General features: G+C 53.8%; 1 protein-coding gene and 1 long non-coding RNA gene across 4 annotated transcripts; both read right to left on the minus strand.

The window, feature by feature from the left end:
• Window positions 1-222: 222 nt before the first annotated feature.
• On the minus strand, window positions 223-81,676 carry NEK6 (NIMA related kinase 6). Of its 2 annotated transcripts, none has more exons than XM_059143012.1 (10): window positions 81,543-81,676; window positions 43,754-43,872; window positions 33,973-34,113; window positions 32,996-33,058; window positions 28,038-28,148; window positions 23,534-23,642; window positions 23,095-23,202; window positions 12,748-12,842; window positions 4,916-5,029; window positions 223-1,847 (listed from the first exon to the last, which is right to left on the minus strand). In XM_059143012.1, exons 2-10 carry the CDS (start codon window positions 43,841-43,843, stop codon window positions 1,737-1,739), a joined length of 942 nt encoding a protein of 313 aa, XP_058998995.1. In that variant the 5' UTR covers window positions 43,844-43,872; window positions 81,543-81,676; the 3' UTR covers window positions 223-1,736. The 2 variants fall into 2 exon arrangements, with proteins under 2 accessions (XP_058998995.1, XP_058998994.1); XM_059143011.1 differs by lacking the exon at window positions 81,543-81,676 and adding an exon at window positions 53,059-53,227.
• Window positions 81,677-100,164: 18,488 nt separating this feature from the next.
• Window positions 100,165-106,004, minus strand: LOC131812871 (uncharacterized). Of its 2 annotated transcripts, none has more exons than XR_009346526.1 (4): window positions 105,911-106,004; window positions 104,538-105,325; window positions 104,253-104,429; window positions 100,165-102,005 (listed from the first exon to the last, which is right to left on the minus strand). It is a non-coding gene; the product is annotated as an uncharacterized LOC131812871 (long non-coding RNA). The 2 variants fall into 2 exon arrangements; XR_009346525.1 differs by having other exon boundaries at window positions 104,538-105,360.
• Between the last annotated feature and the right edge of the window lie 35,655 nt (window positions 106,005-141,659).

A 141,659-nucleotide genomic window follows, 5' to 3' on the forward strand; every position in this document is an offset into this window, starting at 1 on the left:
CTTTGTTAAAACTGCAGGGAGTAGGGTAGGGGGAACAGTGGAATTATTTAGAGCAGTGTCTTGGCTGATGATGATCAAAATTATCTGGGGAGCTTAAAAAAATTCCAAGATTACTCAGAATGTCTGGGGCCTGAGAAATTGTTTTGAAAGGCATCTGGGGAAATTGTGCTGTAACATGAGGCTGTTTTTAAGTTACCCGTGAATCGTACTCACTCGCAGAAGTGACCCCACTTACCCCATTTTATTTCAAACATGGAAAACAAGTACAAAGCAAAGGTTGCATCTGAAGAAAATGTCCCAAACCCGGCAGGGTTACAGTAGAACAGAGTTCACACGTGGGAACAGAGCCGTGGCCCAGCCCAAGTCCTTTACCCCCAGGGAGGCCTGGGCCCCTGGTCAGCAAGTCGGCTGCAGTGAGAGCACCTGACCAGGACGCTGAGTGGGCGGGCACGTCTCTATCTGGAGGCTGAACTGTCACCAGGTTGATGGGTGACAACTTAGACCATATGAGGATTAACTTGAGTAGAAAGCAAAATTCAAACTATTTCCTTCAGAGCTTGAGTTTTCCCTAAGTTCACATTTATAAATTAGTCTTCACAGTTAATCCTATTTGGGAACAAGAAATAAATGAACATAGTTCTGGTTTCCTACGCATCATACAGTTAGTTGTACGTTAATTCTTGACTTACATGGTCCATGGACTTCAGTTTTGCGAAGGGGCAGGTGAGTGGCTACCATTTTTGGGATCATCTACAAAATGCTAGGTAACTTGCCTATTTTATTTCCAATTCTGACAGCAAGGCTGAAGGTAGACACTATTAGTCCCATTTTACAGATGAGGAAACTAAGGCTCAGAGAGGCTAAGAGAGGTGCCCAGGGTCATGGTAGGCAGTTGCAGAACCAGAACTTGTACAGAGAACAGCCTGAGGGCATGGTTTAGATTTCTATTTTTTGTATCCCGAGCTTCCCACAGAGGAGAACAGACCCTTAACACTGTTAAATGAACTGCCGGCCTTCCAGCAGGCGATGGCGGGAGTGCCCGAGGTGCCCGGGGCGGAGCCGGTGATCAGGAGAGGAGAGCTGGGCCAGGCCGCACAGAACACAGTCGTGGCTCTCGAGAGACCAGGTGCCTTCTGAGACTCTGTGCCAGATGCTGGGCTCTCCTCATTGTCATTGATCAAGTTATAAATGTAGATAAAAAATATTTGGAAAATCTCCACTCTACTTCAAAAAATTATTTCCATTTTATCCTTTTACAACAGAGCAAGCACACAGCTTGATTTTTTTTTTTAAAGATTCTAAGAGCTAAACTGAACTTGCTACTAACCATTTTGAAAGGCTCACTACAAATCACACAGTCTCCTGCAATTCTCCCGGTCTTACAAACCTTGACCTTGACGGGTCACTGAAGGAATCATCCTAGACATTCACATTACAATCCAGATGCGAGGGCTGCGCCAGGGGCTCGCCGAACCACCCACCCTTGGTAACAAGCTGGCTGAGATTGTCCACAGTTTAAAGAAAGGACTTTCGAATGTGACCACCAGTGACCCTGTGACCAGTGCCCCTGCCCCAGCTGCTCTGCACTCAGCATCTGCTGTGAAGCCCGGCCCGCTCTGGGGAACCCGGCGAACCCTCTGGTCTTAGTTGATCTAGGCTACGAGGCGGCCACTTCGGAGAGGAGACTCAGGTGAGGCAGAGTGGAGCGGCTCTGAGCCGGCGCGCTGCATCCGCGTTCAGGTGCTGGAGGTCCACACGTGCATCTGCTTGGCCACCTGGTGCACGTAGCCGATGTCGGGTCTCTGGTTGGGGTCCGGGTAGATACACATGCTGACCAGTTCCCGTAACTGCAAGGGAGAGGATAACCTGTTATCCCTCGGGAGGCTCTGCCCTCCTACCGGAGGGGACGCCTGGCACATGGGTGAGCGAAGACGGGGGCCCACCACGGCCACCGAGGGGAGCCAGCGCCAGTGCTAGACCCGTCTGGCCCCAAGGCCACACTTGGAGACCCTGTGAGTGGCTCTGTCCAAACAATTGTGAACTTCCAACTGCCCACACTGCTGTGTGTGTGTGTGTGTGTGTGTCTGCTGTCAGTCATGCCGACACCCAAACCAGAGGACAGAACTCAAGGCAAGGGCTTATTGATCATAATAAATGCATTAACATGCAGCAGGGCTGCAGTCTGCCCACCCCCTGGCCTCTTTATTGTGCTCATGAAAGACGGAGCTTTTAATTATACAGACACTGAAGGCTGCGCCTGCCTCGGGGTGGGGGAGGGGCGCCTTGAGCCTCTGATCGCCCCGGTTCTTCTGATAGCCAGAGTGCCAATTATTTTAATGGTAATTAAAATAATGACCTTAAAAAGCCTACATCTTAACTTGCATCACTGGGCTCACTGCAATTTTTTCATTTAAATACCTGGTGCTAGAGGGGCCCGGCTGGCCCTGCGGGGTTGGGGGGCTGCCGCAGAGAGAGGGCTGGGCTGGTCCTGAATAAGAGGACTCCTGTGGACTTGGTGGCTGTGCTCAGGGAGTCTGCGGAGGCTGGAGGGGTCAGGCGGGAGCCCTGGGGCTACTGGACGCGCTCCCATGTTTCACACCTGAGGTGTTTCAGGCTGCAAACGAGCTTTCCCAGGGTCGGGCACTGTGAGCTTCTCTGCAACCCATGTGCCGCCTTTTTGGGGTTCTGCTGCTTCATGAACACTGGGAAACCCCTGGCCCGAAAGCTGCGGCTGCGCCCGTGGGCGGCCTGAGCACTCCTGGAGTGGGAGGTTGCGTGTGACCAGACAGTCCATTTAGGAATCTTGCGGAATCTCACAATATTCAGGGGAAGGCCGCAGTAGTGGCCCCTGACAAGTTCATGTACCCAAGGAAAACGGAGGAAGGTAAAGTCATTGTGACTCCCAATTACGCAGCGAGGAGACTACGCAGTTGGCAGTGAGAGCCTGTTTGAAAGCCTGAGAAACAACAATAACGTGTCTTATACCCCGAAGAGGTGACGCGTGAACTTCAAAAGTGAGGTGAGCTGAGCAACTCCAGTGCAGAGAAGCCCCTCTCACTTCCTAACACCTGGCCTAGAAATGCTGAACGGAGCTGGTGAAAGCCGGATGCTCTGGGATGTGCGAGGCCACAGAGTTGGAGTGACTGACTTGGGAGAAGGGGGCAGAGGACTTTATGCGGTTTTATTTCATTTCAACTTCTGTCTACAAGGCAGAGATTATGGTTCCCATTTTAGGTGGGAAAGGGCCACAGAGAAGTTCTGATGTGCTCCAAGGTCCAAGTCTAAGCTGCTTCTAAATAACACAGATTTTCAAATTTTAAAAGGTGAGAAAAGAAAAACCAAATGCAACTATGAACTTGGTTAGGAAATCTCTTAACTGGACCTGTCCTGCCAACTCTCAGTCCAGGACTGAAGTACTTCCTTCAGGGAGACGCAGAAGAACTCTGTCAAGCCGCTGAGGCTAGAGCCACAACAGAAAGGGCACCAGACGACTCTCCAGGAGTGCGTCCTCCCGACCCTGACCCTCGTCCTCCGGGAGTCTGAGATGCCAGTGAGCGTGGTGTTAAGTGTGGAGGCTGCCAAGAGGGGTCGCTGATGACCCTTTTGGTTGGCCTGCCTGGACACAGCCTGAGGGCCCGCTGGGACACCTGGTCCCTGCAGCCCAAGCCCCTGGTGCTCCTTCCAGAGCCTTCCGAACCTCCAGGATTGGGACGGCAGCAAGCTGCACGGGTGGCACCTTAGCCCAGCGGGACCACTGGCTCCCGAAGAAGCGTGGCATCAAGAAACAGGACTGCACAGTGGCCGCGTGCAGGATCTCTGGGTTCCAATCCCGCCTTCGCCACTTGTGAGTTACGTGACCTTGGGCAAGTTACGTTAATCTATCCGTGTCTCAGTTTCCTCGGTAAAACAGGAGGTGGGGAAGGACCCCACGGTAAGTCATAAATGTGAGCTGCTGTCCTGCCACAACAGCCTGTGGTCCGCAGGGTGGGCCCAGGGAGGTCCCGGAGTCTGCCCCACACCCACTAGTGCGGCCCTCGACAGAAGGAGCATGGAGAGTTGGCACAGCATTTACCCAGAGCCTGGCCCTTTGTTACAGCTGGTGGCTCCTTTGGGTGGCACTGGGGTCAGTGTGAGCCCGGTGTAACCCCTCTAGGATTATCCCCGTGTTACAGACGAGGAGACCGAGGCTCCGAAGAGTTCAATGACTCGCCCAGGAACAGGGAAGAGGGGCCACACCCTTAGCCACGCTGTGTTGTAAACCTGTTGTTTCATCTGCACATCCTATTTACAGGGGTGAAACAGTAGCCCTGCTTTCCAGAAGATGGCACTGAGGGAGGAGATACGCACACGCAGCTGGGACCTGGCACGGACCCAATGCCAGAACTGTCTGTGTCCAGAGCCCTCACACCCAGAGTAAAACACTGCAAATAAGAGCCCAGGGAGACCAGGCTGTTTGCCGTGGTTTCCTGTCATGGGAACGGAGTGGCAGCCAGCGCGGAGGATGGGGCACCCGGGGTCCTGCCACCTCCCGCCTCCGCGTCTGGTTCCTGTTGTCCCACACGGCACAGAGCCTGCCTCTGGGACTTGCAGCGGCCAGCCTCGTACTCAAGCACCGGCTTGGGAGCCAAATGGGCAGAAGTGTGCCAACGGGGCCTCCCCGGCCAGCTCCTGCTGGTTTCTGGGCCACGTACTGCTGTGGGGGCCCACACTGGTGTCCGTGAAACCTCTTTAGTAAAATTAATCTACTTTTCCCCCATACCCCCCCGCCCCTGTGTCACTTTCCCAGAAATCTTCCCTTTTCACCCAGTTAAGAGAACCCAAGTTCACACCCACAGCCACGGCATTTTGGAAATGGCTCTCCTCTCAAGCCACTGCTAGCTGTAAAGCTTCCCAGGCCTGGCGGCGGCAAACTCACCTTCTCCGAGTAATGTTCTCCAGGGAGAGGCGGGTAGTCACACTGCTCGATCTTCTGGCAGAGGGAGAAGAGGTTCATTTTATCTCCATAGAAGGGGCTCTGGAGAGCTGCCATCTGCGGGGGAAAGGGGGGATAAGAAAAGTGAGTTTGCAGCCTTGAGGTCCAGGGGCAAAAGGGACCCCTCCAGATTGGGGTGCTGTCCTCCTCTGGTCCTGGTGGGGACTGTCCAGAAGGATCTCTTAAAAACCCTGAGGGAGCTGGGATGCAACACAGCAGCAGTTTCAACTGAACTGAACCTTATCATGCAAGCAAATTCAGTGGCACGAGGCTTCAGTGGTAAAACTTTAAAGGCAACAGGGAAGGGGGAGCTGAATATGGAGGACCAGCCGTGTGCTGTCACACGACCCGCCTCACGCCGCAGCTCTCCAGGACCGATTCTGGTCGCGTGCACACGGCAGATGGGGAAACAGGCCCTGCTCACTGGGATTCGTGCCTGCGCCCAGCAGGCTCGCTCCGGTGCATTGTTCCATTCTGAAGACACCCATGGGAGGATGTCTAATAACGCACTGAGGAAATTACCCAAGGACTAGCATTTTGGGGGCGGGGGGAGGTGAGGCCTTTCATTTTTGGTTTTCATTCTGGTGTTTTCACTAGCCTGAGGGCCTGGAGTTCGGGGCAGTGGCTGGTGCTCTCTGCAGAAGCCGGCAGCCCCGGATGCGGGGGTCTGGGACCCCATGCCTCGCAGAAGCTCCGGGGTGGAGGGGCAGCAAGCGCCTGGCTCTGCAGCTGGCCGCAGCCTGACTGAGTCCCAGCTCTCACTCTTGCTGGGTGTCTGGCCTCCTGTTTCTTAGTCCACAAAATGGGAAAGGCTCTACCTGCAGGGCTCCGGGCAGGCTCGGCCGGCATGGGTGTCCCCAGCCTGATGAGGCCGGGGACACCGGCTCCACCCTGGGGCACTGGGAAGCGAGAGGACTGTGACGGTGGCCCAGTGGGGTCTCCCCCAGTCGGGGAGCTACCAGTCTTCCCCTTTCAGGAGGGTGTCCGGATTCCCCACCCTGTCCCTCACGGCACTACTCGGGGTTCGCGGGAGCTCAGGGCAGCTGCGCCAGGCACAGTGCCCCACCCCCCCCCTCCGCTGATGAACCCGTAATGGGATTCAAGTGCTTCTCGTCACTCTGGCTCACTGCTGCCTGCCGCCAGAAGACGCCCAACGCCTCCTGCTAATGAAGTGCCGTCGGGTCTTTGTGCCTGCCTGTCCGCTGGGGAGCCGGGCTGCCAAGGCCACTCTGTGCAGACTCCTCGGCCAGGGGCTCCCCCGCCCCCTGAGGGATCCTCACTTGGCCTCAGGCCCCGAGGGCCGGCCAGCGAGCCCTAGCGCAGGGCGGGGAGAAGGCCGTGGGTGTTGGGTGTGCAGGTGCCCACCGAGCTTTAGTGTCCCAGTCTGACCCCATCCTCTGCTCACCCCCACGGGCAGGTCTGGCCTCCTTCAGGAGGGCCCAGGGGGCTTCCGAGCCCAGGCGATGTTCTTGGGTTTACAAAAGGCCTCTGAGGAGGCAGCCCAGTGCGGCCTGGGGACTTTGTGGTTGCCTCTGACCCAGGCCCAGGGGTCCGCACCTGTGGGGAAGCACCTGTGGGCCCAGGTGCCAGGGCCATGCCGAGTGATTTCGGGGGCGTTCAGGGCCAGCCTCACCTCTCCGCCCATGACCAGGGGCTCTGAGGCCCTGGAGGAGGGCTGTGGAACACCCCCTTGCAGGTAAGCTGCAGCGAGGGACCCCTGGGCCGGGAAGGGCATGTGGCGGCCCTGCCCACTGCGGGCCCCGCCAGCCTGACGGGGAGCCCGGCCTACTGCCGAGTGTGCAGAATGGCACCGGCTCGGGTGATGCGGTTCCAGCAGCTGAAATGAGAGCCTCGGTGCGAAGGGCTAATTGGGCAGTTTCAAAAGGACATCTGTTGCCACGATAGAGAGCAGCTGAGGCTCGAGGGCGGTCACTCGGGGTGAGCTGGGTGCCCTCCGAGTCGGGGCTGCATGATTAAGATGGATTTTCCTGGAAAGTGTTTCTGTTCAGAGTAGAAAGAACATTTAAAAACGCTGGTGCCCTAACACAGGCCCTGGTTTCCCGTGTGTGGGACCCGGGAGGGAGACTGGCTAATCTTCTCAACAAGCCGCTGGGATGTGCACAGACCTTGCTGGTGAGGATCCCCAAAGGGCCCCGGAAATTAGGGGGGACGCAAGCTCCTTCAGAGCGTTCCTCCTCCCTTGCGGGACGCTCCCACACCGTCCTCAACGGGGTCAGAAGAGGGCTCCACCGTGGGAGGCTGAGACAGCGGCTTCTCCATCCACAAAGGCAGCGTCTAGGGACAGCAGCGTCGCGCCCGCTGCCGGCTACGCGCCTTCTACCCGGATCAGGGCGCCGGGCTGTGAAGGAACCTCTGGGACTGCTCGAGGTGCTGGGATTAGAACAATTATCCGAAATGAGGAGATCCTGGCACGGGTGACCAGGAGTCCCCCACCCCCACCCCCTCGCTGCCTGGTGGACGTGGCGGTGGACCCGCCTTTCGGGCCGATCCTGGTGGCCGTGTCAGAACACCAAGAGCTGTGGCTCTCAGCGCTGCTCCTCAGATGCACAACTTGTCCTCTCTGGCGTGATCGGGATGACACATAGCCAGGCACGTGGGAGACTGTGGCCGCTCGCCCCCCGCCAGCGGGGCTCAGACACACTGATGTGTGATCTGAGATGTCAGAGGGAGAAGGGGACTCTGACTTCAGAGATGACAGGCCTTGGACTCCCGCCCTGTCAGGACACCCATCTTGTCACCTAGTATCTCCCAAGCACATCCAGGAACGACAGACGCCGATCACCCCGTGGTCCACAGCCCTGGTCCCTCGCGAGCCAAAGGACACCCAGACTCTTCTCTGGGTCCAGCCAGAATTCCAAACAGGGCTCTGTCCCAGGGGCAGCTGGTCCTCAGTCTGGCTCCCCCGCAGCTTTCTTGCCAGCTCTCAGTCCGCTGAGGCTGCCGTGAGAAGGTCCCCTGCCGAGGGTCCTGGGGCCGGCACTGGCCCAGCTAATTCCGTCAGCTCGGTGCCCGGAGCTGAGCTTGTGTGTATGTGCGCGCTGTGGAGCCCGCCCTGTGAGCCGGCGCCTCCACGGGGCGTGCTGGGGAAGGAAAACAAAGCCCTGGGGTGCCGGAGCTCCGGCATCTCTGCTGGGGGCTCCTGCCACTGAGGGGGGGTGCTGCTGTCACCTGGGGCTCCTCACAGCCTGGCCTTCCTCTCACAGGGGCTCTGGGCCAAGGCCCACAGGCCCCTTCTCCAAGCAGTCATGCCTACCCCCGCTGAGTGGACCCGCTGGGGAGAAGGGGCCTAGAGCCGGCTCGGGAAGGCCCGTGCGTCCAGCCCTGTGTCTGGCCAGGGCCTGGCTCCTGTCCACAGGGTGGGCTCTGACAGGCGGCCTGGGGACCAGTGCTCATCTTGGCCACTTCCTGACTGTGTGACCCTGGGGTGCCTCTCCCTAAGCCCGTTTCCTCCCTTATGGCCTCGTGGGACTCTTGTGATTCACCCCAAAGTCTAGGGCAGTGCCGCTCCCCGCTGCTGAGCCGTCGGCCTGTTCCTTTTTCAGGCTGACCTCTTTGAGATGGGTCCCAGCAGGCCCCCATGCAGGGGGAGGACGAGCCAGCCGAAATGCTCCGTGACAGCTCCTCACCAGCCTGGGGTCAACATCAGAACCTTCAGGGGAGCTCAGGGGGTCCTCAGCAAACACCTGGCTGCCCAGGCGACAGGGGTACAGTGGGCTACACAAAGGCCCGCAGGGACGTCTGCATCTTCATCCCGGACGCTGTGAACCTGTTACCTTTGATGGCAAAAGGGATTCAGCAGATGAGATCCCTTCAAGGACCCCAGGTGGGAAGGATGTGGGTGCTCCAGGCGAGTCTTACATGTCATCACAAGTGTCCTCGTAAGGGGGAGGACGAGAAGGTGAGTTGCCAGACGGGGACAAGGAGGGGGTCACGAGCCAAGGAGTGCAGGTAATCTCTCCATTTTCCATGGAAGAGACAAGGAAGCGGATTCTCCGTAGAATCTGTGGAAGGAACTGGCCCCGCCAGTACCTCGCCTTTTGTCCACTGAAGTGGCTTTTGGACTTCTGGCCCTCAGAACGGCAAATGAGTAATTTTATAAGTTGTATGAAGCCATTAGCTTGGTGGTAATCTGTTACAGCAGCCGGAGAAAACCAAAACAGGAGGCTCCGGAGACGTCCGGCCCAGGCTGGGGTCGGGGAAGGCCAGGGCTGCGCTCCGTCCCTTCAGGTCACCCTGGCTCAGGTGGCCTCCCCCTGGGCCACGCTCACTCTGCAGACGGGGCCCGGAGGGGGTGTGCGGGTGGAGCGTCCCCGCCACGGCTCTGCAGGCTGGTGCTCCTGGAACACGCCACAGGCTGGGGAGCGGGAGCGCCAGCCGTGTCTGCGGGAGGCTTTCTCCCAATTACCGAGCCCGGGCCCAGATGCATCTCCCTCCCTGTCTGCCGGGGAAACATCCGCTCCCCGCAGGGCTCGGGAGTGGGGAGAGGGGTGACAGCCCGCAGCAGAGCCCCTGGGGCCTGACATCCTCCCGGCCCTCGCAAACCCTCTTCCGTGGGAGGCCCCGGGCCCTCGGGTGGAGATCCGGGCCCAGTGCCCCTGAGGACGACCAGGCCGGAAGGATTTGACGGATTTCCCTGACTTCCCACTGCCCAGACGTCCCTCCCCGGTTGCGAGCCGCAGGGTCCCACACGCTGCCAACAAATTAATGAGCTCGGCTGGCCCAGGGCCTGAAGCTGGGGAGCCTGGTCAGACGTTGTTCAGGGGCGGCAGAGGAGACGAGAAGCCGAGGACCGCCTCCCGGGACCCCAGGCTCAGGCGGGGCCTGGGTGGGGAGCGAGCAGCTCTGTGCCAAAGGCTTGGCACGAGCACGGGGAGTCAGCTGCCGTCCCCTGGCCGCCGGGAGAAGGCCACCGCTGCCCGTCACAGCCTCGCCCGAGTGTCTGTTTATGTTCAGAGACCCTCAGGGTTCCCCAAAGCAGGAAGCAGCTTCCGGAAATCCCAAACCCAGAACGGAAAAATGAGAGGAACCAACCCACCCCTGGCCCGGGGACAAGATCCGTGAAGCCTGGAGGACAGAGCCGAGTCCTCCACGGGCACAGAGGCCAAGCTGCACTTCAGGTTCCCGCTGGCCAGAGCAGAAAGGGGAAGGTGGCCGGGTGCGGGGTCCTCGCCGCCGGAGGCAGGGGGCAGGTGCCGGCCATGTGGCTGGTGAGGGGTCAGCGAGGCTGAGTCATGGACCCCCGCCTGCCACTGCTGGGGGCCTCCTCTGAGCCAGCCTCCCTTCGTGTGCACTGCGGCCAGGGAAGCTCCCGGAGCGAGATGCTGACTGGCCCCCCAGGGCCTCTAGGAAGCGAGAAGAGCAGAGCTTTGAACTCAGGTCCCTCCGACCCAAGTGGCCCACGCCAGGGCCCCGCACGCGCTCACCTGAATTACCGCCGCGAGTTAGGGGCCTGCACGCGCACACGCACGTGCACACTGGGATTCACACTCGCATACCCTGGAGCCCTGCCACACTGAGGGCATCTGCTTGGTCCTGGGAGTCCCCGAGCAGCAGGACCTAACCCTGCGGACTGACGCCGTGGACGATGCCCAGGCGGCGGGGGATGGAAGCCGCTCCTCAGACCCCAGGCTGGGCAGAGGGGCAGGGCTGCTGATGCTGGTGCACGGAGCCTGCGGAGGGCTGGGCTGGCCTATGATCTGGGCTTGGCCTTGTCACTGGCCTTCGCAGGCCCGGTGGCCACGATGTTCACCTGGACTTGGAGAGACGGCTGGACAGACCCGGAACTCGTGATTCATCTTGGGTGACAGACCCTAGGACCAGAGGTTCTGTGTGACGCTGAAGGTTTGCTTACCGGGTTTTAATTCCTCCTCAGCAAAAGCAAATCAAACCGGCCCTCTGGGGCTATTAGGGACGTGCAGGCATGTGGGACACCGGCTACACGCCTTTCTTTCCTGCCATCCTTGCTGACGACTGTTGCCAAAGATGCTGATTTCCCTCCTGATTGCTTCCCGCACCCGCGGTCCTTCCCTAGCTCACTGCCTGCCCACAGCCGCTCCAGACCCCCGAGCCCCGCACCAGCCGGACTGTGCACAGAGACCGAGATGGGGGAAGAAAACGCAACTCAGCCCTCCTCCACCCGAGGGCCAGGAACCACCCCGCACGCTCCAACCAGCCGGGCACCACCTCAGCCTGGCTGCTCCTGTTCGGGGGCCATTCAAAGAATTCCTCCCACAGCAGATGCCCTGCCGGGTCCTAGAAAGCAGGTTTGTGCCCCATCTCTGTCAGGGACCAAGTCACTTCAAGATGACAGTGTGGGTCACAATGACACACTGCTGACCTCCAGGGGCAGGGGGTCCCAGGCACAGACGCCCCCTGCTTCCTCTGTAACCACTGGGCCAGTTCTTTAAAATGAAACGTCAGCTCTTACAACAGAGACATCATGAACTTTAAACCTTGGGAAGGGACCTGTTCCGACCTCAGAGTCTCACTCAGTAACGCAGGGACAGGTGGGCCGACTGCCAAAGACTCCAGCCACAGGAGCCACCACACGCCCTACGCAGACCAGCAGTGGACAACGTATTCCTTCAGCTTATACCTGAGCACCACGTGCTCCAGGCCCAGAGTCCACAGTCCCAAGGAAGCAAAAAAGCCAGTCTCTGTGACCCCCAAACACCTCCGGGTGCCCCTTCGGCACTATCTTGAGCGTCACTGGCCTGGCAGTCACAGGCCACGTCAGCTTGATAACAAGCCTCTTTAGCTTATTCACTCCCAGCCAGACCCCACACATGCTCAAATTCGCTCTGGGGAAAGCAGACAAACTATCAAGGTTCCAATTTTGAAAGCCAAGCGTGCTCCTTGGAGGATTTTTCAATGCCTTTCCAGTCTGTTCTTTCATTTATCCGGACCGGGGCGGTGCAGGGTGGGGACTAGGCCCATTTTACAGATGGGGAGGCGGGCTCAGCAAGTAGACAGAATCCCAGAGCTGCCCAGCCCTACATGGTCCAGCCCAGGATGCTGGAGGCTGTGGCCGCCAGCTCGGAGGTACTGCAGGGCTCAGGCCTCCCTCCCTCCCCTGGGGGCTTGCAACACCATCGTGGCTTCGGGATGGCCTGTGCTCCCAGACCTCTGGGGTGGCTGGTCACAACGTGTTCATGTCATCTCCTGTCTGAGCCTGCCAAGACTCAGAAATATTCCCGTGCCTCCATCCAGAATGGCCGCCAGATCTGGAAATGGCCATGCGGTGGCTCCATTTCACGGCTCAGGGGAGGGGACAGTGGTATTTAGTGAGGCCCGTGTTGCTGAGCCTGGGAGAGCGTGGATGCCCTCTGTGAGGAGCGTGTTGGGAGCACAGGCCAGAGCTGACCCCTTCTGTCCCCAGGGCCCTGTGTGAGACCTGATGCATGGGTGAATGACTGACAGTGGATGAGTGCATCCTGGTTACTAGGGGAACTGGGGCAGCCTGTGCCCCCTCTGTCACCCAGGCAGACATGGGACCCTGTTTCTCACTGCAGCTGCCCAAGGATGATACGGGCCCCCGTCTGTCACCAGCCATGCCTCTAACAAACTCCTCCAGCCTGACATTAATCAGGCAGATGTTGGGCCGAGTGGGGTGAAGGCTAGGACCCAGATGGACCCCATGCCAGAGGAGGATGGATGTCACCCAGCCCTGCGGTCCCCCTGGAGCTGGTGGGGTGAGCCCTGCCCGGGCCAGGCCCCTGCCACGCACATCCCACCGAAAGCCCAGAGACACTCACCTCATACAGTAGGCAGCCCAGAGACCAGATGTCAGACTTGAAGTTGTAGCCGTTCTCGTGGATCCTCTCCGGCGACATGTAGTAAGGTGTCCCCACTGAAATACAGGAAGGGAGTGGGTGGGCACTTCTGCTCTGTGCAGGGAAGGATGTGAGGGGCGGGGGAGGCTTGGGCGTTGGGGAGACTGGGCCTCGGGCTCCCTCTCCTCCTGGCCCCGCCTCAGTCAGATGAGCGGGCTGGGCCAGACTGGCTTCCATGCTGGGTAGGGCACGAAAAGCCCCTGGAGACCTGACACTCAGTCTGGGGGCTGGGCAGCTGGGGTTAGGTGTTTCTGCCAAGCGTCCAGGGGACTGGGATGCGGGATCCGGCTCTGGGACACGATTGGTCAACTGTCTTTTCGGGCGGGTGCTTAACTCCTGGAAGAGCCCCGATAAGGCTCTCCACAGTGGGGGGAAAAACCAACCCGTTAACGCCGACCAGAGAGCATCACACGTATTCACATGTTCTTGTTCCTGCAGTGAGGCACACCCACTTTACAGATGGGGAAATGGAGGCTCAGGAAAGCGGCAGGACTGAGGTTCAAACCCAGATTTCTGGGCTCTAGAGAGCGAGCTCTTGGCTGCCACCGATCGGCAGGTCCAGATTGGGGTTGGCCAAGACTTCTTATATCAAACCAAGAACAGAAAAGATAGTGACCATAAACGAAAAGACTGATAAATGGAGACTTCATTAAAATTAGGAACTTCAGTTCCCCTGCAAGACTGTTCAGAGAATTGAGAAGCAAGCCACAGGCTGGGCAAAAACAGGATACATATACCCAACAGTGACCCCGTATGCAGAATATATTTTAAAACTTTTATAAATCACTAAGTAAAAGACAAACCACCACCCTCAAATTTGCAGGAGACTTAACAGGGCACTTCACAAAAGAGGATACCCCAAGTGGCTGGGAAGCACATGAAACGACCTTCTTCTCGTAAGTCATCAGGGCAATGCAAATTAAAAGCCTCATCAGGGGACGCCTGGGTGGCTCAGTTGGTTAAGCAGCTGCCTTCGGCTCAGGTCATGATCCCGGCGTCCTGGGATCGAGTCCCACATCGGGCTCCTTGCTCCGCAGGGAGCCTGCTTCTCCCTCTGACTCTTCCTTCCACTCTGTCTGCCTGTGCTCACTCTCACTCACTCTCTCTGACAAATAAATAAATAAAATCTAAAAAAAAATAAAAATAAAAAAAATAAAAGCCTCATCAGTTACCACCACCCACCTGAATAGTTAAAGTTAAAAAGTCTGCTATAAATCAACTTAGTGATGTGTGGAGAAACTGGACCCCTCGTGTGTTGCTGACAGGGACAAAAAATGGTACCCCTACCTTGGAGAACCATCTATCCCAGCATCTATTACAGCTGAAAATACCACCAACACCATAACCTGGCAAGTCTGCACCCAGGAAAATGGCCAAGAAAAACGCGTGCTTCTGTCCATCAAGAGACATGACCAAGAATGTGCAAAGTGGCTTTACTCTTAATAGCCAGAAACTGGAAACAAACGCCAATCAACAGAAGAATGGATAAATTGATAGCGTGGCCTACTCACACAATGGAATAGTACGCAGCAACAAACAAGAACGAACCTCAGGTACACGTCCCCAAAGGGATCGAAGTCACAGACAGGAGTCTGAGTGAAAGCCAGGCCCAGAAGAGCACACACTACCCGATCGCATTTTTATCAAGAACGGGACATGTATGGATGTCACATCTCAGTTAAAAAGCACGCCTGCGGTGATCTGGAACCATACAGAGAGAAGAGGATTTCCTGAGAGGGGGAGAGCTCGCTGTCCCCAGAGGCATGCACACTGCAGCAGAGGGGCTGCTTTGGCCGGGCTGAGGAGGGGCTCAGAGTCTGGTTTGTAACCAGATCTGTGGTCTGATTGGAGGACGATTGTTCTGGATACTTCGAGATCAGACCTTGAAGGCTGCTACACAGAGCATTTTCACAGGCCTGCGGATCCCACACAAATGTGATGGTGGCGGCTGTTGGTCCAGCTAAAGTCAGGAGCCGGAGTCCAGCTCGGCAGAGGCTGGGCCCGAGACATGGCTTCTGACCTAGGAAGGAGGGAAGCCCTGTACCATGGAACTCACGGGACCCTAGGGGAGAACAAACACCCCAAAGCAGGGGTCCAGGCTTCAGAAATCTGTGGGCCAAAGAAGTCTCGGGACAACTAGGTAAGGGTGTTTTATAAAACACAAAGCCCCAACTACCATTTGATGGTGTCACTATTATTTTAAAAAGAGAAGACAGCGGAACACCAGAATAAGTGGAAAAACTCGTAAGCTCAAACTTAGGGACAGTCCTTGCCACTGAAAAGTTTAGCTTTTTGAAAATTTTATTATCTTCCTGTGTGTCTCATCTCATTAGAGACAGGTGAGGAGTAGTTACGGTGAACTTGTAGAGGAGGGAAGTCCTGCTCTGGGCTTGAGCTCCCTGGGGCAGGACCTTGTTTCCCAAAGGGTCCCAGTGCCCTGCCCAGGATGAGGTCACAGGGGGCACCTTCTAAGCACCTCCTCACTGAGCTATGAATCTGTCTGCATCGTATCACTGCTAATACCATTTTCTTGCAGCCTAAGGCACCATCTACTTAATGTACCACCCCAGAGGGACTCCCTGATTGTTGCTCTATGTGGACACCAACCACCCTTGGGTGGTAATAATCCCCGATAAGGACAGCAGCCATCACTTAAATACATGTTGGAAAGATGTGTCATCCTATCAGTAGGCTAACTGCTGTTCAGCAGAAAGAGCTGTCAGTGAACATATGAATCCTTGGGGGGTTTTGTAAACAAACTGCACCTTCAAGTAGCAGCCCCTTGTATATTCTGGTCACAAGGGAGCGAAATGAATGGGCAAGTACGAAATGAATGACTTGTTACTGGGAAACCACAGCATGGGATCCAAACAGCTCTCAGTCAGCGGCTCTGGACCACAGTGTCTGTGATTTTGGAACCCAGGATGCTGTGAATGGAGGTCAGAGGTCCCATCCCCAGCGAGGGACAGCAGTGTCCCCCACTGGCTACCGTGCATTCCTACCCCCGGCCCAGCCCCTGGGGACCAGGAGCACAGCCTGACCTTGACGCCTCTCACCACCCTCAGACTCGTCCTCTGCTCATCTGAGACCCACGTGGGCTTCTTGAGGAGGAACTCGGGGACAGATGGCCTGCGGAGAGCCCAGGCCCACTTTAGAGAAAATAGCCAGTGTCAGGTCCCTGCTTGAGTCCCACACACAGCTACCCTGGCCCAACCCCTCCTGTTCTTCAGTTCGCCTCCGTGTCTTTGCACCTGCTGGTCCCCTTGCCTCCGGGGCTCTCTGTGTTCCAGAGAGGTTCAGCTGCGCCCCCACTCCCCTCCCCTGCCCCACCCCGGCCAGGGAGAGCCAGCTGCTCGGTGAGGCCTGGGCGTTCGGTTTGTCCCTCTCTTCAGTCACCACTTTCTTCCTCTGCTGGGGCTCCAGATCCTTCCTCAGGCCTGCATGTGGGGAAAGAGAGTACTACGACCCCTTCTCCTCCACGCTCCCCCCAATCTTCAACCTCTCCATAGCTCTTTCTGCTTTTACCCCCGTTTCCACAGAGCAAGGGGAAGGCAAACCCCCAAAGGTGATAAGGACCTTCTCCCAAGATGTCAGGGCTGCAGGCGGCCATCCACCCACCCTTCCATCACCTGTCCATCAATCTCTCTACCCACCTGTCTGTCCATCCATCCGTCGGTCCGTCCATCCACCCACCCACCCCTCATCACCCACCTATTGTTTGCTTATCTATGCACCCATCAGTCTGTCCAGCCGTCCACCTGTCCTTCTGCATCCAATGTTGACTTGAGACTTGATGCTGCGCTCGGCCCTCCCAGGAGAGGGCCCATCAGGAAGGAGTGAGTTGCCAGCCCCAGGAAGTGTCCAGAAGGACACAGAGAACGGCTGGGCTGACCAGGAGCTGCGGCTGAATCCCCTGGGGGAGACTGTTGATAATCTGGAAGCTGGCCCAACCCCAGACCTGTAGGCTCAGCATCTCCAGGGCTGGCACTCAGACTCTGCTTCTCTCGCGAGCTCCCGGGAGATGCTGACGCCTGTCACAGTCTGCGGAGCTGAGCACAGCCTCCCCCAGCCCCCGACCTGCTTTCAGATGCTCAGACACCTGGGGAAAAAATGAACGTACAAAGTGTTCACTGAGCGTTCACTGGCCTATCCCTGCCGGGTACTGGGTCCTCGTGTCCCCACCCCTAGGCAGATTCTCCAGGTCCCCGGACCCCATCTGCAAGCCTTAAAATTGGGGTGATGGTGTTTTGCCTGCTGTTCCTTGGACTCAGTCTGTAAAACCCGTTTTCCAGCCCAACAACAGATTCTCAAACATTACGAAGCACCACACACAACTTGCACGAGTTTTCAAGATAAAATGAGCCACTTCAAAGAAGTTCCAAGCTTGCAGCAGGGCCCCGAGGATGTAGCCGCAAACCCCAGGGGAGCCGCGATTCTGGGGAAGAGTGGGAGAAGTTGACAAGAGGAGGAGCCCCCTGAAGGCCTCACCCAGCTCGGGCCATAGTCCTGCTCCAGGGGCCCCGGCCAAGCAGCCGCACAGAGTCCGTAGGGTCTCAGACTGAACAGGCCCCTTCTCCTTCTCCTTGGACCTGCCAGTTCCCGGCCGCCCCCCCCCCCCCATCGCTCCCCGCAGCAGGGGACGGGGCTGGCATATGAAACACGAGCCTAGCAAACCCTGACCTTCCCAGCGCCAGCGCCCCAGCGCCGTCTTTGCCTAGAACTCCCGGATTTCAAACTGGGTGGATATCAGAGGAGGACGTGGGACCTCAAAGCGGAAGCTGATTAAAGAGGCCGCCTCCAGGAGACGAGCCACTCCTGTCAAAACAAACTTTGCTACGTCTGGAGATGCTCGCCGTGTTTGAAACGTGTTCATTAGATATGAAAAAGGCAGAGATTTCACATGAAGGAGAGGCTGGCGTCTGTGGGCCGCACTTCTTCCCTGCATGGGGGTCTTGAAAACGGCTGGAGAAACGTGGGGTCCCCCCCCGACATCCCCCACTGCAGGTGTGCCCGGACGCTGGGACCCTGGGCGCAACCCGAGCCGCACAGGCTGGTGCGCGGACGAGGGGCTGCACACACTTCTCTCCCCAGCCTCAGTTTGCCCACTGGGGCCACAGACGGGTTGCACTCATGGGTCCTCAGAGTCCCCCCTTCACCCTTTGGAGCCTTGGTTTCCCTCCGTGGAAATCAGGGACTGAAAACACTGACCCTCCGTGGGTCAGTGCAACTGACCCACATGTCCAAGGGGAAGGGCTCTGGGAAGGCCCCGCGGAGCCCAGGAGGGTGAGGGGAGCTGCGGACAGGGGGGCTGAGGGTGGCAAAGGGAGCAGGGGGACGGCACGGGAGGGAGCGAAGACCAGATTCTGGAACCTGAGCGGCTTCCTCTGAGCTGGGCCCTGGGATCTGCATTTTTGTCTGTGATCTGTCCTAGGAACCCCCCCCCCACCCCTACCACCCCACCAGCCCCCCATCCTGCGGGGGCTCCCCTCTTCTCTGCCCCCAGTGGCTGCCCCCACCTCACTGGCCTGGACCATGCACTGGCTTAGCCTCCCTGTCCTGCTCTCCCCGCCCTTCCCCTGCCCCCCACATCAGACTGGCTGCTCAGCCCCCACAGGGGAAAGGCAGGGGTCCTCCGCTCGGCAGGCAAGAGGCCTCTCCGGACTGTCCTTGCGGCCCCCACTCTGGCCCTCTGGGTGCGTACACACACCGACACGCGCGCGTGCGCGCACACACACATATACACTCCTACCAGGGTCACCTGTATCACAACACGTCAGCAGGTCCCCCTCAAACCACCAGCCAGCCCTATGCTGGGCGGCCCGCGGCCCTGGGATGGGGGAAGCCCCGCCCTGGAGGAAACACTGCCCTTTCCTCAGCGTGGACTAGTTCTGGATTGTTACATCCGTACAAACATCTGCTACATCTAGTTCCCACACTGAGGGTCTCCAGTGGAGCCGCCCATCGGGTCACACAATGCTACAATGCTGCAATTCTGGGCAGCACCCCATTATCCACGCGTCGGGGTCTCTCTCGAGGTGAGGGGGCGTCTTGGATGGCCCCTCACGGCTCTGGCTGGAGCACCCAGCAGGGTGTCACACGGCGAAGGTGCTCCCCTCGTGGCACCTGGGGCTTCCTCCTCTGTTAAGGGGCACAGGGGCCTTCCTGGGGAGCAGCCTGGGGCCCCGGCCCGTGCCCTGCTAAGTGGACAAGTGAACACACAGCTGAGCTGTAGTCTGTCTCCCAGCCAGGCTCCATTCTTCCTTTGTGGGCCCCTGGAGACTCTCTTTCCCTCCCTGGCGTCAGCTCATCTAGGAAGTCTGTGCCCTGAAAATGCCAGGGGTGTGGCAGACAAGCCAGGTGCCTCTTGCCAGCCACATGCAACCTTCTGAGACCCCGCCTCCTGCCAGGTCGGCGCTCAGAACCTGGATCCACCTCCTGAAGCAGGTTTTCTGGGCCAATGGTTCCCCAGTGACCTGGGCCGCAGGGATGGGAGGTGTAGGTCCGGGGAAGGGGTCTGCACGGTGCTCTGTGCCCCACTGATGGGATCCCCTGGGGCGCCTAGCTGTGAGGACCTCGTCCCCACTCAGCAGATGCTCCCCAGGGTCCACCAGGGGCCGAGCACGGGCAGGCTCCGAGGAGTTGCAAGTGTAGCAAGGACAGGATGTTCCCTCTTCCTTCCCTGCTGCCCAGAACAAGCCCTCAGAGTCCCAGGCCGCGCCTGCTGGCAGGGTGGGAGGGCTCCTCACTCCCGAATATCTGGGCATCCAGTGAGCTCAAGCTCATCAGGACCCAAGCCCACCTCCCAGCACGCTGTGGCTCTACTCGGAGGAGAGATGACACCCCAAGGGCCTCTCGTCCCTGGAGCCAGGTGACTTCAGGGATGTAGTACCCCTCTCTCTGGGCCTCAGCATCCTCGTCTGTCAAATGGAGAGCAGAAATCTTGTTGGGATGACTTTTTAAAAAGCAGAATGCTTTCTCAACATCTTTTAAACCTTGTCTCTTTTCACTAAATCACCTCTTTGGTGAGGTCAGAGACAAAAGAAAACTGAAGTAAAGGACAGCCCTGGAAGGGGGAGATGCAGCCCCAGGCCCCTGGCGGTCCCCGGTCTGGCAATGCACTTCAGAGAAGGGGAGGCCAACACCGTGCCTGTGCACAGCAGGCCCTTGGGAGACGGTTCTACCTACCCCTTTATCAGTCCACTGCGGGACTGACTGTCCCTGCCCCCCCACCAGTCTGCAGGCCTCCTCGGAGCAGGGAAGGCTGCATAATCTAGTCCCTAGTCCCTAGCCCCTAGCCCGGGGCCAGGGCGGTCGGCCCGGGGAAGGGAGAAGGAAGGAAGCTATGCCCTGTGGTCGGGCCAGGGGCTGACAGCCTGGGGAAGCCAGCGCACTCGGACTACTGCACCCGATGGGGCCTCCCCTCCGATCGGACCTGTTCCCCAGCCCCGAGAGGCAGGGTGAGGCCCGGCACTGCCCAGCCCTGGGCCCAGCCTGGGGCCGCCCTGTCAGGCTCCCGAACAAGCGGGGCCTGCGCTCCCAGCCCTAGCATTTGTCTTGCAGCTGCTGCCGTGGCTCGGAGCGAGACACTTGCTTGTAGCTTGTGAGCTGTGTAGAGGCAAATCTTTCATTTTTCTTTCATTACGCCGGCGTGTACTGTCACTTAATTTTTATGTATGCAATCCTTCCTGACAAATATGATCTGCTGCCTGGTAATTCGTCTGACGCTCATTCTGCTCCACGCTCTAATTACGGCTCCGATTCCTGACACCGAGGCAGCCGCTCTGCCACCGCTGGGTACCGCACCTGTCAGCCCGGCCATGGCATGACTAATGCCCTTTCATGCCAGCCTCGTGTTAGCAAATACAGGGGCGGGAAGGGGGCTGGAGGTGGGGGGAGGCAGGAGGGGTTGAGATTTGCATAAGACTTACTGGGGGTCAGGGGGGAGAGGAGATGGTTGCCAGGGCAACGTGGCTGCACCCCCCCGCCAGCATCCCTGCATAGTAGGTGCGCAGGTGCGGCGGATACATCATTCACAGCCACGCATGGAGGGTGAAGGAGCCCGGACCCCGCATCCTCACGGAGCCACAACGCAGTGGCAATTAGTTCAATCTCTGGCCCGACCAAGTGTGCGTAGAAGGCTCAGTTGGCTGTTTGTAGACCCTCACGGTGGAGAGGGGGCCCTTCCCCCGCGTCTGGGGGATTGCGTCCCAGGTTACAGCTCTGGGCTGTGCCTGTGGTGGAGCCCAGGCCTCGGTTCTGAGAGCAGGTCCTGGGAGCAGGGCCTGGCCGTGCTCCCCGCAGCCTCTGAGCTCGGGGGAATGGGAGGGTGACTCCTGGACATGGGTACGCGACCCCCAGGAGGGCTCCTTCCATCCGTCACTCAGCCGGGCTGCTGCTCGGAGGCCTCGGGAAGAGTCCGGCCTAGCGAGCAGCCTTTTCCCAAGTTCCAATTCTTTCTCATTAATATAATAAGTGCACCAGTCCGAGTCGATAAACTCACCCTGTCGGACGAGCCCGTATTTGCGCCCGTTCCTAATGATGTGATCCTAACGGGCTCTGACGAGCGCCGCAGTCTCTGTGAGGAGGAACGGAGTGGAGGGGCCTGACTGACAGGGGACAGAGCCAGTGGCTTGAACTCTTCTCTTCTGCAGTTGCCCTTGAATGTCTGACCTTTTGAAGCTCTTAAACCAGAGAGATAAACAGTCTCAAACTCACCAAAAGACTTGGATTGTCCTAAGCAAGGGTCGGAGGGGACCGGGGAAGCCAAGGCTACCTCCCAGCATGGTGGGCTGGGGGCTGCACGGGGAGAGCCGGCACCACCTTCCCAGGCCCGGCCCTGGGCTTCCGGAGGAAGCATGGGCTCCGCAGGAGACGCCGGTGTTCGAGTCCTGGCTCTGCCACTGCGTTAATGGGAAGAATCAGTCCAGCTCCCGGGTTCCAGATGCCTCGTTTGCACAGAGGATCTGACGGACCCTCGTGGCTGTTGGAGGTGTGAGTACAGTGTTGTAAACTCAGGGGATGGTGGGTCCTGCACGTGCTCTCAACCCCCACCCCCCACACTCAGATATCCGCACACTCGTGGAGACACGCACGCATGCATACACACTCGCTCACGCCAGCCAGCAGCTCAGAGCTGTCGAGTCCCAGTTAGCACCTCTCCCCTGATGGTGTGCTTCGCCCTGAGAGCCCCTGAGCCCTTGGGAACGTATGGGCAGTGACAGACTCCACCAGGAGACAGTGTCTTCCAGAAAGCTCCTCCACGGTCGCCGGCAGCTGCTCTCTGTACTCCCGGCGTGCTGAGGCACTTGGGGGGAGCGTGGGGGCCTGCTCAGGGCGGAGAAGACCATGGAGGACAGGGTAGGATCCGAGGCAGGCGGTCAGCCTTGGCACAGGAGCACCTTCCCTGGCCGACACCACCTCGGAGAGCCAGGAACGGGCCGGGTGGGGGCCGGATGTGCCTGTCGTATCTGAGTCCTTCCTGCCTGGCCCTGGCTCAACGCTGAGATGCCCTGCTGTCACGCACGGCTATGTCCACGTTCCGTGGGGGGCTCTGCGGGTTTCTCTATCCTAATCAAATGCAAATGCCTCGTCCTCCCCCATTCTGTGAGTCACACCCAGTCCCGTACCGCTGTATGGATTCTGAACTGGGCATCGCTGCAGGTACCCCGAAACCCACACCTGCCCAAGTGTGTGCCCAAGTCCAGCCCTTGGGTGCTCCCGAGCTCCTGGAACGGTGCCAGCCTGGCAAGCTTGACACTTAGGCGCCCCCGTCCTGCAGCACCCTGTGCACCCTGCCCTCCAGCTCACTGGTCCCTGTTTCCTGTCCCCACGAGCTCCCTGGCACTCTGCCTCCTCCTGCTGGGTAAGAACTTTGTCCCTCAAGCTTCAAAACTGACTGTTTAGAAGCCAAAAACTGGAAATAGCTCCAGTGTACCCCACCAGGACGGAGTCCCACGTGGGGAACACAACACCGCAACGAGAAAGACGGACGGCTGCCTCGAACCGCAACAGAGCCGCACAAGATGCCGTCCTTTCTAGAAGGGGCGTGGAGCAGAGTGAGGGTGCAGCGGAGCCCCACCCAAGGCTTCTCAGGGTCTCCGTTTACCCCCTCTGGGTCACTGGTGTGGAGTGGTAAGCGAGGTCTAGGGCTCAAGAAGGCATTTCCTGGCATTAACGAACCAAAGGCTGAGTGGGGAGAATGCTCGCCTCCCGCCACGCGGTCACGCAGGACCTCCAGCCACTGTTGGGACGTGGGACAGGCCTCCTTACCTAGGGAGTGGGCTGCGGTGGTCTCGGAGCTAAAGAAGCGACCCAGGCCAAGGTCACCAAGCTTCACGACCCCCGTGGCTGTGATGAACACGTTGGCAGGCTTGATGTCTGCGGAAGAAGGGGAAGGTGGTTGGCGCGGGGCTAGGTGAGGGCGGGTGGGCGGGACGGGCTGCACGGAGCACCGTGGCTGTCCTCAGGGGCTCCCGGCGCGGGCATGTGGGGGGCCCCGAGCTGGACTCTCTGATGCCCCTAAGGACAGGCACCGTACTCGACACCTGCCTGGCTGGGTGACATGGCATTGTCCCACCTCCTTAAGGATGTCCCCAGAGCTACAGAGAGCAGAGGCAACGCGGCTTCCCAGGCCTCGGGGGCACCTGGCCTCCCCCCGCCCACCTCCCCCCGCTCAGGGCCTACGGCTCAGGGAGGGCCCTGCACGTACCTCGGTGCATCACACGGCGGGAATGCATGTGTTCCACGGCGCTGCACAGCTGGGCGAAGTATTTCCACACCGTCCGCTCGGGGATGAGCCGCTTCTGCTTCTTAAAGTACTGTGGGGAACCAGGGGTTACAGGTCTGGTGACGGGCCACAGGGCAGGGCCTCTGTCCTGTCCCCAGGGGCAGCCAGCACCCGGCACGGGCTAGGCAGGCAGGCTGCTGAACCCACAGTAAGTCTGGGATGAAGGGGGCTGTGTCCCCAGGAGTGCCATTCACGGTCCCCCGCCAGCCCCCGGCCCTGCACTGACCTCCCTGAGGCTGGGGCAGCCCGGGCCCAGAGTGTGTGTGTGTCCTAGACGGCTGTGCTGACCGCACCCTGAAGGCCACTCACAGTCAGGCCTGCGCAGGCATTTTCTAGACGCATGCCCTTCTCTTCCCACAGCCCGCTGGGGAGCTCCCTGCAGCAGGGGGCCGGCAAGGGCCGTCTCGGCCCCAAGCCCCAGCCTGGCCCAGACGGTGGGCACCCAAGGCTCGGTAGGGAAGTCCCAGCTGCCCCAGCAGATCTCAGGGCGTGCCATGGTTCACCAAGGCAGCGGGGGCTGTGAGGACATAGCTTGACATTCTCCAACGGACCCCCCCAGTTTTGACAGGCCACGAACCAACCTCATTGCCTCAAGAAACGTATTTAATGCTCCAGAAAAGCAAACCAAAGCCCCAAACCACCCAAGCTTCCCTGAGCGCACTCTAAGTAACCACATGCCCTGGAAGGAGCGAATGGAGAACAGGTCGTCGTCCACGTCCTTCTGGGGAGTCTCCTGTGCGTGAGAGCGGTGGGGACAATGACGTGTGCACACCAGGAACCTGAGGACCAGGTTGCTGTCCAGAGGCTTTTGGCCTCAGAACAACCATCGTTTCCAAAGCAGCCAGCGGCAAAGCCATAGGCCCACCCGTCCTGGAGCTGCTCTGTGCACAGAGGACAGGGACTGACCTGGGACACACGCCTGGCTGGGGGAAGGGAGTGCGGCGTGGAACACAGGAGCTGGGGTAACATCTCCCTAGCACCTGCCTCGTGCAACCTCCGTGCTGGGCCCTCAGCAGGGTGATGGCTCCCATTTTACAGATGAGGAACCTAAGGGCCGCTCAGGGGCCGATAAGGGGCAGTCACAGACCAGCCTGGGCCTTCAGCCTACAAAGGCCAAGCTCTTTTTTATTTTTATTTTTTTTTAAGATTATTTATTTATTTATTTGACAGAGAGAGAGAGAGAGAGAGAGAGAGAGAAAGAGATCACAAGAGGCAGAGAGGCAGACAGAGAAAGAGGGGGAAGCAGGCTCTCCACTGAGCAGAGAGCCTGATGCGGGGCTCGATCCTGGGACCCTGAGATCACAACCGGAGCCGAAGGCAGAAACTTAACCCACTGAGCGACCCAGGTGCCCCAAAGGCCAAGCTCTTAACTTTAACTCGAACGTTAACTTTGAATGATACCAATAACCATCAGATGAGCAACTGAGCTCAGAGAGGTTTAGGAACTTGTCTGACGTCACCTGGCTGGAGTGCCAGAGCTGGGGCCAGATCCAGACACTCTAACAACGGGATTGTGCTAGCTGGAAGACTGTGGTCTGGCAGGAAAGCCCCAGAGGCTCTCCTGAGGCTCCATTCTGGGAGGGGGACCTCATGGATGAGTGAGGCTATAGCCCAGACTGCTAGCACGGGACCCCAATCCCCCCCAGGCCACCCCAGGCTTCCGTGGTGGGCTGGGCTGCAGTGTTATTTACGCTGTGATGTTGGTTAATCCTCATTACAGCTTTGAAACTCAGCTGTGAAAATGGTGATTTTCTAAATGTCACGTCCTGTAAGTGCCGTGTGACATTTAGCGGGAAGGCGCAGAGTCTCTGGTGGGTGTTGGGGTGGCGGCAACTCTCAGCTTCACTGTCCATCATAAATAACGCTGGCACCGTGGCAGTGGTGGCACTGCTCGGCCTGAGGCAGCAGAGCCCCTGGGACGCAGGGTCTCCTGGTCAGCAGCCTCCCGGCAAGCCCAGCGGGGCGACCGTGGTGCGGTGGCAGTCCACAGCCCTCGCACGGCCTGATTTCCCCCTCAAGCCCAGAGGCAGCCAGAGAGTTAGAAAGGCCAGGGAAATGGAGCTCCTCCCAAGCCCCAGGCATTGCACTGGGTATATTACAGATGGGGAGACTGAGGCATAGGGACCAGCCCAAGGGAGGAGGTTTGAGCAGCTGTGTCTGACTCCAGACCGAGGGTCTCTCTCCTGCCCGGCCCTGCTCTCCCGCTTGCTGGGGGCAGCACCCAGCCAGGCCCTACAGGTAAGGGCCCTGGAGCTGCAGCAGAGGGAGGAGGAGGCAGGAGGCAGGAAGGGGCCCCATGACCGTGAGCTAGGAGGCCCCGTGCCAGGAAAAGAGGGCTCCTGAGATGGGGCCAAGAAGCCAGAATGCTGCCCCAGAAGCCCCATGGGGGAGCAGCTGACTTGAACCTTGGGCCAAGGAGGCCAGAGAAGTGCACAGAAGGGGAGCAAAGCTGGCGAGGGGGCACTGCAAGGTGTGGGACACCCACATGTCTCCCTCCTCTCTTTTCCCCGGAAGGAGCCTACACTCAGCCCCGCTGGCTCCCATAGTCCCCAGAATGTCTCCAGCACAACCCCAGGACAGAGAGGGAAGCAGAGCTTTATGGGCAAGGGGATTGATTTGCTGTCACTCCTACCCCCCCACCGTTTGACCCCAGTCCCCACCCTGTGGACTGAGAGGCTGCAAGGAGTCCGGGGTCTGTGGGCGCCTTAGTGGGGGCAGCGTCGCCATGGGCCGCACTCCAGGGCCCTTCCTCTGTCTCCTCTCCATCCCCTGTCCACTACCTCCGTCCCCACCCCCCATCCCTCCTCTGCTGAACATCTAGCCTTTCTTCTAGAACACAACGATGACCATGTCTACTCCCCACTGTGAGTCCTAGGAAGCTCCCTGCTGACCTTGAGGCAAGGTCTCGAATCCTGGGGCTGGACGGTGAGGCCCTGGGTGGCTTGACTACCTCGCCTCCCTCTCAACTCCTGCCTCTACTTCATCCAGAGCTTTGTGGACTCTGGACTGTTCATGCCCCTGGGCTCTTGCACAAGCTGTTCTGCCACTAGACCACTGCTCTTCTTGCAGGTCTCAGGTCAGGTGTCACCTCCTCCAGGAAGCCTTCCTGGGCTCCCATAAGGCCCTGAACTTGGCTCACTCACACCAGCTGGTGACTGTCCATCTATGGGTCTGCCCTTCTGTTAGAAGGCGAGCCCCCTGCGGGTAGCACCCACACCGCGGTCTCAGCACGGGGGCTGGCACACAGCGTGCGCAGGGTGCATGCGTGTTCGGCAGGAGAACGACATGAAGGAGAATGGCAGTGGCGGGGGAGGAACTGAGACATGATAGAGCACGTCTGTTCCCACCAGGGATCCGTGCGGAGATTAACATCCCTGCAAACACATTAATATGTCAACGAAAATATAAAAGCAGGTGATAACAGCTCAAGTAATGCCGCTTCCCAATGACGCCCCAATTCCTAGGAGCCAAATTTCAGAAGAGCAAGCGCGGAGCAATTGCTCAGAATCCCCTGCGCCTGGTGGGAAAGACGGAGAATCCACGTCTGGCCCCGTTTGCAAGTGTTGCTGGGAGCGAGGTGGGGGCGCCGGCGTCGCTGGCTGTGCTCGGGAGCAGCGGGGAGGCTGATGGGGGGCCCGCAGCGCCGGCATGCAGGCTGGCCAAGCCAGCAGGGAGCAGGCTCTTGAGCTTGGGGGCCCACACCGAGGCTGTGCAGCCTCAGGCAGGGAGCTAAACCTTTCTGAGCTTGGCTATCTAGGGCAGTGTGCACTCGGTGAGTGAAATGTGTGCTCGGCATGGCTGTGGCTCAGATTGGGTGCTCCGTCGATGGGACTGGGATGGTTCCCAAGTCCAGACTCACAGTGGGCCTGGTCCTGGGCCCCAGGAGGAGGGGCGCTGGGGTCAGAGCACTGCGGGGGCTGCCGTGGGAGGCAGAGCAATAATAGCCAGACCCGGCAAGTCACTCAGCCTCTCGGAGACCCCTGGCCTTGGCCATGACAGGGGAATGAGGGTGTCCCTCAAGCGCTGGAGGGGCCCCAGGGTAATCACTCAGCTGCTGGTGTCTGGAGAGGGTCACAGGCTGGGAAACAGAGCTGGGCCACACAGACATGGCTCTGTCCCCCACGTGACTGGGCATCCTTGGGTGAGTCTCATAGCATTTCTGGGCTCAGTTTTTGCTTTGGGAGGTTGGATGCACAACACACTTCCCCAGATTCTGTGAGCTGGGCTTCTGTCCTAACACAGGGTTCTGGCCCCGTTCCTTCTATGAGGCAGAAGTGACAGGCTGTGGGACACCAGAGAACTGCTTTCTGTCCTTGGGGCTGGAGCTCAAGGGGGCACTCGCCAGGCTGGGTGGCTGCCTGACCCTGGGCTCCGTGGGTCCTTGCACACCCAGCCCACAGCTGGCCGGCCTGCCAGGCACACTTACCTTGATCATCTGCGAGAGGTCCCCCGCGTCGGCCAGCTCTAGTACAATGTTCAGCTCATTGTCCTCAATAAACGAGTCCAAGTACTTGATGATGTTGGGATGGTTCAGTTGCTGTCCAAAGAGAGAAAGATGGGGAGGCAGAACCAGTGAGGGCCAGTTCAGCCCCCCGCCTGCCCCTTGTTAGCCAGCCCTGGCTTTGCTGCAGAGAACAGTGTCGCCTGGGAGTCAGGGAGATCTGGGCCACCCTGGGAAAGCCCTTCTGCATCTCTTGAGTCTCAGTGTCCTCATCTGTATGATGGGCACAATGTGCTGAAGGGCAGTGGTAAGGACTGGATGGGCTGAGACCCCTGCAATGTTTAACTTGGAGACTCCTGTGCTGAGACGCCATGGACACTCCTGGACAGGGTCCTGCATCTCTTCCTCCTCGCCCCCCACGACCTTCAAGGTTAGGGCCCCGACCCTCTTCCCCCTGCTCTAGCGCTGGGCTCAGCAGGCGTGCAGCTGGCGCTCCCCAGGGCGTCCATCTCCCTTCCTCCTTCTCACCCTCCACTTGACACACCCTTGTGAAATCTGGAAAAACCCCAACCATTTCTGGCCTGAAAGCTGCCCTGAGTGCTTAGCTCTGCGCCGAAGCCCGGCCTCTGGCCCAACCACCATGGTGCGCGCGTGTTTGCCAGATGGGACAGCACCCCACTGGCTGGAAGCCAGTCCCCGCCTGGCCGAGAGGGGACAGACCCTGGCAACTGCTTATAATGTAAGCTGACGGTTTCCACCAAAACGATTCCAGGGTCTGGGAAAACAGAGGGGACTCGAACATTCTGCCAGAGCCGGGTCGGCCAAGTCCACGGGGGCACTCATCAGCTGACAAGCAGAGGCCACCTTAGCACACATTTTCTAGAGGCCTGGAAGTTGCAGTGAGGGGGACGTGTGTTTATGCTGTGCGGACCTATGCCCGCCTTTGGATTCTAAAATGAGGGGGACGTTGGGAGAGATTATGTGGCTATGCTGTTCCCTACCTATTCTTCCCCCCCACTTATTCAAGCCCGCTCCGGATGGCGGGCACACCTCAGTCAGATGGCCTCTGTCGCAGGCCATGTGGCTCCTTGAGCTCTACTCTGCCTGCTGGAGTCCTCAGGCCCCTGCTCTGGGTCAGCCCCTGACCCGGGTGTGGGCGCACTGGCTCCTCCCGCCCCCGTAGCCAGCTCCTGCCCATCTCGATCGGCTGTCCTGCTGGGCTGCCCTGCAAACATTCTAATTCTAGTTCCAGCTTCTACATTTGGGTTTTTGATGCATTTCAAATACATTTTTATGTACGATGTGAGGTAGGGGTCCAGGCTCACTTCTGTCCTTCTGGATGTTCAGTTTTCCCAGCACCGGGGATTCCAAGACTTTCTTTTGTCCGCTGAGTTGCTTTGGTGCCTTTGTCAAAAAATCATCTTACCCAGATGTTGTCTTGAGGTCTCCCCGGAGCTAACACTGCCCATCACACCAGCTGCCCTCAGAACACATCGCATTCCAGATATATTTTTCATTTACAACAAAATATCAAAGTGAATGGAATGTGGCACTTCGCAAAGTTGGTCGCTTTGCTGTTGTTGTTGTGGTGAACACTATTCCCCCCACCCCCACCCCCGCTCTGTCACTGACCCCTCCTGGGCCTCACCTCATGACTTCCCTGGGACACCGCACACCCTTCTCCGGGAGGAATCCCAGAGACCCTCCAAGGTCATCAGCAGGTCGGGCATCACTGTTCTGCAGATGACTTAGAAAAACTGGAGGGGGTTTGGGTGGGAATTAAAGCTTCAGTCAAAGGGGCTGTTCCCTCCAGGTGTGGGCTCCTGGGAAAAAGATGGGGAGGCCTCTCTCCCTGCTCGTACGGCAATGCTGAGGAGGAGAGGTAAGGCAAAGCCTTCCTCATATACCCAGCTGGGCACAAGGGACAGACTGGGGCAAAAAGGGACCCCAGAGGTCAGCTGGGGGAAATCCCTGAAGCCGGAGGGGAGGGGTTGATTCTGGGACCAAGGTGGGCCCAGAGCCTGGTCTGGTCACCACAGACCACTGTCCACCCAGAGCCCCCTTCTCAGTCTGTAGTCCGTTGGTGAGCCCCAGTGTATAAAGATTTGTTTGAGTGAGAGACAGCGCGTGTACGCACACACACAAGCAGGAAGGACAGAGGGAGAGAGACTCTCTAGCAGGCTCCACACTAAGTACAGAGCCTGATGCAGGGGTCAATCTCCCAATCCTGAGATCTCCACCTGAGCTGAAACCAACAGTCAGACGCTTCACTGAGGCCCCTCAGGTGTGTCTTAAAGTGGACAGGCTTGGGCCAAAATATAAGTGCTCCAAAGGTGCGGATGGCTTGGGTTCTGGGGTTTGTGGGTGGGGGAGGGGTAGCCGCTCTGGCTTCAGGTATCTGGGTTCTAGATCCATCTCCAGTGCAGTTTCTCCGGCAGCATCGGCCACCCTCTCGCTCCCCTGTGTTGCCACGATCCACACCCATCCCTTTCCTCACAACCTGCAGCTCCACAAGATGGAGCTGCCCCTGAGGCCCTGGGCCAGGCCTGGCGGTGGTGGCAGCTGCCGAAGGCTGGATGCTGGCCGGGGGGTCGTGGTGGTGGTGGAGAGGGAGGGCAGGAAGGCAGAGGTGACAATAACGGGAGCAGCTTTCCTTTTCGAATCTCTGTCCCACCTGAGGCCCCTCTGGGACGTGCTACAGTGGGCTGTCTAGAATGTGTCTCCCCTCCTGGCTGCATCCCTGTGTCCAACACTCGGGGCTGCCACAACCCTCTGTGTGACGCATGATCTGTGCTCGTCTTCCAACAGGGCCTACCGCCCTGCCCCACGTCTGCCAGCCTCTGCACTGGGAGGTTTTGGGGTTTGGTCCTGGCATGAATGAAGCAAACAGTGTCGCCTCACAGCCCCTCTGAGAACTGTGTTTCCCTTTGTTTTGCAGGAAACACCTTGTACCCGGGGAACGTCCTGTTGACTTCCCGTGGGCAGGCTGGGGAGCCGGGAAAGCGCTGGCGTCGAGCAGCTCAGTTGTAACTGAGAGGACCTGGGCTGCCTGTGACCAAGCTCCTGCCACACGCCAGACGCAACACCGAGCTCTTCCAGCCCAGCTTCTCACAAACCCCGACAGCGGAAGACAGGATGGGTATCATTGCCCCCTTTCTACGGATGAGGAAGTGGAGGCCCTGAGCATCAATAGCAGCCACACAGCTAGCGATGGAGGGGCGTGCCGACCTCTCGAGCCATGGTCAGTGGCGTGTGACCACACGGCAGCCCAAGAAGGGACAGAGCCTTCCAGGTCACACCAAGCCTGGCTCCCTTCACTGGAGACCGGGGACCGGGGACTGTGTGCGCACACGCAGATCCTTCCTTGCTGTGAATGGCACACGTGCGTTCTTGGCCACAAGAAGGGAGAGAGTATGGGTGACCGGGACAGCCAGTCCCCAGCGCTGGGGAATCAGAGTCCTGAGATCACACCCGGGGCCCAAAGTTGACTGTCACGTAAAATTTAAACCACGTTATTTGAAGGGACTTTTTGGACCTGGGATAGCCGGAGTTGACGACGCCTCCTGATAAGCCTCCCCGTGACCCCTCGTGGCCGGGGTCCCCTCCCAGGGAGGGCTCGTGAGTCCCAGGGGGCCCCATAACTGCTGTTCGCAGCCTCTTCAGGGGCTCTGCTGTTGTTCCCACATTCGAGTCCCACCTCTTGGATGTGGCATCCAAGGCCACCACAGCCTGGTCCCACCAGTTGCTCATGGCCAGGACCCTGGCAGCAGGCTCCTGTCGGCTTCCAGATTCTGGGACGGGGCCCTGAGCTCTGCAGGGCTTCTCCTGCACTCCCTGGGCCCAAGGGTAGCCAGCCTCACCCCCATAGTCACGCGGCTGGGCTGCTGGGCTGCTCCCCACTGCTTGGGAGTCGCTGAGGGAAGGGATGGGGCCTGAGAGCCCAGGGCAGACCCACTAGTGCAAATGGGTTGTCTAGACCCCGCGGGAGGGTGTCCGTGTCTGTGGCCCAGCCCTCCGCCGCGCAGAAAGGGCCAACGCCAAGTGCGCGCCTGCTGGGTGCTCCACTGCGCTGGGCCCTCTGCAGACACTATTTAATCTTCTCTAACTGCCCGTATTCCGCACGGCAGATACTCTCACCGCTGAGCAGACGGGCAAATGGACACTCCCGGAGGCTCCGTCACTTGCTTAGGGTCACAGGGCTTGTAAATGAAGACATCAGAATTTGAACTCGGGCTCCTGGGCCTCTGAAACCCATCCCATTCCTCCTCCACCATCACCTCTGAGACCCCAGGTAGATGCCTAAGCCTTGGGAACAGGGAGGGATCTCCAGGAGGGAGCAGCCCTAGGCAGGGGCTGAGTCTAGTCCAGAAAGTTCTGCTGTCTCTGATGCTGGGGAGACCAGTGAGGAAGCCAGCGGGGGAGGGAAGGAAAGATCACCATCCCCCACCCCAAGGTGCCCTGGCACGTGTGTCCTTCCTGCAAGCCACTCCCACGTGGACACCCTGCCTCCTCTTTGGGGAGGTCTGGGAAGAGCCCAGCAAGGTGACAACCCAGGTCCCTCAGGCACCAGGAACCCTGGGCCACATATCTGGTTTTGCGGCCTCTCCACCATTCCAGGCCAGCCTCACTGAGTCCCCGGGGGAGTTTCTGCTGGGTGGCAGTGCCTCGGTGCCCCGAGGGGGAAGGCCTTCGGTAACGTGCGCTGCCGTCCATAAGCACAACCAACATGGGCGAGGACAGTGAGTCGGAGGCACCACGAGGGCTGGGCAGAGAGGTGAGGTGGGGCCTCCACTCACCCAGCCATGACAAAGCCACCTGGGCTGAAAAGGCTGTTGTCTCGGAACCTAAGAGGCCCTGGGCTGTGGTGGCCATGAGGTGGCCCAGTCCGGGGACCAGGCCACCACAAGGAAGTGAGGGTCTCCTGCTCACCCCAGGGTGCTTACCTTCAGGAGGCCAATCTCCTTGACACAGTCCTGCCTGGCTTTGGCGTCCATCATCTCGAATATCTTGAGCCAGAGGAAAAAGAGAAAGACTGGTTAACACCCAGCTCCCAGAGCCCCCACTGGGAGCCACGAGGACTGGAACTCCCAAAACCCATCTTGGCACAAAAAAGCAGGACAAAGAGCCAGACGAGCCCCTCCTAGGAAGACCAACGGGTCTTTTCCCAGCAGAGGGGCCCGTCTCGCCTCCAGTGGCCTGGAGCCCCATGTGGTTGGCAGTCTGCAGACCAGCAAGAAAACCACCCCGTGGGTCTGCCGCCAGGCTCCCCACCCGGGGCAGCGGGGCAGCGTCTGAGTCATCTGAGTCATCTGAGTCACCTTCTCTCTCCCGGGCCTCCTTTGTGGCCCAGGCTGTTAATCCTATTCTTAAAGGACAAATGAGCAAACTGAGGTGTCAGGGAAGCTCTGCGGGAAGGTTTAAAGCTCCTTCTGGGGCCAAACCCAGTGGCCCTCAGTGAGATGCCTCCTGGCTTCACGTGCTCAAGCCCCGTTCCTACGGAAGCCAGAAAAGGCTCTCAAGCCCAGAGGCGAGCAGCAAGTGTGGGGTTTAGGGTGAGCAGGTGCGGGTCGGAGTCTGAGCTCCCCATCAGCTCGCTCTGTGGGCCCGGTGAGATCGATACTCAGGCCTCTGCAGCTTTCCTGATCTGAAAAATGGGGTGACCTGGCAGGCCGTTCTCAAGTCATGGCCCATTATACAGTGGCGCTCAATGTATGCTCATTTCCCTTTTCCTTTATGGCTTGCAAGGAGCTTTCAGCAGCAGTAGCCCACCTAATCCTTCCCATGGCCCACAGAGTAGGGTCCTGATTGCAGGGGAAGGGGGCGAGAAGGAAGGGGCAGCAACTGGCCCAGGGCCAAAAAGTTTAGACACAGAAGCTGGCTCCTGTGACCGGGCTTTGACCCCACGAGGGAGATGGCTCACCTGCACCTTCTTCAGAGCCACCGTCTTCCTGTCCAGCAGGCAGGTGGCCTTGTACACCTCACTGAACTGTCCTCGGCCTATCTTCTTCTCAATCTGGAAGTCGGCCAGCGAGCAGCGAAAAGACAGGGTGTTTGGGTGCCTCTGGAGGAGAGACAGAGGCCATCAGCGGCCACCAGGCTGCAGTGAGGGGCCGGGACCTTGGCAGCGGGCCCCCCTACAGAACCCGGCGACTCCCCTAGCTCCTCCAAGGTGAAGGAAGGACTGTGACTGCCAGTGTCGCTGCCAGAGACTTTATCGCCCCCCCCGGGGGCTGTCCACGCCATGACACCCCCACTCTGCAGACAAGACCCTGAGGCTGCGGGTGTCCACCAGCCCTCATTACCTGATCGTTCATTAGACTGCGTGTTCCCATCTCCTGCTCCCAGAAAGGTGAGCCCCTGGGGCCAGGGCCTTGCCCACCTTGTTCACTCCTGAATCCCTGGTGCCCGGGTCGGAGCCAGCAAGCAGAACAGGGGCAATTAAGGGGTGAAGGAAATGATCTGTCAAGGTCACACAGCGAGGGGGAGGCCCTGCTGGGTCTCCCTGGCCCCATGGCCTTCCACGTGTAGTCCCCGACCCTGCGCCTGCAAGTCACTGTCAGATGTGGCAACTTCCCCCTCCTGGGCTGCCTGCTCCCGTCTCGCCTTGAGAAAACCGGCTTCCGTCGGCAGCTTTACCGTTCTGAGCCCTTGTATGGAGAAACAACCCCCTTTACGGCGACAGGAAGAATCCGGACGCTTCGTGCCAACCTGCCAGGGGCCCGGGCTGAGACCGACCACGGAGCAGTCGGACCTGCCCTGGGATCGAGATGCTGGGCGAGGGACCCCCTCCCCATTCCCACACCACACGTGGGACATGCTCTGGGAAGAAGGAGAGAAAGGGGGACAAACTCAGGCCCTGGAACCCTGGCGGTGGGGAGGGAGGGGCCGCGGCTCGGTTCTGCCCCCGCTTCCCGCTACAGCCCCCACTCCCTACTCTGGGGCGGAGGTCACTGCCGCTGGGGACCCTCTGGGCTGGGAGCAGTGCGAGGACAGGGTCTCGCATGTAGAAGGGCTACAGAAACATCTGCGGAGTTCATTTGGGGGTGTGGGGGGGATGAGAAACACCGAGAGCCCCACCGAGGCAGGAAGGACCAGGTTTGCATTTTCTGATCTGAAAAGGCCTTTTCCAGACTGGGGCTGGAAACACCCACGGGGGTGGAAGACCGGGTATTTTATTGGGCTGCGTTCTAGAACTCTCCTTAACCCGAATCCCAACCTCTTAGACAAAGAAGCCCTGGCAGGAGCCTGGGGAGCCCTGTGTGACTGGCATCCTGCTCAGGACGTCTGTTCTTAATCAACTTCCATTTTTCCTTCTTTGTCTTTACTACACCAATGTTCAGGGTTTTTTTTAAAGATTTAATTATTTGACAGAGATCACAAGTAGGCAGAGAGGCAGGCAGAGAGAGAGGAGGAAGCGGGCTCCCTGCTGAGCAGAGAGCCTGATGCGGAACTCGATCTCAGGACCCTGAGATCATGACCTGAGCCAAAAGCAGAGGCTTTAACCCACTGAGCCACCCAGGTGCCCCAAGATAGCGCACTTTTTAAACACCCAGAATCATGAGAACACGTTACTCTAAGATCGGCTTTTCCCTCTCTCAGTAACTGATGGATATTGTCCAATGACGGGGATTTAAATAACTGTACAATACTCTATATGCTCTCCGGTAAGCTTGTTTCCAGTCTGTGGTCACTATAAATAATGGTGCAATAAACATCCTTATGTATATTTCCTTATGCGTATTTCCTGGGTCCCTGGCTGGTGATCTTGGGCAGTGACCCAAGCCATCCCACTCTGCCTCAGTTTCCTGTCTGCAAGGCAGAAGTGTGGAAGCATGTCTGTCTCACAGGGTCGCTGTAAGGACCACGTGAGATCGCTGAGCGCCCCCCCACCCCGACCACACACACATACACACACAGTAGGTGTTCAGTGGTCCTTATGACCAACCAGCCGGGGCTGGAGCAGGAGAGAAGGCCCCTGAGCAGTTACTCCTCACTCCCACTCTTGGCCTTTCTGAACCTGCTCAGACCCAGCTCTGTGCCAAGGAACATCCCCCCACTGCCCCCTGCTAGAAGTGAATGATGGAAGTCTGAGCCTCGAAGCCCACTGTCTCCTTCCCTTAGCAAGGTAAGTGTTGGGCCAACTTTGACTCTGAAGTCTTGAGGCCTAATTACCTCCCCTGGTGAAGGATTTGAAGCCGCTCCCTACTGGGGGCTGAGCAGTGGGGGAGGGGGGCTGGTGGAGGAGAAAGACCACATTCTTATCCAGCACTCGCTAGCATCTGTCAGCTAAGTTCCTAAATAAGAGCAATTAACCCACCTGTACACTAAGCGCCCATTTAAGAAGAGTGAGCATTTATTGAGCACTTACTGTGTGCCATGCACTGTGCAGAACACTGCCCATGACCCCGTAAGTAGCCATCACTATTATCCCCATACTTCAGGAAACTGAGGCTTGTGGGGAGGCAGGGACCGGCTCCAGACCTCACAATGAGTCATGGGCGGGATCTGACCCTGGACTGGGGACTCTGCAGTCTCTCCCACTGAGCTCTACCAGGTGACCTCCCAACTCTGATTCGTCCTCTGCATTTCCTTCACGATCCCATGACTAGCCAGGACTAGGCTTCCTGACTCCGTTGGCTTCTCTCTTCCAGGAACCTCAGCCTCTGCCCTCCCAAACACGGGCCTCTCCAAAAATGCACCCCTGTCTTCGTCCCCTCCATGTCCCCTGAGCACAGGTGTCTGACCTGCCCAGAGCAAGAGCTCGGGGCCTGTTTGTCCAATGACACAAAGGAATGTGCCCCAAGCAGCCCAGTGTGCCGTGGGCCTTTGGGATGCAGCTACTGGCCCTTCCAAGTGCGGCCGAAGTCCCACCACCTCCGAAGGAGGCAACTTTCTCACACCCGGAGGGGTCACACTTGCCCTCGAAGCTGCCAGGACGTCCATGGGGCATTGGGCACCTACCACGGGGCAGTTCCACACCAGCTGCTCCCACAGGTTTTGTGACTGAAACCGCCTCACGCCCTGGTAAGGCAAGGCTCCTTCATCCCATGTCATAGAGAAGGGAACAGAGGCGCCATCACACGGCTGGTCCGTGGGGAGCTGAGACCTGGACTCCCCGATAGACCCCACTGCTGCTGCCCCAGGAGACTCCCCAAGAGGACAGGGGACATCCCAGCCGGCATCCCAGCATCTCCAGACTCCAGTCGACATCTGCATATGCAATGACCCAGATTTGCATTTCCTGTCACAACCCATTCGACCTAATTAGAGGAATGAGCAGCAAGGCTGGGGCAGGGGGCGGGTTCCTCCCATGCAGGCAGCACAGCACCCCGTGGCAGGGGGACAGTGTGGGCAGGCTTGGGGACACCAGCATGGTCACAGGGGTGAGGATCACAGGTGGGGTCCCGTCGCCCCCCCCCGCCCTCTGTTCAGGCAGGCGCAGTGCCTGAGCAGTAGGGCCCAGACTATGACGTAACTCAGGGGCTGTGAGGGCAAGAGGAGAAGGTGAAGGGAGTTCTTGGTCCATAAGACCAGGCCTCTCCCCACTGCCACCTCCAAGGGCTTCCTCCACTCCTCCCTCAGCGAGCTCTGCTCTGGCTCCTGTAGCCGAGTGAGTCCATGCGCGACATCAGGGGAACATCAGTGATCTCGGCCCCAGGGTTTCTCTGAGGATTCCGGGACCTGAGGTTGGTGCCAACGGTCTGGGAAGCTCTGAGCTGGGGGCCCCGACCGGCTCGCACTACGCTGGCTCGAGGGTGGTAATCCCAATCGCCTTTCTGAAAACTGCTCTTCTCGCTGTGTGCACGGGCCCCCGTTCCGTCTGCAGCCCCGTGCTGGCTCCTGGGGAAGTGAGCACCAGCCCGGGGTGGGGGGCACAGCCTGGCAGATGGGTGACTGCCACTCTGGCTCCCTCAGCGGAGACACTGACACTGGGGAGCAGAGGGAGGCCTGGGTTCAAACCCCAGATCTGCCAAGCGCTGGCTCGGGGCTGCGCACAAGCACTCTGAGCCTCAGTTTCCTCCCATGTACAATTCAGGTGATAACGGTGCCCCCTTCCGAGGGCTGCGGGGGGTGGGTAAGCAGGTTACTGAGTGAAGGCACCGGGGAGACGCTATGTGGCTGTTACTGTCATTAGGGGTATCACCGTTGCTCTGTCTGCAGAGCGAGGACTGGGGCTACTACACCTGCCTCCCAGGGGGCTGGGGACCAGCCGAGGCAGGGAGCTCTCAGGGGCTGTACCGCCATCCCCATCCCTTTGAGGGTCTGTGCTGGGGCTACTGCCAGCTCTGGGCTCTTCAACTGTGAAAACTAAAATGAATTTGGAGATCTAAGAACAAGATGGGTGACAGCCATGACGTCAGACGCCATGCTGGGGTTTCAGAGTAGCCCATCTCACTCAGTCTTCACGGCCCCATTTCACAGATGAAAAGCTGAGGCTCAGAGAGGTTGCTGATCCACTGTCACCTGACTGCAGAAAAGCAGGGAGGTGCCTGTGTCCCTGTAGCTTCTGACATCATTGTCCCCTGCACGGGTCACACCCAGCACTGTTTGCCGAGGGACTGTGCTACACAACGGGCTCGCCTCACCTCCCTGTCTAGGGCTAGGCTGTGGGACACTCGCAGGGAAAATGCTGGCAGAAGTCATTTCTGACTCCTCACCTGCCTTCTCCAGTGTGGGAGCCCCTCAGGTCTCCCCCAGAGGAGGGGCAGGTGGGTGGAGAGGCTGGGAAGGAGGTGGGAGGGATGCTGACCGCAATGGGCAGAAGGAGGGGGTCTGCACTGCCCTGGACAGGGAAATGCCATCTCAGAGAGAGGAGGAGCCTCGGGGAGCAACTCTCTGGACCACAGGAGGCTTGGCAGAACCAGGAGCCCAGGAGAGGGCCAAGGTCCCCAGGTCACCTCTATCCCCAGTCCCACTGCCCCCCACCCCAGGGTGCATCAAGGCTGGAAATGGGTGTGGGGGGAGCAGTGAACCACTCTGGAAAGCTCAGAGAAACCCAGGCTCTCTTCTCCAAGTCAGATCAAATTAGGCCACAAACACCTCCCACCCCATGCTAATTTGAGTTTAAAATATTTGAACCACAATAAGCCTCAGCCATCGACAAATCCCTTAAAAAAAAAAAAAAAAAACCAGGAGCATAAAATCACATGTTAAAAGAATAAAAATGCATTCGCCCAATTAATTTCCTGAAATCTCATTAAAAAATTTAGCCTGACTAAGTCAGACTTCTGACCTGAATTTTAATCATCTTTACACTGAATGGGTCTTTTTTTTCTCTGATATTTGCAATGCATCATTAATTTTAAGGCAACTGTTTCTGTGATTTTAAAAAGCATACTTCATCAGAATGACATTTCCTGTAAACGAATTTCACCTTTAAAGACATCTGACACCGTGTATAGGGAGTTCTAATGGATTCGGTATATGTGTATACGGTGATGGGTTTTAAGTCTGTGTAACACAAAAGAAGGGCAGGGTTTACACAGAGTCCATATTGTCAGGCTCTTTCCGAGGCCGACCCCACTCAGCTCTCCACAATCTGGTTAATTTCAAACCCAAAGCTCATCTTCCGGCTTGCAGACCTGGGGGCGAGAAGGGGTGCCGTGGGTCCACGGGAGGAGGAGGCCCCTGGCTCTGCTCCTCAGGACCAAAACGCACCCGGTATTTATCTCGGTTACCTGCCCTGCTCTAGTGGGTTCTGAATAAGGCCTGGTTCCTGGCCAGTGGGCGGATGGGACAAGGAAGAGCCAGGTTTCATGTTATTGGGACAACCACCGCCATGACCGTCCTAGCCTGGAGATCTCACTCAGCTCCCAGGGCCATCAGCACATGGGAATAGCATGCAAGGTGCCCAAAACATGGGAGTCACCTGATAACAAAGCCTAGCATCACCTCAGCGCAGCGGGTCCCTCAGGACAGTTCCCGCTGGCTGAGCTCAGAGAAAGCTGAGCTTACACATACCTAAGAGAAGCTGGGTCTGGCCCCAGTGACTAGCATCAGCCAGAAACCTGGGTCCTTCCTTGACTCAGCTCTCCCTCATCCCTTCAGCTACCAAGAGCACTTGGTTTCATCCTGCAAGTCTCTGGAATCTTCTCTCCGAATATCCAGCCATTTGAGACCACGGAATCATCTCACCTGGCAGAAGGCAGCGGCCTCCTCATCTCCTATTTTCATCCCACTTGTGCCATGAGTGCCTGCAACCAGTGATCTTTCTAAAATGCGAGCTCCCTTGTCCACCCGAACCCACTAACGGGCTCGCCCCTCATTCACTATAGACTCAATTCCAAATGACGCAGCCTTTCACACAGACCAGCCATTCCCCATCCCAGCACTGGTATTTAAACCCTTGCCTAACCTGACTGGTCCTGCACCTTCAGGCCGGCCTGGCTCCTTCCTCTTCCCGGGATAGCCACCTCTCCCTGTCCTGCCCCAAACCATCGCCAGCCCACCTGTCCTCTCTCTAGAACCTTCCCTGCCCCCCCCCTCTGGGCTCCCTCAGCGTCCACCCATCCCTCCGTGGGACCCTGCCCCTTGCACGAGGCCCCACTTCTGGGTCGGGCAGAAAGGAGGCAAGAAACGAGACAAGCATTTGCTGAATTTACAACACGTCAGCAAACACTTCTTGGATTTTAACAGCTGTTAATATGTGGCCGTTAAATCTTACCTAATTGCCAACACTGCTTGGGGAAGATTCTCATAAAGGTTTTGGCCTGTGCGATTCAGATCCAGAAGCGGCCGTCCCATCCTGAGAAGTAAGGCGCATTCCTCTTTCTCTGAACAGGGCCCAATATATCTGAACTTGGCACGCCCCACGCAGCTTTGCAAAGACTTTCCAGATGGAAGACACATTAACCAGGCCATTCTCAGACAAGAGCACCTTTTCCCTTCTTGCAAATTCACATGACTCTTAGTCGGTCAGCTCTGTTTCATTCCTGATGAAAAACGCTCTGCCGCGAAGTGGTAAAGTCCTAGAGCATCCGGCCTTAGAGCTCTTCCCCTCAATTACATGCACGCCCTCATTCACTCATTTGAAACCTCAGTAATTTCACTTGTGACTCCACCGGGTTCAGCAAACGTGTTTTAATAAGCGGACGGCTCTCACAGCTAGAAAACTCCCAGAAATGATAAACCACCAGCCTTGGGCACAGAAACTTAACAGAACCAGTTTGAGTGGTTGCTAAGTGGTCCCTTCTACACTGTGGGCATTTCAGCTCTGGGCTCCTGAACCACGAACATGAAAATGAAGGCTCAAAGAGAAGAATGAAATGAGTGGCACACATTTCCTTAACACCCACGACGTCCGACGCCATGCTGGGGGTTTAGAGTAGTCCATCTCACTTAGTCTTCATAGCCCCATTTCACAGATGAGGAAACGGAGGCTCAACTCATTTACCAGCTGTGGCCTGGCTGGTGAGGGCTGGAGTTGGGATCCGAGCCCCACCTGGTCTGGACCGAGTGCAGTACTCTCGCCATTGAGAGCCCCAGCTCCTTTTTCTAAGGATGATTTTAGGGAAACAGCAGGGCCTCCTGCCTTCAAGGAAAATGCCTCTGCTGTCAATCTGAGGTGTTTCTATGTCCCGAAACAGGCAAGATTTGGGCCACGATGTCTCCCCAGATGGTGTTTAAATACCTGCACTTCATGAGCAGAGGAGAGAGGAAGCGGCTGCCTGGCCTCATTCCCTTCTCGCCCCGCCCCATGCCATACTGGTGTCTACACGGCTGCGCACCCTAGTTTGGCAACCCCGGCCAGATGCTGGTGGGACGCAGGGCTCCTTTGCTGACGGCCGCTGCCCAACGACGGGAATCGTGTCTAATTCCACTTAACTGTGTCATTACCCACTCCAACATGTGCAACCAGACGCCCGGACGCCGCCGCCCGCCGCCGCCTTGCCTTGTTTGCGAAATAATTACGGGGCTCTCTCCTCTGCCAAATGAGGCTGTAATTAACCCTAATTGCTCAAAATGCAACTGGCTAATTCTGGGAGATTAATCAAGGGGGACTCAATTGTTAGTGAATGACTTAATATGACAAATTGCTACATTACCCGAGGAGGCCGCACTGGCCCCAGCATCAGTGAGCTGTCCTGGTGGACTCGGCACCAGCAGCATCCACGGGCCTTTGGGCTTTCTGGGATCTACCTCCCCAAATTCCACCTGGGAAATGGGCCCGTGTCCCACCCAGTAATGGGAGTGGAAAGCACCAACAGGGCAGATGCCCTAGGACACTGTGTGTGTGTCGGGGGCGGGGGTGTGCATGTGCACACAGACACATGCGTGCGTGCATACACACACACTAGTCTACTAGTTCCCATGTCTCACCCCTGTGTGAATCTATAAAATTGTTCCTTCTTTTGGGCTGATGGAGCCCCACACAGGGAACATGGGTTGATGAAAACTCAGGTGTAGGAGAAGGATCTCAGACTCAGCTGCCTCCTTGACCAGGCGCTTTTGTGCAGTGCACACCCGCACAACTGCACATGGCAGCCCTGGCCAAGTGGGTCAAACAGCAGTCCACCTGACGTCCTCCAACAGGAAGGAGTACTTAGAGGTTGCGACGAGCCTTCTGGGACTCAAAAAGGTAGCTGTCTCAAAGTTTCGCCCTGATTTGGGTCTCCTAGCTTTGGGGAAAAAGCCAACCCTAGACATGACTTTTCATCATCCCAGGCTGTCCCCAGGGACCCACAGCACCTGGCTCTGTCTGACCTGGCCTGCCTGCCCCCACCAGACCTCTGCGTCCCAATTCCTCAAGGCGGCCTCTCTGGCCATCTAGGTAGGATCATGTGCTTTCTGGAGCTCCAAGGGTCCCTGAGTTTCTTCTGCCCTGTTTCCTCCCTTTCTCTCCCATGAGGCTGTGTGCCTTCTAAGAGCAGACATGCTTCTTCCCCATACACAGCCACATGTATCTGCTGTTCATGAACTCAGCCGGCATCGAGGGGCTCCTCTGGGCCTGGCCTGGGATGATGGGTTGGGTATAGCCTCGCCCCAGACGTCCCATTTAGGAACAGGAACCAGTTCCCCAGTGGGATGCTGTGGCCAGAGCCCAGTGCCTGGGCCGCACAGGGGAGGGAATGGGAGGGAACAGGAAGGCTCCCTAGAAGCTGCAGCATTTGGACCAAGGCCTGGAGGAGGAGCGGGGAGAGGCCCTCCAGACCCAGGAAACAGCACATTCAAAACCCGCAAAGGATGCATGAGCTGGGAAACCCAGAAGCCACCTTCGGAAAAGCTGCGGGAGGCGGCCTGGCTCTCTGAGGATCTGCAGAGCGTGAGGCAGGTGTAAAGAAACCAGTGCCCTGAGGCTCTGTTGGTTCTAGACGAAGAGGGCTGAAGAGGGCCAGGACAGAGCTAAAACCAAAAAGGGAAGCTGAGAGTGAGGAAGCTGAGAGTGAGGAAGCACTTTCTGACCCCACGCACGGGCTGCCTGTTCCCCAGAGCCCCTCACTCTCTCCTCTCTCCTGACCTTTCTAAGCAGCCCTGATCCCGCTGAGACAAAGTTGTTCCATTCATAGGGAAATCCTGGAGTCCGGCCCAGAGAAGGCGTCTCTGAGTGCTGCTGAGTGGTATCAGGGCTGACCAGGTTGGTACTGAGCTGCACTCCCACCCTTGGAAACATTCCAGAAATGACTCCGTCTGGGTGGGGTAGTCAGGGACCCGAGCTCCTTGTCGAGGCCCCAGCGCTCTGCAGACAAAGGCAAAGGGCTCACCTGTGGGTCCGGGGCATGGGCAGGCCCTGGGCTGTGGCAGAGGTTGTTCGGGCTCCCTCCAGGGGGCATGTGGCTGGGCTGTCCGGCCATCCTGCATGCCAGCCTCACGGCGCACGGGGCTGCAAAAGAAAACGCAGGCTTTCTTAGACGCATGCCTGTTCACCTTCTCCCCTTGACGGCCCTGGGCTGGGGGACGTGCGTCCGTTCACCCCATGTTCTGGCGGGGGTCCTGGAGTGCAGGGCTGGGACTCAAGAGCCCACGTGACACACCTTCCCTCCAGTACCCCGTTTGACAAGGTTGCGAGGGTTGTCCCCACTGCGGGGAGGGGAAACAGGCTCTGCACAGGGCAAAGTCTAAAGGCATCCCCTCTGCCCCAACCCGGCCAGCAAAGGAGGTGCCCATTCAACTCCACAAGTACTAGGCTCCACAGCCTGGTTCTTACTTTTTTTTTTTCTTTAAAGATTTTATTCACTTATTTATTTGAGAGAGAAAGAATAGTGAGAGAGAGCACAAGCAGGGAGGAAAGGGAGAAGCAGGCTCCTTGTTGAGCAGGGAGCCCGATGCGGGGCTCCATCCCAGAACCCTGGGATCATGACCTGAGCTGAAGGCAGACGCCTAAGCGATTGAGCCACCCAGGCTTCCCACCAAAGTCTTGTTCTTTCCCATTATTGTCCTCCCTGTCTCCTGGGGGCAGTTACAAAGTCCTGCCCCCATGACCACCCCCACAAAAACCCAGGTTGACCGCCCGGGTGGCCAGGAGAGAGACGCTGAGTCAGACTGTGTAGCAGCAGCAGGAAGGACCCAACATCTCCATCCTTGCTGGGCCCTGGTGCTCCAAGTGCAGGGAAGGCCAAGGCCATGGGTTCCCCCTCATAGGCATAAACCTCTGGGCAGGTGCAGAGCCCTCTGCACAAGGGAGCAGTCCCCTGCACCTCCACGGTTTGGGCTGCCATGTCAGAGGCCCTTAGGAGAGTCAAGGTTGCTAGCTGCCAGTTGCCATGGTAACCCCAGCTGACTGAGCGACCACTATGTGCCCGGGCCTGAGCGAAATGTCATCTAAGAATCACTCCCGATGCCAGCCTCCCTGGCAGAGCGCTGCCTCTGGGGCAGGGCCCAAGGCTGAGGCACAGAGAAGCACTGTACAGCTGGAGGTGAGAGCCGGCACCCGGCTACCGCGTGCAACCCTCCGGGACGCAAGGGGAAAAGCCCTCCTCCTTGGGAGGAAAGCCTGTCCTGTAGCCATAGGCGTTTCTGCAGCACCTCCTGGGTCCAGGGCCAGGCCGGGGCTCCCACAGGGCTGAGGAGAATAAAAGGGGCCAATGCCCAGGAGGTCCCTGTTGTAGAGTAGGCATGGGTAAGGGGCCCCCGAATCTGGCTGTTGCTGCTTCTGCCAGACCCCCTCACCCCCGGCTGCCCCACAGACTCCACACGCCCCAAACAGAGCCCCTCAGGACTGGCCCAGGCTGTCGGAGCAGCTTTGTCTATACCCTCCGGAGAGCCCGAGTCCCTAGGAACTGGCAGCCCCTGGGACAACTATTAATCAATGACCAAGGGGTCCAGTGTGAAAGTGCCCTTGGCTGGGTCAGGACACTCAGACAGTGGGAGGCGTGACTCATGCTCCAGGCCCTGGGTGGAGGCTGCGGGTTTGGTCTGAGATCACACCCCAGCTCGTCGGCTTCTCCCACTCCCTCATGGTTTGCTCACTCGCAAGGCCTGCGTCTGGAGAACCAACCGAAGACAGCACTTTCTCCCGGACTCTGCCTCTCTCCATCTACACCCAGCAGCCAAGCCCCAGGCTGAGAGCTGTCCCCGGGTCCAGCGGTTCGGCAAGCTCCGCTGCACAGACCTCCCAAGTCAAGGCGCACCCTCGTGAACACGGGCGTCCTGGCGGCGGGAGAGGAATTTTCCTTTCCTTCTCCGGCTGCCGCGGGTGGCATCCAGCCCGCCCAGGCTCAGGGATGTCTGTGATGCCTCATCAAAGGATGTCCCACTGAGCTGGACTCCAGTTCTGCCTCCCTAGCTCTGCCCTCGAAGGTTCTCCAAGCCTCTCTAGGCCTTCTGGGGTCCAGTGCCCACTCTTCCTCGGTGCCCTCAGGACAGGCCGACTCCTCCCTCACACGCGGAACACGGGCAGCTCCTTCGGGGTAAAGCTGCTCTCGAGCACACAGGAGATGGAAGAAAGCAAGGCAAGCAGACTCGGGCTCACAGGGGAGCCCTCGGCAGTGGGGAGTGCCTGCGGGGCGAGGGTTGTGTCCAGCCAGGCGTGGCCCGTGCTGTCACCTGGTTGTGAAGCTGCCAGCCCTGAGCCAGGTTCAACCCACAGACATGGCATTTTATGGACAGATTTCTTGCTCTCTTTTATCTCTTGTCCTGGATCCAGGGCAGGAGAAGGGTGCTGTGGGGGTGTGTCTGTACTTTGGAGGCCTCTCGCCACCCCCCACCCACCCATTCCCCTGACTCTGTCCCAGTGTGGGACTCACCTCCCACCCCGGCCCCTGGGCCTCCCGGCGCCCATGCCTTGCTCACCAAGCCCTCCTCTGTGAGGGCCACCGAGGCTTCCTGAAATGCAGATGGGACCACGGCCCCCTCCGTGTCTTGCCACCATCTGTGCCTGCGTTCTCACCACGGAGCGCACACCCGCAGGGGGACACAGTGAGGCCCTGGAGGAAAAGCCCCAGGATAAACATGCAAACACGAGCGGCTTCTGGCTTCCGGAGGCAGTGCTGCTGTTACTCGTGGTGGGGTGGGGGGTTGGGCGGGATGTGTGCGTGATAAACGGATTCACAGGGAAGAGAATGTAAAATGCGCATGCATTTTAAGATAAAACCCTAGACTCCTGCAGGCTCTGCGGGCTGCACCCCCCAGACCCCTCGGGGTGACATGTTCACCGTCCTCTGCCCTTAGGGAGACCTCCAGGGAGAGGTTGGAGAAGAACTGTCTTCAGCAAGAAGGTTCTGTCTTTATCTCTGCAAGTGTCAAAGCCGCCCAGTGGCCAGGCCCACACAGGAGCCCACCCACCGGCCCACAGACTCGTGTGGACTACGAACCACAGCGTGCATCTCTACGTCTCCCCCCACCCGCATCTAACCCCACTCAGCCTCTGGGGGCCAGTGGGCCTGGGCCTGCGTCTGCTTCTTGGCCCTGGCCCTCACCAGCTGGGAGACTGGGCAAGTCATACTGGGCAGAGGCTTAGCAGGTGTCTGCCAAGGTCATCTCCACTTGCCCCGTGTGGTTATTAGCGGCACCCTCCCAACAGCTGCACCCGGAGGCTGCAGACTGCACACTCAGGAGCCCACCCCAGGCCTCACACAGGGCTCCAAGAGCACGGCCGAGGGGGTCTCTGGTCTCATCAGAAATACCAGCAATAATGATGAGTCAACAGATGTGTGCCCTGATCATGCGAGGCCTTGCTCTGCACACTTTACCTCTTAGCCCCTCTCATTTAAGAGACCCTGTCTCTCATGGGATAGGGTCGATTATTGTCCCATTTTACAGAACGGAAAACGGAGGCACAGGGAGGTTAAGAGATCTGCCCAGATCCGTGGCAGTGGAGCCACGACTCAGCCCTGGTGGCGTCTTTGTCCGAAACCACCACGCCGCTCTCCTCCCAAGCTCTCAGTGACGATTTCCTTACACACGAGGTGGAGAACTTCCGACGTCATCTCCCCACCGAACGAGCCCCTTTCCTCAAAAATAGGGCCCGAGCTGAGTGGGCAGGGGTAGTCCCAAGGCTGGAGGGCCACAAGGAGCCATTTCCCATCACAGGGGCCTCAGGGACATGAGCCCCTGGAGTCCGGGCCCTCTGGGACAGCATCACGATGACGCAGCTCTGCTGTCCATGGTACCTTTTCTGCCAACGCCCTGGAGCTTTGGTTGAGTTACTGTTCCAGGAAAGAAGTGGCCAAGGAGCATTCTGCAAGTCACAGTCTCCGAGTGTCAGAGAGGGACACTGCAAAGGGGAAGGAGGAAGGGAGAGGAAGGGTGGAGAGGAGGTGGGGGAGGACAGGCAGGGTGGGGTGGCAGGGAGGGAGGCAGGAAGGGAAGGGGGGATGTTTGGGAGGAAGGCAATGAAGGCTCTCCGAACACTGCCGGTGCGCCAGACCTTTCCCATGCATCCTGGGGCTCTTGGTAGACCCATTTTATGGATGAGGAAACAGGCTCAGAGAGAGGAAGCTCAACGTAGTGAGGCCAGTGAGCTACACAGGGGAGATTTGCTCTCAGTGACTCCAAAGCCCCTCCTGGGTCCAAGATACCCCAGCCTCTTGCTCTCCCGGGTGCTACATTTGCAGAGATGGCATTCTGTCTGTACCCCAGTGGAAGCCCAACCCCTTTGCTGGAGATTCCTGCCCCAAACTTTTTCTTAGGGGGTGTGGACGCAGAAAGACCAAGGCAGAGATTCAGAGTGCTGAGCCACGGAGTGTGGGGAAAGCCCTTCAGCACACACACGCCTCCCTGGGCAGCCCAGGGCACTGGCAGCCTGGGCCAGGCAGCTCCTGCCAAGTCACAGAACAATGAGGTCCAGGCTGCCAAGCTCAAGTCAGGGGCCAAAAATGCATGGAATGTGAGACCCAGGCACAGGCCGCACTGAGGACCTTTCTTCCGTGGGGAACCACAGCCCTGCATTTTGGAGGCACCACGAACGCCTAGTGTAGTTCCCAGCCCAGGCTCCCCACATGCGCGTGTCCCCCAGGGGCCCAGGAACCAAATCGGGATGCGCCCAAGGGTTCAGCGAGGCTGCCGGGGAGCCCCAGTGCCCTGGCTCAAATCCTGGCCGGGCTTCATTTTGCCATGCAGTGACTCAGTTTCCTCTTCTGGAAAGTGAGATGTTCCTCTGACGATCGAGAGGACCGAATGTGTTCACAGATGAGAACTCCCTCCAGCAGAGCCTGACACACGTGAATGTCCTTGGAGCCTCTGTCGTCTGCACTAACCCTCACTGGGCAGCGGACGAGCGGCAGACGTGGGGCCTGGGGCTCAGAGAACGGTGGGGACTTGCCTAGGGCCACATAGCTGGTGAGCAACAGAGCCGGGGCTGTTGGCTCCCAGGTCAGGCTTCATCGGCCTCACCGCATGTCCTCTTTGGGACCACTCTGGAACAAATGCCTCCATGGCTAATGTGAACCGTGGCTACCTTTGCAAAGCACCATGACCCTCTCCTCGCGGCCTGGCCTTCAGCTGGAGCTCCTACTCACGCGGGCCTTGGGTTTCCTTCAAGCATCCCCGGAAGGGGCTTCCTCCTGGGCTGGGTGAGGAGGCTTCTCCAAGGGCCTTTCTGTCCCCTGGATAGACTGTCACCTGGCCGTTGCCTCCCAATTTCTGGAAACTTCATCTAGAGGCGTCGTGTCCCTCCTTTCCCTACTGTGAAATGATGCAGGTCGTGGAGGCTGGCGGCCCACAGAGGCCCTTACCCTCCCCCCGAAAGACGACTTGAGACCCCAGGAAGGCTCAGGGCAGGTTTGGGGGTCTATGCATGTGAGGCTCTGTATGTTGGGGGGGGTCTCGTGGTGATGTATTCATACACCATGTGGGGTCAAGTATTTGATCACGTTTCACTTTGTTCTCAGACCCTGAGGTGGAAACAGTGTGTCCTGCCTGCCTTTTCTTAAACGTATGTGCTCACATCTGCATGCAGTCAGGTTTCTCCCGGCGGCCACAAGGCCACATTCTCGCTGCGTCAGCTGAGGCGGGCACGTCACCTGGACACCGCACCCCAGGCCAGTTTCCCTGAGGAAGGCCTCTCCTCTTCTCAGCCCTTCCAGAGTGGTGAGCAGCTTCACGGGTTGTTTTCCCAAAGCAGGAAACTAGCGCGGTGACTTCACAACCTCCCTCCATAGTCCTCTTTTCTCCCTGAGTAAGTGACCCTGAGTGACCCAACACGGGCACCAGGTGTGGGCACCTGGGGGTTATTTCCACTCGGCCAGTAGGCCCCTGGTGGCAGAAGCCTAGGACAGGTGCCTGCTGCTGGAGAAGAGAGGTGCCACAGGCTGGCCCGGCCCAACACACCCCTGCGGGCCCCTTCGCGAGTGGAGATCGGAGGCCCAGCAAGGAGACACTGCAGCTCCTGGAGCCCGGCCACGGGTGGGGTCAAGGCAGGACCAGCTTCGGCCTCAGACAACACTCACATGAAGCGCCTCCCCTGAGCTGAGTGATCAGAGTGGCTCCCAGGCAGCCCCAGAGGGGCTGGCGCTCCCATTCTGCAGACGAGGAAAGAGGCTTTGAGGAGAAACGGGACTTGCCAACATGTCGGAGAACTCTGCCTTTACACTCGCTTCCTGGACCAGCAAGGCTGTGAGCCCCCAAAGAAACCCGACTTCATGTCCGAGTGCAAGGGCCTGGGGCCGGAAGGAACATTCTGCACACGCAGATGGGTTGGCAGCGAGGGCAGGACAGCAGCGCCCCCCGCCCCCCAACTAACGCGGCACATGCTGTGTACTCAGCAGGCACACGCCAAGTGCTGCGCATACCTTGTTCCCTCGTGGGCACGCTAGGTGGGGGCCGCTAAGATCCACCCGGTGTAGAAGAGGATACAGAAGTTCAGACTGGTTAAGGGATGGGCCCCAGGTCACACAGCAGGCCATGGGCAGGACTAACACTTGGAACCGAGTCTGCCGGACTGCCCTAGTCCATACTGCCTTGGAAGAGAGAACGAATGAATGAATTCCAGTCCAGAGGTTTGGCTCCAGCTGCTGTGTCCTCCCGCTACCCCAGCCCCACTTCTCTTCTGGTCTTGGGATAAGCAGACGTTACCCATTCATCATTTGACAGGAAGCAGCCAGATCTCGGGCCAGAGTCACGGGGGCCTGGGAGCCATAGGGGATAAGCCACAGACGGCGTCTGGTTTCCTGACTGGTCCTAGGTCCCCTCGCTCCCCATCCCTAAAGCCAAACATGCTGCTTGGATGTCTAAGCTTCAAGACCTGCAGGAGTCTGTCTTCTCTAAGACCCGGGGCCATGACCAGCCTCTTCACAGGGAGGGTCTTGCAGAACCCGGGGCCGCTGATCTCCTGCTTGCTAAGCCAACCTCCAACCCACGGCAGGAAGGCTCCCCTCTCCCCCAGTCCCTAATACACCTATCACAATCTGCAGCTCCCACCCGAAGGTCCCTAAGACAAGACCCGTAGGCCTGCACCAGGCATTCCAAGTTCTGCCCAGCTGGCCTGGGCCTGCCTCCTACCTTTCCCAACTCTTCCACTCCAACCCCAGGCCCCTGAGCAGAGGGGCGTCCCCCTTCCCAACCACACACACCCACGGGGATCCTAGGATGGTCACAGGCAAAGTCACACACATACAGCAGGACCAGATCCTGGGTCCTACTGAGGATCGACACCTCCTGTGGGTTCCCGGGCAAGTCGCGCCTTGTCTGTCTCCATCCATAAAGAAGAAACAGTGGGACCCCAAAGAGTGGGTGTGCAGGGGCAGCTGGGGACTACGCAGGCCCCTCTTCCCCCTCTACTGGTGTCCACACAGCAGAGTCCTTCCCTAAGCCCACCGTATGGGCACCAACTGGTTCCTAGGCCACCCTCTCTTCCTCCTCTGCAGGCCTTTGGAGCAGGAGCCAACGTCTGCCGTCATCTTGAAACCACAGGTCCCTCGCCTGGGGCCTGGATGCACACACTTCGGACCAGTCAGGGATAGAGGGTCGGCGGTTGCTGCCCTGCGTCTGGAGCCCCAGGCAAGGAGCACACGCCCTCCTGTGTGTGGTTCCCACCGTCTGAGCTCTGGCAGAAGTCACCAAGCCATTCAAAACACACCTCCCCTCCCACGGCACGGCTGCCCAGAGCCTTTTTAAAATTGAGAAGGTCCCTAAGCACCTTTCATTTCCTCCTACTAGGATAATAAAACTCAATTCTGGAAGAAAAAAAAATTGTAGGCGCTGTAAACATCTCATCTTTCAGGAAAGGAGCAACAAGGCCGTTGGTTTATGTCCAGGAAGGTCTCTGGTTCCGGGACCCGGTGAAGGCCATGCTTCATCTCACCCACTTGGAAGAGGAAGATATCCGGCACTTTCTAAGTGCCAAGGAGTTAAAAGGCCGCGCCTCCGCACAGCCCTGCGGGGATGTCTGCAACAACCCTGTCTTACAGAAGAAGAAATCAAGGCACAGATAAGGGGCCCGCCGAGCCCCTGGCTCTAGCAGATGGCAAGCGCTGTGTTTAAACCCAGGCCTAACTCTCTTAAGTCTGGGTTTTCATCTCATGTGCTTGGGGCAAGCCCTGCAGACTGGAGCCAGAGGAAGGTGGGATCTCGGCCTGCTGGGAATGTCACACCCTTTGGGCAGTGCCCCCGTGCTGAGGACCCCTAGCCCTCTGATAAATGAACTCATTCTCTCCTCCAGGCCTTAGCAGACTCTACCCCCCTCCCCGGAATGAAGTGCCTCTGGCAAATCCGGCTCCTTCTTCAGAGCTGGAGCGGGGGTACCTCCTCCAAGCAGTCTTCCTGGACTCCCCCGGTCAGTGACTCCCTGGCTCCACAGTGTTTGTGCCCGTGTTGTCACTGCCTGCTCACGTTTTTCTCTCTCCAACCGGAGATTTCCGCAAAGGCAGAGACCAAGCCACTCACCTTTGTGGCTCCAGCAGGCCACAAAGGTAGGGCCAGGTTAAAGGCTGCTGACCCGGTCTGTAAACACCAGAGGCCAGGAAGGAAAAGCCTGGGGCCCCAGGTCGGCTCATTCCGGGGGCCACAGGGAACGGGCAGTTTCAGGGAGAAATTCCTCTACCCCCCCGCCATCCTGTCCCAGACCGTGGCTTCAGCCCTGACAACCAGTAACGGAAGGAGGAAACCCAGCGGGGCAGCCCCCAGCCTCAGAGTTCGTAAGAAGTTGGTGCCAGGCCCCAGGAGAACGACCATAATCCCAGAGACGGCAGTTTCTGGTGGGAGAGTCTTGCGGAGAACTCACCACTCAGACATCAGAAACGAGCCCAGGCAGCCAAAACTCATCCCAGAAGGGGAAAAAAATGGCTTTTTCTGCTTCCCTCGTAACCTCAGGCGTTCTGGCAAAGCCCATGATCACTCAGTGTGAAGCCCCTGGTTGGCAATGGTCCTCACCTCCCACCTGGGCGGCGACAAAGGTCATGCCACGCCGAGGGCGCTCACCCGCCGGCAGCCCCCACCTGGCCGACAATCGAGGGGGGCGGTGGTGGCAGAGGCTCGGCCAGGCCAGGTTCCCCAGGAGCCCAGGCTCCAGAAGTCTCTCCCAAAGGCCTCCCTGCCACTGGCCAGGCGCACCCTCAGGGCAAGGGTGGTGGCCCCAGGCGGCAGGAAAGAGTGAGGGGTTCCCCGCGGCCAGGGGCAGGACAAAGGCCAGTACCTTGCAAAGTGGCTCCTGAAGGGCTCAGGAGGAGGGCTGCTCAGCTCAGGTGGAGGGTAGATGTGTGGTGCAGCGGCCTCTGGGGACCTGGGCGGCCTCGCTGTGCCAGGGCGGCTGAAGGAAGAGGGGCTGGCCCTGTCTCGGTACGGGACTTCCCCTGCCCAAGACTCCCATCCCCAGCCACTGCCAAAAGGAAACTCCCCCACCACGCGCTGCTCCAAAAATAGCTCCGCTGTCACCTCCGTGGTGACTGGAACTTGTCACAGCCGCCAGGGAGCCCGCTGCTCCCCAGGGACGGGCATCTGATGGCCGTGGCCACCAGTCTAGGAGAAAACACTGTGTGCCCCACACCGGCAGGCTTGGACCGCCTTCAGTCCTGCTCCCCCATTTTACCTCCCAGGAAACTGAGGCTGGAGGACTAGCGACTTGCTAGGGCCGTGAGCCCAGCCGTGGCAGCACCTGGCTGGGCCCCAGCCTCCCTAACCCATCCCAGGCAAAGCTTGCTCTGCAGGCTCTTTATGAAGGCCTCGCCCCCAACCCGGAACCAGGCACCCTGACAGCAGACGACAGGACTAAACCAGCCTGGGCTTCGGGAGTGCCGAGGTACCCGTCCCGCGTCCCTTGGACTCCAGCCCCACCCATCCCTAATGGGGCCCACCAAGTGCTAAGAAGTATAAAAGTCCTTGCTGTCCCTTTAAAAGCCTCACCCTCTCTAGTCTCTTCCTTTGTAAGGGGGGCCAAATATATCTGTTGCCCTCAGGCGAGAGCTCTGGTAGGCGGCCACCGTGGGTTTGAGTCCTGGCTCTGCCATGTCCCAGCAGATATCAGTATTACATTCTTATTCGGGCCCCATACCCTCTGAACAAGACCACGGATCCAGGAACCAGGACTCGGGGTGTTCCTAACTTCCCTCCCTCCCTAGGTCTTCCCAGCTGCTGTCTGCGCAGGGCCTGGGCTGATGTTCACTCAAAACCCCCTTGCTCGCCTCTGCAGGAGAGAACCCCCGAACCCAGAAACAGATTCAGAAACCGGAAAAGAACATGAAACGTGCCCGCTGGAAAAGGACGGCCGGATTCTCACTTTGGGCCAGGCGAGGTCCTGGACAGCTGCTTACACCAGGGAGAGGCTGAGCTGGCGTACGTGAATGGGCAGGTTCAGAAGCAGAGGGGAACGGCACTCTGCAGCGGGCTCAGAGCCGGGGACCTGCGCGTATATGGGAGGAAGCGGGAAGGCTCCAGGCTGGCCCCAACCCTCGGTCTCCCGTCTCCGAGAAGCACTCCCGCGGCGGACACCTGCCTCCCTCCTCCAGAACGAGAGCCACCTCCACCCTAGGCACCACCTCCCCCCTGTGCCCCATCTGCAGCCCAAGCGCTGGGACTGACACAGGCATATGGCAGCTGAGGCCCCAGAGGACACACCGAGCCGGATCCTGGCACTGCAGCTCGGCCACCTGCCAACATACCTTCCCCGCTGGCCGGGCCCAACTGTCGGGCATATGCCAGGTGCTGGCCCCCTGGGTGGCTGCTGCTGGGCCCAGGCCAGCCTTCCCCAGGCCTGTGGGCTAGGGCCCCCACCCAGGCCCTGGTACATGCCACACGCCTCAAGGACACTCCTCCATGACCCAACTATATGGGTGGGTGTCATCAGCCTTGACTCAAGAGGAAGCTCCCGACGGGCCAGGTCAGGCCCCCGAGTTGGGCACCTTCTGTCTAAACCTTGTTTTTCTTCTGTTTCTGGGCTCCTATCTCCTGGAGAGGAATTCTCCCCAGGGCAGGGACCTGCCTCTAGGGGCTCCTGTGCTCCTGCCACCGGGGACACAGCACGGCACCCAGGGAAAACAGATCCACGCTGGGTAAGCCAACCCCGGGGAGCCTTCCTCTTCCTCCTGGGCCTGAGGAGGATGGTGAGGGCAAGAAATTTCCAGAAGTCTAAGTCAGCTCTACTCAGCCTACACGCCCTCCCGCACTCATGGTCACTGCTGGTCACTGCCCAGCTATCTACCCTGGACATGGACCAGAGGATAGAGCGGTGCAAAGGGGCTTGGACAGGTACCCCTACTCCTCCACCCACTGCAAGGCTCTCGGAGCCTCCAGAGCCAGCATGCGCCTCCAGCACCATCCCCACGAGGCCAAGCCCCGCCACCTGGTGTGGGGACCAGAGCAAAGTGCTTCTCTGGGTTGCAAAACCACAGAGGGGGCCATTGCTTCTAATCTGAGCTAATCGAGGCGGCTTCAGGGAGGTGGTGGCACTGGGTTCGGCTGGGACCAAGCAGCTAGGCTGTAAGGAGGCAGAGAGGCAGCCCAGCACAGGCTCTGGAGTCAGAGAGCCTGAAGTTCAAATCCTGCACTGCCTTGGTCCACACGAGCTCCTCAGGGCAAGTCCCAAAGTCACCTCTTTGCTGTTCCCTCTTCTGCAAACAGGGGGCCAGGTAGGACCCGCCTCTTAGGGCTGTTAAACAAGGACTCACAGGCAAAACACCAGCCTAGGACTACCAGGACCCAGGTATACACCAGAGCTCAGTAAACGTGGCCACAGCTACTATTATGATTACGGTTATCCTCGTCAAAACCATGCTCATTCAACAGCAAGTATTTCTGGCAGCCCTCTCTGCAAACCGACTGTTCACAAAAAGACAGGGCGGGGAGGGGGGCTCCCATCTCATGGCCAGCTGGACCCCTAGGCCTGCGGATGTGGTAGGAGGCACCCATGGCCTCTGGAGGACCCCCCTCCCCCCCAGAAGGTTGGGAGAGGCCCCACGGGCTCCCTGGCATTCTCTCGGAGGCGGGGAAGTGACAGCAAAGCATTTCACAAAGTCACCAAGACGAGGAATCTGAGCCATCCCCCTCCCCCAGCTGCGTCAGTGAAATAAATCTTGGCTGGCGGCTGGTGAGAGACCCTATATATTTATGTGACGATCGTGCCTCATGATCACAGGGCTCGAGGTTTCGGAAGGCGGCGTGTGGCAGGGACGCCGGTGGTCCTAGGAGACTCACTATTTTCCCGCGACTTTTATTGTCCATTACATCCTGGCGTTTACAGGGCTCTGCTCCGGGCCCGGCAGGAACACCGCACACGGTGGGGCTGGCAGGCCTTACTACTCCAGGCGCCGTGTCTGCGGGTCTCATGATCCTGCCCAAGTCTCTGTGTGACACGGAGAACCCAAGACGTTCCGCGGCGCCGGTGGGACAGGACTGGGGATGTGCCCGGAGGCACACATATCCCCACCCCAGCCATCTGCCTGCTTCCAGTCTGCTGTCCCAGGCCGGGGGCCACTGCTAAGGCTGTGGTCTTCCTTGGGCTTGCAAAGGTGGGTTGGGGGGAGACACACACTGGAGTCGCTGCTGGCTCAGGAGGGCTGTGTGCGACATTCTCAGGGATTTTGTGAGACAGTCCGTGTCACTTTGGTCGCTTGAAATCAAACACGGGAGGAAGATTTACACCATGGAATTTGGCAAATACTACAAGTCCGGGCTTTGGACAAGTCCCTCCCTCCACCGCCTTCCAGGGAACCATTTATTAAAGACTTAACAGCACATCCGGCGGGGGGGGGGGGGGAGGTGACCCAGTGGGCCACTTGGGGACACATGAATGTCAGAGTCAAGTGTGAACCCTAACTTCCACTGGCCATGTCACGTCAGGTAAGTTATTTCAAGCTTTGAGCCTCAGTTTTCTTATCTGTAAAATGGGGACATACCTAAATTCCCAGGGCCATCATGAAGCTCAGAGGACCTTATGGAAAACTCCCCGTGTGGGGCCTGATTTGTATCAGATGCTTAATAAATAACTTTTGTCACCTATTCATTCAACAATCTCTTGTCCCCCTCCCCACCCCCCTGGCTCCCATGGGCCAGCACTTACTCTACACCTGGCACTGTCTGAGAGAAAGGGACATATGAATGCCCCCGTGGGTGCAAATATTCTTCCCATCTGGACAGTTCTTGAATGTCTGCAAAGGGATTGATACTTACACCATCTTAGAAAGCAATGTGACAACCTTCCAAGATGGGCAGAGCAGCATTTTTGAGATGGGGGCTCAAGGGTGGGCATTCCTTGCCCGAGGCCACTGTCAGGGGGTAGCATGGTGGGGCTCAGCCCTGAATCCCTACCTCCTGCTCTAGGCCCAGCATGGCACCTATCTCTGAATTCCTAAGCCCAGGTGGACTGGGCCCCTGATGGTGCCAGGCTGACCTCAGAGGCCACACGGAGAGGACAGAAGGACTAGGGGGTGAGGCCAGGTCCTCCAGTCCAGCAACCTGGCTGCTAGTCTTGGTTCCATGGCCTCTTTCCTCCAGGCCCTCCCCTTCCGGGCCCTAGGCTCCCCCTTAAAAGGCTGGGAGGGCTCCAGTTGGGATGCTGGGAGGGCCAGCATCTGTCTCCAGGTTTCCTGGCTTGGCCAAGGCAGAGGCCTCAGGAGTATCATCAGCGCCCGTGCTCCAGCTGGCTCCCTGGTAAGCCAGGGCCTTGGGGGTGGAAAGGAGAAGGGGAATGAGAAGAGGCAGGACCCCGATCCAGCTACACTGGGCTGGAGATCTCACACCCTGCTGGGCAGAGCTCATCGACCCATTTCACAGAGGAGAAGTGTTAAGCTCAGGGGCCTGACCTTAGGCTGGCAGCACCCAGGGCCCACAGCTGGGGTCCCCGGCAGAGATCAGGAAGCCACCAAGCCCCTCAGTTCTGACACCCTCGGGGCCCACAGATGGGATGCTCCTGGCCACCCTGGGCTCAACCCAGAGCGGCTGGGGAACCATTCTGCTGAAATAGGAGAGTGAGAAAAATGCAAGCAATTCAGATGATTCAAGTAACCTTTGAAACTAGGAGGGGGGCGGAAGTGGGTGGCATTTCTGGTGGATTTCACCTCACTTCCTAGAAGGATGCGTCACCGGCTTTTGCTTAGTCAGTAATCACACGACCGTCAACACCATGGCCCCAGGGTGGCACCTCCTAGCTAACGTGTCCCCGGAGCCATCACAGGCTGGCAGGTGGGCTGTCGGCCTGTCAAGGGAAGGAACGTTTCCATTTCACAGATGGGGAAACTGGGGCCCAGGGTTGGTGGGTGGATGGGCTTAGGGACACACAGTAGGGATCGAAGCCTTCAAACTCCTTTACCAAAAGCTGACTTTTTCTATTTGGGGAGACAGGAAAGGAGAAACCCTCTGGAACTTTAAAAGGAAAAAAAAAAAAAAGGAGAGACGAAAGGTCTCACAGGCAAACAGAACTGCAGCAAGGCCCTCAGCCAGCCCAAAGAGGTTTCTGAAACTCTGTGCAGTCTGAATTTTTTTGCGGGCTGAAGGGTCACGCGATTTCCTTTGCAGAAGGCAGAGTTGAAGAAGTCTGACTGAGGGCGAAGGGGGAGGAGGGACGTGTCCACGAGACTAGAAGTCATGAGCCTCAGCCTGGCTGCCCCAGTGACCGGCTGGGTGACCACAGATAAGTCCTTTGTCCTCTCTGGGCCTCGGTTTACCCTTATTTATTTGTCAAGCCTTGTTCTAACGCACTTAAGTGATGTCAGTCTCCTCCCCCTTCACGGGGTGTTATCATCTGTATTTACAGGAGAGGTAAACTGAGGCATATGACGATCAGGCCCGCTGTGCTGTTAGAAGGGCTGGGATCTGGAGCGAAGTGGTATGGGTCCAGAGCCCGCTCTCCCGACCACAAGGCCCTTCTAGCTCATCTCCAGAAATCCCACGTTCAGGGGCTTTGCGTCTGGGGCTGGGCTGCCAGCAGGCCTGTTTCTGGAAACACCGGGCTGTCCTCCACAGTCTCGGCTGCCGCTCTGCGCTGCTGTCTTTTCCGTGACCTCTGATTTCTTCTGTTTGCTCGGAAGACTTGAGAGCCACGGCCATCGGCCCCATCTCTCTTTGAGCCTCATTGGGTGCCAGGAGTCCGAGCCGGAGTGGACGGCCCCACTCTGATGTCCATTTTGGAGTTTTCCATGCAGGTCGGCCTCTGGGACCGCAGGAGGGAGACTGCCATTCAGGCATCCAAGAAAGAGGGAAAAAAAACATCTATTCATAGCCAGACAGAGCCCGCTCTGTGGAAACGACGCGACTGACGCGACAGGCAGCCCAGCTGTGTAAGAGATTCCCGAAAAGCCTGACCTGGGAACATCCACGTGGAAGGCTCAAAGGCTTGGGTGGCCACCACGCTTATAAAATGTGCCTGCAGGCTCAACCGTGAAATTCCTGAGGGAATAAGGTTCTGACCCAAAACCTGTCTTCCAAAACAAAATTCTTGAGACAGCAGACATTTCTTGGCTTAAGCAAGCAGGCTGCGGATCTGTTTCGCCCCGTCTCTAGAGTCACGGATACTCGTGCCAAGAACAGCCACCGTATCATGTGCTCCTGCCCCAGGCCACACACTGTGCCCCGTACTCGGGGTCCACTTGTTCATTCCCACGAGGAATTACTATCTCCATCCTGCAGATCTGGAGACTGAGGCTCAGAGAGGGGCAAGTTTATTCTGCTGGATGATAACAGAGATGGAGGCTGGAAACCAGGTGCCAGCCTGGAGCACAGGACCCCGGCAGAACCTGCAGTGTACGTCCTCAGGACAAGCCCTGCCCAGAAGTGCAGAGAGAGAGCTGGGGGAGGGGGACAGGTGCATACATTCTTCCCTCCACTGGTCTGGGGAGAATTCTCACAGAGGGACAGGTGGGGAAGGGTTGGCCTGACTGCAGTTAAAATAACTCCATCAAGGCTGCCTCCGTCCTGCCCTTTCAAAGACACCCAGATCGATTAACTGGGAATGTTGTGCTGAGCACCCAGAAAATTCCCCATGCTCCGTGCATATCCTCCAATCACAGCAGGGCCATTTGGCACACATGCGCAGTCGCTGCCCTGCTCCTGCTCTGTTTCTGGGAGCAGGAGGAACTCACTTCAGAGTGCATGTCTCACCAGAGACCTCAGAAAGACCCCAGGGAACCCACCAGTCCACATCCTCTATCTCAGAGACAGGAAACTGAGGCCCGGAGCTGAGAAATGATGTGTCCAAGGACATTTAATCATCTATCCACTCAATTTTTCAAACACCTACTCGGACCAGCCTCTGTCTTCAATGGGGCTCCTCACTTAGAGACGGAGTCCCAAATCAGCACCCAGGGTGATCACTGCTTGGTACGCCCAGGGTGTGGAAACACAGCAAAAGGGATGTGCAATCCGTCTGGCCTGTGTCAGAACAGGAAGCAGCTCTGAGCAGAGGAGCAGGGGGAGGGCATGCCAGGCGGGGGCGGCAGCAGGTGCAGAGGCCTGAAGGCTGGCATGCCCAGCATCGGTTGTGGGACAGAGAGGGCAGCTCAGCAGCACCGACGAGGAGCAGCAAACCTCTGCACGTGGGGCTGGTACGGGCTGCTAAGGCAGACTCCCCTTCCAGTGCTCTTCTGCACACTCTGCCTCCCACAGTGCCAAGCCCAGGTCTAAATTTACTGAACGCATCATGGGTAGACAGAGCCCCAGATGTAGCATCTTTTCTCCCCCCAAAGCTACCTGCACCGCACTTGACCTCCCCACGCCTGCCCCGGTCAGCTCAGGTAACCGTGTTGACCCACGGAAGGAAGGAAATGCCTCCACAGCCTCCCTCTCAAGGGACTGCACAGGGACCGTGTCGCAAGAGTGCTGTGAAGTTTACATTCCAGGCTCCAAGCCACTTTCTCTTATCTGGCTTGTATTTACTGAGCACCTAGTGTGCACCAGGCTCTGAGCTAGGCACTGGAGGGATTCACAAAAGGGTGGTACAACCACTAAGCCACAGCTTCATCTTTTCAGGCTAGCATCACTGCTTGGATTTCACAGGAGGGGAGCCGCAAGGCTCAGACGGGCCCTGGGACTTGCTCGAGCAAGATCACTGGCTAGGAGGTGTCAGGGCTGGGACGCTAACCCAGAAACGTCTGACCACAGAGCCTTTTTGCCAAAATAGATAAGAGTCCCTGGAGGAAGAGAAGAGCCTGGATCCTTCCTGCCTGACACACAGGCAGGCAGCCTTTTATCCCCAGAGCAGGCTCTCTGTGCTTGTGGTACTTCCCAGAACGGTGGGGCCCTGGCATTCCGGGAGGGGTCCCACTCCAGGCAGGAGCGCAGACAGGGCTGGTGGCCGGTGCTGAGCTCTGAAGGGCTCTCGGCTCCGCGGGGTCCTAGCTGGGGCCACCAAAAGACTAAATGCTGATAGCATGTCTTTCAAGAGGCTCAAGTGGGCTGAGCCACTTATCATTGGCCCCTGCATTAAAGGATATAAACAAGTGTAGGGCACAGAGCGCAGACCTGGAATCAGAACACAGGGTGGCTAGGTCACCTCCCCTGAGTTACACGACCTGGCCCCGGCTGTGGTGCCAGCTCTCCCTCCCTGGACCTGGGTCCTTGTGTGTACCAGTCTCCTCCGGCGGGAATGTCAGCGGGGACCCCGGGACACTGCAATCACGACAGTCCCTCTTGGGAATCCTGTTTTAACGCAAACAGCCACCAAATCTTCAAAGCACTAACACTCGGCGGTGCCCGCTGCAGACAGGCCTTCCTCCTCCCCAGCCCTCAGGCCGCTGTCCCGGTGTCCCCGCAAAACTCAGGTCTACCTGGAACCTGGGATTGTGGCCTTATTTGGGAATCGGCTCTTTGCAGATATAATCAAGTGAAGAGGACATCATGCCGATTCGGGTGACCCGAGTCTATGGACTGGTGTCTTCATAAGCGGACAGACATGCAGAGAGAAGGCCTTGTGATGGCAGAGCCTGGAGTCCTGCGTCTACAAACAGAAGGACACCACACCTTGCCCGCCGCCGCCAGAAGTGAGGAGAGAGGCGCGAATCTTGCCTTCCCTTGGAGCCTCCAGAAGGATCCGAACCGGCCAACACCTTGATTTGTAAGCCATCCAGTTTGTGGAAACGAACATGAGCACGCTCCTGCCCCACCTCACGCACGGCCGGTGCGCACAGACCGCCAGCGTCCCGGGGTCCCCAGGCACTGTGGGCTTCGTGGAAGGCTCCAGGCTCAACTTGGGCTTCTCCTGCTGCAGAGGAAGTAAACCAGTGGTTCCCAGGTCTGGGGATTTCACAGGCCTATAACGTTTCCCCTACATTCCAAAGACAGACGGAAAGCCGTCAACTTTTTCTGGCATCTACAGGAAAACCTCCATCTACTGTCACCATCCTGCAGAAAAGAGGACCCCTGACGTAAGAAAGTAGCTGATGCCAGGCCTGTCCTTCAATTTTCTCATTTCGCTATGGGTGGGTGAAAGTCTCACGCAGCCCTAGGCCTAGTCTGGATCTTGCATTCGGGAACCAGCAAACTCAAGCCACTGGGCCCTGCTGGGGGATGTGTTGTTGTTACTGTTTTCTCCCTCTGGTCCTGGCCGAGGAGAAGCGAAGCCTGTCTCCCCTGTGCTCCTACGTCCACAAAAAAGGTTTTCTCCCTCTCAGCGATCTGTCCAGTCTCTTCTAGTTAACCCGTGGGTAATTCCAGCAAATCCCTTCTGAGGACTGGGTGATCTCCCCGCCCTGGGAGGACACCTTCCAGGCCAGTCACCGAGGGAGGGTCACCAGGAAAAGAAAATATAAGCGAAAAGCAGGGCAACAAGGGAGAAGCACAGACCCGTCTCTTGAGAAGGAAACCGCACTGTGAAATGACTCGATGTACAGACATCACGGGCGGGGGGACTTCGGCTCTCTTCAAAGACGCATTGTAAACCCACGCCCAGTCTCAGAGGCAACGGCGAGAGGCCAGGCGCTCAAGAGGTGCACGAGACATCTGGCCCTGGAAGCCTGGTGACCCACTGGAAGCCCATCGCCCTGGGCTTCGTGAAGTTCACCCCCGTGTGGCCCCTATGTCTGCCATGTGGTACCCAGTGAGATGTGCTGGGAGAGCCGTCTGGGGGTAGAACTCAGCCTAAAGGTGAGGGAGGCTCCTTTTCCAGTAACTCAAGAGCGCAATCCCCCCTCAGAGGAAGCCTTAGATGATGGAGAAACTTCTGCCTGGAGTGCCAGGGTTAATGGCTGTGCTAGGGCGGCCTCGCCGGGACAGTCTTGGGCACGGGGCAGCCGACCTCAGACAGACGATAAGGTCTGATGCTGTCGCTTTCCGGGCCGGAGTCCATCTCTCCTCCCTTCCATTCTGTACGCCCAGGCCAGGGGCAGGGTGGGCCCCAGTTCTCAGGAAGCCAGGAAACACACTCTTTTCTGGGCGAAAGGCCCAGATTCCTTGAGCAGTCACAGGACACGCTTTTTCAGAGCCGATCCAAAGCCACAGGCGCAGACTGGAAGTTTCTTCGGGCAGTGTGAACCTTCGGGGACACAGACAGGCGCACCTGGCGTCCTGGGCTGAGAGCCGGTCCATGACCGAGGCCCCTGCCAGTACTGGATGGGCCGGGGGTCTGCCTGCTGCCTCGGTTTCCTCTTCTCATCCTCAGTCATCAAACATTTCTTCAAAGGCTCGCGGAGCCAACTGCTGTCCGAGGTACATGACGGAGGAGGTCCTACCTGCCCCAGAGGTGTCGAGCAGTCGAGAGGTGGACACAGACACTGGACAGCAATAAATGCTCGAAGTTGGGGGGGGGGACAGAGCCGAGCAGGCTAAGCAGATAAGGGGATCCGGCTTCCCACGGTCACGGCAACAATGAGCTCAGCTATGTATCAAACTGCTTGGCACACATTTGGCACTTGGGGAGTTCGGGTCCTCCTGTCCTCCCACTGCACAAGGGCAGAAACAGAAGCCAGAAAGAGATGGGCTGGGGTGGCCGCACAGGGACTGAGCGGGTCTGGGGCCCGATCTAGCCTGTTTCCCGGGGAACCAAGGGGCTGCCCCCCCCCACGCCCATCAACCCTGGCAGACTCCCTGCTTTTTCTACGTGGGAAAGCTCTGCTTCCAACATCATGACTCTGATTACGAGTCCCAGCCACCTGCTCTCCAGCCAGCCGGGACTGGCCTTCCTGCATTTGAATTTGGGCTCCTTCCCTTACTTGCTGGGAAACTCTGGCCAAGCTTCATGCATCTCTCTGAGCTTCACTTTTGTGATCTGAACACGGCGAGAAGACCTACCTACAGGTTCACTTGTTCAATGAGCTGGCATAGGCCAAGTGCCCAGCACACAGGAGGCACCCCCGCCCCCATCTCAGCCCAGCACTGAGTGGGGGGTGCTCTTTTGAAGGGATTGGCCCTGGGGTGGAAGCTGGAGTGCAGACTTGGTCTGGGCAGGCTACCTCCAGCCCTGGGGGAGCTTAGCGTCTAGAAGGCAAGGTCAGTCCGAGGGCCCAGAGCTCTAATGGGAGTGGAGGGTCACACACATGGGCGGACCAACCAAGGCTTCTCTGCTGAGTGTCTTGGCCATAATCCTCACCTCTCTGAATCTCAGTCTCCCCAGCTGAAATATGGGTTCTGGTGATGATAAAAATGAGACCGTAGATCCATGAAGTCACCCAGCCAGCACGGGACCCGTTTAGCTCATCCATCCTTTCAACATAAAAATATTCAGGGTCTGGGGCGCCTGGGTGGCTCAGTGGATTAAGCCGCTGCCTTCGGCTCGGGTCATGATCTCAGTGTCCTGGGCTTGAGCCCCACATCGGGCTCTCTGCTCAGCAGGGAGCCTGCTTCCCTGCTCTGCCTGACTCTCTTGCCTACTTGTGATCTCTCTCTCTGTCAAATAAAATAAATAAAATCTTAAAAAAAAAATATGCAGTGTCTGTCCCCAGGTGGTGCTAGGCCCTGTGGTGGGCAGGGGGCTGAGTCCCTTAATGGTGGGCAGAACCCCATCTGCTTTGGAACCACCTGCTTCTATGGGAGGGTGCACAGCAGGCTGGCCCAGGGCTAGCCTGGGCTCATCGTCCTGGGAATCTTACATCTGTGGAAAACCTGGCCTGGACAGATCATGGGTACAGCCAGCTTCTCCTCTGGGCGCACCTATGGCTTTGTACTGTGGCACACTGAACCCAGAGCAGTGAGCCCCACTCCTGGCATGGCTAATGCCAGCTGCTAGACGGGCCGACTCCTGATGGGTGGGGGAAGCTCTGCTCCCAGCTCACCCCCCAACACACACAACGTGCCACAGATGTCCATCAGAACTCAAGAGTCGGTCGCTTTCACGGCTTTGCCTCTGACTTCGCCAGATCAATCCATCCATCAATCGATCAAGGGAGAATCAGAATTCAATCATAGTGACAACACCAGCCAACCCTGGGAAGCACGTTAGAACCAGGGCTCCTGCAGATTAGTGAGACGGCCTGGAAATCGGGAGACGAAGGTGTTTGGCGACAGACACCTTGAGCGGGCCAGGCCTCTGCAGATGCCCTCCCATTAACTCCGATTTCGCTCATCCCCAGCAATCGAAACAGCTTTTCCGACAGGGAGGGAAGAAACAACAAGCAGAAGTCGGGTCTGGGGAACATCACACATCCACGGCACCTTTCTCCCCCCTTCCCTAAGCAGCGCTGCGCACTTTACATATTTTACCATTTATTCTCACATTGTCCCCAGCAAGTCGCAGGTGCTGGCCTTGCTTTTCACAAGAAAGCTGTGAGAGAGGCTGGGGTTCAGAGGTGAGGGGCCTCCCGCCAGACACGCAGCAGGAAGGGCAGGGATGGGGGGTGGGAGAGTTGGGAGTGGGGTGGGGTGTAGAGCTAAAGGCCCTCCTGGTGGAACTGTGGCCTCCGTGTGACCCATCTACACTGGCGCCCCCTCCCCAGCCTCCTGGTCTCACCACCGCCCTCACCAGACCATTTTCCACACATGCCACCAGAAACACGGCCCCTCCTGTATCAGCCTTCAAAGGTTCTGGATCAAGTCGTCACTCCAGAGCTCAGCATCCAAGGCCGCCTGGCCGGCCTGACCCTGATCCCTGCTGACTCCTGTCACTGACCACATTGGCCCCAGAGAGCCTCTTGCACTGTCTTGCTAACCCCTGCTTCTTGCTTCCCAGCCCCTCTCCACCAGGCTCTCTCCTGCAGATCCTTACTGGCACCAATGCGGGGGCTTCTAGGGGAGATGGATCTGGGTCCAAAGCATTGCTGTGTGACCCCAGATAAGTCACTTCACTTCTCTGAGCCTGGGATTCACTTACAAAATGGAGCTTTTTCAAGGAGAAGCCTAGCTCATGCTAGCATGTGTAAACCCCTGACGGACATGGGTGAAAAAGCACTCACGGCAACAAGACAAAGAACTGTTCTTAAAAAGACAGGGGGTAATTCTATACAACCAACAACCCTGTTAAGAGAACTGGCATTGCTGAAGGAGGTGCTGGGCATGGGGTGGGGAGCCTTCAGCCCTGGCGAGGCGGAAGGTCTAAACTCAGGACTTTCCCCCCAGAACACACCCGGGTGACTGCACCACTGCTTTGGGATTCTCGCTTGCCCTCCTGCTGTTAGGCCAACCCTGTGGCTTCTGGGGGCCTTGGCCTCACCCCAAAGCCAGGTATCGCGGGCCCACCAAGGAGATTCAAAGGGCAGAGAGCTCCTGGTCCCTCCCTTACCGACGAGGACAGAGAGACGGGGCCCACCGCACGCCAGCCCCCAGCCACCCATCAGGAAATCACTCCGACATCCTGACGCAGCTCAAGCCAAGGCAGAAACAGTCTTTCTAACCTGCAGCCCCAACTTCTTTGCTCCCTGACACAGGGGTCTACAGGTAGGATCCCAGATTGCCAACCCTAGGCCCCATCTCCTGGGTGGTCTGCTCTCCTCCGAGAGGGGTCAGGCACTTCCCGCCTGGGAACGTGAGCAGGAAGCAGGGTTGGACCCGCCCCATGGCCCCTTCCCTCTGGGGCCCAGGCCCTTCAGACCCAGGGAACCGTCCATTTGCCAGAGTTCCGTTTTGCTCTCTTTTTCTGTCCTTTCCCCTCTAAGCAAAACTGCGTGGTGGCTCCGTCCTCAAGGCTGTTCCAAAGGGCCCATCTCATCCATGCAGAAGTGATGGTGGTAATTCTGTTAATGGGAAGCAAGACGGATGGTCCGCGGTGCCCAAAGTGCAGGAGGCAAGCCACATCGGGCGGCCCCCAGGGGAGAAGGAAAGCCTTGCCGGAACACACCCTCCTTTGGGGCCTTATTAGGTCTTGAAAGAGCTGCCGCGTGCGCTAAAACCTGCTTTTGCCAGCAGAAGCCTCATTTTACAAATATACAACAACAACAAAAACCCGTAAATGGGAAGAAAACCCTGAAGATTAGGCTCCCCTTGCTACAGGGAGGCGGCATGCCCGCTTAGAGCTGAGGTCCTTAGCCTCGTCGACTCTGGGCTTAAATAAATAGGTCTGATCGCCAGCTCCCCATTTTGTGAAGATGGAACACGGCGGTTTCCTTGCTGTTTAAGGACTGTTTGCTAATCGTGGGATGGGACAGCTCTGGAAACGTTTTCTTTGAAAGGGCTTGTCTGCACCCTCCCCTGACCCACCACATCGGGACACCCTATCGCCCTGGTGTCAGGCCAGTGAGGATCCCTTGACCCCGCTCCCTTCCCTGGCCCCATGCCCACAGGCCCTCACGGCCCAGTAGAGCTTCTCTGGTCTTCTGCCCTGAGAATCGGTGGCATCTCAAGAGTGATTTCACTGAGGGAAGGATGTCCATTTCCAAAACTACACAAAGGGCTCAACCCCCCTCCAATCTGGAGTTGAGCCACTGAACTGTTCTTTGGGCTTCGGTTGGTCCAAGTACAAAATGAGGGCAGAGGGTGAAGCCGGCCTGAGACAGTGGTGGTTGACGACAGGTTGTCTAGGGCTGCGTGACTTGCCAGCTGGGGGAACTTTCTGGGCCTCAGCGTCCTCAACCCTACCATAGAGCTAACCTTACCCCCTCACAGCCCTGGAGCAAAGACTTCCTGGCCAGTCTGAGCATTCCTTTTGTCTATACCCTCCTGCGGCGCCCAGCACGGTCCGGACACACAGTAGGGGCCTTGCTGAGCCTCTGCTCCTCTGAGAAGAACACATGGCTTCCTTTTATGCCTGGAAACACAAAGACACCCACCCACATTAGAACAGAATGGTTTAGGCGGTGTGTGTGCTCTGGGAGCCCAAGGCCCGGGTTCGAAGCCTGGCTCAGCCGCAGACCTACTGTGTACCATTGCGCCACCAACTTAGCTTCGCTAAGCCTCCCTTTCCTTGTCTGTAAAATGGAACTAAAGGACCTGTCTCTCAGGGTCACCAGGAGGAGTCGGTGGCCACAAGAATATGTGGCCAGGACCTGCCCAGGTCGGCGCCGGTAACCAGCGGCCCTGACACGGAGCAGTTCAAGGTCTTGGGAGAGCCCAAGGGAAGAGTCCCATGTTCTCAAAGATAGTTGAGGCAAAGCAGGTCTGAGAGGCCGTCCCAGCCCCCCTGAGAGAGCTGGGATCTAGAACAACAGACAACATGTGAAATCTCAAGAGGCCGTGGGAGTACCACCCCAGGAGAGAGCCCCCCATCTCAACCCCCCTGCGTCTGTCTCCCACACTTGGACCAGCGACGCAGGACGTACTTTACTCCCGGCTTCTTTATGCCGACTCCCCCCAGCCAGAAGGCCAGCTCCGTTTTGTCTCTTCTGTTCGTCATGCCTCTTAGAACCGTGCCTGGCTTTGTTGGCTCAACGAACGACTGCACAAAACGAGCAAGGGAAGAGTCCCAGGGGGCAGCTCTGGGCTGAGTGACGGCTAATGTCCCAGCATGGAGAGGATCCCCAGAGTGTCACAGGTGTCCCCAAGCTGCCGTCCTCACCCCACGTGGTGCCCTTAATTGTTCAGTACACTAACAGTAACCTCTTGTCACAACCGTTCTCGTGCCTACCTCACTGAGTTGTGAAAACCCCCCCCAGGGACAGGAACTGAGACGTGCCCCTGGATTTGCAAGTGAGAAAACTGAGGTCCCCCAGCGGGAAGCAACAAGCCAAGGGGAGTGTCGAGCAGAAGGCAGAGGCCTGGCTGGCATGCAGGGTGTCCGGGTTAACCCACCACCTCCCCCTGCCCCCTGTGTCTCAGCCTGAGACTGGTCTGGGGAGGCGGGAGCTGCAGCTAGAGCCTCGGAACCTGCTCCCTGCCAAGGAGGGGTTGACAAGCATCAGCGGCCGCAGTCTGTCTCCTGTCCCGTCCCCACACACGTGCAATGGAGCGTGGAGGCACAAGACTCAGCCGGGCGGGGCCCCAGGCCTGGGTTCAAACCTCAGTTTCCAAACCACGTGGTTTATGGCTTCGGAGTGGTGGCTTCCATCTCTGAACCTCAGTTCTCCTCCTCTGAAAAACGGGGCCAGCCCAACGTTATTGTGGGGATCGACTATGGCAACACAGATGAAATACTTGGCCACATCGCTGGCACACAGTAAGTGCTAAATAAACAAGAGTGAACTTTCCTGAGCCCCCCTCATTCACTTTTTTTTTTTTTTTAAGATTATTTATTTATTTATTTCACAGAGAGAGAGAGAGAGATCACAAGCAGGCAGAGAGGCAGGCAGAGAGAAGGGGAAGCAGGCTCACTGCTGAGCAGAGAGCCCGATGCGGGGCTCGATCCTAGGACCCTGAGATCATGATCGGAGCCGAAGGCAGAGGCTTAACCCACTGAGCCCCCCAGGAGCCCCTCATTCACGTTTTTGAGAGTAGCCAGATGTCCACATCCTGCAGCCGCCAGCCCCAGCCCCGTTTCAGGGCAAGGAGCGGCGTGGGAAGCTGGCGGAATCTGAGCTCTCCGCCCTCTCTCATCCTCCGGGCACCAGCTGCTTGGCCTTCTTCCCGAGCGAGTGGGTCAGCAAGCTCATCATCTGATTTCGGACCTTGTCACACGTCACGGAAGGACAAGAAGTCGGAAGGGATGGGTTTGTCGATGCAGTAACACAGGAGGAATGCGACGAGGGGGCATTTCCAGCGAGACCCATGTCCACGGTGTGTCCTCGGCACGAGAGGCCCGGGGTGAGGCATGAGACCAGCCGGCCAACCACAGCACTCACAGCCCAGGCTGGCTGGTGGTCTGTAGAGAGGACCTCACGGTGGAACTTCTCCCCCCAGGTAAAATCTGGCTCCAAGCTCTGCGCAGTGTGCCCGCCGATGGGAGGAGGCTGTGGCCCTCCATCAGGGCCAGCTTCACGTGCATGTGACCAGTGTAGTTCCGTCTTCCCCTGCCCTGTCCTCTGGAGGGAGCCCCCTGCTTGGGGCTTCATGCTCTGCGTCCACTGCCTTAAAGTCTTCATCTTGGAATCCGTGCGGGCTAAGTGAAGCCTTTGGTGGGATGATGGAGCCTGAGCTCATGGGTAGCTCTGCTCCTGACCCCCGTCCCCAGTGACCTCTGCCATCCTCCAACCTTGGCAGGGGCCTGGGTGCAGTTTCGGGGGCAGGTGAGTGTCCCTGTGACCGAGGAAGCATGGCATTCAGTCGCTAAGGAAAGCCACCACGACAGGTAGGAAGAGATGGTGAAGGATAAAGCTTTTTTTTGGCTTTTTAAAACAAGGGGATCTGCATTTTCTCTTTGTGCTGGGCCACGCAAATCACGTAGCAGGCCCTACCTTCTATCTATATGTCCTTCTGACCCCCAGCCCCTGTCCCAGAGGCCCCAGGGGGATATCCACGCGGTCTGACACAGTCACTGGTCGAAGAGCTTCTCAGAACTCAGCTCTGCCCTCACCCCTGTCCCTGGAGCTTCTTTTTCGCAGCTGATCCGCTGGTCGCTTATTGTCATCTTGTGGACCAGGCCCTTTTCCGGTGCTGGGGATGTGCCAATGAGCAGGACACTGAGCAGTGATGAAACGGGCAGGACCCATGGTGGAGGCACAGCCAGTGGGAGGAGACTGACGCAGCAGAGCCTCTGGGAGGCCGTGGAAGGAATGGCTCCCTCCTGGAGGGACTAAGCTCTGGGGGTCGGCAGGTGCCTCTCATCTGTAAGGTGGAGACAGGGGGGCTTCCTCACAGGACTGTTGGAGGCTGGGAGGTGTCTCAGCTCTGCAGGGTCGCATGGCAGGGAGAAGGGAAGGTGTATGCAAAGGCCGGGGCCCCAGGCACTAACTTGGGGACAGTCTGCAGACAATTCCCCGCACGACCACAAAATCAGCAGCGAGCTGAATGGCCAAGGGACAGAAGTGCCAGTTCCAGGGCCCCCACCGTGTGCCAGGCATGGGGCCTGGTGGCTCTGCAGGCGGCGCACAATCGCCCCTCCTGGGTTACAGATTTGTTCCTGTGGCTTCTAGTCCTGCCCAACATTTCAGAGTTGCCTTTTTTCCTGTGATTTAGAAATCCAGTTAGTACCAGGTGGTGGCGGCAGCTTTTCGGACAGGACTGGTCATGGTTGGAGCAGAACACACGGTGAATATGAGCTCAGAGAGCTACCGACCCGGGGTGCACCCCGGGCCACCCCAGCTGTGGGGTCTAGGGCAGATCTGACCTGCGCTGGGCCTTAGTGTCCCCTCTGTCACTTGGGATTACTAAGAGTCGCATCCTCACAGGGTGGCTGTGAGGACTAGACGAAATGACATCGGTGAAGGGCACAGCTCACAGCAGGTGCTCAATAAACACTGGCCACTGCAGTCGTCCCGAAACCCCAAAACCTCACACCCCAAACCTGAGCATCACGTGCCACTTCCCAGGATTGCGTGGGTCTGCTCCCTCCTTTCTAGCATCTGCACCGACTCTACTCCAAGACTCTCTCCCCCCATTGTCATGGCGCATCAGTCCATAAATATTTAAACAACATGTCATCAGATTATTATAACATATGATCTATAGCACTGATGTGCTGCAGTTCTGCGCATTTGGGCTTCGTTTTCAGAATATCGAGACATAAAATATTTATGTATTTAGCCAACCACGAGATCTCACATTCTGTCTCAAATTGCTGGGTGGCGGCAAGATGTGGAGCTGAGACGCAATGTGTGAAGGGGATGCCTTGTTCTCACGTTGGTTCCTGGGGCATCTGGATTGTTTCTGGTTCATTCGAGGACCTGTGAACGGTGGCTGGCTGGATTTACCACAGAAAGCAGAGGGCCAGAATCAAGAGACACCATCAAAATGCAATGGGAGTTCAAAGCACAAGGCACCGTGTCATTTTCATTCGGTAGCTCCATGGGCCTGCGCATAGTAGGTGCTCAGTAAATGTTCACGGGGAGGGGAATGCACCTGTCACCCACAGCATCACCTGACAGGCTGGCACCCAGCGGGGCTTCAGTCCTACCTGCTCTTCAGTTTCATCCTATCCCCGGTGTCCAGCACCGGTCCAGGCACAGAGTAGGACCCAGCAAATGTTGCCAATGAGCAGCAGTGGGAGGAATAAATGCGTGACCAGATAAATCACTTAATTAGCTAATAAATTAATGAGGGATAATGACTCCCTGTCTGCTGGTCCAGATTACACAGTGTGAGACCTTCCTCCTGAGAAATAAAGGCTCTCCAGTAACCCGTAGTGGATAGGCAAAGGGGTTTTTCTGGGTAATTAAATATCTCGATTGCTAACATTAGCACATCACAGTGACCATATGTCCCAGAATTTTCAGCACTGTGCAATTTCAAAGATGCCATCCCATAAGCCATTCAAGGATCCAGAAACTTCTTATGTACTGGCAACCAAACAGCATCTTCCAAACAGCCTCTCCTGTCCCCAAATGTCACTAAAATGCTTTTACAGACCACTGCCCTTTTGAGAGTTTGGAAATTGTGGTCTTCACATGCCTAACTGACAGACGGGTGATAGCGGAAGGCCTGGGATGTCATAAAAGCATGTGCAAACAAAAGTTGTTCGCTTGGAGCAAAAGTATTTTCTTTGCATAGTTCCCAAATGCTGTGCTGTCACCATCAAGAGTGGGCAGCCCTCACCCTTGTCCCCAGGCTCTGCACAGACAAAAATCCAATCCTCATTTCCTCCTGGGTGAGCTGAGGAGGCTGGCAATTAAAACAAACACAAAAGGCTCCGAAAAGTCCTGGGGGAGATGAGCAAAGGAAATGCACACACACTGACTCAGGCACACCAAGTCCACACTTCAGATCCTGGTGTAACTAAATCCGGCTGGACTCTGCGGGACCCGCCAAACCTATGGGTGGGCTCCCTGTCTGTCTGCCATGTGGTCCCCAGTGGTCCCGCCATCTGGGCACCCACCCTGGTAGCCCGCCAAGGCCACACCAGCTAGGCAATCCCTTTCCCTTTCAACCCACAACTCCCCATTCTCTGGTCTGGGTAGACTCTGGAGTTGCTTGGGAGAGTTAAACACCTCCCTTTCCCTGAGCAACCCTCAAAAGATAAGCCCTCTTTAAAAAAAAAAAAAATCGATAGAAAATGCACTCGATAGAAAATGTAGCTTGAAGACACATACCCACCCACTCCAAACCAAAGCCACTCCTATACAGGCATCAGGAGCCCCCCATCAGTAGGAAAGGAGCAAAGAAAGAGACCCTGATAACGTTGGGAGGTACAAGCCCTTCTCTAAGCCTAGGCCCCACTCTAGGAATAACCTGAGCCATTATCTAAGAAACCTTCTCTGGACAGCGGTGGCTCAGTAGGCACAACGCAGCCCTTCGCCGCCCACTGGGAGAAGCAGTGTTTGCTAACAGATTCAACAAGTCCACGTAGACATTCTTCCAGCATCCTTCCACTTGCCCACTTGAAACTTCCCATTCATTCTATAAATATTAACTGAGCACCTATTATGTGCCAGGCACCATCCTGGGCACCGAGGACCCAGTGGTAGTCCACAGACCAAGTCTTATCCACACGGAGCTTACATTCTAGTCCGAGAAAGGGATAATAAACATACAGAATCCAGATAGGGTAAGGGTCCTAAAGATATAAAAGGCCAAGTCAGGGAATGGAGAGTGAAGGAGTGACGGGTTCATTTCAACAGGACGGGGACAATAGGGCTTCTTTGGAGAAGTGACTTTTGTGGTGTCCTGAATGAGGGCTGGGGGCAAGTCATGCGAGCACTGGGGGGAAAAGATTTCAGGAAGAGAGGACAGAGAGGAGCATAAGCTTACCACGTCTGAGGAAAAGGAAGGAGACGCCAGGGCTGGAGCAGAGAAAGCGAGAGAAAGACCATTCAGAAGTGTGAGGCAGAGGGAGCAAGAATGTTTCTTGTTCTCGCAAGAATGACCAAATCTCCCCCAGATCCCCAGAGGCCTGGGCAGCCCCTTCTCCCACCACTTGCTCCCTGGTACGTGCTGTTCCTTCCAGCTGCCTGGGAGGCCCTCCCCCGGGCCCTGCGCCTGGGCACCAACTCCCAGCCCATACGACAGGCGTTTCCGTCTTCCGACTCTGCAGACCAGGCCTCGGTGCCGTGACCATTAACTAAGCGCCACACATCTTCGAGTCTCCGGTTCTGTTTCTAGGTTTGTAAAACTGGCGGAACGACACCCGCCTCGGAGAACTGCCGGGAGGAGGAAGGGAGCTAACCCGCGGGCAGGGTTAGAACGGAACGTAATACAGGGTTGGTCCCCGTACAAAGAACAGGGGGCAACAGCTGAGGAAGTGACAGAAGTTCCTGGCTTCCCCCTGCTGGGGGGCTGCCCACAGCCTAGAACCCCGGTCTCGCTCCCAACTCCCCATCCCGCAGCCCCACCCTGGGGTCCACCAGCCCTGCACCCCAGCGCTCTCAGACTTCCAGGCTTTCCCGCACCCAGCCTGCTGGGCAGACGTCGTGTTTCCCTCGAGGCCCACTCGGAGGCCCTTCCTCCCTGGAAAGCAGCACTCCTGCTACCTGGGGGTGAGCCAGGGACATGTCACCTGCAGGCACCCCCAGGGGCGTGTGACACAAGCCCTGTCCTCCGCCCCAGGTGGTTAGAGGGCTGCGGGGTGGGGCCGTGAGAGGGGCTCCGGGCCAGCTCCCAGAATAACACCTGACCCACAACATCAGGAGCTATTTCTCCAAGGAGTGCGTGGGCGGACGGCCGTGTGTGGCTAACCAGGGAGCCCGCTCCACCCACGCAGCGGTGACCAGGTCTGTGTTTCTGCCACAGACTCTCTGCACCCAGCCTGGGCCCACGCCCCACGACCAGAGCCTTGGCCTGATAGGTGGGAAAGCGTCCTGGTCAGCCACGCCCCTGGAAACTGCTCATAGCCTCCCTGGGCCTCAGTCTCCCCAGCTGTAAAATGAGAGGCTTTCATGCCTATATTTTTAAGCATCAGAACCTTATATAAAAAAATTTTCCACGTGACATAAAATTAACCCGTTTAAAGTGAACGACTTGGTGGCATTTGGCGCATTCACCACCTCTCTGGGTCCGAAACGTTTTCATCACCCAAAAGGAAACCCTGTTCCCACTGAGTGGCGGCTCCTTGTGCCTCCTCCCTCAGCCCCGGGGAACCGCCACTCTGCTTTCTGTCTCCACAGACATCTAGATTATGGATATTTCATACAAGAATCTTTTCTTAAAATGACTCCCATGCAAACGGAAATCCTTCTAGAAAACAAATAACAGGGTCAGTGCTGTGGGAAGGGTTAGGGCTGCCCCGTCCCCAGCTAGCGTCCCTCACCCTCTATGGCTTCTCAGGGAAGGCTCTCATCCGAGACCCCTTCCTTTTGACAATTCTAGTCCTAAAGTTTGTTTTCTAAGGCAAATCACCCCCTCCCCCCACCGGCCCAGTGTCCAAGAATTCAGGGCCTTGAGCCTGGGGCTACTGGCCCATTTTCCAGGTGAGGGAGTAGAGGTGCTGGATTCAAGGGTGGCTCCACGGACCACTGATGCTCGCCCCTTACCGCACGCACCAGGGTGGGGTGTCAGGTGTGAAGAGCTGCACAGATGCCCACAGAAGCGTCCTCTGGAAGGGTGGCCACTTCCGTGGGCCCTGCCCTCCCCCTCAGGACAACAAGCCAGCCCCACACAAACTTGAAGGGACACCCCCAGGCCCTTGAGGAGGACTCCTGCCCCCAGGCCCAGGTCTGTGACAGCCGCTCCTGTCAGCACAGACCTCTGATGGGCCCCCTGCCCCCCCCACGCCGTGTAAATAATTAACAAAACATCTGCCTTGCTTAATGACACACCGTGGCTGACACCGCTCTCGGGGCCTCCCGAGACCTTCCAACGCCAAAAGGACGCATCCAAACCTTCGAAGGCTCCCTTTCTGAGCGTCGTGGGGGAGCACAAAATGCTGACTTCTGAATGTCTCCCTGAGCCACTCAGAGCACCCTAACTTGTGTCCCGCCTCGTCTTACCAAACTACCATGTCCCCTTCCAGCTATTCTGAGGGTCATGACCACAGGGCCAGGCTTCAGTGGACCTGAGAGGTCCCAATGCTGCTTGTGGCCTGATTTAGGGCCTCGAGATGCAGGAGCACTGAAAATGCTCTCGACAGGGAAACAATCTTTCTGCCCCATGACCCTGGGCAGGTCCTTAATAACCACACAGTTTCTTCGCCTCCCATAAAATCTCAGGCAGCGAGCGTCAAGCATTTCTGGGGAGACACCTGTGTGCGGAGGGCTTTACACCCATTATTTCCTGTCGTTCTTCCCTCAGCCATTGGAGGTCATAATGTTGTCTGTTTCCCAGATGGGGACACTGAGGCTCGAGGAGACAAATGACTTGCTCTGGGACACCCCACCTCACTCCACTCGGTGCCAACCCTCAAGTTCTTAATGTGATTGTGGGTTCGCACCCTCCCCTCCTTGGGCCTCAGTGTCCATTCTGTAAAATGGGCATGTGGCTCTTCTCTGGATGGTGAGCCTACTGTATTTTTGGGGGGTAGAGCCGAAGGTCATTTGCAGGGTACCCAATGCCCCTTTGCAAATCTCTTCCTGACAACTCCCAGTTGTCAAAGACTTTGGGGACAACAAGGAAAAGAGAGGGCTGGCCTTGGGGAGAGGGGTCGTGGATAAATATGACTCTGCTGCTCACCTGCAGCGAGGGGTTTGTCCCATCTCCTCAACTACAACTTGGGGACTTTGAGGAGTTCTCCTCTAAGGGAGTCTTAGGCTTTGGGGAGGTCTCCCCTAAGGCGCCAGCTCCGTTCTCCAAGGTCAAGCACTGCCCCTCCTCCAGCCCAATTCTGAAGTATGAGACTTAAACAACTCAAGGAAATGCAGCCCGACTGGCTCTCAATGGCAGCTTCCCTCCCCCCTTCCCTCGCAGAAATTCCTTCACACTCTATGGAATTCCTACATAAAGCCCCTTTTTCTTTTCTATGAGGTCACCATCACGCAGATGTGGAAGAGAAAGGAAGAAAGGCTCCATGTGGATCAAGGTCCTTGGAACTGAATGCATTTCAGATCCCGGCTGCACTTTTCAGGTCTGCAGGCCCCTCACTCATCTGTCCCCCAGAGCCGAGCCAAAGCCGCCCATTGGGTTTGGGGTGCAGTGATCCTGCTGGTAGATGCTGAGAGGCCTGGCCCGAAGACTGGGCCTTTGCCACCAGACCACCAGAGCAGTCGTCTGTGGAAAAATCCAGAGTTGGAGACAACACAGCAGAGGCTGTGTATGTGGGTCTGTTTCCACACAGGCGAGTCTGTTAGAGGGACAGATGTCAAAATGCTAGATCACACACCACGGTCAAGTTCCCAAACTGAACGTCACAGGAAGTTACACCACCAACCGATGTGCCCCAATGTCTGGTCTGTCTGGAAGCGGAGTCTGAGGAGGCTGTTGCTCTAATTCAGTTTGGGCCAAAGAAGGGGCTGTGAGCATGTCACCCAGCTCAGAGAGGAATGAGTGAAGCCACTGAATGACCTGATTTTTTCTTTTTAAAATAAAAACATTTTGGGGGCACCAGGCTGGCTCAGTCGGTGGGGCATCTGACTCTTGATTTGGGGTCATGAGTTCGAGCCCCACAGTGGGCAATGGGCTCGCCTTAAATAAATAAATAAATAAATCACTAAAAAATATATATATAAAATAAAAAAACATTTCCCCAGAGACCATCTTGTCACTACCCCAGAGTCAGATATAAAATGGCCAAATACCAAAAAATCCACTGAGGCTCTTTGGTGAATCCTGGCCATCTACCTCCCATTCGTTTCAAAGCAATTTCACACACCCAGGGGGAGACCACCCCAGATGACCTCCCTACACATACCCCAGGAGCACCCTTGCTCCCCAGGACCCTTGCACATCCTGGTGACCAGCATATTGGCAACCATCCGCAGTGACAGCCAAGGGAAGGTCCATGCTGATGTACACACCGCTTCAGAAGAATGACATCAGCAGAAATAAATAAATAAATAAATAAAGATGAAAAAATGTAGAAACAAGGACTATTTTTACCTCCCCAAATCACAGGCCAGACGGGAGAGAAATCCATCAATGCCAGAAACGTGGCTGAGCCTTCGCACAAGATCTATTATTTCACACCTTAAATTAACGCATCTCAAAGCAATTTGCAAATGTTCATCAATTCGCAGAGCGTACTTGGGAGAGAAATACCTTTTCCTTCCAACATCAAAGGACCCTTGCAGGGGCTGCCCGCACACCCCCAAACCGCACAGTCCTCAAACACTACATTCCTTTCGGGAACCGCGTCTTGAAGCCCGTGATAAGAAAGGAAATGAATGAGGCAGAGAGACAGGCACACGGCCAGAACAGCGAGTGACAAGAAACCTATGTAGAAATGATCCTGTTGTCAGATGTTCAGAACGGGGAGTCCAGGGGTAACTTGCCATCGCCAAGGGTTGGAACACACTGGGCGCTTCCTGAGGGCAGTGCTCCAGCGGGCTCCTCCCCGCACAGGCCTGGAGATGCCAACCCGCATTTCATCTTGGATGACTCACCAGGGTCTTCCTCCCTCGCTGCTCTAACTCCCTTGCTTGGTCTGACCAGAGAAGAGGAAGGGGATATTCTTCTCCTTTTGACGATTGTTTTGACACTTCCCTTCTGAAACCAATCTCTGGCACTTCATGAGGAAAGAAAAAAATGTGAACTGTGAGCCCTTTCTAAGCTGACAGTCCCGGCCCTGGGTGTGGGTTGTCCACAGCAGAGGGGCAGGAGAGGACAAGGAAGGAGAGCAGCCCCTTCGGGAAGGCCTCTCCCCCAAGCTGGGAGCCTGGCGAGGAGCCCAGCCCCAGAAGAACCTGGAAAACAGGGACCATGATTTTCCAGGTCCTGTGGGAAGACAGTGCGGGCTCTGCTCAGACAAGTCTGAGTTCAATCCCAGGGCCAAACGCGTAGCAGTCCGTGACCTCTGGTGCATGACTTCACCTCTCCGTGTCCCCAGTTTCCTCACCTGTAAAATGGGCGTCATGACAGCTCCCATCTGCGTGTGGCTGAGTGGACTGAATGAATGAAGGCCCTTAAAGCTTTTGGCACCATGCCTGGCACACAGCATACCTTTGATAAATGGTGGCCATTAGGTGTGGGCTACTTTCATGAAACCATGCCTCGCATTTCATCTCTCTGAGCCTCAGTTACATCATCTGTAAAATGGAGATGACAACCCCCTACCTCATGGGGCAGATTAAAGGAGCAGGTGTGAATGAAAGCACTGGGCACCCCATCGGTGCACCTTCAGGAGACAAGGGTCACATCCCTGGTGCAGAGGACAGGTTTGAAGTCAAGCAGGTGACAGGACTCTGCCTCAACCTCTTTTCAGAAGTCCCAGGCTGGATCTCTCTGTCTCTCTGCACAGTAGGTCCTCCCTAAACGTGCCTTCCCGTCATCCCCTTTCCCTGCTCCCTCCGTGCTCAGGGCCACTGGAAATGCCCACCCCCCTACCCCCAACCCAAAGCCAGGAGCTTCCATTCTTGAAACCTGAACAATCTGAATGGCCCAAAGCCCAGACCAACCTGGGCCACTGCTTCAGTTTGAGACTTTATTTTCTGAATACAGAAACTACTTTTTAGTCATTTCCGAAGTAGACAGGACGGCAGAGGCTGACAAACCACAGGGACCATTTTAAATCCTGGGCCTTTTCTTCTGGGAAGTTAGGCAAGAACCTTCCCAAATGTTTGCCCGTGGGGCTCTCTGCCAGGGAGTGACTCATTCACAGCTCCCCACAGGCATATTTTATTTGGGGGTGGGGGATGGAGGGAGGGCCCGGCCTTGAGGGGAGAGGAGAGGCAGCATTTCCAGCAAACCCAGAAGGTATTTTGTGTGTGTGTGTGTGTGTTTCATTTTTTTAGGACAAAAAAGAAAAAGAATGTGGATCTTTTTTGTTTCCTTCCAGGTTTTGTTTGCTAAAAGAAGACGAACTTTTCGGGAAGCTGCTGCGTTGGGAACAGACGCTTCCAGCCGGCTCTGCGCGTCCCTTTCAATGAAATTCTTCTTCCATTAACACCACGGTTTTTAAATGTGCCTCCAAGATTTGCCTGCGCACGACATTTTCCCCGCAGAAAGACAAGCTGAGTTTTGAAAATTCAGGGCGAACAAGGGAGCTCAGTGTTTCTAAAGTTGCCCTTAAAGCAATGAAGACTTTCAACAGCAGAGATTTTCGACATTTATAAAGCCCCCCCAAAAAACGGCCCGTCAAAGCTGCAGGACAGACTTTGGAAACTGGTGTCCCAAGCCTGCTGTGATCAATTTGTTACTGTCCTGAGGGCTCATGCTCGAAGCCCAGGCTCAACAAATGAATAAATCAGATTAATATCTATCTACTTAGCAGAGCAGGCAGAGAGGGAGAGACCCTCCAATACACAGACAAGTGTCCTGGGACCCTTGGGCTTCCCAGGGTCAGGACCTTGTCAACCCCAAAGGCCTGGGGGAAAGGTTATAATCTGCCAGCGCCAGAGAGGGGCAAGAACAAACCCAAGAGACCCAGAGGGGTATTTAGGAAGAACTGAACACAAGTCCTCTAGTACCAGGCCAAGTAGCTCTGCTAGGCCCACCAGAGCCCCAGCCCAGCATGAGCATCCTGGGTCCTGCCAGTTGGCCCCACCAAGGCCTGGCTCCAAGGCCTCCCCTACTCTGCCAAGCCCAGCCTAGCTCTGCGGGTCTGACCTCCGCCCTCAGTCACCACACAAGGCCCAGCACCCACTGGGTGCCCACCCCCAGCCTACTTCTGTCCATGGGCTCCCTGGCATGGGGGCCAGGGGCGGACACATCCTACAAGACTCCTGGTGGGTGCAAGGGGGGGGGGACCCTCACCCTCCATAGTAAACACACTCACACACTCCTGGACACAAAATACTATTTCGTGGCGTACACAGACACTTTTGTCCTCGCAAGCTCACTAATGCACACACAAATCACTTGTGAATGCTCACCCACGTGTGCACACATACTCCCTGAACCCACACAACTCCTTCACAAAAATGGGATCCCACGTGAAGTCCTTGGCACACTCCCCGGCAAATAGTAAACAATAAATGGCTACAGGGGAGCCATGCCCGTGTCCCCCGCACACATTCACCGCAAGTCACCCAACCCAGACCCTCCGACGTGCACACGCACCGTGTCCGCCCCAGCACGCACACTCCCCCAGGCGCACACCCCGAGGGACACACAGACACGCCGCCCACGCACGCTCGGACGCACGGCCGCCGACACGCTGAGACTCGCTGGTTCACTCGCGCCCCGGCCTCCCGCGTGCACCCCCGCCCGCTGTCCCCCCGCCGAGTCGCGGCCGCGCGCGCGCGCACGCGCACCCCCGTCACCCCGGTTGGGGGTGACCGCCCCGCCGTCGGGCCCCCGCCCCTTCCCCGTTCCGACCCTGCCGGGCCCCGGTCCCAGGCCACTCACCGAAGCGCGGGCGGCTCGGCCGCTGGCGGGAGGAGCGGCGCGCGGCCCGGCGGGCGGCCGGCCGGAGCGGAGGGTCCCACACGAGTCGGCGGCGCCGCGGCCGCACGCCCGTCCGCTGGGTTCCGCCGCCGCCTGCGCGGGCCCGCGCGCGTTCCCGCCCCTCCCCACCGCGGGGCCGCGCCGCCCCCTGCGCTCGTGCGCGCTGCCGCCACGCTGGCCCGGGGGGCGCCCCGCGGCTACCGCACGGCGCTGGGAGCCTTCCGCGCCCCGGAGCCCCTCAGACCGCGAGTGATTCGACCAGCCGAGCCCTCCATTTCAAAGACGGGGAAACTGAGGCCCATACTCTCAGGGCGAGTCAGGCCCAGCAGACTCCCCTCCCCCCTTCTCAGGTTCTAGAGATTTAGGATTAGGGTCTGAGGTCAGCGAACTTCGTGGACCCCTCCCCCGCTTCCTTGGGGACCCATCTACTAACATTGCTCCATTCTCGGTCCTGGTCACACTGGCCAGTCAGCTAGCGCTTATTATGTGCCTACTGAATGCAAACACACATTCAGAAGTAGGCTCCAGGTCTATCTCCACATGGTGGTGAAGGTGCGGCTCCTTGCCCTCAAAGTGCCAGCGTCTCCTCATCTGGAACCCCCCAAATCCTGTGGACCCCAAGACAGTAAAAGCCAATGTGCAAAAGTTTCTGGAAGGCTCTACTAATGAATGCTTAAGACCCCCTCTAAGGAGACAGAGGCCCCACGTAAGGCCCCAAAAGCTGCCTGCTCAGTTCCCTGGTGCACTTCTTAAGGGAACAGACACCCACCCCCTCCCCCAAGAAGGGCCGTGCCTGGTTCACACAGTTCCTGTTTCCACACTGACTGCTTCTCCTCCTCAGGCAAGAACTGTATTGTGTTCCCCCAAAAAGACTGGAACCAGGGAGGGACACTGACCGCTGAGCACGGAGCAGTTACCCCAGCACTCTGCCTGGGTGTGATCCATAACGATAATGACGCCAACTGAATACCCACTGTGTGCCAGCCTCACAACTGCACAGCCATTCTCTGAAGGAGGTCTTATGCTACCTTCATGCCCATTTTACAGATGGGACAAAGGAGGCTTAGAACAGAAGCTAAGAGAAACAAATTCTCTTGCTCAAAGTCACCCAGTTAATAAGTGGTTGAGCATGTAGCTCGACCACAGACCGTCTAATTCCAGTGCCTGTGCGCCTAATCTAGGCAGTCCTACCTCCTGAACAGCATAGCTCTGGGCTGCTGTGTAAGAGCAGACAGGTGGGGAAGCAGCTGGCCCAGAGGACCCAGCCCAGTCCCAGACCTTCCACAAACCAACAGGGACAGAACGGGTCATTTTGCACATTGGTTAGCGGTTTCGCTGGGGACCTGCTTACAATCTCACTTCGCATGATATGCATTACAGTAAATACCAGAGAGACTGAAGAGACAGCTGTAAGAAATAAGCATGGCAAAAAGTAACAGAAATAAATATAAAAGTTCTGAGACCGTGTTGCAGTGTGACTATCAGATCAGTGATATTTACCATATCAATGCAGCAAAATCAGTTTCTTCATTCAATCCCTGACACACATCTATGAGCACCATATATGGATCACGTGCTATTCTAGGCACTGGGATATGCTTGTGAACAAAATATAGCCCTGACTCTCTTGGGGCTTCAGACTGGGGGTGGGGCATGTGGGGAAGCAATTGCAAATATCTGCCATGGTTGAGGTTAAGAAGTTTGGTCGAGAAAATAAAACAGGGAAGGGATAGGAAAGCCCAGGGGTGCTTTTTCATAGAGGGTGCTGGAAGAAGGCCTCTCTGATGAGGTGACATTTGAGCAGAGGGAAAGTGATGAGAGGTCTTCTGTATGTAGGACAGGCCCCAGGTTCCAAGAACAGTCCTGGTAAGCTCCAGAGCAAGAACCTGAAATTCCCCTTTGACGGAAACTTTGAGAATAGTGCCAGACCACCAGGAGGAAAAGCACTGGGACCACTGCAGTTTGCAAAGCCCTAACCCAACCTCATGGAGCCCCTTTAGCAGGTGCTCCTGATATCCTCATTTTCCAGTTAGGAAACTGAGGCTCAGAGAGGTCAAGCAACGTGCCCCAGGTCACAGTACACATCTCTGCAATCAGCAGGGATGGGTCTGACTATAGGCAAGCTGACACTAAGGCTAAGTGTTAGGGGGATAAAGAAAGCTTGTTCACCTCCACCCCCTTCCTGCCCTCTTGGGCTATAATTCAGGAGCTGGCAGGGTGGAGTGTTCACTGTTTTCCTCACCCACTTCCTTCCCTCTGGCTTGGTCCCAGCCCCAGGTGATATGCTGAGGGGGGGGGGGGGAATCAGGTCAAATTTAGCCCAGAGACCCTCCAGATTCCCTGCACTACCCCCACTACCCTGGTCAGGTAGGGGGTAGAGGGGAAAGGGTGCAACCGGAGCCCCATTCAACTTTTGTTTTTAACTCAAAGGATTTTTCAGCGAGTCCCCAAATGAGTCACCTCGAAGAAGTGCTTCACAAACTGACTCCCAGAATTAGAATCAACATGTCCCTGAGTGTGCTGCCTGACACTTCCTCCCACAGGGGCATTTGTGAATCTAGTCTGGGAGAAAGGCTCTCTCTGTTCACCACCAAGAGTTTCGGGATTAGGCCTGTGTCGTTTCATTATTTCTCTGCATTAGAGGAAGAGAAGCTACTACTGCCAGCACAGTCTCTGCACCCAGCTCCGTGTGAGACATTTCATTCTCCCAGCAGCCCTCAAGACGGGGGTCATGCTTTCTGTTTCACAGATGGAGAAGCGGGGGCTCAGAGTAGTAATGTGGTTTGAACACAGCTAGGATTTGAACCCTGGTTTGCCATTGTCGTCAGTATTTGGAAAGGAAGCAGTGGGAGACGAGAGGAGGCATGAAAGACTAGAATCAGACCAGACCCTTTGGACAAAAGGTCTTCTTGCCAGTGTCCCGATGGTAGGGATTTTTGTGGGGGGGGACAGTCTCAGTTTTCCCAGGAAGTCTCATTTTTGCTTATTGTCTGGGCGACATTGTTATGAAGAGCATCCTTTTCAATCCAAAAGTACCTTGGTTTGGGTAATCAACGTTAGCATCACCCTGGCTGTGTGCAAAGCCTCTGTACTGGGGGTTTCAATTTTTACATTCTAATCAATACAGAATGAGGGCCTCTCGTCTGAGGGGTCTTCACATCCTGATGGCTATGTATTCAACCACAAGATGACAGAGCTTCCCAAGAGCAGCAATCCCAGCTGGCTGCGGAAGGAGTCAGGTCTGTGTGTCAGGACTCCCTCTCTCCCACCCCAGCTCTGCCATGTGCTCCCTCTGTGATCCTGGGCCAGTTCCCCAGCTGGCAAAGTGAGGACAGGATCTCTCAAAGTCCCATCAACTTTGACCTTCTAGGGTTTCCTGTTGCCCAATGAATGCTGGGAAATCAACTACCCATTTGGAAATCAACTAACCAGGAACGCAGGGAGCCATTCCTCCCCCCCTGCCCTCAGACAGTTCACTTTTTAAAATGGCATACCTCGTTTTGAGCGATTTTAAGTTTTAAAGCATTTATTTTCTGAAGGGCTGTTACCCACAGTTCAAAATTCAAAAGGTGCCAGAAAGATACGTGGGGGAAATGTTTCTTTTCCCCACCAGCCACCTCCTTCTTTCCCCTGGAGGCAACGAGGATTGCCAAACACTCTCTGTTCCCAGACAGAGTGTGTTTTGTGTGGGTGTGTATATATATGTGTGTGTGTGTGTGTGTTTTCTCATTTTTTGTACAAATGATAACTGATCCACACTGCTCTACACCTTGTGTTTTCTTCACTTCTTGGAGACCACTTCCTACCACTACGTTAAGAGCTACTTTCTTTTTTATGAGTGCATAGTATTCTAAAATATTTGCATGTAATTCCCATTAAGTTAGCACTCGCTCTGTGTACCAACCAGAAGTTTTGGCCTTAGCTCTGACTCTCGGGGACTTACAGTCTGGCTGAGAGACAAGCAAAGCAGAAAATACTGGAGATGCAAAGAAGAGAAATTTCTCAAATGGCCCCCAAGTTCATTTGTGAGGTGTGGCTTTGGGGTTCATTTTTTTTTTTCTCCCCCAGCTCCAGGTATCTCTAAAGGCTGTTGAAGGAACCCAGGCCTGGGTTCTTTTGAGACTTGAAAACTCAGTAGTGCAAGTTCAGGCAATCTACTTCTTTCTTCTGGACTTCAGTGTGTTCATCTGTAAAATGGGGGCAGTTGGCCCCCTCTGCAGGATTGTGGTAGTCACAGGAGATCGTGTTCTTCCTGAGAAGGTTTGGTGAAGAGTGAGACGCCATGCTCCCGGGCCGGAAGGTCTGGGAAGGCTAAGAGGCCGCTGTAAGGAATGCTATGTTAGCTGGTGGGTATCATGGCTCTTCCTGCCCAGAGAGAAGCATCTCATAAGCTTTTTATGCTTTGCTGATCCTGTGATAACGGCTGATACACAGCTATCTCCTTCCATTTTTGGCAGTGACAGTCACCAACTCTGCATGTGCTGTGGGCTTATCGTGGTAGACCCCTCCCCCGGGGATACTGCCACACCCCTGCAGCTCCCTGCAGGTCCCCGCATCACCCTCCGGGACTTGCTATTTCCATGAACAAATTCAAGTGCCACTGACTCGTGACGAACGCCAAGCATCCCAGCATCATTAAAAACAGTGTCCCCTTTGATTCTCCAAAGTGACTTAGATCGGACAATCGATGATAAGGCCACCCCGTTATTCCTGTCAAATGGAACAGTTATGGTCCAGTGAAGAAATCCATCATCACCTCAGCCGGGGACCGAGTCAAGCATGCGTGTGGTCCACGTAGCCATTCTGGGATGTAGGGAATGTCCATGTCCCCGATGAGCGCATTTACAGATGAAAAAACGGATGTACACAGAAGCTAATCAGTTTGTCTAAAACAAAATCTAAGGAAACAAAATTTAAGAAAACAAAATCTGCATTCTAGCTCACTCTGCTTGGAACTCCGTCAGCAGGGTCCCAGGCTGGCCATATTTCTCCCCCCCGGGCATCCAGGCATCCACTTGGCTTTGGGGGCCAAGAGAGGGGCTCCAGCTGCCCTTCCGAAACTCCTAGAGCATGTGGCGAAGGGGAGCGTCCTCTGGGCCTGAGGCCTCCCCTGCGTGTCTGGTGGTGCTGGCTGCTCTCCGAGCAGATGGAGGGAAAGGACCCTCTGGATTTAGGGCCGATGACACCACCCTCCCCCCCCCCCCCCCATCAGGACGGGAAAGGAGTGCTGCAAAGGAGGAGAAGGGTATTTGGTTGTTGCATTTCTCAGCCCTGCCCCCCCCCCCCCAGTTTTCTGGGAACAGGTGCAAATTTTCTAGGCTTCAGGACATGCCAGGCTCATCTCGGGGGCAAGGAGAGGAGAAGGAACCAGATGGAGCTTGGAGACTGGCCAATGACAAGGGGAGCAAGGAGAATGAAGGCAGGGGCAGGGGAATCAGAAAAGGGTTGGTTGTGTTGATTTGAGAAGATGCTTGCCAGAGTCTGGGCACTGCTCCTCCTTACCTGCTTCCTTAAGCCAGCCCTCTGTACCAGAAAAGGGAGCAACAAGGGGTTAGCCAACCCATCAGTGAGAAAGAAAATCCATTTTCCCTCATTTGATCACGTTCTGAGGCACCTGGTTCTGGAATGACCATTGCTGTTTTGGGGTGATTCCCTGAGGCAGGATACCTGGGTAACAGAGCACACCCAAGGAGAGGCAGGGTGTCTGGGGATTCCAAAACCCTTGAAAAAGAGGCATGTGTGGACACTGGTTCAAAATTAGAGGCTTTGGGCTCTGAGTAGGGTTGCTCTGGCAGACCCCTGGGATAGGCAAAAATGCTGACCCCATGACTTCTACCAGAAGCCAGTGGCCAAGGCAGCCACCTGTCCCCCACACTCAGTCCCCCAGAACTGGGCTGGGGCCGAGGGGCTTGGCAGAAACCCTGCCTTGGAGCCAATCAGGCCAGGGTTCAAAATCTGGTTTGCCACCTACCAGCCATATGACCATGAACCAGGGTCTCCGTTTCCTTAGTTGGAGGTGATGACATCTTTCTCATAGCCTCGTGATTAGGTATGGAGAGCGAGTTATCATCTGGCTGAAAATAATATTAATACCAAGTGTTGATCAGACTCAAAACCTAGTGCTTTACATTTTACCTGTGTTGTTTCATTTCAGGTTCCAACAAGCCCATGAAGTGGGTGCTGGTGTTATGCCATTTTACAGAAACCCACACAGCTGGCTGTTGACCTCAGTTTCTATGCCTGACCAAAAAAGCTCAGGAGGTGAAATGACTTGCCCAAGGTCTCACGGCCAGGGGGAAAATAGTGAAGCTGCAATTTATAATAGATATACAGATGTAGTGAGCCGGCACAGCTAGCCCCAGACTCTCATCTACACAACAGGCATAATGATATCTTGAGTCACTTCCTACTCTTGGTAAATTCCATACTATATGCTTTTATTGAAAAAAAAAAAAAATCCCTGGTTGTGTGTTTGCCAATTTCCATGGTGTAAAGTACACCCACCATGGCTGGTTTAAGGCTACCGACAAGAGCCTTTGCAATTCCCAAGTATTTAACAACGAGCTCTTAAGACTCCGCTCTCGCCAGACACATCGCTGGCTCGCACATTGCTGGCCCAATCTACCCCCCTCTCCAGGTTCCGTAAAGGGAAACCCTGGTCTCAGTGCCTTAAGATTCCATTTTCCTTTGCTAAGGAAGAAGGAAGGCAGCCAGTCTGTACTGGGCGCCTACTGTATGCCAGGAACTATGCCGCTGCGCCCAAACCCAGGACCTCCTTTCATCTTTCCAGCGCCCCTCGATGAGGATGTCAAGATCCCCCTTTAATAGGCGAGAAGAGTGAAGTCCTAAAAAAGGTAACATCCACTGGCCGGGGTCACCCAGAAAGTAGATGGCCGAGTCAGGATTTCAAGCCTAGTCTGTCTGCGCGACCAGACCTGCTCTCCCTCTCTCCTCCTCTCTTCCCTTCTTTCCAGACTCTTTCTGCTGAAGCAGGCTGTGTGCGTGGAGGCCTGGGTCTGACATGGGCAGGTCACGGCCCTTTCACGAGTCTCGGTTCTCCCATCTACGAGGAGAAGGAATCGGACAAATCAATATCTAATGATTATTTCAGGTCTACGTGAATCCCAAATTTAAGATTCCAAGTGGGTTCTTAGTGGGGGCCGGGGGGTGGGAGGTCACATGGATGGCATGAAGGCATCCCTGAAGGAAAGAACGGCTTCTGCTTACCAGGGACAGAGGTGGGCAGGACGGCCATCCTGCTGATTGCACCTGGGACACGTGTACTTGGAATCACTGTGGTGTGGAACCTGCTTGGATTTGAACCCCAACCCCTCCACCTCCTGGCCATGTGGTCCAGCGCTCACAGCTTCATCTCTCTGGTTGTTTTTGGTCCTGCCCGTAGTCTGCCCTGTTCTGGAAGCCTAAAGGGGCAAAGAAAGGTTCCTGCTGGGGAAACCTTTGCGGCAGGTAGAAGTGGCAGGCGTCCTCTGTATTTGCAAACTACCGTGACTCTTTTTCTCCAGCCCCCATCTCCCCAGGTGGATTTTAGCAAAAGCCAGAGCTCTTTGCTCCCTGGCCTGGAAGCCCAGAGCCGCTGAATGTGGAGGGGAAGGCCTGAGGTTTCTGTTTCCAGCGGAGGCAGAGCCAAGTCCCTCCCTGCCTCCCACCCCCGCCAGTCTGGGCCCACCTCCCTCTGGCCTGCACCGGCTGGCTGGGCTTCTCAGGTTTCTGAAAGCCTGTGTTCCCAGAGGAGGCATTAAGGATGGAGGAATGCAGACCCGGGTGTGACGGTTGAGGGGCTGTGCTGAGAAGCAGTCTGGGGAGAGCCCCCCCACCGGCCGGCCAGCTGTGCCCCAGCCCAGCCTCCACCGGGGAGGAGGAGAAAGGAAGCGGACAGGAAGCCAATCCCGTGGGCTCTCCGAGGAGTTCCTGTGCTCTGGGTTAAGAATTCTGGTGTGTGTTGCGGGGCGGGGGGGGGGGGGGGAGTGGGAGGGGTACACCGAGAGGGCTCAGCCCACTTGCAGGGAATGAAGGAACTGGTTAGTCTGGGGGCTCCAGACAACCCAAAACAGGGTCCCTGTCAAAGGTGCTTGTTGGTGACCATGAGAGGGAAGGAATATTTACTGAGCAACTATTGCTTTCCAGATGGAGAAAAGCCTCTTCACCCGCAGAACCCTGCCCAAGACCCATCTGAGCAGGGAGGCACATCCAAGAAAAAAAATGAGGCAAGCAACCAGCAAGCAAATGCATGGGATTAAAAAAGGATTATCTGATCCAAATCCAATTCCCAAATGCTGCAAGGCAAAGCGGCTCTTGACTGAAGCCCTCCTGGGACGCTGGAGATGGAGACCAACCTCATCAGCGTGTCCTGGAGGAAAACTTCCTAAAGCCAGCTCTGGAGGAAATCCCACCCACCCCCCCCCAAAGTTTGCTCCTCAGAGCTCCGAGGAGGTCTCTCTTTTCACCCCTGTCTCTCCTGAATTTCTGCGTGGCCTCTAGTCACCGGGGGGTCCTGGATTCTGCTGGCCTTGGGTCAGCCCTGGCTTAACGTGGCTTGGTACTAACAGCGCCCCCTTAAATGCTCAAGAGGGTCGTAAAGGGAGCCAGTAAGTAATATAGCTTTCTTCTTCACTCCCTGCTGACCTCCAGCTTCAGTCAAGGCCCTGGGGCCAGCAAAGCAGGCTTGCAAGCACAGGACATCCTTGGAAGGCGAGGAAGGGAGGGTTCTACTGTCTTGTCTCCTGGACCCCAGAGTCTTCTCACTTGTTCCATACAGTACTGACCACACCAATCAGTCTACACTCTCTCCGGGAGAAAATGAAGGCCCAGGGCTTACCACCTGCTCAAAGTCAAATACCTAGTGTATCCCAAAGTGGAGACTCAGCCTCAGCTCTGCCTGAGGCCCCATATGTTTGCCACGAGACCGAGCACAGTGACTGAGGAACGAACAATCTCCCTCGTGCTACATACAGAGACCCTAAGACCCAGAGAAGGTTGGTGCCTTCTTCAAGATCACACAGCACATCGGCAGCAGACCCTGGGCTAGAACCAGGCCCCTTAGCCCCCAAACATCCCTAAGTTTTTCCCTGAGCAGACAAGAAGGCTTGGTGCTACTCTGGAGGAAAGCCTGCGTCACCCGGGTTTACACCAACCCCTCTGTGGGTCCCACCCGTACAACTAAGGGTCTGTCTTAGTTTCCATGTCCAGAAGATTCTCTAGAGGCCCTTGAAGGAGCTCTTCTCCCCACCTGCCCTTGCTGGCCCCTCTCCTGGAGAAAGGAGGCTGTACCCAGACCCCAAGCTACCTCATTTTCCTAAGGGTGTCATAGGGCCAGAATGGGAGTAGCGTTCAGACCCTGGAAGCTCTCGCTGGAGTGTCCACGTGTCAGAGTCGTCAGAGTGGAAAGCCACATCAGAGGTGTCCTGACCATGTCACCCAAACTTAGTTTGGTATTTAAGACCCCCTCTTCCACACCCTCTCCTCCGTACATAGCCTGTGCTCTAGCCGCACCCTTCGAAGCATCCCCTCTTTTTTTTAGTCATCAGGCTTTTGCTCATGCTGTTCCATCTGCCCGGAGTGTCCTTTCTGCCAGCTGTCGGAAGAACTCTTATTCGTCCGTTGGGATCCAAATCAAATGCCCCTTCCCAGAGCATCAATTATCACACTGATGGGTTCTTTGGAGTATCTACAACCAGTGTTCCTTCTGATCAGCCAGTGACCGCGACGGGCAGGTTTTTAAATATTTAGATTCTCCCCTAGACTTTCACTCTGGGGAGTCTTCCCTGGCCCCAGATAGGGTCATCCTTCTGTTGCCTAGGATCCCTGTACGTCCCTCTGCAGCAGCCCTTCTCCTGCTGGCTGGCATGGTTCTGCCTCCTCCCTAGACGGTGAGTTCCTAGAGGACAGGGCCTCCGACTGGACATCGTGCTATCTGCGAGCCCCCCTCTCCCCCGGGCCCCCAGAGCTACACCAGGGACTGAGCAGCCATACTCACTCTTTGGGTACAAAGTTGATCCTTGCGGGTGACTGCTAGGAGCTGGGGGAGCCCCAGGACACTTTGAATAGCCCCCACTTTTGATAGGACAGGCATCCCATGGGCGCTCACATCCTGTGTGTTCTCACAGCAGCTCACCCGTTCTATCTGACCAGTATTGGTCCCACTTTACAGATGGAGAAAGCAAGGCACAGAGAGAAAAAGAAACTTGGCTAAGCGAGTAATGAGCCTGGGTTTTGAACCCTGGTCTCAGCTCAATGTGCCTACTCTTGCCATACGGTCTGAATCCCAAGCAGTCTTGCTTGGGCAAGGGCAGTCTTTGGGGATTCTCTGCAACCTGCCAGACCCATGTTCGGGATAGTGGGGAGCTGATGAGCCCAGACTCACGCCCCCACTGGCAGTGGGCCCAGGCAAGGAAGGTCACATAAAGTAGGACTGACCCTTTGCCCTGAGTGCTCATTTACAAGCCCCTAGGCCAAGCCTGGGCTTTGGCTGCCCTTGGCATAAATTCTGGAGAAGAATTCTAGGAAGCAGTTCTGCAAATGGAGAAGGATTCTAGGAAGCAGTTCAGCAAATGATACGGGGCTTTCCAGGGTGAGCCAGAGAGACAAGACACAAATGACCCTCCCATAGGGTCACATTTGCCCTGACCACTTAGAAGAGTCTTTTTGTCCCAGATGCCACCTGCATGTCCAACTCTTTGTTGCTCTCAAGGGGACTTCAAGGCAGCTTGGTGGAACCAGCCCCAAGCCTTGAGCCACGAGATCTGGCTTCAGATCCTAACCCCAGTGTTTAACTTGCCCTATGACCTAGGCAAGCCACTTTACCTTTCTGACACTTGCTGGCTTTGTAAGTCAAAGGGTTGTTGGGAAAACTAAATGGGGTCATTAGAACCGAGTGACTTGCATGGGCTGGAATTTCCTCTACAAAAAGATTGACTCGGAGTTGAAAAGATCCGTGTCCTTCCAGAGAAAGTCCCTGGTCTCCTTCCCTGCCAGTCTCGGTAATCTATAAATTTCCCAGGTAAGATCACCACGCCCCCTTCCTTAACAACCAGGTTTGACCTTCAGGCTCGTGGGTGGGGAAAGCACAGTCTCTTCTGTCCTCCTCTGTCCAGAACTCTCTCCTTTGAAGCCCATGTGGGAGGCCCCGGGCTTCTTTTAGATAAGACTTTGCTTGGGAGAAAGTCCCTGTTTTCCAAAACACAGAAAGCAAAGTCCTGCCACCTCCACGTGGTTTGGACAGACTTTCCAGAACTTGGCTGAGCTGAAAACCCGAGATATGAAAATTCCAATTTATTGAACACAAAAGTCACACCTGGGGATTCACTGCTGGGTTCATATCAGTGGCCTGCTCTCCCATTTATATTGTAAATGCGTCTCCCTTGATAGAATTTCAAGCCACACACAATTTCTCAGATGCCTCCTTAGAGTCAAATAGCCGTCTTCCTGAAGTTCTACCATGTTCCAGAAGCCACCTGAGCAGGCATTTCCAGTGGAAACTCCTACCCTGAGCTTTGCAGATCACAAAGCCTGCTTACACCCAGCATCCCACCTAAGACTCACAGGAGAAGCCTATTATGCCCATTTTCCAGTCTGAGACACTGAGGCTGACACAGTAGGAGTACCTCCCCTCTTCTCTCTCCCTCGACTCTGGGACAGAACAGGCCTAGAGTGACCTCACCCCTTTCCCCGTGAACTCATATCTTAAGGCAGAGCTTGTGACTTTTCCTTCAGCTCATCTAGAGTACCCTCGGTGGTTTCTCTTCTCTGGGTTCCCTGCAACCAACGATGTGAAGTCCTGTCTCCTGAGAGTGACAGCCTGGTGCTTCTGCCGTCTCCCAACTTCTCCAGCCCCGTAACCGGCATTGCTTTTGTGCTCCAGCATCCTCTGTGACCCCCAACGTCAACCGCTCTGCTTCAAAGCTGCTAATGTGGATGGGGATGGTGGTGACATGGGATGAAAGTCATAAATGGGTGAGTGTGCACGAGGCTAAAGCAATCTAGATGCCCACGGTGCAAAGTGTAAGGAAATGATTTGTCGATAAGTAAAACGTAGAATTAGCGTATGACCCAATGATTCCACTCCTAAGAACTGAAAACCGGTGTCTACAGCGGCTCTGATCACAACACAGCCAAAAGGTGGAAACAGTTAAAAGGTCCATCAACAGATGAGTGGATAAGACAAAAGGTGGTATGTCCATCCAATGGAATATCCTATGGCCACGAAAAGGAAGGAAATACTGACACCAGCTACAAGATGGTCGAACCTTGGAAACATTCTGCTAAATGAAAGAAGCCAGTCACAGATGGCCACATGTGGTCTGACATCCAGAAGAGGCAAATCTAGAGGGACAAAAAAACGGATCAGTCATTGCCAGGGGCCGTGGCAGGGGAGCATGGGGGCTTCCTTTTGAAATGATGAAAGTGTTCTGGAACTAGATAGTGCTGATTGGTCCACACCTTGTGAACGTAGTAAAAACCACTGAATTATAGACTTCAAAATAGTTTCAGTAGCGAATTTCATGTTGTATGTATTTCACTGCAACAAGAGAAAAATGTAAGGAAGCGGTCACTCTTGGCTGCCGACCTGTGCTTGCCCACCCTGACCGTATGCACCTCCTCCCGCGTTGTGCTGTGGGTGCCTTGGGTGCCGACCCTCCTGGTGTCCACAGCCACCTCCACCCCCGGACGAGAGAATTCTGCATTTGCTCTGTCGCTTCTGTACCCGCCCTGGAGAATCCTTCCTTGGACAGCCCAGTTCACGGGCTGATACAGAATAAAAATATTTGGTAAAAAGAGGCAGCGATAGGGAATTAGGAGCCGGAATTGCTTAGGAACAGCCAAGAAATACTTATTGGAGGGAAGACAAACTGTGGAGAAAGAACTCGGAGGGGGGAAGAAAGGGAAGAATTGCCAAGCTCAGTTCTGTTTTTGTTTTTTAAGATCTTACTTATTTTTTTGACAGAAAGAGAGAGAGAGAGAGAGGAAGAGAGAGAGAGATTGCAAGCAGAGGGAGCAGCAGGCAGAGTTGGAGAAGCAGGCTTCTCACCGAGCAAGGAGCTTAAGATTCGGGGCTCGATCCCAGGACCCTGGGATCACACCCTGAGCTGAAGGCAGACGCTTAACCATCTGAGCCACCCAGGCTCAGTTTCTAAAACAGCTTTATTGAGATATAATTCACGTATCATATAACTCATCCAATGTGTACCATTCAATGGTTTTGAGTATAAAAAGGGTACAAACTGCCAGTTACAAGATGAGTAAGTTCTGGGGGTCTAAAGTACAGAACGGTGACTATAGTTCATGATATACTCGGAAGTTGCAGAGGGAGTAGATGGTGAAGTGTGCACACACACACCCCGCCCAACACACACACACAACACACACACACACACGGTAGTCAGGTGAGGTGATCTATGTGGTTTTTTAAAAATTTTTTTTCCTTTTTATTTATTTGATAGAGAGAGAAATCACAAGTAGGCAGAGAAGCAGGCAGAGAGAGAGACAGGGAAGCAGGCTCCCCGCTGAGCAGAGAGCTCGATCCCAGGACCCTGAGACCAGGACCTGAGCCGAAGGCAGAGGCCTAACCCACTGAGCCACCCAGGCGCCCCGGTGATCTATGTGTTAACTAACCTGACCCATGGTACTGATTTTGAAATATATGCTTACATCAAATCATCACATTATATCCCAAACTTACACAATGTTGTATGTCAATTGTATTTCAAGACAGCTGAAAACAGAACAAATTAAAAAAAAATTTTTTGTATAGTCACAGCAATGGGCACTCTCTCCAGTGTCCACTTTGGGATATTTTTATAACCAAAGAGAAAACATCCCCCTCCCCTCCTTCAGCTCTTGGACACTGCTTGGGGGGTCAGGGTCAATGTCTGTGCCCATGGGGATGGGAAATCTCTAGAAGGAGGGGCGGAGGCCAGAACCAGGATGGAGCCCGGCAACAAAAGGCCCTGTGGAAAAAATCAAGTTGTGGAAACCTGTATGAAGCCTAATATTCCATGTGCCACATTTTATCATACGTGAGCAATCATATTTTTAACTTTTTATTTTGAAACAATTTCAGACTCAGAGAAAAGTTGCGAAATACAACAAAGAATGCCTTTATACTCTCAGGTTCCACAAATGTTTTTTTAAAGACGTTTATTTATTTATTTATTTGAGAGGCAGAGGGAGAGAAGGAGAGAGAAAGAATGAGCAGAGGGAGGGGCAGAGGGAGAGGGGGAAGCAGGCTCCCGGCTTCCCAAAGTGGGGCTCGATCCCAGGACCCTGAGGTTGTGACCTGAGCCAAAGGCAGACACTTAACCGACTGAGCCACCCTGGCACCCCAAGATTCCTTGAATGTTAACATTTTGCCAAGTTTGTTTTATCAATATCTTCTCCCACTGTATAAACACAGACATGTGCTTCCTCGTTCCTACCCGTCTAATCTCCGTAGGTGTATAGATGTGGATACAGATATCTGACACAAACATATATATATATACATGTACCTTTGGGAGGCATGTTTGGGTGTGCACAGATATACACATATAGCTATTCTTCTTCTCTGGATTATTTATGATTTTTTGTTGTTGTTATTTTAAGATTTTGGGGGCACCTGAGTGGCTCAGTTGGTTAAGCATGTGACTCTGGATTTCAGCTCAGGTCATGATCTTAGGGTCATGAGATCAAGCCCCACATTGGCTCTGCTTGAGTATGGAGCCTGCTTAAGATTCTCTCTCTCTCTCTCTCTCCGCCCTTTCCTACCCCCTTGCATGCACTCTATCTCTAAAAAATAAAGAGGGGCACCTGGGTGGCTCAGTGGGTTAAGCATCTGCCTTTGGCTCAGCTCATGATCTCAAGGTCCTGAGATCAAGCCCTGCTTCAGGTTACCTGCCCAGCGGTGAGTCTGCTTCTCCGTCTCCTTCTGTGATCTCTCTCACTCTCTCTCAAATAAATAAATAAAATATTTTTTAAAATGTTTAAAAAATAAAAATAAAAAAGAAAGATTTTATTTTATTTTTTATTTTTTAAGATTTTTCTTTATTTTGGGGGAGGGGAGTGAGGGATAGAGGGAGAGAGAGAAAAACAAGCAGACTCCTCACTGAGTCTGAGTGTAGAGTCTGTCACGGGGCTCAGTCCCATGACCCTAAAATCATGACCTGCTCTGAAACCAAGAGTCAGACACTTAACCAACTGAGACACCCAGGAGCCCCTAAAGATTTTATTTTTTAGGTAATCTCTACTCTTGAACTTAAAACTCCCAGATCAAGAGTCACATCCTCTATTGACTGAACCAGCCAGGTGTCCCTTCTCTGAGCTATTTGAATGTCAGGTTTAATGACATATAATTTACATACGATAAACACATCCCTTCTAAGTGTAGGGTTTAATGAGTCTTGAAAATAGAGTGGGAGGGGGAGGGAGAGAGAAAATATCAAGCAGACTGTGCTGAGCACAGAGCCCTATGCAGGGCTCGATCTCATGACCCCGAGATTATGATTCAAGTCAAAACCAAGAGTGTGATGCTTAACCAATTGAGCCACCCAGGCGCCCCTGTCTGGCTGGGGTTTTATCAATTTTCTTGATAATTTCAAAGAGCCAGTTTATGGTTTCATTTATTTTCTGTATTGTTTTTCTGCTCTATATTCACTGATTTCTACTCTTATCTTTACTATTTCCTAGTTTCTGTTTTGGTTTTAATTTGCTCTGCTCTATCTAGTTTCTTAAGATCAAAGCTTAGATAATCGATTCTGGAACTTTCTTCTTTTCAAATATGTTCATTGTTAATACTATAACTTTCCCTCTATTATGCTGCTTTAGCTGCGTCACACAGACTTTTTAATATGTTGTGTTTGTGCTGTTGTTCAGTTCAAAATATTGTCTAATTTTCTTTGTGATTTCTTTCCACATACAATTTGCTGATGCATACAGGTGTATTAAACGTTAAAACAAAATCCACAGATGATAATGATATGTAACAACCTCCAAATGGGGCTTATCTCTGGGAGTGAGGGACAGATGGAAACGGGATGGAAAGAGTGGTAGATATTAACAATGCTCACCAACATTTCCGTTCTCTTCATCTTCTGAGCACATGAGATGATCACACTTCACTGACCCTTTGAAGTTGTACAGGGACATACGACTTGCTCTAGGCAATGAAACGTGAGCAGAAGTGACATATGCCACTTCCAAATGGAAACATCTAAGAGCGAACGTGTGAGTCTTTGGGCTCCTTTCCCTACATGGTGAGCCCTGAAGTCTCGTGCTGAGATCACAGCATCATAAAACGAGGGAGCAGCCATCAGCCTGGCATCCTGGGAGACTACAATAAATACAGCTCTCTTCAGTCAATCCTCATTGGATATAGAGAATGAGAGGAAAACAGACCTTTATTATTTAAAGCCACTGGGGTTTGGGGATTGTTTGCATAACCTAGCCTTTCCTAACTAATACACGAGCTTTGACTGGGTAGTTGAGACATGAATGTTTGCCATGTAATTTTCTATGATTATTGTATATTTTGAATATTTAGTTTTTTTAAGGAAAGCAATATTAGGGGAGGAGGAGGTGACTGGGGTATTGGGCTCCTTTGTTCTACCCCACAAGGTGTTTCTCCATCTAGTCTTTGGGTCTGGGCAAGTCAGGGGAGAGGGGCTTGTCTGTTTCTCGAGCCAGATCGTCACCTGGGACAGGGGCTCCCCCTTCCCTTATTTCTTCAGACTTGTCACCATCTATATTGATTTGTATGTTTATTGTCTCTTATCCAGTGGAAAGTGAAGTCCTTAAGACCCAGGACTTTATTTACAACGCCAGTGCCTAGAACACTGTCTGGCACCCAGGAGCAACTCAGTATCTTTTTATTAAATGAAAAAATGCAGAGGATGTCTTCCATGGGTCATCTCTTTCCAGAGAGGAGAGGGGCTCTGTCTCTCCGCTCCACATTCCTTCTCCTTTGCCCTTCCCCCAAAGGGAACACACAATGGAGTCAAGGAAGGCATAGGCAGCTCTCTACTCAAGAGCTCAGGTATAAATTCCAAAACGATGGTTCCATGGCGTGTGTCTCTGTGCCCGCATTTGTCTGTCTGTTTGGGGATGGGATAAGGCCCATGGGGGCTGTAGACATCTCCTTCTTTTTTTTTTTGTTTTTTTTAAGATTTTTATTTTTATTTTTTTAAGATTTAGTTCATTTATTTGAGAGAGAGTGAGACAGACAGACAGACAGAGAGAGAGCATGAGGGGCAGAAGGAGAGAGAGAAGCAGGCTCCCTGATGAGCAGGGAGCCCACTATGGGACTCGACCCCAGGACCTTTGGATGATGACCCGAGCTAAAGGCAGATGCCTAACCAACTGAACCACCCAGATGCCCCCTAGACTTCTTCTGCTCCATATCCTGCCCAGGTGGCAGTCTGGTGGAGAAGGTCCAGAGAGGCACAGACAGACAGCACCTCCCCACCAAGGTCTTCCTCACAGCCTCAGGGAGGAGCCTGGAGCCTGGCTTTCTCCAGTAGATGCAGAACAAGGGTCTTGCTACCAAGGCTGTTGAGGGGGCCTTTGGCAGCCCCTGCCTCACAACTTAGCTGAAGTCCCCTTGGACTTGGCCACTTGGGCATGGAGACGCTCTGGCTCCACCAGCCCACACAGAAGCCTGAACTCGTGTAATTAGACATAATGACACATGGCGGGAGCTTCCAGCATCTCATGCTCTAATGACATGTCCGCCTCTCAGCCCATCTCAGGGGCCAGCGAGTCTCTAATTAGGTCTGGAGTCAGCAGGTGGGAGAGCCAAGTGACAGGGGGCAAGGAGAGAAACTTGGCCCTGGAGTTCATCAACCTGTGTGCCAAGTCCAGCCTGGCTAGTTTTTGACTATGAGACTCTGGGCAAAGCCAGTTCATTTTCCCAAGCTTTCATTTTCTCATCTGTAATATGGGGCTATAAATTGACACCACACAGGGCTGCTGTGAAGAGTAGTCTTCTCCAGGGATGCTGCTGGTGGGACTGGGGTTGACTGGGGCTGGACTGGCGAGGGAAGGACCTGCGTCTTGGGGAAGCTCTAAGGGCAGAGGAAACCACCGTCCCGCCAAAGGCCAACTTGACCAAAGCGAAGGGTCATAAGACATGTACTCTTCTAAAGTATTTGTTCTCCTTTTAAACCATGAATATTTTTTTTCTTTGTAGCGCATGGGAAATTTTCATTTTAGGCTGATTTTTTTACAAATCCCTTAGAAAGCCCTTTTTTGTCTTCTCAGCACTTCAGCATTTGGGGGATTCTTGTGCAGATTCTGCTAAATAGGCAACTCCACAAATTGTCCAAATTTGTTGCTTGGCTCAAAAGGCATTTCTTTTAATTATATTTTTCGGTTTTGATTTGAATTTTTATTAAAACTGTACATGTCCTCCGTTCTGCAAGACTTACAATGGAGCGTCCTATCTAATCTCTTTGCCCTCAATTCCCAGCCACCAGAGACAACTGCTTTCAACAAGACACAGCGGTTTCTTTGTCATTTACTTTTGTGCTGCCAAATAACATGCTCTTACTGTTTTTTAAACATTTTATTTAAATTCATTGTTTATTGTTGACTTTATTGAATAAAATATATAAAATACCAATGTATATAGAAATGGATTTAATACATAACATATACAATCATCTTTAAAAAGGCAGGATAAAAATCATAATAATGAGTTCTTTCCCTTTCCTTTTCTTTCTTTCTTTCTTTTTTTTTTAATATACTTTCTGTTTGTTTGTTTGTTTAAGAAAACTCTACGCCCAAAGTGGGGCTCAAACTCATGTCCCTGAGATCAAACAAAGTTGCACGCTCTGCTGACTGAGCCAGCCATGCGCCCCACTCCCTTTTATTTCTTGATTTTCAGTTTTAGATTTAATCTCCTGCCTTCTTACCTTGGAAAAGAAGAGTTTCCTTCCTGTGCAATCTCCCCTCCATGTTTTTTTTCCTGGTAGCATCTTCCTTAGATGGTCATATCATAATTTTGGGTTAGGTAAATATTCAGGGTTTATCATGTGACAACCTAAATGTTGACAGCCCAGGCACGTGGAGTCCTATGATTACATTTACTTTCTTTTTTTTTTTTTTTACTACATATTTTTAAAGATATATATATTGAGAGAGAGAGAGAGAGAGAGCAAGAGAGCGCACGAGTAGGGAGCCCCGCATGGGGCTGAGATCATGACCTGAGCTGAAGGCAGACGCGTAACAACCGAGCCACCCAGGCGCCCCTACATTTGCTTTCTTGTATGTGTTTCTGTTTCTCCTGGGATTTTTCATCTTTTTTTTTTTTTTTTTTTTTTTTTGCTCACTTGTAGTCCGTGTCACCTGATTAACCCCAAGCCCTATGCCAGGAGATGAGGTCATCAGACAACCCTCAGCTTCCTCTTTTTCTTAGAAATACACAACAGCAGTCTCCTTCAACATTTTCACAAAGTTATGCTGCATGGGATTAAAAAACAATTTTAAGACACGTCGAATTGCAGAAATATGCAGGAACGGTGTGAAGAACTCCATTCGCCCTGCAACCAGACACCCCATCCACGTTTCACCTGTTGCTGCCACAATGGCACCGATGGAAAGTGGCCCAGCCCAGCATCCCGCGTCCTTCCTCTCCAGTTGCTCCGTCCTGCCTTGAACTTCACACTCTTGATGTTTTAGAGAGAACGGGGCAGTCCCTTGGTAGAACGGTGCTCGATTTGGGTTTATCTGTGTTTCCTGGTAATTATGCCAGGACCGTGCATGTTGGGGGCGAGGACATCACAGGAGAGACGCTGTGATCTCTCCCTGCCCCTTTCCGGTGCCACTCAATGTCAGCTCGTCCTCACGGGTGGTGTTAACTTCGAACAACTCACTTTTCTCCATCGTCAAGGTCTTGTGTTACTGTTGTCCGAACAGAGTTTCTGGGGGGAGATACTCCAACACTACGTGAAAACTCCACTCCCTGTATCACTTATGGCCCTAGTTGAAGCATCCCTCGATGTCGCCTACCTGAAATCATCCTCCTCATCCCCGTTACCAAGAGGTGATTTTTTTCTTCCCTTATTACTTCGCAGGGAAGTAGGGAAACGCATTGTCTTCTGCTCATTTATTCATTTATTTGTTCACAGCCCTGGGGACCCACCGATTCCTCTTTTCTCTGATGGCTCATTTATTTGGATATTTGAATTACCCCAGGTTTGGCCAGAAGAAGCCCCTGCCGGCTCTTGTGTCCCTTCGATCTCTGGGCACTCCTTCCCTGGGTGACCTCGGGCTCGTCTCGTGCTTTCTCTGGCCCCTCCCGGGAACCTGCTTTTCCTCCATAGAGCTTGATATCTGTCTGGGGGGGGGAGGGTGAGATCTTGAAAATAAGATCTCGGTGCTGGATGTGCTTGTTGCAACTGGTGTGTTGCTGCTCGCAGATCTTCTCGATGAACAGAGCTGGAGGAAAAAAAAAAACACACATGCGGGCGCGCGTGTACACACACACACACACACACTTTAAATCGCTGACAGCTCCAATTCCATCCCAGCACCGCGGGGTTCCTCAGTGTCCTCCTTTCGGTATTTGTGCCTCCCTTGTCAGGGAGAAATCTGCCTCCTTTAATCCATGGTAGAGGACGCAAGCGCCCCACCCCCTGCATATATCCGTCCTCTGACCGCCCCTCCCCCCAGGCTGGGGTCCCACCCAGCTTTAACTCTGGCCTCACTCGGGGGGGCCACCAGGTCTCGCTCCCCGTACCTGCCCTGCCCGGTGACCCTCTGCAGCGTGAACTGAGAAAGGAAGGCAGGCGGGGGGGGGGGGGAAGAAAAGAGGGAAGAGTGGGGGAGAAGTAGTCCGACAGGCATGGGATGGTTTTTATAGCTTGAGAAAATTTCTGGGATTTTCAGGAATGTTCCCGTTGTCTCTTCCCCGCCTCTCTGATGTAGCCGCTAGAGGGAACTGGAAGGAAGATTCCAGGGAGAGGGGCCGCACCCCCATCTGAGCGGCAGATCGCAGAGGTGGTGGGGGCTGAGACCCCCTGACCCTGGCTTCCCTTGGCCCTTTGAAGGACTCCTGCGTATTGTTAAAGACCACACATTTAAAACATTTTTTTTGTTGTTGGGGTGAACATAGTTAGCTCTGTGAGTTGGTAATAGGGCAAACTGGTTCTCTGGTCAACTAAGTCCTGGTGAGGACTGGGGGGTGACGGTGGTCACTGCTCAGACTCTCGGGTCCCCTCCTTCTCTGCCCCGAGTACCTCTGCTCGTCTGTTTTGGAACTACTGGGTCTCACTGTGATCTTCTTAGGTTTAGAAAGAAAATTGAGCAATCCCCGCTGGCCCTCCAGCTTGCTGGGCAACCCTGGGCAGGCCCCCCGCCTTCCCTGGGTTTCAGCTTACCCATGGGGAAAGGAGAGGTGGGCTTCCAACTAGGTTCTGGGCACTTCTGCCTTAGGCGGTAACACACACGGCTGGGGACCGGGGGGTCCTCTTTGGCCACCAGTCCCCAAGGCCAGGGAAAGAGGAGCCAAGGTCCCTTCCTCTGCCAGAGGAACAGGTTGGCTGGTTGGGCCTGGGCCTGTGGCCAAGGGGAAAAGCAGACAATACGCGGGAGTCACCCTGACCGCCTGGGACGGGTTGTGCAACTTCCGCCCCCGGGCCTCCAAATAAGACTGTGGCCCCTGGACTTTGAGCTCTCGGCACCCCTCTCCCCTCCCCCAGGGCCCAGGCCCTCCAGCTTAGGGGAGTGGACAGGGTATTTTCTTAGTCCCAAGGGTGGCCAGGTGGCTCTGGGATCTGTGAGAAGGGTCTCACCAAGAGGGATCAGAACACACACCATGCGAGCCAGTGGAGGAGGCCGGCCAAGGGAGGCTCCGTGTGAAGGTGTGTGCAAGTGTGTGTGTGTGTGTGTGGACAGCAGTGAGGTGGGTGGGAGGTTGTGCCTGGGGCATAGTCATCCCCATGGTCACGGTCATCGGGGAGTAATCCTAGAGGGCTGCCTGGCTGCTGCTCTGAGCCCATGGAGGTGCCTGGGAGCAAACACACCAGTCTGCCTGGGAAGTGAGTCCAGGAGTTCAAGGGCGCCTGGGTGAGCTGCTGGGTGTGTGTGTGAGTCCTTCGCCTGCATGCCCGTTGTGGGACACGGTGCGGATGGCGTACATGTGAGATGATGTCCACGGGGGCGATTCCATGGGGCCACGTGTGGGTTGTGTGGCTCTGAGTGTGTCCTGATGAGTGTGCATGTGAGTGTATCCCTGTATGTGTGAACACTGCGGGGGGTGCTTTTGTCTGTCCACTGTGGGTACAAAGGTATGGCTGTGATTGTGCCTGAGGGAGCCCCCGGTTGTTGAGCCTGCGGTCTCCGTGGTGGTGTGGTGGTTTAGGGTCACGTGTGGCCTCTGGTGCGGGTGACTGCACACGAAGTATGGAGGCTCGTGCGGGCGCTGGTGTAGGACTCGGGTCCCTGGGGACTTGGTCCAGCTCATCACGCGCTTCACCCCATCACTCCCCGCAAACCTGCCGAGGACTCTGCATGCTTCCACCGAGTCTGCATTCTGAGCCCCAATGTGTCCTCCCGTACCATGGAGGGTGAGGTTGGACGGGAGGAGTTATCAGCCTCCTCCTACCATTGTGGGCACTTGTGCAAGACCCCTAAAGAACACATATAATATGAGGAAATCAAGAGCCCAGACATCCTAGGACTTACCTTGGCCCCTGGGTAAGGGGCAGGAAGCCCTAAAGTAATAGGGAAAGCCAGGAACCCGCAGCCTGGAGTGGGGTACATCCAGAAAGGGCCCGAGGAACCTGCTGGACCTCCCAGCTGACCAGGCCCTGCTGTGGCCTAGAGGCAGGGGGCTGTCTGGAGTGACCTTGATCTGGAGTTCTGGAAAGGGAGAAGGGGCGGGTCATGGCCAGGAGACCTCTGTGAGCAGCCCCCAACAAAAGTCTCAGGGGCATTGGTTGGAAGGGAGGACGACACCGCTCTACTCACTCAAAGGAGTCTGTCCTGGCTTCTTTGTTCCTTGACAAGTGGGGCGCTGGGTGACTTTCCTGTCAGGGAGGAGCCTTTATTCCCCTTGGGGCTGGTTTGAAAATTCAAGGGATGATCCCAAAGCTGGGGGAAAAGATACACTCACTGAACACCTGCTAGGTCCAGGTCCCCCGTGGGCCAGCGGCGGGGGTCGGGTAGGGGTGCTCCTTGCCACCATCAGCACCTTCACCCCCTTCTCTACCCCAACTCCTAGCAGTTCCTCCCAGCCGCGGTGCAGACAAGCCTTTGTGCAGCATAGTAATGAGATAGCATTGAAGAATCATTGCACAATATCTTTGCTGCAAAGGGCAGTGTTAGCACTAGACAGTTCTGTTTGCCGGGAGCAGGTTCACTGCAAAGAGCTTGAAGGAGGGACACCTCGGTGGCTCAGTTAGTTATGCGTCTGCTTTCAGCTCAGGTCATGATCCTGGGATCCTGGGATGGAGCCCGAATCCGGCTACCTGCTCAGTGGGCAGTCTGCTTATCCCTCTGCTCTGCTCGTGCTTTCTCTCAAATATATAAATAAAATCTTTAAAAAGTCCATCCAGTCCTGGTGTGATGTGCCCACAAGGCTTGGATTCTGACCGCAACCACTCAGGGCAAGGACCCTGGGCTTGGAGAAGAGGGAGGAGATTCTAGGCGAAGGAAAGTTCTGGATGTCTTCCTCAAAAGTCAGGGCCAGCATGAGCAATAGACGATTCTGCCGGGGGGCGGGCGCTGCCTGATTGAGGACCAGAGTCCCTGTGGGGCTGAAGACAAGATAGTTGTCCCAGCTTTGGAGGAGCTGAAGACAAGATAGTCGTTAGTCTTGGAAAAAGGACACCCCGCCCCCACAAAGCGGAGGGAGAAGGGGAGAAGTAGCCTGGCTTCTCCCATCCCCCCAGTCCCTTCCCAGCACTTCCCATTCGCCCAGCCCAGCAAGAAGCCAGTTGGCCAAGGAGCCGGGGAAGGGCAGTTTGTAGGAGCCGGGCAGCTGCGTATGAAAGCAGATGGGCAACGCCCTGCACTTGCCCATGTCCCGCTCTGCAGGCGCTGGGAACTCGGGAAAAGCAAAGAAAGACCTGGCACCATCCCCGGGACTGTGGATATGACAGAGTTTTGATAAGAGTTGAATGGATGGCGCATACACACACACACACACACACACACACACACACACCTTTCCCGGTGCCACGTACTCCCTGAGTGGTGGCTTCATGCTGTCCCTGCCACAGCCCAGAGAACTCAGGACAGGGCCCCCGTGCCGTAGTCGAGGAAACCGAGGCTTCCAGAAGGGAAGTCGCTTCTCTCGAGCCCCACAGCTGGAAAAGGGCAGAGCCAAGAACCCACCTCACCTCAGTGTGACTCCGGGGACCCCGGGCCTAGGACACAAGTGGGAAGTCTGCTGGCAGGTCCTAGTGTTGGGAGCAGATGCTGAAGATGAATCTGATGCTGAAGATGAATCTGGGTTGGAGGGGCTGGGTAAAATTCTCTGAAGAAGAGAGGCCTTGGAGGGGTGAGGCTGGCTTGGGGGGGGGGAGCCACGGATGGCAGATTGGGGAGCGGAGTGTAGTGGTAATGAACAGGACTTGGGGGCCCAACAGGCTGGGTCAGATGTGCCCTGCCACATGCCGGTGGTGCGACTGGATCTCCGTGCCTCCGTTTCTCATCTGTAAAATGGGCGTAATAATGAGAGTAGTCCCTGCTTCGCAGGGCTGTGTGAAAACCGAGAGCTGGATAAGCGTTTGCTGCTAGTACGAGTCATTCTTATTTCTGTTTTATAGGTGAAAAACGGAAGCTCTGAGAGGTAGAGCCGATCAACGAAGATGGCACCACTAGCAAGCAGGATATGATTGAATGTGTGCCGACCCTGTGGCTCTCCCGCCCACCCTTTCCTTCTCTGTCTGCCCCCTCCGACCCCTCCTCAGACTCCTTCTTTACCTCTGTGGCCCACACAACCCAGCCCCGCTGTGATGCGGAGTTGCCCTTCTCCTTGTGTCTCCCCTCTGATAAGTCACCTCCTCCTGTCAGGCCTCCAGGCTTGGGGATGCCACCAGCTTCTTGCTGTTGATGCTCTCTGGGTTGCAGCCTCATCCCCCACTGGGTTTCTCAGCTCTTCTAATCCTTCCAGCCAGCCCCTGTGTTAACGTCCCTCCCTGAGAAACCTAGTATTTCAGTGTTCCTGCCAAAACCCCGAAGTCGCTGTCTATTGTGGGATTCCTTGGACCAGGAACCCTTCCCCATGCCTTTCCTATATTAATGTACCGGTTAGGAACCCTCACCCCACTTGACAGAAAGAGAAGCAGGGCATCTGGAGAGGAGAAGCCATTCACCTGCAGTCACACTGCTAGTGACGGGCCGAGCTGGGGTTCCCAGTCACGAGGTGGAAATCCAGAGCCCACGCCCCGCCACCTCGCCTGCCGCTGGCTGTCCTAACAGCCAGGTGACTACCTAGGCACCAGAGCCCTGCTCCGATGATGACCTCGCTCTGGAACTTCTCCGTCTGGCCGCTCTGCCCCATGATGGACCTCAGAGACCCGACTGTGCCCGGCATCCCTGCAAGTTCTCTCCAGCTGAAGACCCCAGTGTCTGCCGAGGGGCCAGCATGTTCTGTGGTCTCCCAGATGCGGGAGTCTCTTTCTGCCAGCCTCTCCCCGCCCCCACCCCCCGCCGCTGCTGTCTTGCCACTCTATGCCAGGACCCTCGATGACTCACCACACAGAGCTTTCACTTCCTTCTTCTTGCAAAGGCTCCTGACCTCCTGCAGCTGCAGAGAGGCCGGGGGCTTGAAGGCAGGAGGAGCAGCCATGGACCCTGCTGGGGGCTCCTTGCCCGACACCGGACTGCGCCCGACTCTCTCCAAATGGCCAGTCATCTATACAGGCTGGCATACCGGGAGTTGGGCCTAGAACGTTTAAGCTGGAATGGAGGCTTTCATACTTACTGATGGCATCGGAGGGACCCAGCTTCTTTCTGTCCTTCCTGCCTTCATGCATGGATGGGTTTATGCTTTCCTCCCTTCGTTCCCTCATTTAACAAATCTGGCCTGGCCTCCGATGTACCAAGTAGTTCCCAGTGGACCGAAGAGCCAGGTTCATTCTCTGCCCATGAGGAGCTCCCATGAGGAGCCCCCTTTCTGCAAACAGAAAACCCAAGCAGGATTAAAGAAAACCCAACACAGTAGGGAAGCCGTGGAGATTCTTCTGAGATCTCTTCGCACAGCTTACCGGTGTGTGTACACAGAAATACTTCCTTATCACCACCTGGGGTTCTCTCTCCCTTTACAGCACTCTATGGCTCCCAGGGGCTCCAGGGAGCGGGCAAGGGGCCAGGCTAAAAAATAAAGCTTCACTGAGCCTCCTAGGTACAGGTGTGTTGTATAACCTCCTAGACTAAGAGGTGGCACCTGGTTAAATGATTCTGATGTGGAGTCAGACCTGGGTTACCCACTAGTCATTTTCTGACCATGGGACCTTAAGGAAGTTGATCATCTCTGAGTCTTGGTTTGCTCTTCTATAAAATGAAGCTGTTGATGGCCTCAGTGTTGTGTTTTTGCAAGAATTCACTGAGACCCTCCCTGCAGAGCACTGGTACTCTGAGCGCTGAAGTGCTTGGGAAACGCCATCTGTCCCAGTGACTGCTGCTGCTCATTCCGAGGCTCTGTGGGTCCCTGATCCTGCCTGTATGTACGTGCGTGTGTGCATGTGGCTGTCTAGGAGGTGGTCAGGGAGGGCTTCCCAGAAGAGGTGACACTGGTGTTGCGTCTTGAAGGAGAAAGTGGAGGAAATGCATTGCAGGTAAAGGGAGAGGCCTGATGTGGTCAGAGTGTGGGGAGTACTTTGGGGGCAGGCAGCGGCCTGGAAGAGTGAGCCTGGGCTCCTCAGGCCTCAATGCTGCAGCCTGCGGGGGGCCGACTGTTGGATCTGGGTGGGCGGGGGCTGCCCCAGCTTGGTATCTGAGATGCTGGCAGCTCTCACCCCGCTGCCCCCTCCCGTTTCTGGGCCTCCACTTCCTTCCCCTGCACACACCACAGAGGCGTTTCAGAGGAAGCTGCTGCTTATTTTAGCCGTGATCCCTGGACACCCCCACCCACAGCTGCCCCTGCCCCTCTGGGCCCCTGAAAAGGCATCAGGCCACTCTTTTGAGTCACGGCCCAAAGCATTTATGGTTGAAGCCAAGTCCTGCCTCCCTTCCCTGCAGCAAACCAAGCCCAGTCTCAAAGCTGGGAGACATGGGTTCAAGCCTAGATCTGATGCTAACTTACTAGACCACGTCCCGGTTCCTTCACCTTCCAAGCCCTGGATTCCCACTGGGGCTCTGGGACCCGGCACTGGGCAGGCCCCAACCTCTGGATGGACAGATCGAGTTGGGGGTGTGGGGTAGAAGCTTACACTTTGGAGGTCTGTCCTTAAGAAAAACAGAATCACAAGTACAGATTTATTTATGAAAGTACATTTCTATTTAGAAAGGATCTGGGGAAGTGAGGAGCCCCAAAACTCTTTTTCTTTTCTACAAATCTGCATTGGAGAGGGTCCCCCCCAATCCTCAGGAGCCAGTGGGGAAACTGAGGCGAAGAGAGACGATGTCACTGTCTCTACACGGTCCCATAGCTGGGGACTGGAAGGCTAGGATTTGAACCCAGATTTGTCAGGCATCAATGCCCACATTTCACCCCCTTGTAGCCCCTCATAGCCCCACTGGGGTGAGGAGGGCATGAGGGAGGAAGGGAGAGAGACAGTGAGCACAGGACAGCAGCCAGACAGACTCACCCAAGTCCCAGCTCTGCCCCTTTCTAGCCGTGTCACCCCTCCGGAGCCTCAGTGTCCTCATCTGTAAGTGGGGAGAGTGAGAGCCGTGGGGGGCTCTCTGCAGCAGCTGGCACGTGGGGGTTCCATTTCCGCCTTCACCTGGGTCTTCTAAGTTGCCCGGAGCCACACTCAGAATGCTGATGACTAACCCTTGTCTAGCGCTCCCCTGGCGCCGGGCAGGGCTCTGACTTCAGCCACTGAAACATTAAACTTCGAATCCTCACAACAACGTGAAGGGGTACATGCTTCCGTGTCCCAGATGAGGAGACCAAAGCCCTGCATCCGTGCCAGGAGCTGGGCTGGGCACCGGAGATGCAGCGGTGACATGGTGAGGGCCTTTGGTCCTGAGGATCTCAAAGCTGGAGGGATCAGAGGAGTCAGCACCTTTGCTCTTAGAACCCCAGAAGGATGCTGGCAAGTGTACCATCTGGGGTCTCAGGGGAGTCTCAAGGGAGCAGAGAAGAAGGAGCCCTTCCTTCGGACCAGAGCCTTAGTGCAGGATGTGGCACTTGGAACAGAGCCCTGCGGATTCCCAAAGGAATTTTCCAAGTTGATCAGAGTGGAGGGGCGTTCTAGACACAGGGCACAGCACATACAAAGTCAAGAGGCAGAAGGATGCTTGTGGGGAAGGGGAAGGAACCAGGCGTTAGTGGATTTGGGGAAGTTAGTGGGCCAGGAGTAGTACAGAGGAGGCTAGAGAATGAGCTCCCCGGTTGCCACTCTCTGGCTTGGCTTCCAACCCGGCTTCAGTCCTGCGGGAGCCGTGTCTGTGAGGGGCCGGGCTGCTTGTGTGCAGGACAAGCGCAGGATGCAGGGCCTCAGTCACGGGCAGTCCCTGACATTGGTCTTTGGGCTGGGAAGCCCGTGGCAAGGCCCTAGCATGACCCTTCACTGCCTCCTCTCCTGCTCTACCTTTGACAGTTCGGAAGCCTTCCCCAGTGACGGGAAGCAGGGGAAGTCGAGGGTCACCCGTAGGGTCGCCCCACTGACCAGTTTCTCGCCTCCTCAACTGACCGACCACCTGTCCCCCCTTCCGTCCACCCAGGAGCCCGTATGCACATGCTTACCCTGGGCAGCACTGCTCCTGAATTGCCCGTGTCCCCTCAGTCCACCTCTGAGGTCCTCGGCTCTGCAGCGACTATCCTGGCTGCGGCGGCGGAGGGGGCGGGGAACGACACCCCCTATCCCAGCCCCAACCTCCATGTCTCCTAGTCCCTGCCTAGAACTTTCTCTGGTGCCACGGAAGCCAACTTCCCCCAGGGCACCCAGAAATGCTAGGGCTAGAATGTCCGCAAGGCACCTTCACCCACTGATGGATGGAGGACAGTGAGCAAACACTCCAGCTTGCCAGTCTCTGGGGAGGGCGACTCTAGGGACATTGCACTGTGGCTCAGTGGATGCCCAGTGGGACTGAGGCCTAGGTGCCCAGCAAGTCACCTGCTCATCGTACCCTTTATTGGGTTCTCTCCCTTCCCTGTCCTATCTCCCCCGCCCTTACTCCTCCCTCCCTAGACTACCGCCTCCCGGAGAAGCTACCTTGGCTCCCACTGTCCTCCTCATGCCCCCTCCCATTGACCTGTTCATGCGTTTGTCCAGTTGGCAACTATTCATGGTTCCCACTCTGCTGGCCCCTTGCGAGATGAGGGAGACACAGCCTTGTCCTCCAAAGCCTGTTAATGTGTATAGATGGACGCAGGCTCCTGGGGGGCACGGCTGAGCCCTCAGCCTCCACCCGCCTGGCACAAGAGGAGATAGGTGCTGGGTGAAGCCACTTCCTTACCCAGCCGTTGTTCCCCACCCTTGGCTCTCTCCTGTGTGTAACTTTCCAAGGAAGCTTCTAGCAGCCTGTGTTGTGTGCGGCAGGAAGGAAGGAAGAACAATAGTTAGCACTTGTGTGCTCACTTCACTTGAGTTGCCTTACACGTATGAAGCCCATTCATCTTCCCAGCAGCCCCAGGAGGGAGGGATACGTGTAGTATGTGCTCCATTTCACAGATGGGGAAAGCGAGGTACTAAAAGCCTCACCGGAAGTGATGTGGGTAAAAAGATGCAAAGCTGAGATTTTGGTCCAGACAGTCTGACCTCAGAGCCTCTTGTTTAGCTTCTGTGCTTTGCTGTTTGCAAAAGGAGAGAAGGCGGGAGGGGAGTCAGTTTGATGCAGAAGAAAGGATTCAAATGCACAAGAGGGTCTGGGAAAAGAAGGCAGATCAGCACCAAAAAAAAAAAAAGAAAAAACCTGAAAACATGCTTCCACACTAGTGTGCTCTAGCACTCCCAAATCCACGAATGCCGAGTGCACACAAAGACAAGCCTACACAAGAATGTGTGTTTAGTTAAAAGCATATGTATCCATGTAAGTGTGCAAACACGTACGTGCCCTACACAGATTTACATGCATCTGGATATCCAAAGGCCACCACCCACCCACACACGTTTGCACACGTGGGCAGGCACTGACACGCATGCATGTTCAGAGACGGACGCACGCACCCACACATTACATGTTTATTTGCACCCGCGCGTGTGCCCTTGCACACGGGGGCCCACACAATACAAATTTGCGGTCTGTTCGAATTCTTTGCTTAAAGAAAACTTGTGACTGTATTAAAAATGTAGGACACATCGGCCAAATAATTAAGGCAAGGAGTGAGGCCGTGGGACTTCTCGCCTCTCTCTCGGGGCCGCCTGTGCTGGGCTGTGCTCAGCGTGGCTTCGTCTTATATATTTGAGGAAGAGGCACTTTATTACAGTAATTTATCACCCCCATAAATGTGGCTCCTCTGTAACGCGGAATAATTTGGGAAGAAATATGTTTTAAAAATTAAAAATGCAGTCGGCATGCGCCCCGGCCGGTCTGCGGGGACACATCGGCGCACCTCCAGTAACTGCCCGTGTAGCTCTAATACCTACAACTTCCATTATTTAAAGTGTGATTATATTTTTCCTGCTTGGAGCTTTGTCAGCTATAAATAAAAGATAAGGGTGAATAGTTGCGGGGCCTAGTAAGCACTTCCATTATTGGTACTTAAGGGGGCTTGGGGATGGAGGCAACGGGCAGGGGTGGGGAAGGAAGGGAGGCCACTCGGGGGTACGGACGGGCAGGAAGCCCAGCTGTGGGCGTGGGTGGGCCCGGGCCTCTCCCTGGTGGAGTTTTCCCGCTGGATCCAGAGTGACGTGACCCCAGGGACCTGGGTTCTCTTGTCCACCCCTAGAGGTTCTCTTGTCCACCCACAGAGGTTGCTGTCCGCCGTGGCTCTCTACACGCTGACCCCTTCCTGCTCTCCCCAGGGATGCAGCAGTCATGGGACACCAAGGGAGAAGGGGCCTTTAAGAGAAAGGGACCCCGGGCGCCTGAAGATGTTTGGTTTTCCCATCCAAGCATTGTTTTGAAGGGAGTCCAGGCTGTGGCTGCCTGAGAAAGGATTCACAAGGGAGTGCATGTGTGTTGTGGGGAGAGACGTGCCTTTATTAGGCAAGCCAGGTCCCGGCTTTCTGAGCCAGAGAGCTATCCTAATGCAGCAGAGAGTAACTGGGGAGGGAAAGATTCTCCTCTAACAACCATCAGATCGGAAAACAAACGTGCTTGTTTTGTCACAAGAAGAAAAGGACCGAAGCAAAGCAGAATGAAAAAGAAAGCTAGAGATTGTCTCTTTGCCCTGTCTTCTCTCTTCTCTAAAGTTTTTTTCACGTCCTTGAGTCTCAGTTTGCTCAGCTGTGAATCAGGACTGACAGCGCCCATTTCCAGGGTTATCGTGACAATAAAATAAGATAAGATCTGTATAGCGTTGGGACTGGCTGTCGCCATAGCCCATACCCCAGGTACTCGATAACGCTGATGAAATCAAGCCAGACAGAGATCCAGAGATCACATTCCTTGGTAATTTACCCAGATGAACTGGAAACTTAGGTCCACATAAAGTTTATAGCGGCCTTGTCCATGATTGCCCAAACTTGGAGGCAACCAAGATGTCCTTCGGTAGGGGAACGGAGGCCCAAACTGAGGTATAACCAGATGGTGCACTGTTACTCAGTGATAAAGAGACATGAGGGGCGCCTGGGTGGCTCAGTGGGTTAAAGCCTCTGCCTTCAGCTCAGGTCATGATCCCAGAGTCCTGGGATCGAGTCCCGCATTGGGCTCTCTGCTCAGTGGGGAGCCTGTTTCCCTTCCTCTCTTTCTGCCTGCCTCTCTGCCTTCATGTGATCTCTGTCTGTCAAATAAATAAATAAATAAAATCTTTAAAAAAGAGAAAAAAAAAAAGAGAAATGAGCTATAGGAATGGGAAGTTAAAGTTTAATGGGCGCCAAGTTTCGTTTTGGGAGAGCCAAACGTTTTGAGATGGGTGGCGATGTTGGTTGTCCAACAACGTAACTGTACTCACGACCATAGAAATGTATCCTTTACCATGCTTAAAACGGACACTTTTTATGTTATTTATTTTTTTGCCGTTAAGGGGAGCCTGGTTGGCTCTATGGGTTAAAGCCTCTGCCTTTGGCTCAGATCATGATCTCAGGGGCCTGGGATCGAGCCCCGCCTGGGGCTCTCTGACCAGCGGGGAGCCTGGTTCCCGCCCCCTCTCTCTCTGCCTGTCTCTCTGCCTACTTGTGATCTCTGTCAAATAAATAAATAAAAGCTTAAAAAAAAAAACTTTAAAAAAAAGGAAAAAGGAAAAAAAAGAAAGAAATGAGCTATCAGGCTCTGAAAACAAACAAACAAACCACGGAGGAATCTTAAATACGTATTGTTCGTGAAAGAAGCCAGACTGAAAAGGCTACACATGGTAGGATTCCAGCTGTATGATGTTCTGGAAAAGACAAAATGGCGGAGGCAGTAAAAAGATCAGTGGTTGCCCGGGGCCTGGGGTCGGGGGGAGACGGGGTTGGGGGGGTGAATGAGCAGACTCAGCTAAGAGGATTTTAGGGCAGGGAAGCCATTCAGCTTGATTCTGTAATGGTAAATGCATGTCATCACACCTTTGTCCAAACCCATAGAATGCACATCACGAAGAACGAGTCCTAACATCATGAACCCTGGGCTTCGGTCGATAACAATAGGGCATCGATACGGGCTCACTGAGTGTAGACAATGTGCTTCAGTGACAAGGCGTTCATAATAGGGAAGTGAGTAGGGAATTATATGAGAACTCTATACTTTCTGCTCCTTTTTAAACCCACAACTGAAAAATCAAAGTCTACAAATTTCAAATTCAAATAAAAAATAAAAACTTAAAATGAAAATGAAAGCTCTAAAAAATAATTTTAAAAACTGGACCAAAGTCAACACTGGCCTTTCCTTTGCACTTGACACCACAGAGAGCGGGCTGGAAGCCTCGTAGCAATCATTCCGCCCAGTGATTTCCAACGCTTTGTTTCTTTTTCAAAGCAAAAACATATGGGGCCCCCCAATACACTTCCAAAACTCACGCTATGACCAGAGCAAACCGGATGGGATCAGCAAACAGGTTTGGACTGGCTCAGGCTACATCCTGCCTGCTGGGGCTCTCTGATGGTACCTGTCCAGCCCTCCCGGGGTTGGCCTGCGTTAGCCAGGCTGGATCAGGGGAATTTGCCTGAGCTACATAAACTGAAGCAGCTGATTCAGACCTTTTGGAGCTGGTCCTGGCTGGTTGCATTTGTCCTAAATCAGCTCAGACCCTTTGCAGGTGGCTGAAATTAACACCAAACCTGGCGTCTGGGGAGGGGAGGCGGGCGCGGAGCCCCAAAGGGCAGAAAAGCTGAGATTCCACTTGGGGTGATCAAACAGAAGTCTGGGCACAGCTCAAGTTGGATCAGACCAATTGGGACTGCTGAGTACGTTGCTGCTGAGGCTGGAGAGAGAGGCCCCGGGCAGACATAACAGCTCCTCACCTCCTGCTTCTCTCCCAGAAGCACCTCCCTGGGTCACTGACTCAGAGGAACAGAGGCCATTTGGATCGGGTTGGGAGAGGCTCAGGCAGGAGAGAGAAGGGACTCTTTTGAGAAGGTGAGGGTAGAGAGGGTGTGGTGTGACCCAAAGGGGGCCTTTGTAAAGAAGCAAGACCCGGGAGCCCGTCTGTGAGCTGATGGGCAAGGACCTAAGGGGAGGGAGGGAAAGGGACATAATAAAGGGTTCAAGTCCTTGGAAAGGGCAGAAACAAGAGGACTCAGGCACAAGAGGCAAGATCAGCCTCTGAGTAGAGAAGAGTCGTGGCCTTCCGGTGGCAGGAAGGAGGCAGCGAAGACCATGGCAAATACTATAGGTCCACAGGGTTGGGGGAGACTAGGTTGGCAGTCATATATTTTGAAGCCTGTTCTTCCAATGACATTTAGGGGAAGGTCACCTACTGAGAGCAAGGCGGGTGGCATGGGCGGGTGGTGAGTTTGAAAAGAGAGAAGATTGGGCATGATTCCCCCCAGAGAAGTGAAACACAGGGCTCTGTGGGGCAGCTTGAAGGGCCCATCGGACATCCACGGTCATGAATTTCGAGTGAAACCTGGCAGCTCAGTCGTGTGATTTTCTCCTGCAATATTCCCCGGCGAGTGATAGCCCAGGTGCCCAGAGTCACCAGTGGAATATGACGATGTGATGGTCGGGTTGAACAAGACAAGAAGCGAAGTCAGAAGGGAACCACTGGACGGGACCCATGGCAAATGGGAAGGGAGTCCACTGAATGGACGGCAGGTCCCTGAGAATCTGAGAATCCTGATAGAGGTGGCACTTGAGCAGAGACAGGGGTCAGTATGGGGTGCTAAAAGAGTGGGAAACGGAGTCCAAGCTGGAGAGGAGACTTATCAAAGGTCACACAGTAATCCGTGGCCAAGGAAGAAGCTTCCAGCTTTTGGTTACTTCTTTTTTTTTTTTAGGATTTTATTTATTTATCTGACAGACAGAGATCACAAGTAGACAGAGAGGCAGGCAGAGAGAGAGGAGGAAGCAGGCTCCCTGCTGAGCAGAGAACCCGATGTGGGGCTCCATCCCAGGACCCTGAGATCATGACCTGAGCTGAAGGCAGAGGCTTTAACCCACTGAGCCACCCAGGCACCCCACTTTTGGTTACTTCTTACATCATTCATTTATGTATTCAGTAAGTTCCCAGTGAGTCCACCTGTGGGCTGGGTGCCCTGAACACTAAGGCCAAAAGATCTGATTCCTGTTCTCAAAGAATTTACAATGCATACATTTGAAATTAATCCATTGTTCACTTAATATATCAAGTATATAGTAAATATTAACATGGCTGAACAAAACTCAGAACGGTTGTTGCTTGCGGGGAGTTTGAAGTATAATAATTTACTAGTTGTAGGATCTCAGGGCAAGAATGTTGGCTTCAAATCTTTGTGTCTCAGTTTCCTCATCTGTAAAATGGGGATTTTAACAGTAGTCACCTTACAGTGTTAGTATGGTGATGAAATGAGTTTATAGCATATAAAGAGCTTTAGCGTCATGTGCTCTCAGTAATTTAGCTATTTTTGTTCTTTAGTAATTGGAATGCATGTATAGCCTCGATTCTCGAAAGACCTGTTGCAGCAGCCACAGTGGGCATCCCACACACACAGTCCTCAGCACTCACTTTCCCCATATGTGGTGATGGCGTCAGACACAAGCTCCTGGGATTTTTTTTTTTTTTTTTTTTCCCCAAGTGCTTCCTCTTCACCCTGCTGCAGTGTAGGTTAGCACGGACCAGAAGCCCTGGGTGGTTAACACGTCCAGGAGCAGCGTTTAGCCAAGGATACATAAGAATGGAAAGATAAATGATCCCCCTTCCTTGCCCCTTGGGTCAGATGTCTCTTGGACATATTCTAGCCCAACATTTCCCCACGAAGACTGAGTCTCAGTTGCCTCCAGTGGGAACCTGCTCATTAATACACACATGACAGCCTTTCCTTCTCCATGTTCCTTCCCCATTCCTTGTTGCTCCTTCCTGGGATGGACTTTAAAACAAACCAGCTGCTTCCAGGGGAGCCCAACTCAAGACGGTTCGTAATACAAATCGTCCTGGGAAGGAGACTTTCAAGATGGGCTTCTGGAACCGAATCAAGGACCATGTTGCTGGTGGGAATGGAGAGGTGCCAGGAGTGCTGAGACTCTCCGCTGACTCCATCAGAAAGGCGTGCAGAGGGAAGAGAGTGCCCGGGCTTATCTAGTGGCTGTAGCTCTTGAGAGATGGGGATTAGGGGGCCAATGGTAACTCCAAGGATCACAGAGCTGTTCAGGTGGGGTTAACTGTTATGAAGGCCCTGGAGGAAGAAAAGGACAGGCTTAGGTCAGCCCATGATCAACTCAGGGCCCAGGGTGAACGCTGGGAGTCTGCCAGGACAGCCCTTAAATAGACCTTTGGTTCCCAGAGCTGAACTTCAGACCCAAGATCTGATTGAAAGAATAGAGAAGGCGCACAGGAGGCTTCATCCTCCGTCGCAGCGAGCCTCTGTGTTGAGGTCGAAGAGATGGTGGAGAAAGGCCAGGGCTCTGGGATCCGGAAGGGGAATATTCATGCGGATCTTCTTGATAAACCTGAGCCGCTGGCCAGGTCGGGGCAGCCCCTTGTCCTTACTAGAGCTTCCCCTGGATGGGAGACCATGCAAAGGCCTCATCGGAGCTCAATGTGGTCAGAGAGGTTTAGTATTGTTTCTTTAGTAGGAGGAAATGGATTCGCTACCAGAAGAGGTGCAGGGCCTGGCTGTGTCCTGGCAGGAACTAGGAGGACACCCCCTGGGAATGGGTCTTGAAGGTCCTATAACAAGGCAGGGAGGATATAAAGCTGGATGGGGACATTCTCGATCTGGGAGCACTCTGCTGTGAGTCGGAGCGGGAGCTCATCTCCTAGCACTACCGGAATGGCTTCCAGAGGCCGTTGTGAGTATGGGGGAGATGACAAAACGGCCTTGGCAGATCACAGAGGGAGGGACCCAAGTCTCAGAGAGCTGGACTTGTTAGAATGGACACATTCCGTAAGACCAGAGGATTTGCTAATATGATACGCTTGGTGAACACAGAAAATGGATCGCTGGCCAGAGTACTTCTCCTGGCGCGGGCCTCGGGGACCTGCAGACCCACGCCGGTCATCCCTCCCGTCCCTGAGCTGGTAAACAGGATGGATACCCCCACAGCTGGCAGAACCCTCAATTTGCTTCCTTCCCCGGGGGTGTAAAAGGCCTCCTCAGAGGGAAGATGGAGTGAAGGCCCCTAACACTGCCGCCACCCCAGCCAAGACAGTGAATCAGAAGAAACACACCACACGCTGGGAGGTAGCACAGACGAGAGCCACCCTCCAGGGCAAGGAATGCAGGAGCACTGGTTCCTATCAGATCCCAGTTTGGTTCAGCCCCAGAGTCCCTGTAAAACCGGAAAGGTCATCGCGGACGATGGTGAACTAGCAGTCCACGAGGTGGTAGCCTCAGTCTCACTCAGGGCCAGATCACTGTAGCCGATGGCGCTTAGTACGCGTCTGCTGATCTGCGGGATGTCCCTGGATGGAAGAGGGCATACGCATGTCATATTCACCTGGGGCAGAGGACAGTGTGCCTTCACTGTCTTAGCCCTGCTCCCCCTGTCCCAGAGCGTATGTTAACTGTCCTGCTCTGCCACTATGTAATCTGGAGGGGATCTTGGCCATCTGAAAGGGCTGGCTTTGCACCGGGTTAACCTAGGTAGAAACTGTGTTTCCCAGAATTCCCCTTTCTTGCATAGCTCTGGGATAGCCTGGCCGAGAGATGCTTGGAGGGAGATTTTGTAAGATGGAATCGAAGCAGCGGACGTGTTCATTTTACACCTGGGAGGTGGGTGCCTGGCGTGAGGCCCCCTTGCAGCCCAGCCGGTGGTTACTGAGCCCTGACTTACTTTGTCAGGGGGCAGACGCCGCGTCTCCCGCTTCTCCACCTGCCCCCACTATGCACGCCGGACACTGCCAGGGGCTGGGGATGTGGCAAGACAGGACACGTTACTGCTTTCGCTGAGCTTATGTCCTCCTGGAGGTCAGTGAGTGAGAGAGAAAGGGCTTCCAAAGCCAGCTCTCCACAGCAAGCCTGTGATCTCAACCCTCCCGGGTCCTAAACCACCTCCCATGATAGTATGATCCTGCGGCCGCGGTGACAATGACTGATGCTATCCCCAGTCTTTCCAGCTCTCTGCTTCTATCTTTCTCTGCCTCCTGGGTTTGTATCTGTGGGACAAGAGTATGCAAAGACACGCTCTGCTCCATCAGCCGTGGCTACCTCTGAGAAGTAAAATTGGGAAGGAGGGTTTTCCTGCCTTTCCACACAACTGAGGCGAAGAGAGATTCCATAATGTGCCCATGATCACACAGCTGGGAATTCCGGAGCAGAGCTGAGGCCTTGTTTCCCCTCTGGCTTCATACATCCCGCTTCCTCCCATGACCAGGGCAGGACTCTGCCCCTCTCATCCCTTCCAGGACTACCCAGCCTTCGGACTTCCAACTCAGACTTTCCCCTGAAATCCCCTTGTGCCCTCAATGCCCTCCCCACGGCCCTGTGGTAGGAGGACAGAATTAGAACTTGCCTCGTGGTGGGAGGGGTAGCAATGGCTGCAGAAGAGAAGTGACTTTCAACTTCTAGGAATTGACTTTGACAATCAGATCAGGCAAGGGGCTGAGTCACTGGCGGGCCCCTCCGGCTGGGTTTTAATCAGGTCAGGTGGTGCAGCGCTGCAGCGCGTGGGGGTGGCTGGGGGAGAAGAGGGTTTGGTTCCACTTCCTCCCGCGGAGGCCCATGCCCTGGGATGAAGTTTCTGTCTCATTGATGGGGAGGGCGCGCCTAGCAGGTGTTAATCCAGGCCACCTGGTGGGCTAAATTTAGGTCGTAGGCTGTCCAAGCTGCAAGGACTCAATATTTTGTTTTTGCAAATGAACAAAGTCAAATGGAAACAGGTCAAGAGACTGGCCCAGGTCACAGAGCTGGGGTCACAGCTGGGACTCAAACCCCGGCCTCTCCAAAAATCACCACACTAACTCCAGAGTGGGTGCTCCTTCCAAACACCCCACCACCCACCCGTACCCCACCCCCACCAACCTGGGCCACCATCCTGAGGTCTGCCCCTTCCTCCATTGTGGTCGAGGGTAGGGAATGGGACACTGCTCTGTGTCTAAGACCAAAAACACTGATTTTGGAGGCAGATGTCTGGCTTCTAATTCTGGTCCCACAACTAACTGTATAACCTTAGGCAATGACTTCATTTCTCTTTAAAGTGGGTGTAAAAGGTGTTGTTGGATTCAAGACACAAATGTAATACAATTGCCTAGGACAAAGGAGATAGTCAATAAATGTGAGTTCTATTTTCTTTATATAATGATTTCCTAACTGACTTTGGTGGAAACAACCTGGGCTCTCTGACAATATCGCCGAGGTCCTCCTGGGTCGGTAGGAGCAAAGAAGGAAGCCAAGAAAGGGGCTTGGAGCCCCCACCATCCTTCTTTCCCACTCCCACTGCCATCGTGCATATGCCCCATAAGCCAGAGTATTTCTCTCTTTACCTCTCTTATAATTTGAGTTCCACCTAAATTTTTTTCACTGGTTCTGCTACGAAAAATCTCGCTTTCCACCACTGCCTAAAGTTTGCAAAACTCAGAGAAGACCTACTAGAGTCACAGAGAAATGAGAATCACAGCGCTATTTTAACTTTCATGCACTCGATACCTGCAGTAGGAGATATAACATTTGATCGTTGGTTTCCTGGGGCAGCAGGAGTCTGTGGCTGCATTGTGGGTTCCCACTCAAGGGCTATGGCCCACTTCCTTCCATGCAGATGGAACCCACAGTTCAGTTGACCACTGGGTGCCCCTGTGATTCATGGAACCCCTTCCCCACCGCAAGGAGGGAGGAAATGTTCAGTAAGGTGAGCAAGTCACAGTGGTCCCTTTCTTCTTGCCAGTGATCAGTTAGGGTGCAGGTGACAGCCTGGGACAAGACTCTGCTCATGAGGCTGGTGGAGATGTTTATGGGGGAGGAGACTTCTGGAGAAAGATGTCCCTTTTGATTAAAAACAAAAAGCTCCAGGGAGAAAAGCTGTCTCCTCTGCCTGTCTGTCCGTGTGATTGTCACCTTACAGCACCGATCTAAGACCTGGGGACAGATGAGCCCCCGAGAGCACCTGCACTCATCAGCTTTGCTATAACAGTACCATGAAACAATCATCCCCCAAACCCAGTGACTGACAACAGGCATGTCTTTGCATGCTCTCAGGTCACGGGCTGGCAGGTTGACTGTGGTTCAGCTAATTTAGGCCGGGCTCGCCCAGACCACTCTGCTTCAGGCTGTGGGTCGGTTTCTAGTCTGTTCCACGTATGCTTATTCTGGGGCCCAGGCTGAGGGGGCCTCCTGGCCACCAGGGAGAGGTCTTCCTCTGGCAGATCACAAGAGCTCATGGCCAAATAAACTGGTACAGGCATGTTTAAGGCCTTGGCTCAAGTCATGTCTGCTGCATTCCGATGGCTAAAGAAAGCCACAGGCTGGGCCCAACATAGGGGGTTATGATGTCCGTTCAGCCCAGGAGAGAGGCCAGTAAACATCTACTGACCAATACTACTACCACTCCAGCCTCTCAGGGAGGCACAGACCTGAAGATGGCCCTGCCTACCACAGCTGCCTCATTGTGACAGAGGCCATTCTGCCATGGGTCTGTTACTGGCCACCAAGGACAGCCCATGGAAGCCAGGGTGCACGGAGGGACTGCATGTCCTCCTGGGGACAATTAATTGTTAGAAAATGTGGATTCGGAGTAAGCAACAGGGCTGAGCAGAAAGGAGAGTCCCAGATCCAAGGCAGTGCCTGGAAACCGAAAGTCCCCGCACTCCACTGTCCTTGTGAGGTACGTGCCACACCCAAGGGAGAAAGCCATCGTGTGGCTTTGAACCAAAAGAAGAGCTTCACTGGGGTGCCTGGCTGGTTCAGCCAATAAAACATGTGACTCTTGATCTTGGGGCTATAAGTTCCAGCCACATGTCGGGCATTCAGCTTACTGATTAAAAAAAAAAAAAAAAAAAAAAAAAAAAATCGTCTTGTTCTTTGCAAAAGGTGGGCTTGGGCCTGGGGTGCTGGCTGTGACCTCTTTGCACCCATAGCCTGGTGAGACCTGGACAGCCTCAGGTCATGGGCTAAGGTTCCCCAATTCAGGACCCACATCTGCTGTGTCTCTAAAGCCCAGCTCCCAGCCCCCACTCAGAAGAGAGTCCGCAGTCCGGATGTTTGCTCAGTGGGTGGCCAAATGATAACACTAACAACAAGAAACATAACAACAACAGCTGCTTCTGTGTACAGGATGTAAGGGGTGTCCCAGGAGACCCTAAAAGATACCTGGGACATTTGATGCCTTTTAGGCCCTGGTGAGTCCCTGTCTCCTCCTCCCCCCGACCCTCCTGCGGCGGGGTGAGCCCTACCTGATGTTAGGTGGAGCCTTGGGGGAGAGGCTGGGCCCCAGGAACTCCACCCGGCTGACCAGGAGCCTCAGTGACTGAGAGAGTGGTCAAGTTCATGGTTTGAACGGCCGATCGCAGGCCCTCGGGTGCGTGTCCCGTATTAGTGAGATACGTGTTGTGTGGTGGTGTGTGTGGGGGTGGGTGTCTCACTGGGCGTGACCACAGGTATCCAGGGGCCAGGCTGGCAAGTGGGAAGCGTGATGGTGATAGAACAAGAGAGGAGGAGAGTGGTGGCCGGCAAGGAGAAGGGGAACTTCCGGGACTTTAGGAAAGTCAGATGTGTGTGGTGGTGACACAGCAGGTGACCAGCTTGGGCGTGGGGCCTTCTGCCCCCAGGATCTCATGGAGGATTTTACAACAGCCCTGTTTTTCACGGAGGAGGAAGCTGAGCCTCCCATAGGGAAGCAATCAAACAATCCTCCAAATGACAATGGCCCCAGGGACGGGGATTCAAGCTGATCTCTGAGAGGGTCCAGCCGGCCAAGGCAGGTGTGCCCTCCCCCCCACCCCCGTGGTCCTGCACGCTCCGGCTCCTTTTCTGAGACCTGCCCCTCTCCCCAGGGTGGGGCCCCACAGGCCCCACGGGTACCCCACCTCTCTGCCCCCCTGATGACACCAGGGATGGGCACCGACTCAAGCTGGGCCAATCTGCTTCTCTCTCTTGCGACTTAGCACCAAGGGTCAGCAAAGCTGGGCTGCCTTTTTGGCTGGTTATTTGAAATGCAAGATAAAGCCGGGTCAACTGGCTGTATTTGGGCGGCATGTTCATAAAACAGCAGAGAAAAGACGCGATCATAAAGAATCTGCAGTGTGCGCAGGGGAGAGAAGGGGAGACAAGGAGGAAGCCAGGCGAGCTGGGGCCAGCGTCCGAGCATCAAAGCCGGAGGAATCTGGGCAAACACCGGAGCTGCCATCACCCTAGAATCGGCAGGTGCCCTCCTATCGACAATAGCGACAAAGCCCTAATTTGTAGCATTTGCCTACATCTATGTCGTAAATATTCCCACCATGGCCAATGTCTACGGCCATGGATGGACAAGCTACCAATAGATGTCCCTGGGAAGGGAAGGACTCCATCCAACACATCCAGCCAGGTAATGGGGATGAAGAGTAGCTGTTGGATGCCCGGAACAGGTGGTCTGGAAAGACCCTGGGGACAGGCAGGGGACAGAGCAATACCCTCAGAATATCAGTAGATGGACTTGGCATGGGTCAGCAGCTCCCTTTAAAGGAGCCAAGAGAGACAGCAAGGGTCTGATCTGTCCAGGGCCTGTGTTTGGGCCCCCAGGGAACAACACTAAAGAGGCCTCCACCTGGGAAACAAGGGGATAGCCCATTTCTCAGAACTCTGGCCTGAGAGCGGGGCTAGATTAGCAGCGAAGGTGAGGGAGGTTTCATTCATTCATTCACTCATCATTCATCATTCATTCATTCAACAGGCAGTTAATGATCTCTGACTGTGTGCTCCTCACCAGAGCTGCAATAGAGAACAAGACAGTGCTTTCCCCTTCCCTCCGGGATCCTGGATGTGGGCATGGACACAGGCAGAAAAGGGCTTAATGGGGTGGATGGGTGCACAGGGACGTGGGGAGCTCAAAGAAGGAATATTTAACCCCCAATGGAGAGGGAACATCAAGGAAGGCTGCCCAGAGGAAGGGTCTGCAAGGTGAGGGCCATGGGAAGCGTGGAGGAAGGGGCATGGGGTGAGCGTAAGAAGAAGGTTCTAGGCAGGGGAACAGCCTGTGCCAAGCCCCCAGAGGTGGAAGAACTGGGGGTCATGGGGTGCCTGGGTCGCTCAGTGGGTTAAGCCTCTGCCTTCAGCTCAGGTCATGATCTCAGGGTCCTGGGTTCGAGTCCCGCATCGGGCTCTCTGCTCAGCGGGGAGCCTGCTACCTTCTCTCTCTCTGCCTGCCTCTCTGCCTACTTGTGATCTCTCTCTGTCAAATAAATAAATAAAATCTTTAAATAAAAAAAAAAGAACTGGGGGTCATTCAGTCTGGTGGGAGGGAGGGAAGAATATGAGAGAGTCAACTGAGGAGCAGTAGTTGGAAGCCATCAGAGGCTTTCTTTTTTTATATATTATTTTCATTTTTTTTAATTTTTAAAAATGCAAATGCAGAGCCCCTTGCTCAAAAATGATGATGAGTTTCAAGAGGGTGAGAGCAGAGCATTAAACCAAGCACGGAGCTGTACAGACCACATGTCCTTGGAGCTGAGCAGAGAGAGGCACTGATTTTCCCAGCACCACTCGCAGCTTGGGAACCATATGGACAAAACTTCAATAGGTGGCTTTAGATAAACCACGGAGTCACTTGAAGAAACCTAGAGATAGGGGCAGACAGAGGACCCATCACAGCCCTGGGCACTTAACCCTTTAGAGGTTAATGGAGGAGAAGGATCAAGGAAAAAATTAGAAAGGAGCCAGAGATGTAGAAATAGAAGTCGTGGTGTGTCGGAAGGCGAGGGTGGAGACTGTTTTTTAAGCCCAAACTCTTCAAAGTGTTGAGTCCCCAAGAAACCACTGGGCAAGGGGTGAGCTGAGGCTAAGACGACGAGATCCTTGGAGGCCCCATTTATCCGAATTTTAATGTGCACCAACTCACCTAGGGGTCTTGTCAGAATGTGGATTCTGAAACCTCAGGTCCAGGGTGGGGCCCATGATTCCACATTTCTAACAAGCTCCCAGGGTGGCTGCTCCTGGTGGTCCGTGGACCACCCTTTGAGTAGCAAGTCCTCAGGGTGGCAGTTTGGCTGTATGGTAGCAATATCTGGGGAGCTTGGCTGGCGTGAAGCACGCCCTAGACTAATTGAATCAAAACCTCCAGGGGTGGGGCCGAGGCACTAGGAATCTTTAAAGTCCCACAGTTGATTCTAATGTGTAGCTGGCATTAAGGACTCATACTAAGGAGTTCAGAGCATAAGGCAGTGTCTCTGGCTGTGGATAGTTATTCCTACTGAATATTATTATGAGTATTTATATTATGTATCTGATTATTATCATTATTACAATTTAATACCAGCGTTCTTAAAAGTACCATTTGCAACTCACTGAGCTGGGCACTTTACATTCAGTATCAACATCATTATTATTCTGGTTATTTTAAAACATAAGAAGAGCTAATGTTTATTGAAGGCCTATACTATACCAGACACTGCACTAAGTGATTTGCATACATTATCTTATTTCACAAATAAAGAAACTAAAGTTCAGAGTGGTTAAGAAACTTTTGATTGGGCCCCTGGGTGGCTCAGTCAGTTAAGCGTTTGCCTTCAGCTCAGGTCATGATCTCAGGGTCCTAAGACTGAGTCCCACACTGGGCTCCTTGCTCAGCAGGGAGCCTGCTTCTCCCGCTGCCTGCCACTCCCTCTGCTTGTGCTCTCTTTCACGCTCTCTCTCTCTCTGACAAATAAATAAAGTCTTAAAGAAAAAATTTTTTCCCTGTGATTACAAGGCTAGTGCATAGTGGAGAACTTTACAATCTCAGGTCAGTCTGAATCAAGCCTATGATGTTTTCCATTATTCTGTGAAATTATTTCTCAAATGTTCCTGATAATAAAGATGATCATCGGTCATTTGTTTTTAAATAAAAAAAATACAATGCAGATTTCTCGGGCCCTCCCTTAGAGAGAATGTGGTTTAGTAGTTCTGACTTTGGATTCAAGTCTCTACATTTTGATCCCCAGAAGATTTTTAGTGTCAGGCAAGCTTGGGAAACACCACTATAAAACCTAGGGATAGGATCGCGGTGAATTCTTTTGTCGTTGACAACCATTCACCCCTTGTGAGAGGATGATAGAGCCCCACCATTGTCTTACCTCCTGGGCGAAGGGATGTGGTTCTCAGCCCCAGGCCAGGCTTGGCAGCATGAATCGCTCTGACCACTGGAAAGTGAGCAACGTAACATCCAAATGCCTAGCACAGGCTTGGAAGGCAGTGGCACGAGTCAGCTTGCTCTCTTGCCTATCTGTCCTCTGCCATGAAAACAACCTGCCCGAGAGAAAGGGCTGTTTCTTCAGCCTGGATTCCAGAACAAGAAGTCATGTGAGGCAGTACAGACTTGCAGCCCTTGTGAAAAAAAAAAAAAAAAAAAAAAAAAAAAAAAAAAAAAAAGATTCTTGGTTGTAAGCATTTGAGATTTGGGGGGAGTTGTTTGTTACACAGCACAGCTGATGAATACAGTATTTATTTACAATATTATATAATCACAGTGACACCTATTGAGGACTTTTTAGTGTGTGAAGCATTTTATTTACATATTTTGTCTCCAATCATAGCAAAAATAAATTGGAATACAGGGATTATTAGCTCCATTTTAGACACCAGGAAACTAAAGCTCCAAGAGGTGAGGCAACTTGTCAAAAGTCACAACGCCAGGAGCAGCAGGCCCACTGTCTGCTTTCAAAGCTCTTCCTTTATGAGTGAACCCTCTGGCCCCCTCCCCTCCCCCCCCTCCTTTTTCCCACCTCTCCCCTACGCTTTCTGCTACCATCAGTCTCAAGTGCAACCTGTTGGCAGAAACAGACATATGCAATATTTAAGTCACTTTAATTAAAATATATTTTAGTGGATTTTTTTTTCTGGGACATAACTCATTTTGAAGGGAACCCATTGGATTTTAATGGGAAACCTATTAGAGGAACATATTGTGATCTTTAATGAAGCTGGGCTGTGTGGAGAACCACCTACAGGTAATTAGAAACCCTCCAGGCCCTTGGGGAATAAGGTGAGATGAACTTCGGTTTGTTTAAGACAATTAATGCAGACAATGATCTGGGAACGAATTAAATGGTCCTTGATTAGGAACAGCTGTGCAGGTGGCGTCCTCAGGAAAATGGGACATGCAAGCAGGGCTTTTAAGAAAGAGTGATTATTAATGCTTATCTGTTTATATTGGCAGCTGGCACTTCACCAGGCTGTGGGTTCGATCAAGTGGCTCCATCTCCCCACCCACCTCTTCATGCTGCCTTTCCTCATTGATAACTTCTGGGTCTACCAGGTGTCTCAAGGGCCTACTTGCCTCTGATAGCAGATGGTGCATTCATGTTGGCAGGCTGGGAGCCTCCCACCCCTGACCCCCACCGGTAGACGCTTCCCTATTGATGGGCACTTCTACACGGGTGGGATTGGGAACCTCTGTGTTCTCAAATATGGCTATTTCTACAGGAGTTAGAATGGGAACTTCCAGGCTTTTTCACACGCATGTTTTGTATTGGCAGCTCAAAGAGCCCTGCGCTCCTAAAAGGAGCCCTTGCCCCAAGCGTGGACTGGGCTTAAGCTCAAGAAAGAAGGAATGAACCGTGCACTGGCCAGAAGTACTCTTGTACTGTAGAAAGGAGCACATTTCCCCTTCGCCTTGATTGAGGGTCTCTGCACATGCAGGGAGGGTGCACCCTCACTAGAAGAACAGGAAGGCTGCCTGGAGGAAGAAACATCTCAATTGGATCCTGGTGGGAATTAAGGTTGCTTAGAGGTCACTTCTATATGGACAGGAATGGAGCTTACAACTGTGGGTGCTTCTACATCCATTAGAATCAAAGCATCTGCAGTGGTTGGGCTGGGAATGTCCCCAGGGACAGGAATGGCTATGGTGACCTTGAAAGAAAGAGCTGGTGCGTCTATAGTGGCAGGGAAGGGGGCTGCACACAGGTAAAGATGGGGTGCTTCCACACTCGCATGTATAGGAATCCCTACGTTTGCTAGAACAAGCACTTCTGTAGATGGGTATGTCTATATTAGCAAGGATGGGCATGTCTATGCCGGCAGGGGTAATTCCTAGAAAAGAATGGAACTTTTGCACGGAAAGGAATGGTTGTCTCCTCATTGGTGAAGGTGAGCACTTTTACACTCATCTCTGCCATTTCCTGACTCCTGACCAGTAAAACCAGAGTGATTCCACGGACTTTTCCAAAGTCCCAGACCATTCCCTCAACCCACAGCCCAGGGCTACTTTATCCAGGGGTGGAGGAGGCAGTCACAGTGTGGGTGGCATGGGGCAGGGAGAGACAATGGAGAGAGGAAGCAGGACCACTAGTTACCTACCTGCCCAGGAGTGGATTAGGAAGGGAAGAGCCCAGGGTAGGTTCCAAGCAACTTTTTTGTACTCAGAACCAGTGAAGCCAGGGAGGGTGGCAGCCAGGACCCCCCACCAACACCAGGCAGCCCCGAGCCCCTTCCCCAATCCCCTCACAGCTCAAGCTTCTGGCAGGGGCTGCTGTGAGATTCCCCATGCAACCCTGACACGGGGCTGTAGCTAAAACATTGGTCTGGCAGTTTTCCCTCTTTAAGTTGAAGTGTGATGTCGGCAGGCAGTGAGCCGTGGTGGCACGCTGCCAGAGGGAGCATGTGTTGGAAATCCTTGTTCCACGTTGCAGCAATCTGGGGCTCCCCCACCCACAAACTGCTCCAGAGCCAGCCAGCCACGGGGGCCAGAGCCTCCCACTGATGGGGAGCAGCCACCGAGAACAGGGAATGATGAGGAACAGGCTTAGAGAAACCAGGGAGAGAGGAAAACGTGAATAGAAATGGAGCCACCAAGAGACATGGACACAGAACCACAGCCAGAGGCAGACACAGAGAGACCCATGGAGACCCAAGGTCAGAGAGATCCAAGGAAGACAGAATCGAAAGAAATTAAGAAGCATGGAAGACTGGATAAAAATGACAGACTGGGTCTAGTCCTTTCTCCCCAAATCTCCAGTTAGAAAAAAATATATGTATTGATGTAAGTGAATATACTATTGGAACAGTTGTAGAAAACAAGAAAGTTCTCAGCGGATCAGAGAGTTTGTGGAATTCTTGAGAGACGGAAAGCAGACAGGCCTGAATTGACAGAGGAGCCCATAGCCCAAAACATACAAGGAGAGCATCACTCTCCTGCCCTGCAAGATGGGGCTGGTTCCAGGAATGCTCCAAACTCATCATCAGCGGGACCACAGGATACCAAGAGCCACGGAGAGCCCAGGGCAATCATGAGAATGAGGAACTGAGAAGCTGCATTTGAAGCAGCCAGGCTGGCGTATCCTTGACCAACTCCCCCACCCCCAATTGCTCGTGCTGAGCATCCGACCCTGGAGGAGTTTACCCATAAGCCAGAGCAATGAGTAGACATATTTAGGTCTGAGAGTCAGGGACATGCCCTGGGGAAACTAGGGACACACAAGGAAGTGGGAAGAAGCCCAGCTTTCATCACACACCATTGACAACACTCCTCCACAGTGATTACCAGAGACAAACTCTTGTGGTCAAAACCATCCTTTAGAGACAGGCAGATAAAGCCAAACACCACAGAAAACCATGAATGCCAAAGCATTTCAGAAAAATCAACACTGTGAAAGAGGGGAATCAAATTTAACAAACAGAAGACCGAAAACTCAAGGGAATAGACTTAAGGGGGCAAACAAAAACAAAAAGAAAACTTTGAAGTAGTATAATTACCATCCCCAGGGAGACTGGAGAAGCTATCATACCCATAATTTGAGAACAGGCTGTTACTAAAATGAATCACTAAGAGATCTTGAACATTTAAAATAATTGTTCAAATTTAAAACTCAGTAGGTTGGCTGAATAGTACAAAATATAGCTAAAAGGAAAGTTGGGATAAATTTAAAGACATGCAGCCCCTATGCCATGTCTAGGTGTAAGAAGAGAGAAACTAACGTGTGTGTAAGGAATTATGTGTGTGTTCACTGCAGCATTGTGTGTGTAAGGAATTATGTGTGTGTTCACTGCAGCATTGTTTGTATTAGCAAAATATTGGATACAACCCATAAGCTAAGAGAGAATGGGCAAGAAAAATTGTGGTTTGGTCACATTACGTATCTTATGCAACAGGTAAAATGAATTACCTACAGCTACATGTATCCACGGGGATCAATTTCAAAAATATAATGATGAGTGACTAAAAAGAAATTACTAATAGATTAGTACAATATCTATTATATAAAGTTAAAACATGAAAACAATAGCATATACCTTTTCTATGCATTCAGTATAACATCGATGGTTATATTTTGAGAGAATTTACATTAGAATTGGAAAATGTGTATCTAAAATACATAAAGAACTGTTACAGTGTGATAATAAGACAAACAATCCAGTAACAATGGAGAAAAGATTAAAACATAAATTCCAAAAAGGAAGATATATGAATGTAATAATCACATTAAAAATCCCCAGTTTTATTAGTCACTAGAGAAATACAAAGTAAAATAATAATGATGTACCACCATACACTAACGTTAAAAAGATTGGCAATATCAAGTGTTGGCAAGGACATGAAGAAAATGGAACTCTCATAGGTTGCTGGTGGGAAGGCAAAACAGCACAGCCAATTTGGAAAACAGTGTGTTAACATAAAGTTAAGAATACACTTCCCTATAATGTAGCAATTTTACTTTCATGTATTTACCCAAGAGAAATTAAAACATATGTCCACACAAAGATCTGAATACAAATGTTCATAGTTGCATTATTCAGAATAGCCCCAAACTGGAAGTAATTCAAATGTTCATCAACTGGTGAATGGATAAATGAATTGTTGTATATCCATATTTGGGAATACTACCCAGCAATAAAAAGTAATCAAGCATGCAAAAACATGGCTGAATCTCAAAAATATTATGTTATGTGAAATAAACCAAACATAAAAGAATATACAGTATCTGATCCCATATATGAAATTCAAAAAAGGAAAAGCAATAAGACAGAAAGTGGTTGTTATCTAGAGCCAGGATAGAAGCAGGTAATCAACTGACAAAGGGCACAGGAAAACTCTTTTGGGTGATGGAATTCTTTTTTATCTTGATTGTGATGGTGGTTACACAATTTTGTACAAACACCAAAATTCATCAAATGACACACTTAAAAAATAAGTGAATTATGTAATATACAAATAATACCTTAATAAAAAGGTAACTTAAAATCATAAAGACCAAATTTAACATAGTTGTTACCTATGGACAGAAAAGAAGGGGAATGGAATTGGGAAGCGTACACAAAGAGATTCAACTCCATTGACAATACTTAATTGCTTAAAAATGGAAACGTAAAGCAAATATGAGAAAACATTAAAGCTGGGTAGTGTGTGCTAGTGTGTTTGTTATATTATTTATGCTTTTATATATTTTATATTGAAATATTTCCAAATTGTTTTTGAAATAATGAATTAGTGAGTTAAAAATAAGCAGAGGGATGGGGTAGTTAGCTGGGTTTATCAACTGAGTGCCTCAGTTGATAAACTGTCTGACTCTTGGTTTTCTCTCAGGTAAGGATCTCATGGGTCATGAGATCAAACCCTGTGGTGGGCTCTGTGCTCTTTGGGGAATCTGCTTGAGGACTGTCTCCCTCTGATCCTCTGCCAACGTGTGAGCATGATCACTTTCTCTCTCTCTCTCCCTTTCTCCAAAATAAATAAATAAATCTTTAAAAAAATAAGCTGAGGAACTGTCTTATACTGTGGTGTAAAATGACTGAGAGATATGGAGAATGAAAAAATAGTTAAATGATATAGAAACTAGATATAGAAATTTCAACATTTTTCTAGTTCTTAGTAGGAGTTTCATAAGCAGAAGATGTGGGGAGAGAGATGATTAATCAATCGATAGGAGAACATTTCCCAAAACTGAAGACAGGCAAGAATCTTAAAGCTGAGATCACCCAAATGCTAAGCAACATAAATGGAGGGAGAAAGAGTCATTCCTGACACACAGTGGTAAAATTTCAGAAGAAAAAGTCTTAAAAGATAGAGAGAGGGTGGCACTGCTTATTTTAAGAGGAATAAGATTCAGATTGGCAAATGATTTTTATTTGGCAACACTGAAAAACAATGGGAAAAGAGCTTCAGATTTCCAGAGAAATTTGTTTTGATCCTAAGATCCTGTGCGTAACTCAACTAGCCTTCAAGAATGAGGGGGGGATCAAAGATATTTTAGAGTATCTCTGAACAAATATATTATTCTCAAACTCTCTAAAAGAATTACTCGAGAATGTACTGCCATAAAAGAAAAAGAAAATGAACACAAGACCAAAAAAGACACAGGGTATGGGAAATAGTGATTTAAAAACAAACAAACAGTAAAACTTTGTTGTTAAGTCAAATTTTGAATGCATAATCCAATAGCAGCAGCAGCAGCAGCAGCAACACAATGACAATGGTAACAACCCAGGAACTCACAAGCCAGGTGATCTCAGTATGGAATTTATTCAGGAATGGAGGTGGGGAGTGAGAGTGTTTTAAAACTTGTCCAAGGAGAGGATAAATATCCTGAGGAATTCCAGACATATGAAGTGCAAGTTTAAATATGTGTTTAAAGAAGGAGATTTCTCTTTCTGAGTAGGCTATAGCAGACCATGCCCTCACTACATTAACTAGGGAAAAAAAGAGATAAATTACAAAATCAAATTATTAAAAACATCACAGAGCTGTTGGTGATCAGCCTTGGAAGGATTTCCCAATTCTAGGCTTGCCCTGAGGACCTTATTTGGCTCAAGTTGAGAGGCACTACCGAAGCAAAGGGAACACAGCAAAGCTTTTTCTGGTCTTGTAACCAGTGTGATGGAAGGGAACTGTTAGTTCATAATGCGATGTCCCCACAGAAGAGTTTTTGAGGTCTGGGCTGTGTGGGAGGCTGACTGACTGGACCAGAAACTTCCAAAAAATGATGTGAAATCTGTGGTTTCGCAGCACTTGGTCCCACTAGAGAGAGGAGATAACCTCAAACACTGGTGCTTTCTCCATCAAGAGGTCAAATCTCCAAAGAGAGGAATGGGACCTCTCAGTCATTTAGGGATGAGGAGACAGAGACCTTCCAGTCTCTCAATCTAAAGCCTAGAATGGCCATATCCAAAAAACATGAATAAATCAGAGATAGGCTGAGACTTACTAAAAGTGCAACTCAGCTTTCATCCAACTCAAGTCCTCATTGTACTGATCTGATCAGCTTCCATCTTATTTGTCTAACAGAGGAATGGGTAAAACTTCATCTGGAATTTCCATGATTCTTTTATACATAGCGTGTGTCATAACATTTTTTAAAAAGATTTTATTTATTTATTTGACAGACAGAGATCGCAAGTAGGCAGAAAGGCAGGCAGGGGGTGGGGTGGAGGGGTGGAGGGGGAAGCAGGCTCCCTGCTGAGCAGAGAGCCTGATGTGAGACTCGATCCCAGGACCCTGAGATCATGACCTGAGCCGAAGGCAGAGGCTTTAACCCACTGAGCCACCCAGGCACCCCTGTCATAACATTTTTTTAAAAATTGCTAAATACATATGGGGCAGGGAAATGTGGCAAATAATCTTAGGGAAAAATTAACAATAGAAGAAAATCCATAGATTGGTGAGATATTGGTATTAAAAGACAAAGAATTATTAACTATGATTAATGTTTTAAATTAAATCATTGAAAAAGTGGACAAGATTAATGAAAAGATGAAGAATTTCAAGATAATTGAAATTTATAAAAATAATCAAAAGAGAATTCTAAAGCAAAAATATGGGGGCACCTGTGTGACTCAGTTGGTTGAGCATCAGATTCTTGATTTCAGCTCAGGTCATGATCTTGGGGTCATGAGATCAAGCCCCACATGCTCGGTATAGAGTCTGTTTGTCCCTCTCCCTCTGCTCCTCCCTTTGTTCACACACACTCTCTCTCTCTCTCATAAATAAAATCTTAAAATAAATAAAATAACATAAAATAAAAATATGAAAATTGAAATAAAAACTATTTAAATGGACTTAATAGAAGTTTAGACACAGCTAAAGAGGTAATTAGTGAAGTGGAACATAGGTCAGAAGAAAATATTCAGCTAGAAGCATGGAGAGAGGGAAAGAATGAAATACACAGAAAAGACACAAAGACATCTGAGATACAATGGAAACAGGGATTTTCTCTCTCTCTCCCTTTTCCTTATTATAACTGTGTAATTGTAGTTCAAGAAGGAGAGAAAAGAGGAAATGAGGCAGAAAAAATATTCAGAGGGATAATGCCTGAGAACTTTTCAAAACTGGAAAGGCAGTAATCCCTAAATACAGGAAGTTCAGCAAACTACAAGGGGATTAAAACAAGGAAAACCATATCTAAGGGCAAAGGGATCATCTTAAAAAGGAAAGAGACACAGAAGAGAAAGAGACACATTACCACATTTCCATCGAAGCCAGATGACAATGGAATGAAATATTTAGAGTGTTGAAGGCAAAACAAAACAAAACAAAACCTGTCAACATAGAATGCTATACACAACAAAAATGACCTTTCACACTGACATTTAAAATAAATAAAAGTTGAAAAATTAATTGCCAAAACATTTGCAGTACAAGAACCACTAATGAAAAATCTTCAGTCTAAAGGAAGCTTTCTCAGATTAGAAAAATGACCCCAATGGGTGCATGGAACTGCAGGAAAGAATGAAGAATGAAGAAAATCGATAAGCATAAGGCTAAAAACTGCTTATAAAAACAATGAGGCAAATGTGTTGTGAACCCACAAACTATGTAAAAGTAAAATGTATGATTACAATACCAAAAAGATCATGCAGTGATAAGTAGTTAAACAGCTATGATATTCTTACATCTTTCAGAAAGTGGCAAAAAAACCTAACTTAAGCGCTGAAGCTGAGGGACAACATCAAATGGTTTAATATATATGTAACTGAAATTCCAGAAGTAAATGAGAGAGGAAAACCAGGTCAAAAGAAATATTTGTAGTGATAACAACTGAGAATTTCCCCAAATTAATAAAAGACACCAAACCACATAGGCAAGAAGCTCAGAACACACCAAGGAGGATAATACTTTTTAAAGAAGGAGTTACATCATATTTAAACTGCTGAAAATTAAAAATGAATAGAAAAACCTTAAATTTTATAGGCAGCCAGAGATAAAAGACACATTACAAAAGAACAAATATGGGAATATAACAGACTTCTCCCCAAAATACATAAGCCAGTAGCCCTTAGAGTGTCATCACTAAGTTTTAAAAGAAAAATAACTATCAACTTGGAATTATCTACCTAGTGAAAGTATCTTTCAAATATTTGGGAGAAATTAAAACTATCCCTCTTTGCGGGCACCTAGTTGGTACAGTGAGTGAAGCATCTGATTCTTGGTTTCAGCTCAGGTCATGATCTCAAGGTCATGAGATCGAACCCCATGTCATTTCTATACTCAGCACAGGTCTGCCTAAGATTCTCCCTGCCTCTTCCTCTGCCCTGCCCCCCATGATCTCAAGGTCATGAGATTGAACCCCATGTCAGTTCTATACTCAGCACAGGTCTGCCTAAGATTCTCCCCGCCTCTTCCTCTGCCCTGCCCCTGGTACTTAATGAATAAATAAATCTTTAAAAAAAAAAACCTAAATCTTTGAAGATTGTTATCTTCAAAGTAGAAAATCCAAGAGGATAACCTTGAAAAACTATTATAGACTAATAAAGAATTTAATAAAGAGGCAGTTATAAGAACAACATACAAAAATCATTGTGGCACCTGGGTGGCACAGTGGGTTAAGCCTCTGCCTTCGGCTCAGGTCATGATCTCAGGGTGCTGGGATTGAGCCCCATGTTGGGCTCTCTGCTCAGTGGGGAACCTGCTTCCCCCTCTCTCTCTGCCTGCCTTTCTGTCTACTTGTGATCTTTGCCTACCAAATAAATAAATAAAATCTTTAAAAAAAAATCAATAGCTTTCTGAGCTATCAGTGCTAACCAATTACAACATTTCAGAGGGAAAATCCACTCATGATAGTATAAAAAAAATAAAGTGTCCAGGAATAAACTTAATAGGAAATGTGTTAGCATCTATGAAGAAAAGTAAATAATTTTATTGATGTAAATAAAGGAAGACTTTTCTTTTTCTTTTCTTTTTTTTCCTTTTTTTCTTTTTTTACTTTCTTCCCTTTCAGTAAAGGAAGACTTAAAGAAAGACACACAGCATTCTGAAAGGGGAAGACTTTATATCATATACTCAAAAAATTCATTTTCCCCAAATCAGTTTATAAGTTCAATGCAATCTCAATTAAAATTCTAATGGAATTTTGGTGTGCCTTGGTGACTCAGCCAGTTAAGCATTGGATTCTGGATTTCATTTCAGGTCATGATCTCAGGGTTGTGAGATTGAGCCCCCTCTTGGACTCCATGCTGTGCATGGAGCCTGCTTAAGATTCTCTCTTAAGATTCTCTCTCTCTCCCTCAGGCAGAGGAAGAGGGAGAAGCAAGCTACCCACTGAGCAAGGAGCCCAATGTGGGGCTCAATCCCAGGACTCTGGGATAATGTCAAAGGTAGACATTTAACCAACTGAGCGACCCAAGCATCCCTAAGAAAAATATTCTAATGGAATTTTTCTAGTTGATTCTAAAGTTTCTTGGAGGAGGAAACATGTACGAGGATCACCAAGAAACTTTATAAAGAGAACAATGGAGACTTTAACTATAACCTATCCAATTACAAAGTTATAGTTATTAAAGCATTACGGTACTGATGAGGAAAGATATGTTCAGACCAATGAAACACATGGGATTTTGAAAATAGTTATATAAAAGCTTTAGAAGAAAAAGTAAAAGAATATTTTCATAATCTCATGGCAGGAAAACCTTTATTTAAAAACAAACAAACAAACCCTCCCCACCACACATACAATAACAACAGAGAGTAAACCTAAAAGAAAAAGATAGACATGGAAAAACATACAAAATTTCTGCTTCTATCCTAAGGGCTAGACTGGAATTGCAAATAGCAAACATCTCATGGCTTACTCATTATCCACCTGTGGCAGACATCATGAATCAATCTCAGAACACTTTCCTGCTGAACCTATACAAGTTTTTACAGTTCTCTCCAATAAAGTACTTTGGACAGCCACCACCAACCAGTTCATTAAACCCTTAGCATAAAAAAATGAAACCTTCTGATGCACCAGGGATATACAATTCTTCCCTGTGGCTGTGACCTATAGGGGTATTCATGAACTTCACAGGGTAAAAGTCTTTTGTCAGCACATCCTCCTGGAGCACAGCTCTTTTAGAGCTCTCCTTGGTGCTGAAAATTAGACTGCATTTCCCTGTAGGTCCCTGGATCTTGCCACTTCCCACCCTGCCACCATTGTTCACATGAACCAAATTTCCCTTAGCTGTTAGACATCGATCTTGTAAATAAACAGGACCCAGACTATGCTAAGGATGAGAAAAAAAACAGTTTGGAAGTAACTAATTCTGAAAGGGAAGTGTTAGAATTTGTTATGAGGTATGATCTAACAAAACAAAACCCAGGTAATTATGGGAATCAGAATCAGAGAAGATGTGGTGAACAGTAGAGCATCTTGCAAACCATGAGTGAAGGGGTGTGTGTGTGTGGGTGTGCTGGGGGTTGGAGGGAGTGAAAATCTAATATTTTCAACCTGAAACCCACCTGAGACAGAGTGAAGATGAAGCAGGTTACAGAGACAGGAAATTCAGGCACTGGGAAGGATGAGTGACAAAGAATTATATGGAACTCCATTAAATTCAATTGAAAAGATCTTTGCTGGCTAATGAATACTTCTTTGTCTTCTTTGTCGTGTGGTTCAAAGCCCCAACCCTCCAAACATATGGCTTGACTTTCTGGAATGGTCAGTCTCCATTCTGAGTCATCTCATTAGCATACACTTTCTTGGGGTCTACCACAAGTCACCTAATTAACATAAAATATCAGGTGTGGTCTGAGAGGCCTATCATGAATAACAAAGACACTCCTGTTACCGAGAAAATTCCAAGGCTTTGGTAATCACCTCCCAGAAAGCAGAGACAAAGGCCAGCCAAATTCTTTATTACACTCTGTTGGTACCTTTATAATTGTCCTTATATTTATCTCTCCTTAATTTACCCGATTTGAGGGTGCCATCTCTTCTCCACTGTGACCCTGGCACCCTGACTAGTACAACAAATGAAACTGAAATTAAACACATCCTTTCTAGGGGTCCCTGGGTGACTTAGTGGGTTAAGCCACTGCCTATGGCTCAGGTCATGATCTCAGGGTCCTGGAATCAAGTCCTGCACCGGGCTCTCTGCTCAGCGGGGAGCCTGTTTCCCTCTCTCTCTCTCTCTCTGCCTGCCTCTCTGCCTACTTGTGATCTCCCTCTGTCAAATAAATAAATAAAATCTTAATAAAAACCACACACATCCTTTCTAGCACTTCCATTGGCAAGAACTTAGTGACATGGCCATACCTGGCTGCAAAGGAGCCTGGGAAATGTAGTCCATAGTTGTGTGTCCATGTGTCCACCAAAAACCCTGCTACAACTGTAGAAAGTAAGGGTGTGTTTGTGGGAGTAAATAGTGGCCTGTCACACTGTCTAAGCATTTTATTATTTATTTATTTATATTTATTTGATAGAGAGAGCACAAGCAGGGGGGGTGGCAGAGGGAGAGAGAGAAGCCGGCTCCCAGCTGAGCAGAGAGCCCATGTGGGGCTCGATCCCAGACGCTGGGATCACGACCTGAGCCGAAGGCAGCTACTTAACTCGATTGAGTCACCCAGGCGCTCCCTGTCTAGGCATTTAAAAAATTTTTAAATTATTTTTTAAAAGATTTTATTTGTTTATTTATTTATTTGTGAGATAGAGAAAAAGAAAGAAAGAGAGCATGAGTTGGGGTAGGACCGGAGGGAGAGGGAGAGAGATATTCCCAGGCAGACTCCATGCTGAGCATGAGGACCGATGTGGGGCTCAATCCTAAGATCATGACCTGAGTCAACATCGAGAGTCAGATGCTCAAACAACTGAGCTACCCACATCCCTGTAGGCATTTTAAACATCTTAAAATCTTTGCCAGTTTGACAGGCAAAGGTAATATTTTATCATTATAATTTGCATTTTTTGTTTGCTAGAAAGGTAGAACATGTCTTCATTTTCTGTTAACCATTTGTCTGTATTGTACTGTGATTTATTTTTCAGGTCTTTGGTCCCTTTTCCCATTGACTTTTTAGAGAGTTTTATTGATCAAATGAGCTCTTTTAGGCTTAAAGATAACTCTTTTTTAAGTCAAAAGAACTTAAAAAAAAAATCCTGGCTCAAAACTGAAATGAAGGGGGGCACCTGGGTGGCTCAGTGGGTTGGGCCTCTACCTTCAGCTCAGGTCATGATCCCAGGGGCCTGGGATCGAGTGCCGCATAGGGCTCTCTGCTCAGCAGGAAGCAGGGAGCCTGCTTCTCCTCATCTCTCTCTCTGTCTGTCTCTCTGCCTATTTGTGATCTCTCTCTCTGTCAAATAAATAAATGAAATCTTTTAAAAAAAAAAAACTGAAATGAAGAAAGTAATAGAAAAATCACAAAAAAGACGAACTTCATTGAACCTCACATAAGGTGACTCTTCTGTGGGGACTTACTCCTGGTGGATTCACAGACACTTTGCCTTGGTCTCTCTCTGCTAGTTCGGGTTTCTACGTGGCCATTTTATGTGCCATCACCTGGGTACAGGCGAATTAAACATAGTGCTGTGTTCTTCTCTTTCCAGAAGTTTCAAAATCTTTCAGGTTGGAAGAAGGTGGACACCTAATTTGCAGCATGTTTCTCAAACACAGGAGACCATCTTCACTGTAGAGCTCCAATGAGTGTTGGTCCTTTTGTGGGGGTTCTCAAGCTGTCTGCTGGAGAATTCTCGTTAGCTCAGTCACTAGGCTGTGACTTCACAAAATAGGACTCTAATATCTTAGTTTGTGTCCCCTCCATAATAGAGCCCGAGTTGAGGACTTGGGAACCAAGAATTTCAATGGTAAAGTAGTATCAGGAAACTGGAGCAAGGGAGAAGGGGGGAGGAAATGGGGGGGGTGAGGAAATGCCAGGGAAGGGTGTGTTTTGGATGGGACAAGTGACAGTCTGCTGGGAAATCTCTAAGTAAACGTGTAGAATACACCTGAAACTTGTCTCTCGAAAGAACAGCGGGCAGAGACATTTTTCCCTTGGCTCCCCTCACCCTGTCGGCAAAAGCTGACCACAGGACTGTCAACTCCCGGAGACTTCTCAGCTGCCTTGGAAAATCCCTATGTGGCCACCAGAGCTGCAGCTGAACTTAGAGGTGTGGCGTGCGGATATGGTGTGGGCCACAAATAGCATGGCTCTGTTGAATTTTTTCAATAGGTAAATACCTCAACCACGTACAAAGAAAACTATACATGTTGTATTTCGGGTAGGCCCATTCCGAAAGCTGCTGGGACTTCTGCAATATGGGCTAGTGGGGAAAGGCTAGCAGCTAGACCACATGGAAAGGGTCTCCAGGTGGCACAGAATGAATCTGACTCAGATGGGAGTGGGACACAGGGACAGCTTGCAGCCCTGCCTGCAGCTGGGCTGAGGCTGCTGATACAGCATTCAAGGGCTGGACAGATGACCCCAAGGTGAGACCAGTGTTCCCAACCATGCCCCATCAGAACAAAGTATCCGCAAGCAGGGAAAGGGGTAGATGCAAGGATGTTCATCTTAGTGGTGTTTATCATAGCAATTTATTATAGTCAGATAATCAGAAGGCATCAGTTACAAACTATGATATAATCATCAAAAATAAAGCCAATTTGCATGAGTTGCAGAAGACAAAGGACAAACTGAACTGCATTGGACAAAATCCAGACTGTGGGAATCTCTATAGGTCAAATAGCTACCATTTCTCAACAGACAGATCTTAAGGAAAGGAATGGGGGGGACCTGTAGATTAAAAGGAACAGGGAGCTGTTTGGAAAAAAAAAAAGCACTTTTTTTCCCCCAAAGACTTATTTATTTACTTTAGAGAAAGAAAGAGAGAGAGAGAGAGAGAGAGAGAGAGTGCTCTGGGGGTGGGGTAGGGGTAGAGGGAATTGGAAAGAGAATCTCAAGTAGACTCCTGATTAAAAGCACTTAAATGACATATGAAATTTTTTAAAAAATGTCCAACTGAACTGTGGT

This window comes from Mustela lutreola, chromosome 12 (genome assembly GCF_030435805.1).
Source record: "Mustela lutreola isolate mMusLut2 chromosome 12, mMusLut2.pri, whole genome shotgun sequence".
In the NCBI taxonomy this organism is placed as follows: domain Eukaryota; kingdom Metazoa; phylum Chordata; class Mammalia; order Carnivora; family Mustelidae; genus Mustela; species Mustela lutreola.

Bases quoted from the DNA above. Each gene is read 5' to 3' on its own strand.
- NEK6 (XM_059143012.1), bottom strand. From the start codon at position 43,843: ATGGCCGGACAGCCCAGCCACATGCCCCCTGGAGGGAGCCCGAACAAC. The intron at 28,149-32,995 runs GTAAGCACCCTG...CTCTTTGGACAG, and splicing joins AGGAGATTGGCCTCCTGAAG to CAACTGAACCATCCCAACAT. The intron at 23,203-23,533 runs GTACGTGCAGGG...CTTCTTCCGCAG, and splicing joins CCGCCGTGTGATGCACCGAG to ACATCAAGCCTGCCAACGTG.